The 123366-nt window shown below is 42.7% G+C and overlaps 2 protein-coding genes across 7 annotated transcripts; both read right to left on the minus strand.

Annotated features, from left to right (window-relative positions):
* Window positions 1-10538: 10538 nt before the first annotated feature.
* Window positions 10539-22120, minus strand: LOC127021180 (gap junction beta-6 protein). 2 transcript variants are annotated; one of them, XM_050904138.1, is made up of 3 exons: window positions 22055-22120; window positions 21475-21566; window positions 10539-12210 (listed from the first exon to the last, which is right to left on the minus strand). In XM_050904138.1, exon 3 carries the CDS (start codon window positions 12186-12188, stop codon window positions 11397-11399), a length of 792 nt encoding a protein of 263 aa, XP_050760095.1. In that variant the 5' UTR covers window positions 12189-12210; window positions 21475-21566; window positions 22055-22120; the 3' UTR covers window positions 10539-11396. The 2 variants fall into 2 exon arrangements, with proteins under 2 accessions (XP_050760095.1, XP_050760104.1); XM_050904147.1 differs by lacking the exons at window positions 21475-21566; window positions 22055-22120 and adding an exon at window positions 14491-14525.
* A 32350-nt stretch (window positions 22121-54470) lies between these two features.
* Window positions 54471-115797, minus strand: CRYL1 (crystallin lambda 1). Of its 5 annotated transcripts, none has more exons than XM_050903244.1 (8): window positions 115601-115797; window positions 112392-112499; window positions 99232-99358; window positions 85807-85968; window positions 81503-81697; window positions 71787-71892; window positions 58755-58861; window positions 54471-56693 (listed from the first exon to the last, which is right to left on the minus strand). In XM_050903244.1, exons 2-8 carry the CDS (start codon window positions 112472-112474, stop codon window positions 56580-56582), a joined length of 894 nt encoding a protein of 297 aa, XP_050759201.1. In that variant the 5' UTR covers window positions 112475-112499; window positions 115601-115797; the 3' UTR covers window positions 54471-56579. The 5 variants fall into 5 exon arrangements, with proteins under 5 accessions (XP_050759201.1, XP_050759218.1, XP_050759210.1 ...); XM_050903261.1 differs by lacking the exon at window positions 115601-115797 and adding an exon at window positions 115179-115217 and having other exon boundaries at window positions 81503-81627; window positions 85926-85968; XM_050903253.1 differs by lacking the exon at window positions 115601-115797 and adding an exon at window positions 115179-115217 and having other exon boundaries at window positions 81503-81648; window positions 85926-85968.
* Window positions 115798-123366: the final 7569 nt, after the last annotated feature.

Raw genomic sequence — 123366 nt, forward strand, 5'->3', positions numbered from 1 at the left:
AGTACCCACAGTGCCTGTTGCTGGGGTTTGAGTAGCCACAGTGCTTGCCATAGGGATTAGAGTAGCTGCAGTAGCTGTCGCCAGAGTTTGAGTAGCCACAGTGCCTGTCGCTGGGGTTTGAGTGGCCGCAGTGCCTGCCGCCAGAGTTTGAGTAGCCGGAGTACCTGTTGCCAGAGTTTGAGTACCTGTAGTGCCTGTCACCAGGGTTGGAGTAGCTGCAGTCGTGGGAGCTGATCTCTGGGTGGTATTTTTAAATAGTTGTTTAACCCTAGACAAGATCTGAATCACATTCAGGAACAGGCTGATTCCTAGCCATAGGACCATGCTAAGTTCAACATCCCAAGGATATTCAAAATTTACAAACTCCTTCAATGCTATTGTAATTAACCTGGCAGAGAAAGGGAAGATGTGGGAAGATGTCTCCCCAATAGGTTGGCTCCCCGAGGAGAAAAGGTAGAAAGTGCAATTATTAATATTCTCTAGGAGATAGCACCTGAAGTACGGAGATGTCTCCTCCATAGATTGGCTCCCAGAGGAGAAAAGGTAAAAGGTACAATTATTAATAGTCTCCCATAGGCTGCTCCCGAAGTACAGAGGTGACAACAATGCCGAGTACAAACACCCGATTAGTTTCACGGCCTGCACTTCTATCGTGTCATAAACCAGTGTTACAAACAACAACAACTGATAACTCTAGCCCGGTTCCCACACACGATAAACAGCACAACAGGGAGCATATACTGCAAGTAGGGCATTCCATAACGCAACTTCAAGAACCACAACACCAACTTTGAGAGCAAAAGAACCCACATTGTAACCAGTAACTATCAAGCCAATACAACGAATACTTATAACAAGTTTGTTTTAACACACTCTGATCAGATCCGTCACTATCTCAACCCTTCGAGCCCCACGTTGGGCGCCAAAAAGGCTGTCATGGTTTAACCCCAGTCAGCAACTAAGCACCACGCAGCCGCTTCCCCCTCCTCACTCCCAGTGGGGTGAGGAGGAGGAAAGGAAAAAAAAGTAAAACTTGTGGGTTGAGATAAGAACAGTTTAATAACTAAAGTAAAATATAATGCTAACAATTGTAATAATGAAATATAATAATAATAATAATAGTAAGGAAAAGGAATATAACAAAAAAAGGAAGGGGGGGGGAGGAAACCAGTGATGCACAATGCAATTGCTCACCACCCGCTGACCGATGCCAGAGCCGCGATCCGTGCCTCCCGGCCAATTCCCCCCTGTTTATATACTGGGCGTGACGTTCCATGGTATGGAATACCCCTTTGGCTAGTTCAGGTCAGCTGTCCTGGGTCTGCTCCCTCCCAGCTTCTTGCACACCTGCTTGCTGGCAGAGCATGGGAAAATGAAAAATCCTTGGCTTAAGATAAGAGCTACTTAGCAACAACTAAAACATCAGAGTGTTATCAGCATCATTCTCACACTAAATCCAAAACACAGCACTGTACCAGCTACTAAGAAGAGAGTTAACTCTGTCCCAGCCGAAACCAGGACACCATGTCAGACAAATACACCTCAGGTATGACCCAGGTGAATTTGATTCTGCTTCAGATTTGCAGATTGGGCTGTGTGACCTCTCATTTCTGATATTTACTTTTTTTGCTTCATTTGTGTGTGTGGAAAAAAAGTAACATTTCTTCCTAACAGATCCATTAGGAAAAAATGCATTTGCTGCTGTTTTCTAATCATTTTTAATAGGCGGTTATTCTTCAGTGATTAATTTTTCAGTGGTCAGTTGGATAATGCCTCCCAGCTCTTTGGTGAGGGAGACTGTGTAATACCGGAACAAAATACCGAAAAAAACCCCAAGAGTGAGAGTTAGCTTGCCGAGGAGTGAATTAAGCTGGTGAATCATATGCAAACCAGGCAACGTCACAAGACTATTTGGGCCCGGGGACATGCAGCTGTATCGTCCTTTGGGTCAGTCTCCCCAGGCAGTGGTGGGTCTGAAGAGCTCCCTTGGGTTCGTGAGTAGCTGGTACGATGTCTTTCACTGCCAAAACCTTTGATTGTTAATCCAGGTTTTCCTACACGGTGATAAAGGGGTTAGATAGGTTTTGGGACAAGTTCCAAGAGACTATGTAGGTACTTGATAGGATTTAAATAAATGTCAGACACCTACGTTCAGAGCTGCAATAAAGAAAACCCCCACGCAGCTGCCACCCAGCCCTCCAGGCACTTAAATTCACCGGGTGCCTTCCACGATGACCTGCAAGCTCCTCTTTTCGGTATCGCTGGAGGGGCCAGGGGGGTGGAGAAGGGGCCTCCCCCCACATCAACCCCACCTCCGTGTGGGGAAGAAGAGGGGAAATGCCGGAGGGAGAAAGTGTGGGCGGCCGTTTGGCAGGTCAGGCTCTCCCTCAGGAGAAAGCCCCAGCATGACTTTATGTTTTGCAATAAGCAGTGGATAAACACAAAAATAATCTTGGGATCAAGGTTATCCCCCTTGGCTGTGAGGAGGGAAACCTGAGTTATGCAGTATTCCCCTTTCATCCCTAATTCCTGTGAAATATCACACAATCAGCGCGGTTCCAGGTTATTGGTTTCATATATCTGTGACAAGTGAAAAAGTTACTCTTATCGATGTTCCTTTTTTTCCTTACAGTGACCAAGAAATAGGAAGGTGTCTCTGGCTGTCACCCCTCACCTCTGCTGGGTGTGAGCACACCTTCCAGCTCTGTGCCAGAAGGCACACCTGGCTTCGAGAGCAAACCCCTCGTGTCTCTGACACCCTGTGAATAGCTGAACCTGCCCCCCACCTGCCAGCACAATTGGGTGACATAATTATCCATTTCATTATTCATTTCCTTCTTTATACATCTAAATATTTTGGGGTTTTTCTCTGTCACCTCAGGGCAGAGCTGACTGAAGAGCCAGCCTGGCCAGCTCTCGCTGCTGAAGCAGTTCAGGCCACTGGAAACCAGGGAGTTGGATGATGAGTTCAAATTTTTCCTTGAAGTGCATTTTATTTTCCATCTACCATTGTGTGACTGCTAAAATGATCTTTCCCCAAAGTGCCTTAATTCTTCTCTGATCTCAACTAATTCTCTCTCATCATCTGATGATTTTGTCTTCTATCAATCAGCCTCTTCTGGTGAAAATATCCCTTTAAACATAAATAATTATCAGGGATGCCAAAATAAAACTGAATCTTCAACCCAGAGTTTAAAGCATTTGCTGGGAATTCTAATTTTTGCTGCATTTATTCTGTGTTAATGCAAACTATTATTCTTCCTCTTCCGTTTGGCTGAGGAACTGTGGGGTCAGAGCCAGGTTCAGCCCCATCTGGGCGGCTGCAGTGTGCGAGACATGAGCGCTCCTGCTCGCTGCTCAAGCCTTATCTGCACTGGGAAACTTTGCAGGGACTGGTGAATTAGTTAAATTTTGACTAGATAAGAAACCGGAAACTGAGTAAGCATGAGTGTGGCATTTTTTTCAGTCTATTAAAGCTCTGTCAGATGCTTTTAAACTGGTTTTTATTATCCTCAACTGAACACATACTGTGTGCCTACCTGGGAGATGTTTTGATTAAATCCAAGCCATCAGCCCTAATAACAGGATGAAATTCTCCCTCCCGTGTCACCCAGGTCCGGCTAAAAGCTGCAAGAGTTGGTTTGGGTTTCACTGTTGTGAGCTTCAGCCCCAGGGACATACAGGGAATTTTACCTGGGCCACAGGGTTCACCAGTTGCTTTTCTTTCCAGGCTTTTCATATATCGTAAGCGGCATCAAAGGGCACAGTCTGATTCTTTCTTGAGGTCATCATCATGCTTTATATGGTGTTGTCGTCATTGTTGTCATTGTTATTTAACAATTGCCTAAACTTCCCAGCTGTCCCCAAGACATCACTGAGATGGGTCCCTGGCCTGAGAAGTAAATCATGTAAAAGATAACAAGTGGGTAGTGGTGTAAGATACCAGAAGAAATTAGATTAGGCAGGATTCCACTACAGTTTTGATAATACAGAAAGCCTGCACCACACCGCTCTGGAGAGTTAAAAGCATAACCAGCTCTGCCCCTGGGTCTGAAGGAAGTAAAATAGCCTAATACCCACGGATCGGGAGTCCTGGCGGGTCAGGAGCCGGCAGGGTGTAAAACCTTCCTGCTTTACTGATCTTGCTGCCCCAAGCTCCTCTGATTTGTGGGCTTGCACACAAGTAAATGGCTACCCAAAATCCAAGCCAGCAGAGAAAAAAGGCCCTCAGATTTGTTAAGAGCCAAACCATTTTAGGGAGCTCTCCCCCTCCTTCTCCAAGTAATAAACTCTTCTGCAGCCACCAGCAAATCACTGGAAACAGCTAAAACGGTTGTGAGAGCACGACCACATGTCAGTGTGGGCGCTTTGGTCTGCACGGCACTGGGGCAGCATTACCGAACAGGGAATTACTTACCCAGTTTGCAGGTCTACTGCGAGGAGGTAAAAGCTGCTGTGTGAAATGGGACCTGATGTTGCAAAAGGGCTGTGCAGAAAGTGGCTGAATGGTATTGCAGTGTTTTTAAGGGGTTACGCCCTTCCTACGGGCCTGGCCCAAGCCTGCTGGAATCAACAGGGATTTGCTGAGTGACAGTGAGGAGCTTTGGATCCGGCCCTGATACATCTGCAAGCTTGCAGAAAGTGCCAATGTGATTTTCACAGCATCGATGGGTGGGGGGAGGCTGAAGTAGAAATTCTGGCATAGACAGGTGACCCAGCGGCACAGGCAGGTGGTAGCTGGGTGGTGACAAGATGCAGGGAGCGGCACTCCTGTCCATATGCCTCTTGGCAGGGATGAAGCAGGGTGCTGACTGGGGCCCTTGCTAGGACTTGACGGCTGAGTCAGGGCTCTGCAAGAACCTCTCCCTGTCTCCTCCTCCCACGGACCCACCTGCCCATTGCTCTGTGTGTCAGACAAAGCGTTGGGTGCTTCTGTGCAGAGAAACCCACCCGAGCTCCCCAGCTGTGGTGCACGCTGAAGAAGCAGTCGTACTCCACAACTAGCATCAAGGGTGCAAGGCCAAGTAGGTGGGAAATTGCAGAAGTGTTATTTGCACCCCATCTTCATCTGTTTTGGTGAAGTTGGCAAATTTTTGGCTTCTGTGGAAGCTGAAAAGGAGGCCATTCACCTTTACATTCCTAACCTGAGAAATACAAGCCTGACAATACAGGGCTGCACAGGGAGATGGATATATGCACTGCCTCTGGCAGGGGAAAAGCTGCTACAATGGTAGTACTCTCGCTGCAGTCAGTGGTGCAAAGTCCCTACGAGGAAGTTTGCTGAGGTGGAGATGGTCTCTGCCCACGGGCCCACCTGAGGGGAGAGCAGTGGCCAGTATGGTGTAGGATCTCAGATCCAACAGTCCCTCTGGCTTCAGAGGCCATGCTCTCTGAGAGCACAGCAGAAATTTGTCCGTGATGATCGCACACCAAACAACTCAAAATCCAGAACTTGAATGCCTGCCCCTCTCCCTTCCCGCCATGGCAAGAGCAGCTCAGCGAGCATCGGGTAATGAAGACAAGAAGCAGCATGATCACTCTTAACCCAGGTCCCCAGCTACTCCTTTTGCTGCAAATCAATAAACACAGTCTATGAGCTAGAAGTTGAGCTGTGTGTGATCATTACTCAGATATACAGAGCAGGGACTCTTCTCCCAGGCTGGCTGCTGGGCACCTCCTCATCTTACTGTGCCACGGTCACTGCAGTGACAATGGGAAGCACCAGCAAGGCAGAGCATGCTACTTTATGAAGAAGAGAAATCACACCCATTTTTAAAAAGGGTAGAAAGGAGGACCCTGGGAACTACTGACCTGTCAGCCTCACCTCTGTGTCTGGGAAGATCATGGAACAGATCCTCCTAGAAACTATGCTAAGGCACATGGAGGACAGGGAGGTGATTCGAGACAGCCAGCATGGCTTCACCAAGGGCAAGTCTTGCGTAACCAACCTAGTGGCCTTCTATGATGGATTGACTACATCAGTGGACAAGGGAAGAGCTACAGATGTCGTCTATCTGGACTTCTGTAAGGCCTTTGACACAGTCCCCCACAACATCCTTCTCTCTAAATTGGAGAGATATGGATTTGATGGGTGGACTGTTCAGTGGAGGAGGAACTGTTTGGATGGTTGCATCCAGAGGGTAGTGGTCAACAGCTCAATGTCCAGATGGAGATCAGTGACCAGTGGTGTCCCTCAGGGGTCCGTACTGGGACCAGTACTGTTTATTATCTTCATCAATGACATAGACAGTGGGATCGAGTGCACCCTCAGCAAGTTTGCAGACGACACCAAGCTGAGCAGTGTATTGACAAGCCTGAGGGACGGGATACCATCCAGAGGGACCTGGACAAGGTCAAGAAGTGGGCCCATGTGAACCTCATGAGGTTCAACAAGGCCAAGTGCAAGGTCCTGCACCTGGGTCGGGGCAACCCCTGGTATCAATACAGGCTGGGGGATGAAGGGATTGAGAGCGGCCCTGGTGAGAAGGACTTGGGGGTACTGGTGGATGAACAGCTGGACATGAGCCGGCAACATGTGCTCGCAGCCCAGAAAGCCAACTGTATCCTGGGCTGCATCAAAAGAAGTGTGGCCAGCAGGTTGAGGGAGGTGATTCTGCCCCTCTACTCCGCTCTGGTGAGACCCCACCTGGAGTACTGCATCCAGCTATGGGGCCCTCAGCACAGGAAAGAGATGGACCTGTTGGAGTGGGTCCAGAGGAGGGCCACAAAAATGATCAGAGGGATGGAACACCTCTCCTATGAAGAAAGGCTGAGAGAGTTGGGGTTGTTCAGTCTGGAGAAGAGAAGGCTCCAGGGAGACCTTATTGCAGCCTTTCAGTACTTAAAGGGGGCTTATAAGAAAGATGGGGACAAACTTTTCAGCAGGGCCTGTTGCAATAGGACAAGGGTAATGGTTTTAAGCCAAAACAGGGTAGATTTAGACTAGATATAAGGAAGAAATTTTTTACAATGAGGGTGGTGAAACACTGGAACAGGTTGCCCAGAGAGGTGGTAGATGCCCCATCCCTGGAAGGATTCAAGGTCAGGCTGGACGGGGCTCTGAGCAACCTGATCAAGTTGAAGATGTCCCTGCTCATTGCAGAGGGGGTTGGACTAGATGACCTTTAATGGTCCCAACCCAAACTATTCTATGATCCTATGAAACAGATTTATTTCAGGAGCACTGTAATAAAGCCTTGGTTCAGTAAGGGAAAGAGAGGTAACAGTGGTAATAGAAAAACATACCAAGCAATCGGGAGCAGAGGTCTGCCTCATGTTGGCTGTGGCGGTGCTTTCCAGCATGCCGTCGCAGGGCGAGGGTGGGTGAGGCGCTGGGCTGGCACAAGACGCACCAGCAGAATTTCTCTGCTCGGCAGAGGAGCTGGGGGAGCCGAACTCGCTCCAGCCTGGCAGCAAAAGGCTCGTGGCTGCAGTACATGCAGTAGGGTAGGCAGCCTAATTATGCAAAAGGAGAAGGGTGAGTTCAGACCATCCTGCGACTGGTCTCATTTGCTTTTAGCGCTTTGGCATGCAGGGTTGCTGGGAAGGGCTTAGGTCAATGGAAAAACAAAGCCAAAGTTTCAGGGGGCTGGGTTGAAGAGAAAGGGATGGAGGAGGTCATGCAGTGGGGCTGGAGTCAAGGGCCGTTGTGTGTAATGGGAGCAGAGTCCGGCAGACGCTGCTGCTGCACCTGTACGTGGTCAGGGCTCTGTTTGATAGGAAAGCAAGACATGGGGGTGGGAGGGGGTGCAGGGAATTTGCAAGAGAGCTTTTCCAGAGGCTCTGATTAATCGTTTGCCACCACAGCCAATTTAAGCAATCTCTGCCCCAGGCATAACAAAGGGGAAATCACAGGGTGGGGAGACGCAGCAGGGATGGGCAGGGACAATTAAGCCAGCTGCCATCAGAGAAACTGGCTGAAGTACCATGGCATGATGGTGGCGTGATGGCAGAGCCAGTATAGGACAAACTGCCAGTCCCCAGTGGGTCAGAGATTTGCGGGGGGGAGACCCTCTCCCCGAGGGATGGCTACGGGGCAGGAGCAAGGGCAGGCACAGAGAAGGGCTGGGAACGGGTGTGCTCTGCAGTTCAGAGCAGCCCCAGTCAGCCTCAGCCAGCTTGCGAAGATGCAGGAGGAGGTCTGAAACCAAGAAAAGCAGCTCAGCTTTTCCCTGCAGAAAGGGTTAACTACCACCCCGCCAAACACAGCTGTCTCCCCTGCTCAGGCCACAGGATGCAGCAGGCAGGCGGTGGGAACATGCCTTGGAGAAACAAGACACTGAAATCTGCCGTTTCCTCATGATGCCACCTACTTCAGTCTAACACAACGGGAGATGAGGAATTAAAGAGGGCACTGAAACCGTCAGGGACTTTTCCTTGGCACTAACAAAAGCCAGGGGATGTTTCAGATAAAGGAGAGTGTCCATGATTAGGGTTGCACACAGTGTGATGAGAAACATCCCAGCCAAACACATCTCAGCCACAACTGGTCTTCCCTGCTGAGTCAATGACGTAGAAATAGTGAAGCCTTGGATAAGCTCCAGCTCTGATTTACGGCCGCCCTTGGCGTACGTTGGACAGGGACTGGCACATTTGTTCCTGACCCATCTGGCTGCCAGGACACCCCAGCAGCAGGGCAGTGTTGCTTGACTGCACCTTACCAGGTCCTGCTACCACGCAGGAAATGTCCAACCAACCCAAACCCATTTACAGCACGGCCACGCACATAGCTGTGCTAGCGCACAAAGGACCACGTACGCCCAATTTCTTCATTTAAGCTTTGCCCACTTATCCAGGCTTAAAATAACAACAGACATGGAACTGATCTTCTAGAAAAATCCAACTGCTGGAATAAAAACCACTGTTTGAAAACTTGTAAGCAGAAAATACCATATAGACAGCTACTGTCATATCCCCGGTTGGGGTTTAGCAGGCCTGTGCTTTATCACAGACCAAGAAAAAGTACCCCTCCTCCATTTGAGGAAAACATATCTGCCTTAAGGTGTGTTCCAGGTTTATTGACATTCAGCATATGGCTATTTCAGTTTGATCACTAAAAGTAGTGAGACAAGATCAGGCATAATCATTAACTGATCTCCATCCATACTTCCTATATGGTATATGATTCACAGCATGCCCTGGATGAAAGTCCATAACTCGAGTTTCTGTGTGAAACACAGTTCTGGAACAGAAGTAGCTGTGTCTCCACACCCTGGGACCAGCACAACACGAGGCCTGAGCCCTTGCTGTTTGCCTCTGGGCAGGCTGGGGGGCAATCCACTGAGGTACAGCCTGAGCACCCACCTTCCTGACTCTAGGGGAGCAGCTCCATTAAGTAGAGGCTTAAACCATTGCCATAGCACGACGTGGAGCCTGGAGAGGGAGCCATGATGAGGCCACTGGGAACAACGCCTACAAAGGCAAACTTTTGTAGCATTTTTCACTTCTGCTCATATTTTCAGTCTACAGCGAGAGCAATACAAGCATGCTAATATACAATTTTGTGTGTATTTTTTCCTCGAGCTTGCTGGTAGTCACATTCAGAAGACTAGCAGCAATTTCTTTTCACAACAGCAATTAAAAAAGAAAACATGCTGCAAAGGTAGGAAAGATCAGGAGTTTGCCAGTGGAAGAGAATAGATAAATGACAGGGCCCAGCTCAGCCCTCATGCAGGGACAGAGCTGACTCTAGGTATTTTCTCTCCCCTGTTGCTTGTACCTGCACCATGTTAGGGTTCTACTGGTCACATATAAAACAACCAACCAACCCAAACCCACTTACAGCATAGACACACACAAAGCTGTGCTGGCACCTGTAAGAAAAAGTGTGATACAACAGCAGGAGGAAAACCGCACTGAGTGTAATCTCCTCTCCTAGGGATACCTGCTCTTTGTTATGCCCCTTGAAAGAGTAGCTCCACAATATAAACCCAATGATGCTATCCATTGCATTTGTGTAAAATGCATCCAATCCACCAATCCATTTGCATTGGTGTAAAAAAAAAAGAGCAACTCTGCTGAGGTCAGTGTGTCCATGACATTTTTATCGTGGTGAGAAGTGATCCAAAATAGGAAACACACACAAGACACTATAGCTAGGGTCTTGTACTACACCCACCTCTTTGACCTTCAGGATCCCCTGCTTTCAACAGCATACCCCTCCCACAAGCACATACTCCCATGCGCTCAAGAGTTACATGCGTACCTCCATTAGAGTACGGACAACAGGATTAGGGCATCAGTACTCTGAGCAGGAATGAGGGGTGTGTACAGGCTATGCGTACTTTCAGTGTAAAGTCCCTGCTTGAAAACAGTTTTTCCATAAGCACTTGTCCTGCTTAAGACCTCACTAGCATTCACATATAGACTCTCACTTCATTGAGAAAGGTTAAAGTGTTTGCCTTTTATTCAGAAGACTTCTTGTGTTTCCAGTGATACTTTTCCATGTGCTTCAAACCAAAGAGCCCCTAGTTTCAGAACAGCACCATCAGTCTACCACAAAAAAAAGCAAACAAATCAAAACCAAAAAAGTTCCATGATGTGATATAGCATAAAGAAACAAATACAGCTAACACATTAGAGAAATAAACATTTACATAAAGTTATGTATGTTGCTATAAAACTGGTAGTATGCAATTAAAAGATCGATGAGATTACCAGGTCTGCTAGATGTTTAAAGCAAGTCTACTTTAGGCTGCATCTATACTGTCATGCTGGTTTCAGGCATGACTTTGCACTCAGGATCTAGCTACCTCAATTATCCATGCTACATGTGGTGGGCTTTCACACAACTTCCCCTACAGCCAGCAGTGTGCATGCAAGGGTCTCAAGCTACCTGTCCAGACTCAAGCAGCACTTGCAAAGCTGTAAAGATGTAGCCTATCGCTGTGTCCTCCCTATGAATATGGTATTACAGGGTTCATCTGCATATGCCTGGTTAAGAAACAAAACAAGACAGTTGTGTACTATAACACCTTAAGTAACATGGAATCTTAGATTTCAGAAAAATATTTTAATTGTCTGTTCACAAGTAAAAACTATCACTATTACAAAACATCTTGTAATACTAGAATATCTAGCTTGGAAAGAATTTTATTCTTATTGCTGTTGCATGTAGTTTTCAGGAGCTGTGTCAGCATGAAGGTATTAGTGGGTTTCCCACTTGTCACAGTCAGCTTGTAAGGGTACACATAGGAAGATACACTTTCCCATTTAATCCTCACAAAATTTTCACGTTTAGGCTGCCCTGACTTTTTTCAGACGTGCAAAATTGACACCTGACACTATGTATCAAAGTCTCACCCAACTTAAATTGTTTCATATAACAAATTTCATTTGCAGCCTTTAAACAAAGAACATTCACTCCAAGAAGAGTGAATACCAGCATTGACACCACCTTAGCTACTTGAAAATCCTATAACTGTGTTCTGACAGCTATCAGATATTAACTCATTCATTTCATTTTGTTTGGTTTCTTCCTTATTCTCATGGTTGGGGTGATGTTTTGGATTTCCAGCTTTTTTAGACCTTCTGAGGAAAAATTTTGTTAGTAAGTAACATAATTCGGCCACATTTAAAAGAATGCAAATGCTGGACACAGCAATCATGAAAATAGTAAACACTGTCTTTTCAGTAGGTCGAGAAACAAAGCAGTCTACTGTGTTGGGGCAGGGCCAAGCCTCACATTTCATTAGGCGAGGCATTTGGAACCCATCGTACATGAAATAAAATGCATACATGAAGACTGCTTCAAAGACCAGTCTGAAGAAGATGCTGCTTGTGTATGTCCACCACAAGGAGCCCTCAATACGAAACCTCTGCTTTCTGATTTCTTCAATGTCCTTGTATTCACATTTCTGGTCCCCCTTTCTGAACTGCCTTTTCTTCTCATGCCTCCTGTAAGCTACATGCATGGCCACCAGCAGCGCAGGTGTGGAAACAAAGATCAGCTGCAGGGCCCAGAGTCTGATGTGAGAGATGGGAAAAAAGTGATCATAGCAAACATTCTTGCAACCAGGCTGCAGAGTGTTGCAGATAAAGTCATCTTGTTCATCTCCCCAGACTCTCTCTGCAGCCACAACCAGGATCATGATACGGAAGATGAACAGGACTGTGAGCCATATCTTCCCAATGCTGGTGGAGTGCTTATTTACACCTCCTAAAATGGTATGCAGAGCTCCCCAATCCATTGTCTTGTTTTAATCGTCAGACCTATGACAAGACAAACAAACAAAACTAAGATTAATCAAGATGGGAAACAAGCACCATCAAGCACGTGGTATAAAATAAAGGCAAGAACACATCCACTGGCCGTGGTAACATTTTGTTGATGCAGTGGGCTTACCTAGAAATAGGTAATAGTCATAAATAATAATCTAATCATGTATCAACAGGTAATATTTCATTACTTGATTACACTCATAGCATCACATTCATTCGACTTCTAGGTGTATTTGCCAACTGAAAACAGCTATTAGCCACATTAAGTAGGAAAAGCAGACGGGCAAAAGCAGACAGGGGAAATGGATGAAAACAGCCTTAAATTAAAAGCTACAACTTCTAGTAGTTTAGTAACAGTAACAAAAGAATAGAAGATGACATCAGCCAAAAGTAAGGTAGGTGTCATGTTAAAAAAAAAGGGTTAGACAGCTAGAATTCCTATATAAATTAAGCCAAGTTGGCCCATCCTTAGCTTTAGAGCATAAACAACATTTTCTTGAGTACATTCCAGCAATAAAGACAGACCTTGAGGAACTGCTGCTGATGCTCTGCACCTTCCATAAGCAGGTTTGGATAACCTGCATTCACAAATTTAGAAAATGTGACTGTAGGGCTCTGTATTGTTAGTTGAAGCAAATTCCACAATAGCTTGAGGCAATGAAGGTGAAGTCTTGATCATTATCCATCTCATTTTGAGTTGGATGTTTAAAATGAGTCCTTAAAGATTCATCCCAAAATTGCATTTCTCTCCACTAACTACAAAGACAGCCTATGGTAACTAGACAAAGACTCCTTCATTGTCAATGCCTGTCAGGTGATTTCCCCCCCCCCCCCCCCCAACATAGACTGCGTTACTCCTAGAATAGGGGAGACATTTCAGAGGCTGGGAGAGTGCTAAAGTCAACATTTGAAGAGTTCAGACAGGCCAGCAGCAGCTCAGAGACTTTTCAACAGAAGCATATAGTTTCCAGTACGTGAGTTTCAAAGTACTATGACTGTAATGAATTAAAGGATTTCACCTTTGTCTCCCACATACCTCCCCAGGAACACCACAGTTGTCTGGGTTTGCTCAGCTTCCACAAACAACAGCCTTTCACAGAGAGCAGAGGCATTTCAGCCCACCTTCCCCCACCCCTCCACTTCAGATGGATTTACAGAAAGTTAGTTCACAAGCTACTCTGAATTCAAGAAACCAGCATTTCTCATGCCTATCAGCCGGGACCCTCTAAAAGTGCTCACAGATCTCTTTGCTCTGAAATTCCTCATGAAGGTTTTCATCTCTCAACTTTAATTCGTTTGCATCTTGGAGACCATCTTTCTTTGGCATTTACAGCACAGGACATCAATAAGCAAAATCACATTTTCAAGGTTTCTAGAGAAGAGCAGCCACTGGCACAAAGGCCACATCATCCATCACGTGACAGAATTTTTAAGATTTTCCTAACTCTGAGCTGGGTCACATTGCATGAGGAAGAAAATGAAACTTCTTTGCAGTTGTCTTGTGTCACACTCCCATTCTGAGTAATATCAAAGACCTTTCTGCTTTACAGCAGAATTATATCACATACAATACAGAGCATCAGTCAAAGTACACAACATCTCAGGGAGAATGAGGGCATTTAATTACTATATGAATGCAAGGTTACATTCCAAGAACTCAAGGAAAAAAGTAAGTGTAATCTCCCTTCACTGGTTCCATAAAGTACATTTCCCTCAGATCATCCTGGTTGACTGTGTGGGGTTATACTTCAGGAGGTGAAAACCAAGGGGGGACCCCAAGATTTTCTTCAGATTAGAACAAACCTTTCCCGACCCTCCTTCAGGATGTAGAATCTATGTGGGCTATTACCTCTGTATCTGTCTGAAAACAGTCCTGGAAGCAGAGTTACCTTCCTATCCTGCTAGGTTATTTTTCCAAGAAGAAAGTTTGTTTTTCATTAGCATACAGATATAGAGAAAGTCTCTGTAGGTTAACAACCCTACGAGGGCACAGGAAAGAGCCTTAATACCAGGGATACTTACAAAACATACTAGCCAGGTTTTCAAATATTTGTTTCCGCCCCTTTTTTGCCGTCTGATTTTTCATCAATCAGACCAGCCTTTCTTGCAGGATTTGCTTTGGAGATCATTGTATGTTAAACAGAGGAACAGTTACAACTTTATTAGTGTTTTTATTGGTGTTCTCTGTTACTATTACACACACATTGCAATTACAGTACTTATAAAATGACACTACAACTAAGTATTATGATTAGAAATACTTATGCACACCTGAATATAAATCCTGTAGAAGACTGGCACCATGTAAACTGTGGTATTACACACATCATTCACCCATTCTTTAGTTCCACCAGACTCCTTGCATTTCTTCTCTCGGTCATTGTTCCTTCTTCTTCTCCCTGCCTGTCAGCCATCTCCTTACAGCGTGAAAGGCTGAGAAGTGGAACGTGTATCTCCTCCTCACAAGCCCTGTTTCTTACGCTTCACCTCTCGCTGTACACCAATACTGCTGCCTTTCTGTTACTGCAACTTCACAAGGATTTGTTTGCACATGCAATCGCTCCTTCCTGTCTCCCTGTGCAGAAGGGGATTCAAAACATGAGTGCCTCAGGGTGTAGTTAAAAGGTACCTTGTCTTCAGTGGCAAAGTGAGCTCAAGATGCTTCCCCACCACTGTTTGCTCCTGAGGCGACACTGCAGTTCACCTCTCCTGCAGCTTTGTGGGGGTGCTTGTTCGAAAGTTATTCCCAGTACTAGCATGTTTTGTTTTTTTTTAAACCCGATCCACTTCACCAATCTGCTTTACAGCACAGACCCACAAAGCATCTGAAAAGCACAACTTCATTTAAAACACAGGCTGCAAATTGCAAAGCATGGGTAAGAATGAGCAGTCAGTGGGGAAGATGGGTTGGCAAAGCTTTATTGCTGAGGACAATACATCGTGAAGCTATACTTTTCATCTGACTTGCTCCATCTCCTTTGAGAGTATATTATGCTTGCTAGGCCAAAACATGGTGTCTCAATTCTAGCAAAAGTACATCTGTACCTGGATTGATGCACAAAGCCACCACACTTTGGAGATGCAGCTTTTCACCCCAAGTCTCCTTGTGACATTTCCTCAACTTCCCAAAAAGCCTTTGTCTTTCGTATCTGCCCAAACCCTCCCCCTTCACCATTCCCACCTATCTTTCCAAATCCTCCAACTATCTCTTCAGCTCCTCCTGCCACCATCCCCTACTCTTCCTGCTGCTTGCCGAGCTAGTCACCAACCTTTGCCCCTTCTTGCTGTACCCTCATGGCTCTCAGGCTTGTTTTTATGCTGGTGGAAAGTCATATGACTTCTGTGACAGTCCAGAGTGATACAGGCATTGATCAGATACCAGTAAAGTCTCACTATCTTCTCCCTGAAGGGTGGCACAGTTAAGATTGTAGGGCCATATTCAGGCAGCCTGAATTCCACACAAGTGCTGTGACCCCAGTGTTTCCTACTAGCTGGCTTTAAACAGCTCTCAATGCAATTTAGAGGATCTAATGAAGGCAATTCAGAGACTGCTGAAGTGCCCACCTCTCTCCAATAAACAAATTCTGCTTGGGTCACTGTGTCTAAGTTAACCAAGTATGGCCCTTCACACTATTAAGACATCAGGGCAGATCACTGCAGCTAAACATCAAGTTTGGGTTATCTGTACTGATGTGATGGCTCATTTACTCCTAACTTGCTCAAAAGCTAGGATGTTGACTGATGACTGTAGGTCATCTTTCTTCCAGATACTCGCTTTTAAGACCTTTTAACTTAACTAGCAAGTAAAATATTAACCGTCTTGCTGACTAAAGCAGAAGAAAGCAGGAAAGCTACTTCCCTTTAAATGGGTGCTAACTCTTACTTTCATAGAGCCAGTCCAGATACTATTTCTATGTGAGCAAATCCAGCTAAATGCCTACAGAAATAACAGTATGTAGACAGTCAAGGACTTACCTGCTTTACTGGTCTCAGAAGTACAGCACAGTACAAGAATAAGTGAAAGACATGAAAGCTTAGGTGAATTTGGGGGGAAAAAAGTAAAGTAGGAATGAAGATAGGGACTGGTTATTAAGGAAGAAGCTGGGAAGACAGAAGATAGCTGAAGTCAGTGAGGTTGAGTAAGTGAGCATTTAGAACCTATTCTAACATGGAAGTGTATTATCTTTAAGTGTTAAATTTTCCTTAAAAAAAATTGCAACTGGGCATGAAAATAAGCCTTTCCAAGCCTCAGCATAGATCTCTGTTCTGCTACCAGCTGAACCTTCTGTTCCATTTCAACAGAGGACCATGATAGTATACAGCTGTTACAGTAGGAGTTAAAAACAATCATAAAAGATCACCACGCTCCACTGAAAAGTTAGTTACAAGGGAAATGGTTCTATATGATCACACAACACAGAGGCACATAAGCAGGTGTTTTGTCTTGGGTTTGGTTTTTGGCGTTTCTGTTTTGTTTGTTGTTTTGTGTTTTCACTAATAGGCTACACAGCAGCAAGAGAAGAACTACAGCTTAACTATTTCTGTAGTTCTCCAGCTTCTGGGCAGTGTTTTGAGCTCTGTGCTGCCATGGCTAGACTGCCTTTTACTTTAAAGCTAGCTCCTGTAAGCCTACATTAAACCGCAGTCACAGCACGGTGCATACACCCAGTGAAAGTCCCTGCAATTCACAACACTGAGGACAATTATCATTGAGCTCCTGTGTTTATGAGTACAGCTTGTTAACAGACACTTTTTTCACTCTGTTAAAGACTGTTATACTGGGAAATCATTAGTCCATGGTTAAATCCACAGCTTCAGCAAACCACAACTAGAATACAGTGAAGGTAAAAACATCAGAAGACACATTCCTTTCACATATACAGCATGGTGCTTGCTGCTATAGGATATTATCAAGCTTACGCTATAGGAACATCTAGGAGTCCCATTCAAGAAGAGGTCCACAGTATGCTAACTTATGCATAAATTCAGAGTAAGATTATACCTTTCTCCTCACAGCTACAAACTGGATACCAATTTACTTATTCTACTGGAATTACACAGAGATGTAGAGGGTGTTCACGATGCCTCCACTCCTATTAGAATTTTAGTGTAGGGTATACCGAGAGTTACCAGTTTGGTGTGACACTCCACCACTTTCACTAGTGCCTCCAGATACTGATACAAGATCAGCAGTCTGCCAAGACAAAAGTCACTTTATCCCATGTGGGAATGCACAAACCAAGATCATCTTTAAGCAAAAAAGCACTGGTCCCCAGTGTCCCTCCCCAGCCCCCAAGCTGGGGACAAAGACAAGGCAGATGCCTGAGAGCAGCAGTTCTAATGCAGAATTTTTGCCATAGAAAAGCTTTAGAACATCTAAACTGCATCAGACCCAAGATCATTACCAAAATTATTTTATGACTCAACTTTGCACAAGAAGTATTGCTGTATGTTGAGGTCCAGTGTGCAATCAAAGGTGCTGCTGGTACAAGTTTCCCTTCAGGTCTTGATCTCAACAGTTACGCTGGGAGCACTAGGTCATACAGTGGCTGATAACCAGCATCAAGGTGTCTTAGAGCTGTATATGCTCTTTCATACCCAGATTTGAAGAACACACACATCTGGATTTTGGCAGTTTTGTATTGGCATACCTTCACCCTGCCAGCCTGGGGTCTAGTTTATTGCTAAGCAAACCAGCAAGCACTTAACTGCTAGTGTATAGATTTTGTTATTCCTGTCGATGAGTTAGTTTTGGTGCTGTACCACAAGAACAGCAGCATTGCCAGTACTGAACCAAGGAAGCTTCTAATACAGATTAATGTCTTCCAAAGACAGCATCCTTTTATTTCACCAAGGAAGGCTGGCATACAGGCTACAGCAATTACTTACTAACTCTCTCAGACTTCCTACCTAATTTGTCAGCCTGCCCCATGCCTCAGTTTCCCAGATATTAAACTAGGGATAACAAAATCTCAACATCTCACAGGGCTGTTCTGAAATGCTCCACTACAACTATAGGCTTCACAGACTCATACTTTGTTCTCAGTGGACCACGACAGGTAAGTACCAGTTCAAAGTTGGAAGTACAGAGCTTGAACTCAATCATCCAGGATATTCTTGCTACCTGAAAAAAGAATAGAGCTCCCTACATTGCTATAGCTTTAATGCAGAGTTCAAACTGTAAGAAGATGCAGCTTTGAACTTTGGCAACCAAAATCCTTTAATTTCACTATTATAGGCAGCTTCCAGCTATTTTAATTTTACAGCAGTATATTAAAAGCTTCAAGGAGCACGCAGCTGGAAGAGTCTGAAATATCAACAACTCTACTTCTTTCCTAAAAAGTTGAATAAAGTTCAAAAGAGCAGTCTAACAATCACAAAAGCCTGTGCAATTTTCTCTAGTAGCTCTTAAGCTTTGTTCTGAACATCTATCTCCAGATCAGAGTGGAAACTGGAGAACAGAAGGGCCATGACAGAGGGATTACAGTATATCTGATTTGACACAAGAACAGGCAAAGACTAATCAGGAACAGGAAACCTGTGACAGTTGCAGGTCTGAACACTGAAGCATTGTACTTTTCTTCTACTCAAGTTCATGAAAACAGGAGGCATTCTTTGCTCTAATGAAACCCAGTGTGAAACCCAGATAAGGCCTTTAACACAACAGATTAGGACCCAATATGTATGCAGTTAAGTGTTAAAAAAAGCATGCTAGTTAAATATCAACAGCATTAAGGGTTCAGTTCTACCCATGATGATCCCCTTATGACTGTCGATATTCACGCCCCTACACGAGTTTTAAGTCATTTTCCAAGCATGTTTGGAAATACCCATAGCTATTTTACTAGCCTACAACTGTAAATGGTGGATTACCATCCTCCAGAACATCTCTGCACAAAATTCACTCCACTTGCAGGAAACAGGAAATCAGAAGTGCCAGTCACACTTGAAGGCATAACAAGACAGCACAAATCCTATTATATTTTGGCCCCGTCAGCCATTTTCTCTCCATAAACCTTTCCTTCAAAGTGTGCTTTACATTTCTTGCTTTGAAAGAAAGCAAAATTCCTGAGGACTATGCCTTCATGAATGCAAGTGTCCTATTTCCCATATTTTTAAAGAAAGTTCTATACACACTGTGCCCTGCTCCCAGTCATGAAAACAGCAACTTTTTAGCTATGACATTTTTATGGTTTGGGGGTTTTTTAACCTGTTATTTAATTCCTATTTCCTTCCCCCAGATTTAGGCAAATGTCTACATCCCCTCCACAAATCTGCCCACTCTCACTTCAATGTAACATTTCCTACAAAACTGGCAAGTCACTGTCTCTTTCACACACAGACAGAACTTGCACCCTTTTGGAAATGCTAATTAAATTTATAAACACTAAAATTTTATACTACAGTGCAACTTTTCCTTGAGCATGTATTTTGTTATCATTTCTTTCATCAAAAGTAACGACAAAAGCAACTTTTTCCTTTTTAAAAAAATCTATTGCAGGAAGAAACATTTGTATGAGATAAGGAATAGAATTAGTTTTCAACTTTCTTTTATCAACTAATAGGAGATGTGTTTCTCTTTTTCCACATTCCTTCTGTTTTGACAGCACATTATCACTCCTCACACATCATCACATCAAGTTTTTCCTCACACAAACTGGTATTTAGCCAGGCAAGAGTCACAGTTCTCCTCCTTTCAGATAACTCATCAGTCATCATTAAATAACAATTAAAAGCAGTGAGGAACAGAACAAGGAAAAACCTCAAAAGAAAAAACAAAGATTCCACCCATGCTCCTGTTTGGTGCAGTTTCTGGGACCACTGATTTCATGGGAACTGTTCACATGAATAACAGAATCAACTTGTAAAGCATCCTCTTTACTCACAGGCACCAACTGAGCTTACTCAATGACTGTTATTAAGAACTTGTACTTATATCTCAAAGTGCTGCTATTTTTCCAGCTACTGAGATAGTCTGCTATACCTTTTTCACTGTACAATTACTTTTCAATTACTTTTTGCACAAATTAAATGAGATTGCCCAAGTAATCTACCTGGGGTATGCTTCAAGGGATGCAAAACAGCAACACAGTCAGAGGCCCAAGCTTCAGAAAGCTGAGAGAACTAGCCCTGTCAGGACACAATTAATTCCTCCAGAGAAATATTTTAATTCATGGCTTTTTATTGTTCCATTTTTAAGCTCTGTGATATGTAGCCCTTCTACTAATTATGAGACTGACAGTTCTGGGGACTGAAGTCTCCCAGAAGCCCTAACACGTGTAGTAGAGATGCAACCTCATGGCTCTGCAAACATGTTGGAAATCCCACCTGGAAAATTACATTGCAATGCCTAGTTGACACATGGAGGCGCCTCCTTCTTCCAGGCTGAGGGTTGGCCCACCTTGCCTTGTCCTCCAAGCTAAACCTAACACAATCATGTGCACATCCTTCTGCCTTTCCTCTGGGGCTCCTCAAAGGTAAGTACCTGGCAAGCAGGGTTTCCAGGCTGAACAGTGGAGAGCAAGAGATACTAGAAACCACATATAACTTCTTTAACAAAATCAAGGATGAAAATATATTTTATTCTGCTCTCAACTCAGTGCACACACACACATCGTGGTAATGCCAAACAGGATCTGGGCCCAAACCCTCATATCATTTCACACAGACCACAGCCAATAAAATCTCATTAGTGATCAAAGTCACAAAAACTCAGTTTAAAAGAGCATTCTTAAGACAAAAGGCCACTTCCTTCTTTCAACCCCTTGCCTGTTCTCTTAGAGTATTTCCAGGCTACATACTGAAAACTAATGGAACACAAGACAAAGAAATTAATTCTTCTATTGGGGCGGGGGGGGGGGGAAGAGATTCTTCAACACAAGAGATTGGAAGAGTAACACCCAATCTAGGAAAGCCCAATATCAGGAAAAACAGCCATGTCCAGCACACCACAGGAATGCAGTCAGCTACCAGCTACTGCCATCAGCTAAGCAAGCACTCCTGCCCTTACTCCAACATGTCCCTTGCATTTTGTTTAAGGGCTTGAGTACTCATTCCTCGTGCAATCTTATCCAGCCCTAATACTCAGAAATACATTTATTTCTGACTCACACCTCTCATTTCCTATTCCCCCTATAATTCTGAGGAATGTTTCCAGTGTGTGATCAGATGCTCACAGGACCTGTCAGTTTTACTGATGCAAGCTGTTTACCTTCATGCAGCTCTCTTAACACCTGTAGGCGTGTCACAAATTACCTGTAATTGCAGAAGCCTTTATTTTGCTTGGTGTTTTAGCTGGTTGGGTACTTCACATAACGTGCTTACATAGAGCTGTTAGGAGAATATGACTTAAAAAAAAGAAAGAGAGATTGCTGGGAGTTAAATGGATAATTAACAGCGACAAGAGTATCCCCCATTGAAACCGGTCGCGGGGTTCAAGCATTCCCCTTCATGCTTAAGCTCGGGAAGCGAAACCAAGAGCTCCCAGGCCGAGCGGGGGTAAACCCTGTCAGGCACAGGGCGGCAGCACACACGGCACCCCTCCGCCGGCCCCGGTCCGCCTCCGAGGGCGGCCCCCGCTCCCTCCCCGCGGCGGGCAGCGCCACCAGAGCTCCCGGCTCCGCTGCGGAGGGCCCCGGCCGCCCACTGGGGCGCAACAAGTGTGGCGGCAGCAGCACCGGGGGACGGCGGGCCTGGCCAGCCTCGCCGCACCCCTCACCCCCTTCCGCCGCTACCGGGCCCTCACCTCACGGCGGGCGTGCGGAAACGGCCTCCCCCCGCCGCCAGCCCAGCCCAGTCCCGCTGCCGGCTCGCCCCCTCCCGCCGCGCCCCTCACCTGCCTCAGCAGTGCCCACAGCAGCAGGGGGAGGTCAGCCCTGCCGGGAGCTCCCGGGACCAGGCACCGCGGGCGAGCGGCAGGGCTCAGCGCAGGTCCGGTGGTGCCTGAGGAGCAGCCAGTCCCGGCTTCGCCGCCCCGGAGCTTTAACGTCCCTCCCTGTTCACCTGCCGCCGCTTTTAACCCGCCCCTCGCCCGCCTCCACCCGCTCCCGGCGCCTCAGGCCGCCCATGGAGGCGGCAGGGAGCGTGGGGTGGAGCCGGGTGCCCATCCCCGCTGCCCTCCGCCCGGGAGAAGGAGGTTGTATGGCGACAAGAGCTCTGAATATGAGGTGAAAACAGCCAAAATAAAGGGCGGGACGGCTGAACTAAGGCTGGAAGGGCGGGGGGGGGGGCTTGTGTCCCTCCCGGGGGCGGCGGGAAGCGGCCGGGGGCGGCGGGGGGCGGACGCCCCCCGCCGCCCCCCGGCCGCTTCTCGCCGCCCAGGGGCTGGTTTGAGGTTGCAGGGGGAGGGCATGAGGGGAAGGGAAATCAAGATAACAGCAGCTGTGTGTTTTTTTCAGAGGAAATGCGTATCTATTTAAGATAATAGGGTCGTATTTCCATCTTGTCAAATCCAGGTATTCAGAAGGGCCTTGGGACAGAAAAAAGCCAGGCCTTTTCTCCTGGAAATCATTAAGGAATTACTGGCCAAGCACAGAAGGAAGAGCCAGTAGTTTCTGGCTTTTTGAGGTTTATTTTCAAGTGTGATTGAAATGCTACAGCAGTGCCCTGCAAACTCGCAGGCTTTCACGGAGCTGCAGATATTTGTCAGTGCAAAGACCTATTTTGGAAAGTTCTCTGTTTCCAGGGAATACAGTTGCTGAGGAAACAATTTACTTTGGGTTCAAAAATCCCTGCTCAAAACTGCATTCTCTGTCTTGCACACATGCACATCAAACTACATAAATGGTTTCTAATCCTCTTAACTGAATTTCCAAAGAAAACGTACAGCACAACTGCAACAACAACAACAGTATGTTTGCTCAGGCTTTGTGTGAAAAATGCGAGTGTTTGCACTTGTTTAGAGTATAAGAGCTCAAATGATAAACGATTTCCAGCTAAATTCTTCTGCCCTTTATCTCTACTTCCTAGAATAAAAATAATCCCAGGGAAAATCTTCTGCAAAAGTCAATGGCTTAATTGACCTCATGCTCAGGAAGAAGAGGTAGAAATTTCTAGCACAAGCAACTCAATCTTATACTTGAAAGATAAGAAATTGCCATCAGCTGTGGTTTAAACATTAGCCTCTGTCTCTGTGGCGCTTGTCTTTCCTCCACCACCCCTTCTCACCCTTGCACTTAGATCCATGGAACTTGCATGTTAGGACCATAGGAAAATTCATGTTGGAAGGGATCTCAGGAGGCCTCTAATCCAACCTGCTGGTCAAAGCAGGGTCAGCTCTTATCTCGGACCATTCAATAGTTATACCCTATCCATGAGGGACCCAGCACTTGCCACAGCTGGAGTCAGTTCACTGCAGTAACTGTAGGAGCAGGCCCAAGGTATATGATGCTATGCTGAGCTAGACAAGCAGTAAATACCTGAGGCCTGAGTCTTCCTGAGTTCACTGACTTCTGTGGGAGCTGTGTGTTCAGATGACATTCAAGGTTCATGTATATGGCATGTATGAGGAAGGGAGGTAGCTCCGGACCTGGCCATGCATCTGCACTTTGGAAAAGGGGAAGCCCATCTCCTAATGTAAGAAAAGCTTTAGAAGAGACATCTGAAACTTGTGTGTTGTTCCCTCTCTAGTCACCTTCCAGCTTGATTCAGTGACCTTGAAAAAGTAAAACGTGTCCCATCTCTGTCATTCCAAGGTCAAAATACTTTAAACATTGGGTATATTTAGCTGCAGTGGAGGATTTGAGTTTTGTGTTATTTTTCAAGGCTGTGTTTGCTGCCAAAAAGAGGGGTTTTTTTCAGTAAGAAAAGTATTATGAAAAGGTACTGGAGACAAGACCCTATGGTTTTCACTGTGAAATTACCTAATGGAGATGAGCCATGGGCAGAGGTACAGCGTGGACCTCTCTGAGCTGCCTTGCATCAGGTCTTCACTGCATTGCCTTCAGGAGGGTGTTACAGTTGGAGGCTAACACCTGGTGTTTATCCCAAGGCAGAAACACCCAGTTCTGGCAGCAAAGAAAAAGTCTTTAGTGATGTTCTGTGTTTCAAAAATGAGAAAATATTGAACTAGCCATTCTTTAGCTGGAACCACGGTGGGGAGCAAGGGGCCAGGTTCTCGTCTGCTGGGTAATTTTTTCATCTCTTATCTGTTGAATGCTACTTCTCTGACCTGGTAACATCAGCATGCTCTTTGATTATAAGTGATGTGGCAAGGGACACTAGATAGAAAGAATGAGACATGTCAGTGCTGGAAATTTAAGGAATAGAAAAAGGGTTTCCTAGTTTTAATCACAGGGTTTTCTCTTTAATTATGGGGAAAAATGAAATATATTTAGTAATTGACTACTTAGTAATCAGAGCTAAATTGTACTTATTCCTTTACAGATGAGGAATGTTTTGTGTATTATTTAGCCAGCATATAAGAAGTACTGTTTGATAAACCTGTGAAATAAATACATGTAAGTTGATGATGACAACCCCTCCTCCTGTAATAGCTGCAGCTGTGCACTATAATGTGCATGAGTATATTTTGTTTGTTGACATAATTTTTAAGTAAGAAGGGAGAAGAAGGGGACGGATAAACATAGAAACCATCTATTATTGATGTATAAACAAAGAGGAAAATAAAAGTTACAGGGTTCAGAAATTTTGTCACACTAGATGCCTCACATGATAATGCAGTTATAAAAGAAACATCTTTGTAAATACATTTTTGGGAAAATAAATAGAGATAGTTGTCACAACATAATATTGAGGACCAAGAGTAGCTTTAGGTATAAAGCTTAACTTTAGGATAAGGCCAGTCTCTTTGGTAGTGCATATCATCATCTATAAGGTCATAATCACAGGCAAGGCTGACTACCCTGTAAGAGCATTTAAATCATGAGCACCCTTTTTAGAATACTGGCATAGGTCAAGTTTTCCTCCTGACCGCTCTAATTAAACCAGAGTCTGAGATAACTAGAACTTTAGACTGAAATTTTAACTTCATTTTCATTAGCCTGAAGATTTGTACAAAACAAATCCAAGTTCTCACTCTTCTTATTATTCAGAAGGGATAAAAAAGGAGAAAAAAAACCACCAGGAAGTTTCTTTTCCATTTTCCCATGGCAGACCGCTGCTCAAACATTGTGGTGAAGCGGGAAGTTTTTCTTCCTGAAAATTTCTGGTTCCTTTCCAAACCTTCACATCTTTAATTAGACTCTTTTTGCCTTCTGACTATTTAGCAGTTCAGAGGGAGAAAAAGAAAATTAAGTCCAGTCCCTCAGTGTGAAACTGTTGTGCAGGTGTGTCCCAAAGTGCGGTCTCCTGTGGCATATTTATTAGGGGACAACAGGCATACATGTAGTACTGATACTATATACTAAGTCTCAGATCAAGCCCCATCCTTGTATGCTGTTCAGGAAGCTGCTCTTCTTCAGCTTTTGTTTTCAGTTTAATTTACTGGCCAGCATTCCTACAAGGATTGTGGTGGCCCTGATTTACACACTCTCGGCAAATCCCAGGACCTCATCTAGCCAGAAATGACACCCAAAGAGTCACTTCCTTTTCAGTATAATTACTTTAATGACAATGTGTAGTATCATAAAGGTTGCCCATGTAATATCACTGTTTATTAACCATTAAAGCTCCTCAAGCATTTGTACTGCTATGACAAGCAGTACTTTTTCCCACCTGCAAGGGCCTTACAGGTGCTCTTGCAGAACAATTAGGATTGCACTTTCCTTCAATAATGGGGCAGATGGCTGTCTCCCTTATCTTTTTGACCTCAGGTTGTCCTCATCAATGACAGTTGATGGGCCTCACCTTCCCTTTTTTATTTTCACTTAACTGACATGCATGAAATATTCCAAGAGAAACATACCAGGTGCTTTCCTGCTAAAGTAACTCGGGGAGCTCAGTGATGTTCCCTGCTTGTGGAGATAGAAGAAGGAACAGGAGAGAACCAAAAAAACCACCCCAACCCCAAATGATATGGGGGACCAACAAAAGGGGATGAAAATGGTTCCTAGCACTGCCAGTACATGACCAGCCTGACTCATGCCAATCCGTATAATTTACACTTTTTACCTTAAAATGGACATAGGCAGCTGTTCTAGTAGCCATGCTAGTAGCATAGCCATGCTCTTCCAGGATGCCATTGGAAAGTGTACCTCTCCTACATGCTAGGTAGGGTAGACTAAGTCATCGTCAGGCACCCATCAAAGCCTCTCAGTTAATTTCTTAAGCTGACAGCTCTGGATATCCAGCAACAGCTTGATTTGAAAGGCAGAGCTTTCTCCATCCTTAGGCAGCCCAGTAATTTCTGCAATGCTATTGCTAATTTGGAAGCTGACAGTTTCCATCTTCCCACCCCTTTGGTTTATTACAAATATTTCATCAGACCAGCTGTAGTCTGCTGTGTGCTTCTTCGCTCTGGGCAAAGGGGGACAAGAAAGGCTGTCTGCAGCGATGCACAGTTGCTGTTGTGATGTTTCTCCTGGAGCGGGCAGCTGCAGCAAGAGTCCCCCACTGGTGGCACCTAGCCCAGCCTCCGGATGGACCCATGGAGGCTTCCAGCTGATTTAATTAGTTCATTGTTCCCTGGTTTGATGTAATAAGTTCATTGTTCCCCAGTTCAACTTAATTGAGTCATTGTTACCAGATTTAACTGACTGATTGCTGCCTGACTTGATTTAATTAATTGCCGCCTGACTTGCTGAATAAGCAAGCTCCTGCTGCCGACTGCCAGCATGGCTCATGGCTCCTAACCCATGCTGTCTACCTCTGCTTCTTCCGCTATACCAACCTGCTCTTCTCCTGCGACCTGATCTCCTTTAGCCACATCCTCTATTCCCTTCCTGCTTCTCCATTCTCTTCCTGTAGTTCTTCCCCAACTCAAGGAGCTTCTCTCACTCCTCTAATCCTCCTCTTCCTTCTCCTCTGCTTTTCCCTGGCTTTAGCCCTGGGCCTGCCTCCAGTTTTCCTCCCAGAGCTCTCACCACTGTATCCCACAGTAACCCATACTGCTGTGATTCCTCTGAAGTTGCTTCTGAGCTCTCCTAAAGGCTTCGCATTTCACTTGCTTCATGTGTCCCAGATTGCGCTTCCTGTAGTGGGATTTTTTTATCCTGTTCTGCCTAGCAATCCTACGCAGGCAGCAGCACTTGTCCGGTGCTCTCTTTTTGCCTTCATTTCCATTACTTGCATGTACCCAGTTTTCTCTTCCTTTAAGGTATCATCCAGAAGCCTCTCCCCTTGTTGCGTGTTACCTAGCATTATCTGGGCTCTTGGCTCTTCTTTCTTCCTTCACTGCCCCAGCTCCATTTGATTCCTTTGAGGTTTCTATGTCCACTGTAAGGATTCTTTGATTGCTCCTTAGCTTATACTCTAGCCTTTTTTTTTTTCACCTAAAATGTTCTGATGATGGTTCAGGTTTCTTGCTGGCCTTCCACTCTCTGGCTCTCACTTCATTCCCCAGTCTCCCCAGATCTCCTTGGCTTATCCCTCTGCATGTCCCTTTGTCTCCATTCAGCAGAAAAATGAGGTATAGTTATATCTTGCCCTCTTTTCTCTGCTGTTCTGCTCCACTATCCATCTGATGTCAATGCTAGGAGTAGACACGCACTTCTGCAAGCAGAGAATTACTGTTTTTCAAAGTAAGCGTGTCAAGTTGTAAGTCTGCGTTTATGTTAATGGTCAGCATGAGCCCAGGCTTCTCCTTGGCCACTTCAGTTCAGTGCATACAGGTGAAGTCAGCTCTACCTGTGCTGTCAGTCCAGTATGCACAACATCTTGTGTGAGCATATATCCCTCCTGGCTTTGCATTAACCTGGCCCTGTTGGCCATGTCATTCTTTCTGGCCCATCCTCACTCTGTATTTACTCATTTTTTCTTTTTCTTGTGTTGTCAAGTGCCTTGGAAGAAAGTCCAGGAAGGATTGCTTGTCTGTCCAAAGTAATCCCCATCCCTCAGTGGCCAACTGACAGCTGGCTTCTGTATTCCTGGGAACAAATTTCAAGGTGTGTTGCTCCTCCTTCCTCTGGTTCTCTCTTTTCACTAATGTGTCAATGTTTTCTTGAAGAGAGGATCTCATTGTCTACAAAGACACCTCTCTCTTCCCCTCCAGCCTTTAAGGGGCCTTTACTCATCCTACACTGCATGGCTGATGGTCTTCAATTTCACTTGCAGTGCGTTAACCTGTCTGTGCATTGCTTTTCATGCATGTAAAAGCCATTGTATTCCTAGGGCATTTTTGGTCAGCCCCCTCTGGTTTTCAGATGCCAGACTCCATTGATTTCAAATACCTAAGAACCTTGGAAGATGCTTTGGGAGAGCTGGGTCTTTGGCATTTTTAAAATTAGCCACACAAGTTTTCTTTTCACCAAAAACTGTGTTTCCTTCAGCTACAAATTAATTTCAGTTTGTTTCTTTTTCTTACAGGCTCCTGAACCTGAGCGCAGTTCTCTAAGGGAGACCCAGCATGGTAGTCAGGGCAGGATACACAGCTTCTGTATACCCTAGTTAATGCAACACAGTCATATTCCCGCTGCTCTAACATCCATTCTCTCCCCTATATAAGCAACCCCCTTTGAATTCATCTTTGCAGGTCCTTCTATTGTTGGCTTCAGCTCATTTGCTTGATTTACAAAGGCCATCTGACTTTACAGATGATACAGATATTGGCAATCCCTTTTGCATTACTAGTATATGAAGGTATGACACCCAGCCCTGTTCTCATGAAAGCTGGTGCCAAACCTCTCATAAAATGTTATGAGAACAGGAGTGAGCCACAGACTCTTCATTCCATTCTCTATGATGGTAATTAAAATAACATTAAAATTAGCTCTAGAATTAGCGGGTGTCAGAGTCTTCTTGACATCTTCCATCTTCTGCATTTGGTAAGGCATCTTTCTGATAGTGGTTCCATTCACTAAGCTAATAGCTGCAAAATACGAGTGCTTGAGGCTTTTCACAGTGTGGAGCACTCGTTAAGAAAGAGAGAAATGGGGACTGCCCTTCGGTGTACAATCTGCCTTTCCATTTGTATTTGCAAACCACCCTGTGGCAAGAGCAATAGCTGCATAGATGATTAACATAAAGAAAGTATTTATGGCCTTTTACCTTTATTTGGTGTGAAGTATTTTGTCCTTTTCTAAAATGTTAATGACAGTCTGAAGTTGTTCCCTTTTTCAGCCCCATCCTGCACTTCAGAGACTTCTGCCATTTGGGAAAACACTGCTATCAAGCACTCTGCACTTCCTTCAGAAATTGCAAATGAAGCTAAATCTGTGCAAGTCACTTCACTGCAGGGTTATCAGAGGTTTTCATTGGTAGCATTGCACTGATGTAATTATCGTGGTGTCAATATGCTCTAATAAAGACAAGGACAGAGATAAAAAACCCAAAAGTTTTACAAGAGTATTTATGCAAATGGTTTTGTCTCAAACTGAGAAACAAACAAAAAATCAGATGTAACCATTTTGATGCACTTGCATGCAGGGAAGAGTTGTTGCCTGCTGCATGGTGACATGGTTCCTCCCTTTCACATGGGTGGTGTGTAGCTCGGAGAGGTCACCCTGTCACCTGGAGTGGTTGTGCCACCTTCCACAGTGTGCAGGCACAACCTGGAGCATGGACTGGGGCATGGGGTGCTGCCTCCCTGCACAGTGCGTTGTGAGGTACTCATCATGATGCAGTCATGAAAGGCAGTACTGGTTATGTACTGGGAGGTAGCTGAGGTCTTTTTTCCCCACATATGGAAATCTGGAGACTTATCTCTCTTCCTCTCTCTTCATCCTGTAGTTTTCCTTCCTCTCCATTTCAAATTACAGAGCTGTGGTGAAAGACAAGATGTTTCTCTGGATTGCCCTGATGGGAGTCAGGATCACTGGGTGAGTGTGTGGCTTCACCCCATGTCTCCAGAGCTGTGGGAGCTCCCCTCATGGTAAGCAGTGGCAGCAACAACAGTTTTCACCAACAACTTCCCTTTCTACTACAGCATCCTCCTGGCTTTCCTTAGTAATGTCTATACCAGATGATTTTTATAAACACAGGACGCCTACTAACGTGCCAGCACTTAGTTAACACTAGTACAGTGATCTGAAAAGGCCAAGTCCTGCACAAATTACCTTAGATACACATATTAACAAAAAGCCCAGTTCCTCCCATGCATACTAACAATACCATCTGCGAATGTCACCACAGTATGTTCAAGAGTTGAAAATTTTCCAGTTGAATCGTGCTGATAATTATCTTTTCTGACTCTGGGCAGGGGTGATTGAATACTCCTAATTTGGAAAGTATTGTTGGACTCTTCTGAAAGAAGGCCAGCTTTCAAGGAGCAAGAGGGGCCTTGCTGGGGGGCATCTCGTAGAGGCAACATTTCAGAAGTTAGGTCAGGGGGTTCTGTGTAGGTCATAGAAAATTAAAGTAGCTTGATCTCATATTCCTTACACACACACACACACACATACACACCCCGCCCCGCGATGGCAAAAGCCAAGAAGCCACATGCAGTCTACATCTGGAAGAGCTGAGTGAATGCTGCTGGTTATAGATAACAGCAGAGTTGTTTAACCATTTGCATCTGCTCCTACTTGACAGCCAGTAAGAGACATGAATTTGGGAAAGAATGTATAAATAAAGAGCTATATAAATACACAAACTGTCCGTTTTCCTTACTGGCTCAGTCAGGCAGAGTAAATATGTATAACCCCTCTAATTCAGCCTCTTCACTGTCACAGCATCCAGGCATACCACAAAAAAACTGGTCTTCCTCTGAAGATCTGCCTTTTTTTTTCTACTCCAACATTATTTGCTATTAAATGTTTACGAAGTTTTATGCAGCTGTGCAAAGAACGATGAACCATATTCTGCAGGACAGAGGCGCTATAAATTAACCCTTAAATGTGAGCTGATAAGGGCCTGCAGAATTTAGCTTAGAGACACAATGTGTGCGGGAGCTTATGAAATGCAAAGAAAGAGCCACAATGAATTAGCCGGAAAGTTCCCAAATGATTTACCTCCTTTAGATGCTTTGCTCTCTTCTTCCATGGCTTTGTATAGAAACTGCATAATTACATAGTGTCACTGCTTTCATATATGTTTTATACTTTTCTGTATGTTTCAGCTGTGATAGGCCATGCTTTCTATTAGCAAAAAGGATGATTATGGTTAGAGTGTATTTTTGGGCCTTTGACTTTGCCCCATCAGTTGGTAACTGCAGCTGTATATTCACTTCTAGATGTATAATTAGTCCTAAGAAAACAGCTTCAAATATCATCTATGACATCGACATTTTCACTTTGTAAATGATCGTATGTAAGAAATGTCATTATTTAGCTTCCTATTGGAAGTGTCACAACTAATGTCAATCTTGAGAGCTCCAGGTGGGCATTTTCCCTAATGCCCCTGGGACTATGAGGGTCTGACATGAATGTTTTCATAGGTCCACAAAATCATTCAAAGGGACCATTTGGATAAGCAGGTATTCACCTACTAAGGTATTTGCAGAATCAAGCCCTAAATCAGTAAATGGCATCAGTCTTAAGCCCATGTGATAGAAATGCACAAAGTCACTGCTGTCCTCATATGCCAAATATTCCTTAACATCTCTGGCCACAGTAGAAAAATGGCTCCCTACTGATGCAGAACGGAAACCTCAGCAGTAATTTGCATTTTTCCTCATGACTTAAAGGAAATGTTCCCCATTAATTTGTTGCCCGTTCTCAGACTTCCAGGATGAAAAAGGAGTAGGCTTTTCTGGAGCTTCCCAGCTCTCCCCAGACAGCTGAGCCAGGCCTCCTATGTTGTCTCTATCTTAAGGAGTGCTGGACTTCCAAAACATGGCAAGGGCTTTTGCCTTACTAGCTATTAAAAAAAAATAAAAATTTCACATTACGTTCCTCCCTTACCTCCCTTGCACCTTACCAATGAAATGAGAGAACAGGTAAGAGCCTTTCAAGAAAGTGTTGGGTTTAACCGTGATGAGGTCCATGTGACTGAGGCTCCAGGGGGTCTCATGGCTCTTATCCTCCCAAGTCCTCCTTCTCTCCTCCCACACATCTTGCTGCTTCTCGCTTGGGATGTTGTCACTGCTCTTTACACCTTTTAGGCCAAGAGTTTTTGCCTGTTCTCACAAGCGTTTTGATTATCTAAGCAGCTCAACAAGCAGTGGCAAAATAATAATGGGTTTCCATGAGTTACTCCAAATGGATCGTGACTTTGAATTAATGATTTGCAACAATCGAGTGCAAGATTTTGCTGTGTCAGCTACTGGATTTGAACAGGAGCCGTTCCCAGCACGTGCTCACAGAAGCATGTCAAAAGTGAAATGCTTTAAGAAAACACTCCTTATGCAAGCTGAGTAAACTGGACTCTGCAACATAGGTATGGGCTGAGCAGAAAGCTAGCAGCATTTTCCAGCTCAAGGAAAATGTTGTCCCCAGCCCCAACACTTGCCTAACTTTAGAAAGACTTAAGGTATGCAGATGGAGTGACTAATGAAGGTCTTGACAGACCTCCCCTCTTCCTCTCAGGAGAGAATGACTAAGTTGGGCTGCCAAGCCCTGGAGGAAGAGAAAGGAGGAAGGGATCTTCCCGGCTCTCATCCCTCTGTGATGACCCTCAGTCCCCATCAATCAAAGCCACTGAGATAATCTCTCCTCCAGTGCCAGGATCCCCAGGTGGATGGGCCAGGGTAGTCGAGCCAGTCTTGTCAGAATAGTCCCAGTTAAAATCATAGCCTCTCTTTAACTTGGTCAGGTACAATTCATACTTCATGGCCTGTATGAGATCCTACCTGAAGAGGTAAGAAATATATCCCTCGCCCCGTAGGAGGTCATTACAGAAATCCCATGGGGTGTGCTCCATCCCTTGAAGCATGTGGGCTACTGTCAGAGAGAGGGTGCTGAGATCAGCCAGTGACTATTAGCGTATTTCTGACCTGTCCACTGAGTGCATTAGTATTATCTAGGAGTTTTCATTCAGCCAACAGTATTGATTTTCAGTGAGTGCCTCTCATCTAATGCCTGCTCAGTAGAACAGGCTGGTCTCTGCTTAGCCAGTGTCTGCTATCAGACACTGCAGTCAGGATTACACCTGGGGACAGCCTACCATGTCAAAAACCACCCCGGGCTACAGCTGCTCCTAACTAACCATGGGCTAACATGCCAACATGCTCCCCCTGTCCCAGTGCCCAGCCCTCCTCTCCTCTCCTCTCCTCTCCTCTCCTCTCCTCTCCTCTCCTCTCCTCTCCTCTCCTCTCCTCTCCTCTCCTCTCCTCTCGTCCCCACCAGCATGGCCAAGCACATGTCAGCTGAGTGAGCAGAGGTTGGGCAATGCAGGACAGTCACACCCTCTGCTTTTCCTGGTTTGGCATGATGATGTTATTTTCTGCAGCAGCAGGAAGGCCTGTGGAGCACCCGTGGCTCCTGAGGGACACAATCTCCAATTTTTTCTGCTGCTTTGGGTGCATGTCTGTGTGGCAATCTGCAGTTTGGGGATTACAGAGCTGACTCAGGTTGTGGGAAGCCTTGTCTCATGACACTTAAAGGTCCTCATTGAGTCTGTGCTAGACACGTTTAGGTTACGGGAGAACCTCTTTCTTTGTCATCCAGCAAACCGGTTTGCCTCCCAAGGAGGGACTCTTCCCATCTATCACAACCTTCAGCCCAGCGATGAATGGGCTCCTGCTTACTTTGTTCTGCCAGTCATCCCCTTTGTAGTATGCACTGGCTAACATCTCTGCAATTCTGGCACTCAGCAGCTTCTGTGGTTGGAGATAACAGGGCCTGGCCACGATCTCCTATGGTTGCAAACCTCCAGCTTCCCGGGTGTCCCCCCAGCATGAGGTCTTCCTGCCTTGCTGTGTAGAGCAAAGAAGTGAGGTCACCCTTTGGAAACTGCCTCCTGCTCTTCCTTCCCTCACCGTGCAGCAAAACTGTTTTCCTTCCACCACGTTCAGGATCTCCCATGGCTGCAGGGGAGGAAAGATGTGCCTCTTAGCCATGAAACTCGATTTGCTTTGGTTGTAGATTTTTCTCCACCCAGTGAAAACAGAGCCAGGAAATTTGTTTTGGACTAGTGAGTTCAGCTTCTCCATACAAGATTTTCGGCCACTCATCTCAGCTGGGACTGGAGAGATGGGTGAGAGGGGAGACCATCAACTGAATGGGGCCACCAGAGCGTCCCTGACATGAGACAAAATCCATACGAAAGCCAAGTGAAAGGCAGACACAAAGACACGTTAGACTGTGCTCTGGTCATCTATGCAGTCCTCTGCCAGGAGGACAGAAAGACTAGAAAAAAGAGAAGGGCGGATATGAAATGGGATTGGCAACCATCACCAGCTTAACCAAAATGGACACTTAATAATGTGTAGAAGAAGTGACTCAGATTTTGATGCTGTCTTTTAATTTAGGATCGATGCGTGTGTAGATTACATGGCACATTTGCAGTACTCATAGAATATAGATGTTATTAGAGCATGATAATTATTTATATTTGGTGTCTAGCCAAAAGTCACATTACAGAAAGGTCTTAAATGCAAGTTTAACAAAATAATTCAAATGCAGAAATGAGAATGGGAGGGTTGATCAGTGTGTAAAGGATGACTCACACTGAACTCAGACTGCTTCATTTTTGTGTGAGTTCCTTAAATTTAACAAAGCAAATCCCATAAGAGTAGTTGTTTTCAACTAGGGCAGGTGAAGGCTTCAGCTCTTGAGAAACCAGCGGTCTCCTGCACAGAAAGAACATGTAAATAATCCCTACCGGGAATTTTGGAGGGCAGGATCTGTCCACGCTTACCCACCTCCCTGTTCTGGTGTTTCCTTCGTCTCCCTGCAGAAGACAGAGCTGCAGAAAGCAAGCTCTTTGATGGGCTGTTTCCCTGTGCCACAGGGCTGATGCATTACCCTGAGGAGGTGCTCAGGATGTGAGAGGGCAGCCAGGGTGCCTAGGAAGCCTTTTAACTCTTCACAACCATAAACATTTTTGTTTAACTTCCAGAATCCTCCTTCCCTCAGGGGAAACTGCTGCTGGTTGCTCTTTTACCACTGGATGTGAGTGCAGGCCTGTTATTACCGGCACTCCCTTCCCATGGATGCATTTTTCTTGGTTCAAGTGACTCTAGTAAATTGTGAATTTTTAAAAGGGAAACCCGAGACTTTTTTGTTAAAGCCTCCTGTGTTTTATTGTGAGCAGGAGTTCTCTCTATTCCAGTATGTTTTGCATCACCAGGGCCTTGAGCATCAGGGACTCCTTCTTTACCTGGTACTTCATATACAACTCTGCCCTTTCTTCAACCATAAAATAACTGCACCAATAAGAAAATAAAAGTCACTGCCTACCTGTAAAACAAAATTATATAGTAAATTAACAAAAGCAGAGAACAAGGCAGAGGTAAATAACTGCTCTTTCCCTGCCTTTATGAGACATGAGTCCCATGCATAAAATCCGCATCCCAAATGCAAGCAGGAAGGAGAGCTGTGAGGCGCAGATGTCCAGAGGGTTTCAGTTTGTCCAGGTGCTTCTGTGATGTTTCCCAGCATGGCCCATACCCTCCCAGGACCAGCCTTATCCAGCTGCCCAAGACCCGGGCTGCTGCAACTGCTTGAGGGTCTCACCTCCAGGAGAGACCCTGCCTTCTGCTGGGACGCAGAGCCACGGCTTACACAGGCAATTGCTGGGTCAGTGACAGGACTGAAATTGGTGTCTCCAAAGCCTGTTGGACCTCTGGACCATGCCACAAGCTGAGCCGGGGTAGAAAGTATTTTCTCATCTTGCTGGTTTGCTACCTGGAGTCTTGCTCTGTCAAACGGTGTCCAAGACCTATCCTTCCACTTCTGCTATTCCCTCAAGGAGCCTAGTCTATTTTCCTTTTCTTCTGATTTTTATAAATATTTGTCCTGAAAACAGCCTTTCTGAAGTGGATACAATCCAAATAAAGCCCAAACTCTGAACTGTCAGAATTTCTCCCATCTCTGAGGGCTCTCAGACCCTCTCTGTGCTAAGCACTGTACCTCCAAGTCCATCTCATCAGCATATAGTAAAGCTCATGGAGGAGAGGGAATCGGACCAGCTTGTGTTTTGCATGCCTCCGTGGCTTTGTCGTGACACATATCGCCTCCCACCTGTTGACACCATTGTGAATGTGTAGGAGGTCTTCCAAACCCTTTTGGGAGATCACACATCTGCTTGGCTTCCCCGCTCAGTTTCCTAGCCTAACCCCAGAGAACAAGTGTTCCCTGGGGCTTTTCCTTGGGGGACCCTCTGGCATGAGGCAGGAGTCTTAAGAAGGAAAACTTTACATAAGCTACTTAAGTCTCACCTTGATTCAACCTCTTCCCCCTTTGCAAAGTCAGGGTAATGCTTTCACCTTGGCATTGGCTGGCTGGGGGCTGGTGGTGCAGCTGCACATGTACCTACTTGCTTTCAGGCTGCTCCGGAGCGCTCACAGTTCTCTTCGACAGCTCTTGTCCTGCAGATTGCAATCTCCCAGGGTAAAAAAACCTAGTACAGAGGACCCTGGTCCCTGTGGGCCTGGTAGAAAGTGTGCAGTAATTGAAAGAATAATACATGTCAGATGTACACAGGCTGAGGAGGTAGCAAAGGAACTTAATGAAAAAAAAATCCTAACAAGCATGGGATACTAATTTTAAGAAGTAATTCACATATTACTTATTGCTTAAGGGCAAAAGTCATGCTGCCTAACATACTTTCCCAAGTTTGCAATGCATGGCCTTTGCAACACAATAAGTAGGTACTTTTTAACACTTTCCATGTCCACAAAGATGTCTCTGTAACCCGTGCAACATCAGATATTCACAAGGCAACAGCATGATTTCAGGAATGCGTTTTAGTGTTGTAAAGGAGATTGATGAGATCCATTCATGCTCTCTCTCCCTGGAGGGTCCAGGCTGCCATTACCACTGCGCTGAGCAGGGAGGAGGAGAAGATGTCCATTAACCCCTTCATTAAGTGCTGAGATGGCAGTCACGAGTCAGGGTGCATCCAGAAGAGCCAGATGAGCAACTTTTGCAGAGAGGAGAAATCCCATTTGAATCCCGCAGGGCTGTGGACACTGCCAGCAGCAACAACACCGAGTTTTGGTGCAACTTTCCATTTCCGGAGCTCAGAGAAGCCCACGGTGATTAACCAGCCAAATCTGCCATCGGGGAAGCAGGAATTTCCATTTTAGAGGTGAGGAACGCCAGAGCATGGAGAAGACAACCTGAGTGCCCTAACGTCAAGCAGCTGTCAGCACAGGACCAGGAGACAGGCCTGTGACCCGCAAACCTGTGTCCTACGGTCATCTTCTCCACAAGATCATTCAGGCTTTGTCACTGTTTCTTTGTCTTTGTTCCCTAGCTACAAGAAAAATGTGATTATGAATTCTGTCACTGTCTGTCCTACCCTGAGCTGTGTGGTTGCAGGAGACCACGGTAGGGTTTATCCCACCCAACTGCCAGGTACAACACAACACCTCCTGAAAACCAGGCGCGGGGAAGCGATGCAGCAGGGTGCGGAGGGGACCAGCCAGGGGGAGAGGCAAGCACAAAGCATGTGCCAGCCCCCAGGAGCAGCTTTCCTCACAGCAGAATGCTCACACGCAGAGATGGCGATAGATGGTGATGGTCTACTAAGCTGTTGTTTATAGCAGCTTCTCCATTGTCTCCCCTAGCTCCCACCAGGACACCAGCTGGATAGATGATGTCGTCAGCCATCCCCAAAGAGTTTGGTAGAAGAACACAAGGTCACTGAGCTGCTCTGCCCAAAGTCATGGCCGCAGGAATAGCCAAGGTCTTGTTTTCTCATACAAGGACTAAAGGGTCCTGACTAAAGAGTCCTGAGGAAGGGGTGTTCCTCAGCCTAATCGGCTGCTTCTGCAAGTGAATGGTATTTGGGATTGGTCACCTGCACACAGGGGTATCTCAGTGTGTGGTAACACCTCCGCTCAGCAATCTGTACCCAGATCTCAGCCATCCCCTGTGGATCATAGCCAACACAACATCTCATAAGAGGAAACTCTGGGAAAGAATTAGTGAGTGTTTTACTGAAGAACAGTAAAAATGTAGAAATGTTATCCAGAACTGGACTTCCAGCATCCCCGGCTCATCACAATCCAAGTGCTCTTGAGGTCCTCACCAACAACCTCCCTCAGCATTAGCAGGAGCTAAACGTGTGGGAGAGGAAAGAAACAAGTATCTTAAAAATCAAGATGCAAACCATGCAAACCATGCAAACCAGAAGGCAAAGAATATATCACATGAGATAAATCTTCACGTATAGAACTGCCGATGTGCAAAAGAGAAACCAATTAATTTTCTAGCAAACATCAGTGCATATTTCAAATAACGTTGAGTTTCCATTTTCAGTTCTTTTCTCCTCCTTTCTTTCTTTCTTCCTCATTTTCCCCTCTAAATTTCATTTTGGTAAATATTTCTCCCTGTTGCTCAGATAACCATATCTGATTGCAGAGGCTTGAAGCGTAAACGATGATGAAAGACTACCTGAGGGATACTGGAGCGCGTACGCCACAGGGGTGTGGACATAAACCCCTGAAATATGCCGGCAGTATGACCAGAGTTGTTCTACCTGTAGGTTAAGTCAAGATAAGAACTTGCTTGCCAGCTGCACAGGGTATTAGACCAAACCGAATCCCTCATGGTTGTTAAAAAACCACCAGGACTGTTGGCTCGAGATGGGGCAGAGCCTGCGGGTTGGGGGGCCAGGAGGGGGCTGAGCCCCCCACCAACCTATTCCGACACAAAAACTGCCGGCGACCCTCTATCCCAACGGTGCAGCCCCAGCCGGGAGGGCGGGAGGAGAGGGTCAGACCTCCCAGCCAGGACGGGGGCTTTTGCTCCAGGTGGGCTTTTCGGCTCAGGGCTGGCACTGTTACAGCAGGTCCTCCTGCACCTAACTCATGGGCACCTCTGCCTTTTCTTGGCAGGCTTCAAAGTCAATCAAAGCACAAAGTCCCCGATGGGCGCTGGGGTGGCGTGTGGTGGCGGGCAGTGGGTACGGTGGCCGCCCCCCTGGCACGAGCCAGCCCTTCGGCGGGGGTTACATAAAGGCAGTCGAACATGTCTGTTCAGGGCACAGGCAATGAGGCGCGGGAAGAGCGGATGACTAATGGCCCCAGACTGGCCTAGTTAGCGCCAGGGCGGCTTCGCTGCCTGCTGCCCCGGCGGGTCCCCGCAGTGCCGGTGAACAGGAGGGAAGGACCACTTCTTGCTGGAGCAGAGGGCAGGGTGAGAAAAGCCTCCCCTCCCTCAGAGATGCTGAGCAGGGGTCTCGCCTCCCCTTCGCACGTGGAGAGGGCTTAGGTTTTGCATAGGAGAGAAACAACCGGAAAATACCACTGGAGCAAGAGAACTGGCACTTCTTCTTGCACAGTACCTTCATACAGAACCATCTCAAAATTATTTACAAATGCCAGGCAAAGCCCAAGGCAAGGCCATGCAATGCTGTTCATGGGTTTGCAGGATTTTACAAGCGTTGGCTGCTGATAGATTTCCTCTTTGAAAAGCCAGGGCTGCTTGGGTCACCTGGAGCATGGGAAAATCTCTGCAAACAACACAAGCAATCAGAAGATGCCAAATCAAAACCAGCTCCCACAGTACGTTTATAATCCTGTGGATTGTGGATAGAAGAAACAAAAAGTCATCTTAAAGTAGCCAAGTGGTCTAATAAAAAGAACTAATTAAAAAAACCCCTAATAACAGCTAATAAAAAGTGTTCTTGACAATAAAAACTCACATGATTTCTATGCCAGGCTCCTGATTGTTTGATGCCCCTGAGCTGGCAGTACCAGAGCGGTGCCAGGGTGTGTGCACCTGCTTTCCAATCGCACGGCTCCTCCAGCGCAGCCGGGCAGGGTCCGTCCTGCCCCACACACAGCTGGAGTGTGGACAGGCACCAGTGGAGAACATCTCTCAGTGGATAGCTTGCAGGTTTGAGAGGCTCAGGCATTAAAGGGAACTCCCAGTGGAATGCTATGGCCATAGACATGTTGGTTTTAACACTTAAAAGCTATCTAAAGCTTAATTCCTCAGTTCATCTCTATGTTCAGCTCTGTACCTCTGGCATTAATGCAGCTGTCAGTAAAATGACATAGCGTGTTTAAGCTTTCCTTGCTATTAATCAGGACAGGAATGGTAGCTTTCTGAGGGTTTGTAAGTGCCCACACCACAGACCTGTACTATCTCAGCTCTCCATCAGGTATTACAACGTCATGGGATGATTGCTGTTTTTCTTCAGACTTTTTGACCCATTTTTAATGCTGAAATTCTTCACCGCGAGGCCGTTGCTTGGGCCATGCAGCGGGGCGGCAGCAGGCGTCCACTGACAGCAGTGACATGGAGGAGTGCAGGGCTCATCTGCCAGAAAATGGGAAGGGAGCGTTGCTCCAAATGGGGCCATGTTTGTGCAACAGCAGTGGATAAGTGCAGCGAGGGAAGATTTTTCCCCGCAAGTGTGGGGCCGAGGCCTTGGCCGTATCTTGCAGCCGGCAGGGAGCGTGCAGTTCCCGGCTCAGGGAGGGAGCGGGAGCGGAGGGTGACTCACAGCCCAGCCCAGGCTTCCCTCCCTGCCGGCCACAAGTGCCGGGCAGCAGATTTCAGGGAGGAGAAGGAGGACAAAGCCACTTATCATCCACTCCCTGCCCTCCACCCATTGGCTCTCTGCTCATCTAGACAGGGCTGAAAATAACAGCATGCAAGAGCAAGGGCAATAGGTGCAGGCAGCCCGGGCAGGAGGTCCATGCGCGCCGGAGTTTGGCTGGGATCACCACCGAGCCTGGCGTGGGTCACCCTAGCATGGCAGCAAATTGGTCTGAGAAGGACTGGGAGAAGACAAGTGTTATCTTCACTCCTCTAACACAGAAGTGAGCATCTGTTTGGTGTGATTTAATATACGCTAAGATCTTTGAATGAATTAACTGGAGTGCTGGGTCCTGGTCTGGACACGGTGCTTGCAGACCTGGACAAAATGAGGGGCATTCAAGGACCACAAGAGTAAGGAGAAATATAGACCAAGGGATTCAAAAGGAAAAACTGGGGAACTTGGCTTATTTAGTCCAAGAAAAGAATATTAGGAACAAAGATGGAAACAATCCTCTAACACATAAAACCTTCTTGAGGAGATGATCATTTTATATTATCTGCAGAGACAAAGACATGAAGAAATCAGTTTTCCTTCTGCAACAAAGAGTGTTTTGACTGGCTACTAGGGAACATTTCCAAGATGTACAAGGCATGGAGTGTGGGGAGAGCCTGGAGAATCTCTTTCCAGAGAGATTTTTCAGGAGTCCTTAGACAAAACTCCCCATGATGTTTCCCTGCGCCGAGGGTGCCTGCAGGCGGGGGTCCGGCAGGGCTCCCTGGCAGGCGGGGGGTGCCTCAGTGCAGAGGGGGAACCCAGAAATCCCACTGGGTCCCTTCCTGGTTTACACTTCATCACCTGAAACACGGCATTAAGTATTCTTGGCAAGAGTCGTAACTTGGCTTGAAAAAGCATTTGATAAGATCCATAAAGCTAAACACGGATTACTGCTCTATAAGAAAGTGTTGAACACCAAGTATGCCCCACTTTCTATGATTTAAATTATGTTAATTCTCTAAGCACAATTCATAACACATCTGGAGCCAACTATTTCCATCTACTTATAGACAATGTTAAATGAGATATTGTTTTAATTTTGCTGAGCCAGACAGAGATAATACCCCCAGGAAACAGTTTAAGCCTGTAAAAAATAAAAAGGACAGCATAGGTTGCTAAGTGATAATGACTCACAAAACATAAATACTTACACAAAGGAAGTGATTAATTCAGGACATTCTTTACATATCACCTCTATAATCTTTTCAGCTGTAGCCCATTATGTAGCTTTATCTCACAGCATACTCTCTTTTTTTGTCTTACAACCAATTCTTTTAGTCTAAGGGGCTTTTTCAAACTTATATCTCTAATTTACCTAGCCTTCTGCCTGCTGCAGCCATCCTAACTCTGTGTAATAACACCCATGGACTCACCGCACACAGGATCGGACACATTTGCACTTCGACACCAAAGAAAGGTTCAAAGAATGGTTCCATGTACCAGTCTCTTCAACACGGGTGGCTGAGCCACATCTCCATTTGCCATCATCCATGGAGGAGTTAGTGGTGCAGAGTCCAGCTCCTGCGAACATGGCATCTACCTGTTCTTTATTAACTCCTTCTGCTGCATGGCAACTTTTTGCCCTTCGCCTTAGATGAAGACCTTGGAGATGAGAGGCTGTAAATCCAAGCTGGCAAAAACGATACCTGCAGGGCGATGGAGAGTACTGTCACTGATTTAAATATGAAGAGTACTGTCACTGATTTAAATATGACTGCTATTTATACTGTGTTACCTGCAGTGACCAAGGAGCAGCATTCAGATCTTCCACAGGAATACCTCTCCCAGCCCCAAAATGCCAAATCTTTGCTCATGAAAATGGTGACAAGCACAGGAGCTCCACAACTCCTTGGCTGCCATTAGCGCTTGACCTCAAACAGTGGCCTAAAGGTTTGCCAATTCTTGGAAAACTGCAATCACATTGTTTTTTATGACAATGTTGTCATTAGAGTGTCTGTATGATTTATTGCTTTCCCTGTAAGGTGCTGCATCCTGAAGCAGATGCCTCCTGCAAGGAATGAGCGCGACCAGCCCATGGCATCCCCAGCTCCCTCCCTGGCTTTTGGGGTTGACTGGCTCTTCCTTGCTTACTGCTGCCTTTAAACTGAAGTGAATCCCCTGACAGCTACTTTCACCAAGGCTTCTTTCAATACTGACTCCCATCGTATCCCTAAGGAAGCATTGAGGTGACCCTCCACAAAATCAGGAAAGTGCAGTAAAACCTGCCAGTCGGTATGTCTTTGCACTCTGTTTTTGGAGATCTTTTCTGATGTTTCAGTGGCCTTTTCCCGCTAGTTGTACAGCCATGTCCTGCTCTGGAGCTGTTTTCCTCTTCTGTTCCCTCATCTGTCACAGCCTCAGTGTTGACACCAATCCCTCCTGACAGGCTCCCTGGTTATTTCAACACGCCAGTGCTTATGTTGGGATGGACTGTACAGTTTGGTCCTTCTTCCGAGTACTCCTTCCACACTCCCTGCACCTTCACAGCGTTTGTGCCCTTATGACTAGTGCTATTGGCCTACATTCCTGTGTCTTGACTTTATTTCCCATTTCCTTCATGACTTCCCCTTTCTAAAAGGCATGAGTATCCACTCTTGGTGATTTCTTCATTACTTTGTGTAATAGTGATGTCTCAGCAGCCCTGGCTTATTCATACCCTCAATCCAGGAATGATTTTATTGTGTTGCTTGCATAGCTTTACCATGTTTGCTTACACTTTCTGCAAAGCCCACCACCATGTTATCTTGAATCACTTCCTTGAATATTTATCCTGGGGATTACAGTGAGCTTTTTTTTTCATACAATCACCTGAAATGCTACCAAAATATCTCTTTAGAAACCACCTTTTCAGAGCTAGCCTTTACTTATTGTCATCAAGTGTCACCCCACCTTTTTCTTGGTCTTCCTCTTGGTCTCTTTGTTAGATAAACTAATTGGTGGCTGCGTGAGCATTGGGTGTATGCTTATATTAAGCATTAGGCAATGTTGTATATTTTAATTGTTTTTCATTTGCATGCTTATAGGGATGAAGGATTTCTGATTTGTACTAACTATATCTGCATCATCTCCAAGAGATGTGTATCTAACCTTCCCTAAAAGAACTCAAAGACCTTCGCAACTGCTCTAAATAGCTTGTTCAGTTGTTGCTTAACTTACACGTAGGAAGACTTTTTTAAAAAATCTAAGCTGTGGATCAAACTCTCTTGATGCTTGTATTTTCACCTAGGATGAACTTAGTACAATCTTGTAAAAGCTTGAAAAATATTTTTTAATCTATTTCATAAGCCGTGAGTCCAAGAGTGTAGATAAGTATGTGAAGATGGTCTCCATGCCCACAAAAAGGAACAACCTCATGACCAAGCGGACAGTTAAAATAACTGTCAGCCAAAATCATGGGCATTAGAAGGAGGAGATGTGGAAGTACGAGCAGCAGGTGATAAATCTGCTTGGCTTATCGCTGTCTTAGGGTGACAGGGGTTCGGTCCCCAGGCAGGCTTTTCTAACTTGCCACGCTCAGGGCTGAGACCGTGGCTTGAGTAAACAACCTCTGCCGTGGTGTCACCCTCAGATCAGGCTCCTGTGCAGCCCTTGCAGCAGTTCCCTCTGCCGTCTCCAACCCGCTTCCCCTGGGAGGGCAGATGACCCAGACGGCTGCTGGCCTCCACCAAGAGCTGCACCGGGGGGAAAAACAGGAATGCAAAGATACAGTTGAGCAGTGAGTGGGCAGCTGAAAAATTAGGGAGACTGTAAGGGACCCCCAAAATGGGCATGGATTAAAAAAAAAAAAAAAAGATGGGGTAGTAGGGCAGGAACTGCATAAGGCCACAAATGCAAAAAAAGGGCTGCAAGGAGAAAGGACACTGTGTATGAACAAATGGCAGAAAGAAACAATGAGAGTGGGCAGGACTGTTGCCCATCTTCCTGGGCAGTGAAGGGAGATGCTGACATGGACCTGAGGATGACCCAGTGCAGCCTCCCTCCGTCCTGGGCTGCGCTCAGGGTGTTATTCAGCCCCGTGCTATCTGCTGTGCTGCCTATTAGATTATTGCCAAAGGTGAAAATGTACTGTCATAACATTCTCCTTAATAAATCTGCCTTAATTAAGTCAGCTTGCAATTTAGCTGTGGAGACTATACTTTCTCCACCCAGCTACTGTGGTTTTCCCAGGCATGTGAGCTGGGGATTTTAACCAAGGATGGAGTTTGTGCGACGGTAGCTGGTTCCATATCCAGACCAAGAAAAAGACTCACTGTTGTGGTTTAACCCCGGCTGGCAACTAAACACCACACAGCCACTCGCTCACTCCCCCCAATGGGATGCGGGAGAGAATTGGAAGAATAAAAGTGAGAAAACTTGTGGGTTGAGATAAAGACAGCTTAATAGGGAAAGCAAAAGCTGCACGCACAAGCAAAGCAAAACAAGGAATTCATTCACCACTTCCCATCAGCAGGCAGGTGTTCAGCCATCTCCAGGAAAGCAGGGCTCCATCACGCGTAACAGTTACTTGGGAAGACGAACGCTATCACTCCAAACGTCCCCCGCTTCCTTCTTCTTCCCCCAGCTTTATATGCTGAGCATGATGTCATATGGTATGGAATATCCCTTTGGTCAGTTGGGGTCAGCTGTCCCGGCTGTGTCCCCTCCCAACTTCTTGTGCACCCCCAGCCTCCTCGCTGGTGGGGTGGTGAGAGAAGCAGAAAAGGCCTTGACTCTGTGTAAGCACCGCTCAGCAGTAACAAAAACATCCCTTTATTATCAACACTATTTTCAGCACAAATCCAAAACATAGTCCCATACAAGCTAATATGGAAAAAATTAACTCTATCCCAGTCAAAACCAGCACACTCACAAAAGTAGAAGTATGTATTAAGCATTTCATAATTTCCCCACAAAAGGAATAAAAAAGAGGAACAGGTGTTGCGGATTTGCTAAAAATAGTTTTCTCCATGGGAAACTGTAGCATATACCACAAAAAACATGTGAAAATAATAGTTCAGGTAACAAAAAGAGTAAGGACTCCCTGAGAAAACCATGTTTGGAAGGACGGTATTTGCCAAACAGGCCTGGAAACCAGCTAAAATATATCTCATGGCTGGAGAATATAAAGAAAGAGTATGAAGTGAGAGCTGGAGGGAACAGGGGCTCAGAGAAGCTGCACCAGTAAGAGTGACAAAAGTGAGGGCAGCGCGCAGCAGCCTGGTACGTCCACCACGTGCTGCCTGTGGTGGGGTCTCTGCCACTCAGGGAGGACGTAAGGAGTTGAAAAGGCAACTAAAAGGAAGCGGGGGGGTGGAAGAGCTGCCCTGGGAGCCTAAAAAGGGGACATAATGTCCCCCATTACAGGGACCACGCTCACCAGCAGGGTCCTGCTTCTACCGCCCCGTGCCTTCTAGGTCCAAATATAAAAACCCTGTGGTATAAAAAGACCTCCTGCCAATAACCTTGTTTTAAGGCTCACCGAGCAGTTGATCACCAATGATCTCAGCAGGCACCGAGCCGACAGATAAATACTGAGTCAGCCATAAAATAGGGAGCAGCTTCATCTTGGAACATATCATGAGATTATATCAGAGGAGCCAAACATCACTGTCAACAGAGAGGATTAGGAAAAGGCTGCGTTTGGCTCTCCACCACCGGCAGCACACGCCGCTCTCCCAGGAGGAATGCGAGTCAGAGGAGTTGCTGCCAATGGGCAGCTGGGCTGTGCCTGGGGAACTGCAATGTGCTGCTGCTGGGGAACGACCAAAACAGGCCCTTGAGACATCAGCCATGATCAAGCAGGGTCCAGATGGCCAGAGGCTGGCATTTGGATCCCATCTATTGGGCGAAAAAAAATCAGCAGTCGCCACAAACTCAGTTTGCCTGTAGAGGCTGGAGTGGGAGATTGGTACAACATCTGGGTAGCAATTAATCCCCATGTGTAGCTTTCAAATTAAAGGTGATCCTCTGAGCACCTGAGAAACATCAATAATAAATAAAAGGGTCATCAGAAGAGACTAATATGGAAACAGAGGTGGATGGTAAATGGCAAATGGACAATTCAAAGGAAAGTTTAAAAAAAAGGAAAAAGAAGAAACATAACAGTGCAATATATAACCATATGGCCACATGAGCTTGGAAATCACGCAAAGGATTATATCTTAAAAAAGGGCTGAAAAATACAAGGTCCTGCTTCCCTCAGAGAAACTTCTTGAGGAAATGTACCCAAAAAGGAGGAGTTATGAGAAGCAACCAGAGTAACGCAGTTCCAGTGCCACCATTGAAAATAAGCTCACCGAGTGTTACCAAAAGTAAGAGACAGCTATGGACTTAATGCGAAACAAACCAGTCTTCCCATGGTAACTGAGCTTTATTCAGTTCTGGTCTTTGTGCTTTCCTACTATAAACAAGGTGATCATGTATTGTTCTAGAAGTCTCTCAACACTGCCTTAATTAGGCAGCTTCCAAATCATCTCTGTAGTTTATGCCATATTACTCATAAATCATGACCACGGTCATATTCAAGCCCTTCTTGCAGGCTCTAACATCCAGTGGTGATCACCTCTGCCTTTTAATATGGGTTTCTGAGTCTTTGATATGACCGCCTGAAGAAGGTCCTACAACTACACACATCTTGGCAAAAGAGCCACATGCTGCTGCTGAGATGAATGTTTGTCTCACAGCAAGTTCTCAAGCTTTCCTCACACTGAAATAATGCCACCAGATGGGTGGCAGCTGGAGGTAACCTGCATTAGGGAAAATCAGAAAAGCTGCAGCAGGGATCACAGAACAGAGAGCCTGAACCAGCACAGTGCTAGGACAGATGGACCTCACTTAGCTTTTGCAGATAAATTATCTTGGAAGGAAAAAATTGATTTTACAGGTGAATAGTCCAAGCTTGTTACCCTGGAAGACAGGTGAATAAGAATGAGCTGTTTGTTAACATCCGTTTCTAGCTATGCAACAGGCTGTGGCTGGGCTTCCTATGAGCTCAGCAGACTGGCCTATTTAAACATTACAGCCAAAACTCCTGTGCTACGGAAACAGGGCAGCAAGCCAGGCAGGATGCCGGCACAGACCCATCTGGCCCAAGAAATGGAACTACATGGCTACCCACATTGCCTATTTACTGACCTGCACCAGCACGGCCAGGAGCTGGGTGTCGGAGGAAGGTCCTTTTGTTGACATTCAAGAAACTCATCGGCAGGTTACAGGAGAGGTGGCAGCTGGAAATTACACTTTCTTTTGCTCTGCATACGCATGGGGACAGGATTGCTAACAGGGTAGACATGGCAGTAATTACCTCAGGCTACAGTCAGTGACCACTGTCTGGATAGTTGTCACGGCAAGTTTTATGGCAGTAAGTGCGATGAGTTGGTAGGGCAGCGCTCTCCCGAGGTAGCACTCTGCAGAGGAGTCTGGACTGTAATTTTTATATGAAGAGACTTGAAACCAAAAGCTATATGCAGACACAGTAAGCACTGTTCACACAGTGTACCGGGGCAATACTAACAAACACGTACCTCACTTTTACTAATGATTAAATACGACTGCATTAATCCCTATCTAATCGTTTTCCTTACAATAAACTATTCAGATACTAAGATCAGATTAAAACATAAGCTCAGGTTATTACTTAATGAAATATATTTTTATTTGTAGTAATATAAATAATACCTGCATCTTGTTAGAAAATCTATATTTTATATTTTTCTCTGCTGTCTTACCCTTATTTTTAATAGCTTTTGTTTTGTAAATGACAGACTAGAGAAGTATGATGTTGTCTCAGTAATTGAAGCTATATTCAGACCTTTAAAATCGATCAGACTTCTGTAATCACCCTTTACTATGCACTGATACAGATTTTGATGGGGGGGAGATGATGTTTGTAATTAACTTTTCTTCCTAAAAAAGGAAAACCAAAAGCAAATGCAAGAAATGTTTCTGGTTTACAGAATTACACAATGCAACTTCATGCTACTCCATAAGCTTCTGTACGATACAGATCAGGCACAGGCACTGCCCAGTCGGTTAAATTGCCTGGTTATGCAATTCGCTATTCCCACTACCCCATATGTTTGAAATGGCACAATTACATCTTTCCATTACTGCATGGGTTTGAAATGACACTGCTGAATAATATCAGAAAATCTGTTTTTGCGGTTGTAAGGTGCTCTGGAATGTGGAAAGCTCTGCACTTCTTGATCGGCTGCCTTTGTGTTACAGCAGTAATTCCAATAATTTGTTTTTAACTGCACAGAAATACTTTCTATATTACTACTATGAACTCAGTAGGCAGATTGCACCCCATTAAGTTTTTAAGTAGAACTTAAAAAGAAAATACAAGCTCCACAGCAACACAGCTGGGAGTAAAGCTGACCAGTAGCTTTGCTCTAGAAATGCTGCTGCGTGCAGGAGCAAGGCACATGTTATGAACTCGTCTGTGCTACATGGAAATTGCGAAGGTGTTCACTGAGGCAGCTGCTGGAGTGAAGCACAAGGCAATGGTAAACCATTTCCACTGCTAGTTCCAGTTTTAATTTATGTATAAATGATTACTGGGCAAGACAAGGAAAAAAAAACCACCAAAAAAAAGATTTCTCTTTCAGAAGAACCAGTTACATCAAGGTAGTTCTCGGGAACTCCTGGCTAAAGGACAACCTCATTTTTTCAGTAATATCACAGTGATAGCAAGGATTTTCCAGCCTCATGACTTTTCCCTGGGCTACAAAAAAATGCCTCCATTGTATTCCTTAGGAGTATTATCTGTTAAAGGCGACCAAGAACAAGTAACTGTGGCTTCATATAGAAAGTATGTACTGTTACAATATTGGAAAAATTAGTGCAAGGCCTGATGTTAAAATTTAAACACATCACGAATGCAAAGGAAGGTTTTCACAATGTTTTAAATTACAGAAGCTTTTTAATGTTTTCTGTTGGCAAACATCTCCGTGTGTTGTTCCAACACAGAGGTGTTGAACCCTTATGGAGGCCTTGGGCAGTACGTTAATACTGTAACAGTCATCATCTAGGCTTAAGCTAAACAGATCAAACATCCAATTTAGGGCAAATTTACAGCTCTATTTTATAGAATCTTTTAAAAAAAGTAAGTTCAGCTTCTGCACAAAGCTTTCCTATATCCACACGCAAGTATGGGCTCTTGACCTTTCCATGTTAGACTACATTTTACTCATAGATAAAGGAAAACAAGTTTCTGGATGATTCTGCATCTTACACATCTCTGCTTCTTGTGAATACAGGTCTGAAATCCAGGTAGCTGCAAGAAGTCTACAAAGCCATGCGTTAAAATCTCCATTCCACACTTGGGTTCAAGAAGATATCTCATGCACGCTAAGTGCCATTTTATTCCAAGTGTTCCTCCATTTCAGTGTTTGGTGAAGGGCAATCCATCCTCACTGAAGGAACAAAAATTGTCAGAGAGAGAAGGGAAAATGCTGAGGGATGTGCAACCCCATGAAGCATTTCTTTGAATATATGTTAAGAAAATAAGTCACGCTGTTTTCTAGCAAACTAGAAAACAAAGCAGTTTGATGTATTTCAAAAGTCCACTGAATTTTGTGGCTACAGTGTCCTTACCAACAGCTCTCCTTGATTTCGCTCCGCTCCCATAGGAGTGGTGCAGACTTTTCCTCACAGCCAGGAGGACATTGGAACAATTGTTGATGAGCTGTATACAAAAAACTGCTAGTCCAGCTGCGTTTGCTCATGGCTTCACTTGCAGCTGGCTTGCAGTCGGAGCCAGCTGAAACCATCCTCGGAGCATTTCACAACCACGTATCAGCATGTGCAAACTGGAGCTTCAGAGCAAATTCTGGGGGTCAAACATTCAAGGTTGCCCTGTTTTGCCTCAAAAGGGCACTCTAGCATCTTTTTTCCCCAATTCTTATGAAACTATTGATATGACAGCATTTGCTATTTAAATTGCTAGTTTCTTTTCTGACCTCCCGTTTATAAAAGAAGTGAGAGGTCTGTGTAGCCACGGCTCTGTGCCTTATGGCATCACACGCAGCAGTGGAGGATGCGGATACTCACTCTTCCCAGTGGATAGCTTTATATGGACATAGCGGCGAGGAATCAACCTTTTCTACTGGCGTGCTCCCAGCACATGCTGTAAGTAACATTGAAGCCTTCCTGAGTATTAAGATATGCAGCTAAATCTTGCCATTTGAATATTGCTTTTGTATGACTAAATGTACACATTCAAATGAATACACCAGATTTCAGCTCCTGTCTCTCTGCTATTCCTTATTATAAAAATCAGCATTTATCATTATTCATATATGAATATTAGCTTGTATTCGATGGTCAAATGACTCTTCCAAATTAAAGTTGTACAATAAAAGAAAAAACGCAGAGAGAAGAAAGTTCTACCTGAAAAATGAACTATAAGAAATACCATATATGTTTCACAGTCAATGGGTAACACTCTCTAAGCGGCGTGCTCTAAGCTGCATCGCCACTTAACTCTGAATAACATGCTGAAGGGAGGAATTCCTTTCTCTTTCTGAAATCACAGAAAAGAACGGAAAGAAATCCTTGGCTGTTGGCTTGATACAAAGCCTTACCAAATCAAATGTGAGTTTTCCCCTGGGGTCAGTTTTTGTCTTTCCACTCACTGTGACTGATTTGCAATAGCACGCACATGTGCGCGCACACGCACACACGCACACAAAATGGGAGGCACAGGCGAGCGGAGGGCTACCCTGCCAGCATGACTGGAGCTTGGGGGAACGGGAGCAGATGAGCAGGCAGCTAGAGCAGACGTATTCATTTACAATTGTTTACTCTAACTAGATCCAAATTAATTTGTGAAACATTCCCTTTGGGCCTGGTAAGCTGTTGAAAGCAAAAGACCATTTGTTTTTCCTACTGACACTTACACTAATTGCTAGGTTCACATCTGCTGGGCTCCTCTTCTCATGGAGGGCTCCCGTCCTCCGTATCTCCGTCTCTGCAAGGGTACCACAGTTACATGTTCTCAAAGACCTTTTTGTAACTCCATACTATGGCAATGCAATCCTGACATGTAACTATATAGGCACTGGCAGCATATCTCATCTTTCTTTTGAGAAACTGAGACTGACAATGACATCATTTTGTCCCAAAATGATTTTTTCTGTTTTTATAACAAGCACCACAAGCACTATCCTGCTTCCCTAATGAAGCACAGTTCATTCTTTGCCTAAAAGATGGTATAGATAGGATAACGCAATTTCTTAATACCATTCCAATTAGATAATATGGCAATCAGAAAATACTCACATTTTAACTTTCAAACTATTATCATGACTGAACAGAAGAATAACTACAGAATAGGGAAAGTAAATTCACATGGTTGCTTTGCAAGCTGCAAACTACTTCCATTACACTCAGAGATTTAGGAAACAGAGATACTGGACTTCCCTCAGTGTGTATTTCCCTGCATCTGCCCTTTCTTCCTTATCTTACACATAATAGGTGGTTTGATTTCCAATAGCTTTAAATCAAAGGCTATGGTATGAACACGTTGGACTCTGCTTCCAATAAGCAGCAATAACTAATAGTAAAGTACACATAATAGGGAAAACAATAACTATCAAATTGGTAAAACAGAGAAAAACAGTGCAACAAAGACAGGGATTTAGAAAATTCTATAGGTGTAACCTGATTTAAAAAAATACAGGATTTTAAAATATGCAATTGTGTAAAAAAGAAACCACAAGATAAATTCTTCCAAAATAACTCACAGTTTACCATAAAATAGTTGCTTGAACATTCAAGCAACTATTGCTTCTTCTGCTGACAATCAGACAAAATAAATATTTGACCATATCTGTGGTAGTTCTGCAACTTCGTAGGACTGCTGGTGTTAATTCTGAAAGAGTCCTCATAAAATATCAGATGCAATCTATCACAAGAAGTCTATTGCATTTGAGGAAAAAAAGTAACGGGATAAAAGGAGTAAGACAAATTTGAAGAAAATAATTAAACCAATTAATTCAACAGAATTGGGATTTGTATCTTACAAGCAGTTCAGCTCTGACAAGTTGCTCCCCAGAAGGGATTCTTCACTGTCCAATTAGCAAAGCTATTAGCAGTTCTGTCCAAATTGTCAGCTAAATACCCTGGAAGAAGTTAGTGATGGACTATTATGAGAAGCCGAGAACCAAGAGGGAGAAGTAAAGGAAAAAAGTGAAAAGGGAGAGAGAGAGGGGGGAACTCTCCCCTCCTGGCAAACCCTGCTCCTGCCAGCAGCCCCGAGCAGTGGAGATGCTGAGTGAGGTGAACGCAGCATTTATCCATCACCAGGAGGGGTGGCCCTTGGGGACCAACAACACGGGGCTCAGACTCTTCTGTAAGGAATTCTTTATATGTGAAAAGTTGTGACAATTTAATGATATGATGTTAATCTGCCCAGGAAAATGCATGGAAAAACCTGAATGCAGATTTATTTACATCCATTCACACCATCCTAAATTTCATTTAGGATTTAGGTTAAAAAGTCCTCTCAACATATGTGACAATTTGAACTAATCTATATACATTCTTTGGAGTTAATTGACTTAAGCCAGAGCAACATTTGATACAAAATAGGCCAAAATCAAACAAAACTTGGAAACGGGCTAATGCAGGCCAGGAGGGAGCACAGGAGGTCTCTGGTGGAACCTCCTGCTCACAGCAAGGCTCAGCTCTGAGGTCAGACCAGGCCACTCCAGGTTTCATCTAGTCAGGACTTGAAAACCTCCAAGGATGGAGACTGCACCACCTCTGCGGACAACCTGTGCCTCTGCCTGACTGTCCTCACAGGGGAAGAATTGTCTCCTTACATCCAGGCTGAAACTCTTGTGTTTCAACTTATGTCCATTGTCTCTATCTTCTCACTCAGCCCCAATTTAGAGACCCTGGCTCTGTCTCCTCGATAACCTCCCCACAGGCACTGGGGGCTGCTGGTAGGTCCCCCTGAAGCTGTCTCTGCTCCAGGCTGGACAAGCCCAGCTCCCCCAGCCTCTTCTCGCAGGACCAGTGCTCCAGCCTCACCATCTCGGGGGGCCTCCCCTACCATTTTTCCGATGTCTTTCTTGTACTGGGAGCCCAAAGCTGGGCGCAGGATTCAGAGACAGTCTAATGACTGATGAGTAAAGGGGATTAATTGTGAACAGGGTACAGGTCCCTGGGATGAGGACAGCCCATCTCATTCCTTTAGCTACCTTTTCCTAATGCTTTCCAGTTGTTGTTGCATTTATCAACTAATAATTTTGTGTGCTTCAAATCCTAAGCAAATGTCAGTTAAAATGCATTTTTTGTCAAGCATCTCCCCTCCAACTTGTAGCTGTGAACCTGGGTGGGAACTGACGCTCCAAGGCAAGCTTTGCTGTACGCCAGACCCTGCGGAGGAGCTGCTCTGGCACTCTCCAGAGTGCTTTTACCCCCACAGAAAGCCATTCCCTCACAGCAGGGCCCCGCGTCTGCAGCAACTGGTTGCCAACACATGAACTATAGGAGAGTGCACATTATTTCTTTTTACTCCCACTGACTTCCACAAATTATTCTACCAGGGCACTGGTTTCTAAAGACATATTATGTAGTGCTACCACTAGAGTATCACACCGGAGCATAGAAGTTAATACCTTCCTCATTAAAATATTTTATTCATAAGCAAATAATAAAGGTGGAGAGAAATACTTGATGACATGATCGAGTTCTAAAATGTCTCAGAATAAACAGAAGCAATGTGAGCTACTTAGTTATGAAAATGTCATATGCTCATAGCAAAACAGGTCTAATCCTGAAAGTAACTTGATCCTTCTATGGCCTTGTCTGAAATACAAAAACATACATAAAATGAGGAAATCAGCCCCATAATTAATTTCCTATTGCTTAATAAGGCATCAGGAGTGCGGACTGACCTCTTCAACTTCCGATGTCTAAATGCAGGTTGAGCCAGTCATTGTGGCAATAAAAAGCAACAGAAGAAACGGACAATTTTAGGTCTATATTGGGATAAAATAAATTGAGCTTACAAATTTTTCTTTTTCTCCACTGATTACAAAGGAGCACAGGACAACCTCTGCGTTATGCCTCCCATCCCATGTTTCACATCCAGAGATGTGTTCTTGGCCCCCCACTAGTGTCAAGCGACACAATTTATCTTAGGTCTCTTTTACTGTGACCGAAGCAGAAATAAGTAGTATTGGTATGTTCATGCAGACATTTCTGCTGTTCAGCTCAAAACGGTAACTAATTCAGTTTCAGCAACCTGTTTGAGTGCTGCACCCTCTGTGAAAAACAAGAGCATTAGCAAAATGGCAGCTTAAAACTTCTGCATCTGTGCTGAGACTGAAGTTACATGACCAGTTAGCACAAATTCAGAAATGCTTAACTCAAGCAGGGTGGGTGCAATGCACTGTTTCAAGTTATTCTTACTATCTGCGTAACAATAATGCTCCAAAGTTCCAGCTAAGATCAAAGTCCAACTATATTACAGGGTACATACATTCATAATACTACTTTGTCTGCTGTAGACCGAAACATGCCACTGCAGCAACTGAGGATATTACTACTTCCAGGTGTATACTGCGTCCTTGTATGCAGAGGACATGATGTGTCTCCTGTAGAAAGGGCAGCAGTGAAGCATAAATGCTACATCTAAATCACTGCATCTTTCCCTGTGTGGGGGAGCAAAATAGCGGCTGTCTGGTGTCCCTTCAGCTACAGCTGTTACATTTGCTACAGCTGAGTCCTAAAGAAGCAGTCCTTGCTTCAGATAATGTACAAAATAGACATCGCAACAGAGAGGTGAACTGGCTTCCCAAGATCACTCAGACGGTCATGGAGTAGCCTGGGAGAAAGTCCAGGCTGATCCACTACACCGTACTGTCTCCCAAACTAGCTATTAAATCAAAATCTCTTATTTCTCATAGACAAGTCTTAAAATGGGGCACATATTTATGCAGCAATGCCAATGGCCAGCATCAAACATCTGACTTAAGCTGGGGGAAAAGCCATGGGGTATGAAGTGCATGGTCTTAAAGACCGAGTAGGTCTCTGGTAAGTCTTACAGAACCAGGGGTAGGGGATGAGGGGGGAATTCTCCTTTATTTACTCACATTTAGATCATCATACAGGTACAGAAGTGCCAGAGGGAAAGGAGTAACTCTTTCCCCTACATTGTGGAACAGTTACTGATGTAAGTTGAAGTGACCCTTACTGCTGCTGAGGTCTCAGCTCACTGCCCAGTGAATCTACTCTTTGCTCAATATAACCTTCTCCTATCTACAGTCAGTGCTTTACAAATTAACCTCGCTGTCACAGTGATTGGCGGGTGAGGGCTTATTTTCTCCAGTGACAAGCAGCTGATGTTTGCCTATTTCAGATCCCTGCATAAGCAAATATTGTTCAAGTGCTGAATTCCTAAGCAAGCTGAAAAATGTATTATTTAAAACATGATTGTGTTCCAGCATTGCACAATATTAATATTGCTAAAGCTACTTAATGCTTACACATCTAATGGGTATATATAGTAATTTGATAAATTTTAACTGAACTTTTTAATAACTGTTTCCAGTTATTCATTAATTACATCATGACAAATTTAGACCAAATGTTTCATTGGTCTCTACATTTGTGCATATCATTGGTTGCACATTCAGTCTCCTCTTCTGCATGACCAAAAATTTCCACTTCTTATGAAGATCTGCTCTTCATTTGGTCTCTCCTGTTAGACAAGGTGCACATCAGTCAGATTTCATTTGTTTTTTCAGTTTGGCAAGACCAGTGAGATATTCATCTCTCCATTTTCTCCTGGCATCCAGGACTTTTGGAACAACTGGAATTTTTTCAGACATCGCCTGGAACAGAAAATTTAAGATGATTAAATCTCACGTTCTAAGTAGAAAGTTTCTCACCAGCATTGTTTTCCTGCTTTCTCTGCGTCAGACCACGTAACCATCCACACAAACTGTAATTTAGTCTATCACAAGCAATAGGCCACTAATTCTTTACATGGGTGACTGGAAATGAGCTAACCTGTATGAGAAGAAAAGTGCTCACACTTGGAGAAGGTTGGCCTGCATGTGGCAATGAAGGAGCCTACAGAAACAACAAAGCATCAGCCTCCTCTCTTGGTTTGCCTCACACAGCCACTGTCCAGTCTCTTTGATAATAACCTTTTATTAAGTAGGAAGGAGGCAACCTGGCCATTTATGTGGCTGAAAATGTGCTCTAAACCAAATTCCTCTGTGTGTATGCATTTAAAGCTGTGATCTCTCTTCTGGCTCCTAATAAATGTAATGAGGGATACCATGTTTATTAAAAACATTTTGTCTTAGGAGTGCCAGTTATAATCAAAATGACAGGGGAAGACACATAACAAATTCAGACCCATGATTTCTGTTGTTTATTGGAATATGGGGGAGAGAAAGTACAGTACTATTTGAGGACACAAAGGCAGAAGTCTGAACAAGTTAGCCCCCCAAAATGGTATTTAAAACAAAATGGAAAAAAAAAAGTATTTGAGTGCACAATCAAAGTTGTCTTAGAAGCGCCAGTTAAATGTATCACTGAAAGGAGAACAAGAGGTAGTAAGCTCTGGCCAGATAGTACATTGTAACAGATTTTCTTTCAAAGAAAAAAAGCTGGTTTGAGAGTGCAGGTAGAGACCACAAGGTCATCTTTGTCAAAATAGCACCTGAGGTCTTAGGTTTAAAAGGCAAGTGTTGAGAAACTAGGTAATACCTGGACCTGCTACCAATGATTGGCAAGCTGCAGTCACTCCAGAAAAAAAAATCAGGGGGAGAGACAGGGGAGTAAGATAAGAAATGTTTAATGTTTTACTCTTAAGAGAGGATTTTTGCAAGCCCATCTTTGGCACTGAAGACTGAAGATAATAAAGATACACAGAAACAGATGTTGAAGTGGAATCCAGCTTTCTATAAAGAAACCCAAACTGTTTCATATCAATTAAAATCTTCTAATCGTGAATAACTCCACAATTATTATTGATTGTTACTATAAGCAGTCTATGTTGTTTAAGCATAAAATAATCTCTTTCCTTTTTAACATAGTTGATGTTGAAATTGCATTAGCATAAATAGAAACACAAATGCTATCTTCCAGACACACTGCCTCTGTATTTGGAATTAATCTCTGACAGCTGATCAAGAACGACTCAACACATACACGTGTTCTTTAGTGAAGCATTAAAAAAAGCAACTATGAAAAGGCAGAGTTAGGAAATGACAATACTTCAGTTAATTCCTATGGTCATACAAAATAGCCTATATAATAAGTATAAACAAACTGTGGGCTTAGAAATGTTAATAGACAAACTAGGTCCCAATCCAGCATAGCACTTAAACACATCTTATCTTTAAACATGCAAGTAACCTTACCAGACTGCTCACATGCTTAACTGAAATGTGTATTTGCACGCATTACAGACTGGAGCTCTAGTTTGTAAAGTATACAAAACCATGAAAACAAACACCCAGAAGAAAAAAGCTACAGGGTTTATGCAAGAAGATGGAATAGGAGGAAGACACAGGGAGAAAAGTCCTGTAGGAAAGGAAGCTTGGGAGCTGTGCATATTATGGTAGAGGACACAGGACAGAAGTGGTAAGAAATAGTGTGGAGGATTTAATGTCAATAACCCATAGTTGTTGGCAGTTGACTCCTCTGTCCAGTAATAATGTTACTCAGCTGCTAGATCGCTTTCCCTTGATGTATGTCAAAGTGCTTTGAAAAGGCACTTACATGCATTCTGTACTGATCTTTTCATTTAAAGTACACATTCACACAAGAAATACAGACTACAGATACCTCTAACATTAAACTGAAATGGTACAAATGTTAAAGTAAAAGCTAATGTTCTTTGTTCTGAATGTCACTGCACTTACGAACTCCGTATTTACCTGACTGATTTTCTGCTCAATTTCACCTGAAAATTCTGGAACTGGTCCAAAGGTGTTCAGAACAAGTCTCATACCTTCACGGTATCTTTCGCAATAATTTGAAATACCTAAAAATAAGAGTGAAAAGTTACATTTCAACAGAAATTCCTACTTAAGGAATTAAGCCTCAGTAAGGCTGCCTGTGCTTAAGCACTGTCTTAAATCAGAGTCCAAAAAAAAGGTGTGCTCTTATGCTTAAGACACCTAATTGTCATCAAGGAAAAATCGATTCTATCCACCACATTTCCATTAAGGTTCATGGAAAAATCATTTAGGACATGCCTTCACTGCAAAACCAGGTAACATTACATACCAGCAGGCAATGCTATGTGAGGGGTGTAGTACACAACCATGGATATACTTGTGCTTTACTACTTGAGATCAGAAAGCTTCCCCAACCAGCGTCCGCGAGGAGAGTGCTCTCACCTCTCCTCTCCTCCTTTTCGGTATGTATCGTATCAGTTGAAGCATTCCTGTTATTATTTATTGACCTGGAGTGTATCAAGAACAACATGGCTCAGGGAGAAAGGGTCAAAGGCATGGAGCCCCAGGTGGCCTCCAGTGAAGGAGAAAGGCTTAAGGAGGAACAGATGGATCTTGCAGATCAACACCTTGTATTGCAACTCAGGTTAGTGACAGGGATTTGGCTTTTATGACCACAGGACCCTCTTTGATGGTTGAGCACTGCAAGGGGGAGTTGGGATCCACCTGACAAAGCGGAGAAAAAGCATCTTTGCCAAAAACCTGGCCAGTCTGGTGAGAAAAGCTGTATATTAAGAACACTGAAAAAGTGAGATTACAACCTGTAGTCAAGTGAGGAAGGGGTGTACGGGGGTGGAAAGAAAAGAGTGCAGGGTAACAAGCACAAGAGAAACCTCAAGAAAGTATAAAAAAAGGCAGAAGGAGTCCACCTCTAGTGTCTGTGCACAAATGTGTGCAGCCTGGGAAACAAGCAGGGGAAATAAGAGCTCCATGTGTGGTCACACAACTACAGCATTTTGGAGCAACTGAGGTGTGGTGGGATGGCTCACACAACTGGAGTGCTGCAGTGGACAGATACACACTTCAGGAATGACAAGCAGGAAAGACAAGGAGGGGGTGTGCTATCTCAGGATAGCGGCTCAGGAGCAGCTCAGATGTATGGAGCTATTCTATGGGGTGGGCAACTGGCTGGGTGAGAGCCTGTGGGTCAGCATCAGTGGAGAGGCCAGTAAAGGTCAGCATCCTCCAAGGGCAAGAACAGTCCATCCTGATATTCAGGAAGACAAGTAAATGTACAAAGAGATTGGCTTGGATGAGCTCCAGTGCAAAAAGGCAGCATACAGGAGGCAGAAGCAGGGACAGGCTGTAAAGGAGAAATTTAAAAACACTGCCTAGGTATTAAGGGATGGTGTCAGGAAAGCCAAAGCTCAGCTCCAGTCGAGACTGGCAAGGATGTCAAGGGCAGCAAGAAGGACTTCTACTGTTACATTAGTAATAGAAGGCTGAACAAGGAAAGCGTAGGCCTGTTGCTGAATGGGTGGGTGATTTAGTGACAGGAGAAACAGGTAAAGCGCAGTTACTCATTGCTTTCTTTGCTTCAGTCTTCACTGACAAGGTCTCCTATTCCTCTGTGCTTAGGGGCAGGGTTCAAGGAGAAGAGTTATCAGCAGTAGATGACGATCCAGTCAGTGACTATCGGCAAGAACTCAGCCCCACATGAGACCATGGGACGAAACAGACTGTATCCAAGCATATGAAATGGCCCATGCCCTTCCAAGGCTGCTTTCTATTGTATTTTAAAAATCATGCCAGTCATCAATGTCATCATTTGAGATCCCCAGATGACTGAAGGCAAATATTGCACCCATCTTGAGCAAAGGTCAAAAGAACAAGCTGGGGTACTACAGGCCAATCAATCTCACTTCTGTCCCTGAGAAAATCAAGGAACAAGTCCTCCTGAAACAAATTCCTGGGCACAGGAATAAGAAGAAAGTGATTGTGACAGTCAGCATGTAGTCACCAATGGATACACCATGGTGTAAATTGTGTCTGACTGACTTGTTGCCTTCTGTAATAAAATCACTGGATTTGTGGAAAATAGGAAAGTAGTGGATATCATTTACCTCAACTTTAGAAGGGCATTTGACGCTGTCTCCCGTGATATTCTTGTATCAAAGTTAGGACATTGAGGTCTGCATGCTTGGACAACTAGATGAATAAAAAATGGGTTGGATACTCAGGCTCAGAGGTAGTGGTTAATGGGTTGTACTCTACCTGGAGGCCAGTAAAAGTGGAGTATTGCAGGAATCTATCCTGAGATCTGTACTGCTTAACAGCACTCGCTCATAAAGTTTGTGAATGATACCAAATTGGGCAGGGGTGGGAGGTGGAGAGGGATGGACCAGCTGATGCGTTGGAGGGCAGGGCTGCCCTTAGACAGGCTGGAGGAATGAGCCAATACAAAACCTTAAAAAATTTAACATGGACAAATGCAAGATCCTGCACCTCAGAAGGAAGAGCTCCTTGCAACAACACAAGCTTGTGAACCCCAAGAACTCCTGGTCGTGGTAGGCAGCAAGCTGAATGGGAACCAACAGTGTGCCCTGGCAACAAAGAGGGCCAACAACATCTGGGGCTGTGCTAACAGCACAGCCAATAGATTGAAGGAAGTGATTAACCCCCTTTACTCGGCACTCATTAGACTGCATCCAGAATACTGCATTCAGTTTGGGATTCCCCAATACAAGAAAGACATTGACGAACTGGAGCAACTTCAGCAGAGGCCACCAAAATGGTGGGGGCTAGAGCACTTGCCCTGTGAGGAGAGGCTGGGGGAGCTGGGCTTGTTCAGCCTGGAGCAGAGATGGCTTTGGGGGGGGGGATCTAACAGCAGCTCCCCAGTGCCTCAAGGGAGGTCATTGAGCAGACAGAGCCAGGCTCTTTACAGGTGTTGCACAGCAGGAGAACAAGAGACAACAGGCACAATTTGAAACAAGAGGTTCAGGCTGGATACTCAAGCACTGGCACAGGTTCCCCACAGAGGTTATGCAGTCTCCATCTCTGGGGGTTTTCAAGACTGGATGAAACCTTGAGCGGCTTGGTCTGACCTTAGAGCTGACCCTGCTGTGAACATCTTAAAAAACATGTGGTCAGAGAACCTGAGAACCAGCTAACTGGTAATAATGGGTAAAATGGCAGTCAAGTAGAGCTTGGCTGAATTAGGGAAAGGTCCAGCTTCCATCAGCTCCAGTAGGAATCTCAAAAAAATTACTGTTGAGGCACTAGAGAGGAACTGGAATGATAAATGCACCAAAAAGAGAAATTGGTCATTTAGCCAGACATATACATCTAGCAGACTTTTTAGTGCTATTAACTACCACAAAATCAAGAAAGGATAAGGCAGCCTTTCCCACTGTACATCAATCAAGAAGTCATGAGCTGCACCACAACAGTAAATGAGCAATGCTTGTCTGGCAGTAAGCAAGCTGACTCAAGTAAGAATGTGATTATCCTGATGAATACCCTAGATCTGAGAAGGGAAGTTCTGGATATCCACTAAAAGCTTGTGACAATCTCCCTTTTCTGAGAACCATAGAGACTGAAGAATTTGCATCCTTAACTCTCTTTTTATTAGCTAATTATCAAAGCAAAGAGGAGAAAGATGCAGAAGACAAAGGCAAGCAGTTACGGTCACCAACTCTTTCATGAAGACTCAGGAGATCATACAGACCGAGAAGCATGAACCTGAACTGCTCATGGTCTTATCCAACCACAAAATGCAGGAAATATAAGTGGGGTGGCCTGACTACCACACAAAAGAATGCAACACAGGTCAAGAGTCATTAAGCAGTCTCTTTCCTGAACAGCTTGTAGACAGTTCCCTGGAATGCAATACTGTGTGATATCAATACAGTAGAAGTCACACCTGTCTAACCCTAAATGGCTGAGGTTCAAAGGTGGAATGAATGAATGGAAACCTGTGACTACTGGCAACTATGAATCATAAACTACAATATTTACACTGCTCAACATGCTTGAAATTGCTGAAGTATAGGTTTTCCAAAAGGCCTCTGAGGTCAGTAAGAGCATGGACAACACTCTTGTTTCTGGACCAAAGACAGAAGAACTTTCAAAGGACAAATGCTCAAGGGAGTATTAAATTTCCTTTAAGAAATTAGCACTCTGAAGTCATGATGACCATCAGATAAACAACTGAAAGGACAGAAAGGGACAACATGTCCATTGCATGAGAGCAACGTGGAGAGATTTGAGAGTATTCAACTCTCTTAAAAAATGGACTAGAAACATTCTCCAACATCAGAAGGAAGGAGATTCTGAGAAAAACAGCAGTCTCGTTAAGTAGCATGAACCTATATTTAGTACCAAGAGTGTGCCAATCAGCGTTTAGTCAGCCTGTTTCCTTGTGTTATCTACCTATGGAGCATATGTGTTCCTAGAACGCACTCTGGCAAGTTCTGGCCTTCTCCAACACAAAAAGGGAGGTCAGCTGGTATATTGGTGCTCTAATTATATGGAAATCTAGTATTCTGCTCAATTTTCTTGATTGACACACAGCCAGAAACCTTCAAATTGCCTAGTGGGCTCCAAAACATCGCTGGCAGGAAGTGAGATTCAGGAAGAGAAGCATTACTGTGGGATGTGGAACAGGCTGTGATATGACTCTCTCTCTTCACTGAGGGAATAAGCAGAGACCATCTGCCTCCATAAACACTCTGGAAAGGACCACTGGTTATCAGGGTTTACTGACCATACCCTGTCATTAGCATAAGTGCTTGCCTGTTACATCTTAACAGCTGGGCTCACAGACTTTGGCACCTGAAGCCAACCCAGATGAACCTACAGGGGATATGCTATCCACATAAGCAATCTTGGGAACCCAAGACAATTCCAGATAAGACTCATGCACCAACCACAAGACGATGATATTTACATTTCACCTTGTTCACATGAGCTTTTTCTTCTAACAGCGAGGAGTCTGAGCAAAAAGTTTGCCCCCACATCATGCAACATCACAGAAAGCTCCCAGATGTAGAAGTAGAAATAACTGAGGCTGAAGAGTGCAGAACTATGTGGACTTGGGTATACCTTGCTAACCCACAGCTGCTGGCAGCAGCTGTTGCCAGCTGGACAATCACAAAATCAAAAATGGCAATTCAGTCAAATACAGCAATTCAGTCAAATGTGGCAATTCAAGCAAATCCGCATGAGCAACTGGCGATAGAAGCAATGGTAAACAGAGCAGCGTCAGTTACCAGTTATTCTGGTGCTTATCCAGCTGACACAGGTCTACGACACCTAGACCAGTGCTGAGTAGTTTGGGTTTGGTACTTTTCCAAAAGTCAAGGGGAACCTCTCAACCACCTGGTAAGCTTGTGTAATAATACCATAGATCTGAGTAGTTTTGATTTTGGTACAGTCAGGAAAAGGTAGAAGAGAAGACTGTGTGCCAGAAATCTTTTTCACAAGCCTCAATCTAAAGAGATAACATTAGTATCTTGGGAAAGCTTTTGGATGTGGTGGATCCATTTACCTGGTGAATGTGAACTCCTGAGCTGGATGGAGATGGCCTTCAAAGCTCACTCAGCCAGCTAGTCCTCGAAATTGAGCTCCTACTGGCAGCTCACCTACAGCTTGAATGAATCGGAACAATTTCTGGGTGGGTGTAGCTCACCAATGCAACAGAGTCATGCCAAATGCAGGTTGGGTAATACAATACACTCACTGCATGCAATGTATGAATGAAAAGAAGCCTTATGCAAAGTCAGCAAAATAGGAAAAGGTAAAAAAACCCACTTACGGGTCTAGAGAAGAGCAGCAGCATTAGTATAGTTGATCTCAACATTGTGGCTGAAATGGCAACATGCAGGCATGTATGCGGCATGCCAAGCAGGGGGTGGACACTGCAAAATCTTTTGAGTCTCAAGTGAGGGAAATACACTAAAAGTTAGAATATACACATGGTCTCACTCAAAGATTAAAAAAATAATGTCAAAATAGCTAACTCAAGATAGCACTCCCAGTATGTCAGTGGAGACTAGTGCAATCTTTAACTTGGTTTCAGTAATCAAGATCAACCCCATGCTGCCAGCTTCAAGAAGGCACTTGAGCAATGGGGAATATTTCTGGAAAAATCACTTTGTTTTCAACTGCAAACTCAAAATTGGCAAATATTTGACTCAAAATTGGCAAATATTTGACTCCAGGCCTTTAGATTTAGGAGTGCTCTGATTCAAAGGTCAGGGTTATTGCAAAGGTGGATGGGAAGAGCACTTGACTGGAGCATAAGGACAAGAAGATGGAAAACAAATATGACAGAATCCCTTTAACTTTAACCCTTGTTGATACTGCCCAGGGAGCAGCTTAAACTGGAAGAATTAGCATCTGTAAACAGTGTGAGACAGGGCAGCACCTAGGAGCTGGAGAAACAGGAAGAACATGGCAAATGGGGCTGTTAAAAACAATCAACATCTCTCCTTGCATCCAGTTGCTGTGCCTACACTGTGCCCCACTATCTCCAGCTAGAGAAAAAGAATGATGCAAGATGCATCTGGGACAGAGAAAGAGGGAAATCAACTCGCAGCACAGGAATGATGATAGCTTCCTCTTGTCTATGTGGTTTGTTGGCTCCCTGTCTAAACCTCCATCTTTCTTGCACACTGACCTCATCAATGTCAGAGGGAAGGGGCTGTGGGAGAAGGCAGATGTTGCAGCAGGCACCCGGGAACCATGAACGCAAAACAGAAATACCTCCAGGGAAGGCAGGAGTTCCCTGAATCTTCCTTCCACCACGTATTTACAACTATGGTGGAGAGTGGAAGAAGAGGAATGAGTAACAAAATGTTCTAAGGGAGCAGTGGATTATAGAGATGATATACAGGATTATAGAGATGAAAAGGGGAATACTCTATCTTCCTTGAAAGTCCCAAACCCACTCAGCATTTCTGACTTGTACAGTATAGTCACAGAAACATGTTATCACAAGCTAGACGAGGGCATTGATTCAAGGCTCTTCAGCTGCCCATATGTATCTAGGAAATGCAAGGCTCTCTATACCACCAACAAAGGAAGAGTAAGCTGCTGCTTGTTTAGCTTCAATGGGAGTCCAGGCAGTTTCCAAAATAGCTAAGGAACTGTCCCACAAGAATCTGTTCACACAACTACACTTTGGGTTTGCAGGTCCTTACCTGAAGGACTTGCACTGGTGTGGTGCAAACATGAGTATCAGTGAAATGCCTCTAGTTGCATCATCAAGATGAACAGGGCATTGATGAAGGAAAAGGAACTCAGGACAGATATTTAGCTTAGAAGCATGCATAAAATGCTTCACTGCCCTGAGAAGACCTCTTCACAAGTGAGGTTCATAAACATAAAGGTGATGGGAATAGTAGGAAAAAAGAATGGAAAACGTGACAGTATAAAATGTAGTATGTTCATGCATTATAGTATGTAAGCATCTTCAAGTATCTTAGCTTTTTGTATGCTAAGTCTCATTGCTTCCTCTTCGTAAGAAAGACAACAGGCATGAGGGCTGAAGGATGCAAGCAAGCAAACTTGGTAAACCAGTCTGGCAAGGACACTACACATGGGGCAAAACAAGGAAGGCACCGAGGTATTTGTGAGAGAAAACAAGAGATGGGAGCAAGTGTTACTGGCAAGGACAGGGAACACGCCAAAGACAGAGGGTGCCTCATGATACTGAGTATTAACTTGATGACTTTGAACCTGATGAGCAGCATAATAAGATACTGTAATGACTGAAAAAGAGTAGGCGAGATGGTCAAGCCACTGATGTAATAGCATCAACAATTTGAAAAGATTGGGGTGGGGTTGATTTTAGCAGGTAAAATCTAAGAAGAGGCTGCACTTGGTAAGACTGAAGATGAGTATGGATGAGAACAGAAAAGAAGGGGCATATTTCAGAAACATGGAGGAATCTGTCATGGTTAGGTTATGTTCAGAGAAAAAAAAAAAAGAGTCCCAACTTCTTTGTTTTGCTGATAGAGGGATTACACTTCTAGACATTACAGCTCCAAGGAAAACTTTCTAAATGTAATCCTATCTTCATCAAGGGTGTGTCTGAACACAGATGCATGCTCTTAGTTAGGGTGTGAATTCACAGGACATTTGCTACTCTGCATTAATTCCCATACAAATTCACTTAGACTGTAGTTGCATGAATACTTTCAACTACCCTAAGACAGTGGTACCACCAAAAAAAGTTTTATTCTCACTGTCCCTGTGTTACCTTCTCAACAGCAATGCACAAATTGTGCAGGACCGCTGTGAGCTGGATCAAGGAATTAAACTGAGTTAATATGAAGCACTTCTTTTGTTATATCAGTTTCAAATCTGGGACGAATTCCTCAGTCTGAGCCACTTGGTGACCATACACATTCTTTTGTTAGCACAAGGGAGAAGAATGCACCAAGATGTGTTCTTTAGGACACATCTATAATGACTTGAGCAATAAAGCATTAAGAATTCCTGTGCAAAGTCACATGCTCCTTTCAGAAGGTGGAGGGAACCACTTTACACCTAAAGGAAATAGAAGGGAACTGGTGCACAACAGCCAGTAAGCTGAAAAATTCACACCTTTGCTTACTGCACACAAACTTTTTCATACAGAAAAGCCCTGCAGCTGCACAGAGGCAAGAGCAGTTCTAGAAAGACTATCGACTGCTTTCTTCAGCCTATTGGGAAGTGAATTGAATGTGTGTAAACATGTATGAAACAACTGGTGGGTTCATGAAAGAAGAGGGGTTTGTATGATTATGTACCATTGTGATATTTCATCTCAGTAGTACCCTCTACAAGTATTCCTGAATTGAGATATTTTATTATCCTAAAACATAACACATGGGTTGGATAGAAATGGAGGCAATCTTCCTTTTCTTAGATTTTACTACCTTAACTCAGACATTCTCACACCTTCTGCTTACTAGCTTGTGCTACAAAAGCTCCTGAACTGGGTTAAACCTCAGTTTGTTCCCTATATGGCAGCATTAAAGCAACGGCCATAGCAATGAAAATAATCTCTGCTTTTGAACCAGCCAGCATGCCTGTCTACAGTAATTGTTAAAAAACATGCCTGGCTATGTTTCAGACAAGAAAAATTTCCTTCCTTTGAACTATGGATGATGATTGTCCCCCTCTTCCCTTTTCATGTTTTGCACTTTTCATACAGCATAATCATTCTGCTCTTATCTCCAAAACCAATTCATCTGGCAGGTGCTTCTAAGAAAAGTAAGCATTCCCGCTTCCAGTAAGAGAAGCACAATTTTGACCATGAAGACTCATTCCTAGCTTACCGGATATTTGCACTTACATTATAGGGACCGTGTATCAGCCCCAATTTCCACACAACTCCTGTAGACACTTGTACGAATACCACAGTGAGTGATAGGTAGAATAGGATCCTGGAATGGTGTTTTTGCAACAAAGATCCTTCAACCTCCCCCATCCAGCTCTTCTGCTAATATTAGCAGTTTAGATCAAGATTAAATTCCAATTACAGCTCACTAAATAACCCACTAATAAAGTAACTGATCTAAGACAGCCAATTGTGAAATATATACGAAGAACTTTTGCTGCAAACATGTAAAACACAGTATATGATAGTCTAGCCTCTGGTTTTACAGATCATTTTTTGCAAGGGCTTAAAAAGGAGCTGACAGTTCAAGAAACAAGAGATTCAGGAGATGCAATCTTACTGAGGCTGGATCATCTTCAGTATATTCACAGATAGCCAGGTACATATACAGGAGGGACACTGTGTCTGCTAACGTAATCCCACGATAAGTGAACAGGTAAAATTACTCTAGTGAAGTCTATTGATGTTCCTTGTAAAAGACTTAACAGCATTTGTTGCGATACTGCCATGGGAAATCATAAGATGACAGACTCAAAAGACAGAGCTTACTGAAACTGAAAATCAACATTAATTTTATTTACTGAAACCAACAATCAACATTATAATATCATGCAATTTGGATGTGCTTTTTTCCCCCCAAAGCGGTTTCCTTCCTGTCTGTTGCAATTCAGTTCTCAAATTGCTCTTGCTGCTTCTGCTCCTTTTAGTGACTTGACGCTGCCATTTTATTCCATGTTCAAGGCTGTTGGCTCACTTCAAAATTCCTAATATTCATGCATGGGTTAACGGATTATCTAAAGTGGCCTGGATAATAGCTTTTGATAGGACCATTTATGAATATGGACGAAAGGACATAAGAATTAACACAGGGGAAATCTGACATTAGCACATAGGAAGTTCATGGGACGATCCTGATGTATGCATACCACAGGGAAAGAAATAACACTGATCTCAGAAGAAAATCATTGGAATAATATTCTTTATTCAAAACCAAACAAAAGTATCACATCACCCTTACAAAAAAAAAAAAAAAAAAAAAAGGAGAGAGACAGACTTCTCCATCTTCCAGGATCTCCCACAAATAACGCTATTTTTCTCTCACATGCTTCCTGCATCCCCAACATCCTTCCTCACTAATTAGCAGAGAGTTTAAGATTGTGGGTAATTAATATCTTACGGCTGTAAAGAAAGGCAGCTGCTGTGAAGCTGGTGAAGCTGCTAGACAGGCTAACAAACAGGATAGAGGGGTTTTCTTATCTCTACCTCCATTTCCCTCCACTGATAAAAACCAGACACTATTAGTACAATGCATCAGAGTGGGTTGTCCTGGGCAATCAAGAGGAGGTCCATACTATTCCATATTATGTGAAGCAATACTGGGCAACCAAAGAGAAGTTGGCACTGGTACAGAACTATGACCATAAGCCATCATGTGTCCTGACATCAGCAATTTTGATTTAAACTGTCTCTGATGAGAGCAACAGCCTGAGTCAGCCTGCCAGCACATAAACAGGAGCAGCTCTAGACTCAGAGACAATGCATCTGCAAGACTGGGAGTGAAGCAATACTTCTCATGATCCAAGTTACTGAACAAGCCGACAAGGTGCTTTTGTGTAAGTGGCCCAGTCTACAAGTGTACTAATTATGTTATTTTACAGTTATTTTTAATTGAGAAGATTATATAATGTTGAAATACCTCTACAGGTATATTTTGGTTTTGTATTTTGCAAGCCCACCACAAGACTACTCTTCCAGTTTATCAGTCTCTTGGATTATATTTCATAATTTTTCTTTCTCTGATCTGGAATACTAAAATTCCTAACAGAAGGTAGCATTAAATCTAGAAGCTGGATAATCTCTGCCATGAATAAGCAACCTACCAGTTGCATATGTTACCTAAAACTGGTTTGAGATGGGAAATTGCAGAAGTGTTTTTGTAACAATGACTACTTCTTGATGAGAGGAAGGAAGCTAAGCTGGATCATGATGGAACATCAAATGCCAGAGGGCACTCCAGGAAGAGCATCAAAACCAACCCAGATGACTTATATGATTCCATTCATCTCAAGTAAACATTGTTTCAGAATTAAGGAGTCTAAAACACGGATTAAAAAAAGGATTCACAAGTATGATTGGATCTCTAAATGGACTAAAAATTTTTTGGTATTAACAAGCATTTTGTTTTGTTTTTATGTTTTAGTAGAGGCAGTTCAGCAAGTTACTCTGACAGAAGACTCTGTGCGTGGACGGTTCCTGCAGAGGATGGCATGGCAGCTTAGTGGAGTGGGGGGCACAAGACTGGACAACCCTGGCCTGCAAGACTCCAGGTAGACTGCTGTGCTTAAGGCTAGTACTACATGCATCTGTTTTATGCAAAGAATGTATATGGTTTATATTGAATGAGTCCAAAAATCACTAGAGAGGACTGGGAACTGCCAGATATCAATAGATCAGAAGAGGGCAACTTTTAGAAAGGTGCCTCTATTTAGAGGATGGATGTTGTTTACCTAATAATGCACAAAAGTAAACACTTTGTGACATTTAATTTACTGATATATAACCAAACTGACAAGCTGAAAGACTCTGGTGGAGGATCCACAATTCTACATTCATGTTAAAATTGCTTAGTCAGCCTTAAGAGACATAAGTTTCTGCCAAGTACCAACCAACAAGTAGACATAAAATAACACTCCTAATTGTGCACTGGTATTTTATGATCTTGGTTTCTTATTTTTATTTTATTATTGTATTATTAGGCATTGCAGCAATGCCTAAAAGATCCAGTAATGGAGCAGGGGCCTACCATGTCAGGGACCGTACAAAACCAGAATAAAGACACAGCCCATAATAAAGAGCTAAAAATGTACTTAGTTGATCTTCACTTCTTGAAGTTTTCATGTTTTGTTAAATTCATTGCTCAAACCTTTGTAACCCTGATCTGTAATTTTTATTTCATTTTATGCAATTCACTTTTTATTTAGCTGGGATTCATGTATACTATTCCAAAAACATCTGAAAAATCTGTCTTTATTATGCAAGACAGATGTTGAACTGTTACTTGACTGCTTTGTCAAGTCAACTTTGTACGCACAGTATTTTGCGGACAGAAGTAATTTTACTTCACTCAGGATCTAAGCCAGCTTAAAGCAAGCTGGCTCCAGCGATATTTACACTGAGCCTTTGCTACAAATTCTGGGGAAGGAAGAGGGAAGAAAAAAAAAAAAAAAGGCACTCATCTACAGAAAGTGAGTTTCTTTTGACACTGGATTATCAGATGAATTTTTTCAATGCTTTTTTTTCCTGACACTCAGACAGTCCTGAATTATGGGTACAGCAATGTTTGCAAAGCACTGGGACAAATCTTGGAAAAAATGAAGTACACAGCTAGTGTTTCAATGATTTGTCATCTTTCATCTGATCACTTAAAATAGGATAATCAATATCCATTTCCTTCCATCCAACCTCAAGTTTCAGATAAATTTTCCTTTTCTTATCATTACAGTAAAGAGAGAGGCGAGTCACAGTTGCAGGAATCCTAACCTGATTTGTTATATAACATTTCCAGAGTCTTGTGCAATGTAAGCCTTCCCTTCATATTCCTATCATTTTAAACTACCTACCTTCTGCATTAAGATGCATGGTTTCCAGAGGTCCAATAAATGCATATCGCATTCCCAATCCATCAGACATCACAAGGTCTAGATCAGTAGGAGATATTAGTCCTTCCTAAGTAGGAAAAGTAGAACAGGAAGGAAGATTTGTGAATGTTTGGTTTTAATGCAAAATTGCCTGCTTTTTGTATATAACTAAAAAAAATTAAAGTAGTAATAAAAACTAAGGCTAGAAATAGCAGTTAGCTTGCAGAGACACAACTGTTTGCCAGAAGTGTCCATCTATTATGCAAGCCTTCCTATGGTTCAGTATAAACACTCATTGACATCTAAGACTGCTGTACTTTATAATTCAAATACACTTTGGTAGTACCTTATTTTTAAATTTATAGATTCATACACTTTTTCATACACTATGTACTATTTGTACACCCTAATTTGCCTGACACTTATTACTTACAATAATTCATGTACTACAACTAAATTGAGCTGTTTATGTTAACCAATACACTTTTTTCTCAGAAACCGAGAATCGGAGAACACAGAGCAAACATGACACTCTTAATAGCACATGACCGCAAGAATTTATACCAAATCCAAGTACTATACTAGCCCTTTTAAATACAGGAGTTTTGGCTAAATCTTACACCTCCCTTCATATTCTCTTAGTTCTGGATTTTTGCGCAGTCACAATTGGCAGAACAGGGGTGCAGCAGTGGGTACTACTCCTGGGGCCACTGGCAAACAAGGCTGGGACCAAACACGCAGGCAATGCAGCTGCCACTCCCTCCCACAAAACTCACCGAACATCCAACCTACCCAGCCTCAACCTGCCCAGGTTCTTGAGTTTATTGCCAGCCTCACGTCTCAGAGCTGGCAGGATACAGAGCATGCAAAATGAAGCATTTCTCCTGTTAAAAGTTGAGCACTGCCGTTCCACCCACACGGTATCATTTACAAGAAAGCCAACGCCCCCATCAGGTTAGGGCAAGCACACAAAGGCTTGTAAAAAAAAAAAAAAAAAGAGTTACAGTTCATTACCTTAACAGATTCACTTGAGAAGAATAATATTTATTATATGAGGTTGTTTTCCACCTACCAGAAAGATATGAATGAACTAAGGCCTGTTCTAACCACTTCCATCAGATAAAGCTTGGTTTCAGGAATCTGTCCTCTTTATTCCCAGAGACATAAAAACATTTTCTTCTGGTTAAGAAGGTGGAAGAGATGCTGAACTGCTTCTAATTTGTCTTCTCACCCTACCTTGAGGTGTTCTCCCTCCTCAGTGCCTCTTTCTCCACAAGCCCCTTTGAGCTGCAGAATACAAGTAGGTATACTCAACTGCTTTTTCTGTCAACTTTCCCTCTCGCAGGGCCCTGGGTGAATGCTCCTTCGCATCACACAGTGATCAGCTAGAGTTATGGGCGTGAGGGCAGCTCTCCTGACCTGTTGTAGACATTGACATCTGAGCTAGACATCTAGACTCTATAATCACTAGGGAGAAAAAAGAAATCAGCATCCTAAAACAGGCATCTAGAATAGGTAAGATGAGTTGTGTCCTAAAAGGGCCTAATTCTCCTCATGGACTGAAAGATGACTAAGGAGCTTGGATGTCAATGTCTACATTGTAGAAATCCCATCTTAAGTGTGTTGAATCCCACCCACAGTGTCTTCCCTGTGTTCATCAACTACATCATCTACTGTTACTTAAAAAGAAAATGATAAGCCAAGGACCAACGTAACTTCTACAGCTGGCCACAGACATCAAGTTTCATTATCTCAGGCTTAAACAGAGCCTTTTGTAAGACTCAACCTCAAGTCTCGATCTGTTAGTAAGCATTGCTCCTATCAAAAATAAGCCTGGCTGAATCCCTGTTGCAGGTGGCTTTTGAACTCTATCTTGAAAAGGAAACGATAACGTAATTATTAAGATCTACCCACCATACATGGAACACACAGCTCTGGTAACTAATTAGACATAAAATGGCAAGGATAAGGAAGCATTATTTTCTTCAACTTAAAAGTAAGGCATAGGCATGGTAAAGTAACTCATCTAGAGGTTGACAAGAAGGTCTGCATGAAGACAGGACTAATGCAAACCTCAGACAGCATTCAGATTACAGACCAGTGTCAGTGTAACTAACACAGGCACTATATGTTCTGTGAAAGTTTTTTCCCCTGACATGGCAACACAGCTTCTCTGAACGACATCAGCAAAGTCAACAAAAGCGCTCTTCTGTTGGGAGTGCTTCATCCAAACAATAAGTTATGCTGGTAAAGCTGTGCTTGATGAGGTTTTGTTTGGTTGTTTTTTTTTTGTTTTTTTTTTTTTGCCTGGTTGACATAGATTTGTGGACAAAAGATTAACCACAAGTTCCAGACAAGCAGTTGAACCCCAGCAGCAGTTAAAAACTGTTAACATAATGTTAAAGAGTTAACGGGCTCTTGAAACACTTCAGAATCATTGCAAATTAATTTTCAAATTAAAAACTGATTTCTTTCTTTTGATACCATAGTCCTCAGCTTCGGTACTGGTACTTGAAGACCAGGTACCCCTCAGAATCATGAGGAGTGCCTTACTCTTGGCCTTTTGACTATAGCTGTAATTTTATGGCTACAGCTGCTAAAAGGCAAAAATTGCTGCTACCACAAGGAAAACATGACAGATCCCTCCAGTTGAGGGATATATTCTATAAATGTGAGCTCAGTTCCTTCTTGTCACATAGACCCTCTTGAAGAAAAGCCTTTTACTTTTTCTCTTCAGAAATGAAAAACACATAAATGAGAAACAAGTCAGACTGTCCTCCCCTAGGGAATAACCCTACTCCCACTTACATTAAGATCATCAATTGGTGGAATGATTCAGCAGGGTGGGTGCAAGGTCAGCAAGGTGTCTTCCACAAGGATCGGTGTTTATGCTAAGAAGTAAACAAGAAGGAGTTCCAACCCAGTTTCATTAACTCTAGGTGTGCAACAATCTTCCCAAGGGGAATTTTCATCCTCTTCATCCTGGGTAACCCTTCTTGTAAGCCTTCCCCTCGAGCATTTGTCAGAGGGAAGAGGAAGTGTGTGAGAGTTCATTAGAAGCTTTCACAGCTACAGAATTAAGATCTTAATTTAAAATAAATTCCACCAAAATCCTCAGTGACCCCAATGGCCAAACTTTAGATCTTAGACTAGCTCAGGATCCTCCAACACTTCTTATGACACCATTTATATACCACAATCTCATCTTCCTGGCAATTTTAATCTCCTGTGATGCCACAGTATTGTCCTAATGCTCCACTGGTATTTTATTAGTGCTTCTCACTATGCAGGGATCCTCTTCTCCTTTCCAAAAACCTGTGGCGGTTCTGCAGTCTCCACCTTTAGGCCATGACCCAACCTGCTTGGTTTTAATCAATATACTTTACATCTATGAGTCACACCCACATTGCAACTTCTGTCACTGACTTGGTTTGTAATCATATTAAATGTGACATGGCCAAAAAAACCCCCAATCTTACTTTTTCTTATACTACCAATTCATCACGTTCTCCTGCTCACTCCAGTCTGTCTATAGAGTTATTCTGGACTCCACTCCCTCCCGGACCACATACTTTTGTCTCCAAATTTGCCACTTCATCCTCTGTATCTCCCAAATCCAGTATTTTTTTTTCTGATTGTCACTAATATATGCATTCTCTCTCAGCAGCAATTGCTACACCCTTCTCTTCACTATCACTTTAATCAAGTCACTTTGATCCACGCCCTGATGAGATCTCTTTCCAGTCCTGTCATTTTGGGCATATGACTTTTCTCCTAGATCCCTCTACCAGCTCCATCTCTTTCCATTTCATCATGTTTGAGAAACTTATTGTCCTACATACTTCACACCTCCTTACTTTGCTGGCCTTTATCTTCCTTATTCCATGGCACCCTCACTCACCTCACCGTGTAAGAAACGGTTAGTATCAACACTATTTTTCTCCCTGGCCCTTTAAACTTCCTTTTATGATATCCTCCTTTTATGGGGCACTGTAACTAGATGTTTAAGCCTCCACCTTATCTTTGATCTTTTGGAAAGGGCCTCTGGATAACACTAGAATACAATTATTAATAATAAGGAATTTGGAATTAAAAAAGTCTTGCCAGCATTTAAGGACTACCAAGCTAGTCACCTGAGAAGGGAGAGGTACATAAACTAGGGACTGAAGCCAATGCACCTGATTGCTGTGAAAATGAACTAAAATGGACACACAGCCAAACCATTACTTTATTTTCTGAAAGATTAACAAAAATGGCAGGGCTGCCCATTCCTTCTTGTCTTTTACAATGAGTATAACCTAAAAGAAAACCCACTTTTAAAGAAAAAATACATTAAGACATACATTAAGTATCAAAAGCTTAAACAGAGGAAAATACAGACTCTAAAGACATTTATCATACAATCCATCACGCAAAATAGTTTTAGCAGGTTCTTAAAAGCAGCTGAAACTCCTAAACCAGATCAAGGCTGAAAAACTGTCATGTTCTCCTCACTATCTCTGCTGCTGTATTTCATGACCTCCTTGCAAATTCCAGGTGATGCTTACAAAAATATTTCACCAAGATAAGCTTCCACTCAGTAATCCACAGTAAAAGGACAGTCCTAGACGTTCAGAGTAAGGTTTGAGACTTCTGATCTAAAGCACTGGTGAAACTGTTTGGTTGTTATTTTCTGGATGAAGTCAACCAAAACTTTACCTCCAGAACAAGACAAAGTCAAGCTATTTAACTAACACTCTTCTGCAACATAATCCCAAGCTACTGTAGAATGTATTGGTACTGGTAAAAGTACAAACGTAATAGTATCAGCAGTGCACAGGGTGCTTCCCAGGCAAATAAAGGCAGTAAGTCTCTGCTCCAAGGAGTTATGAACAAAATCAGATACACCAGTGACCACTGTCAATGGAGGCATGAGAAAGTAAATAAATGGTAACAGGGAATAACAAAGAAAGCTGTTTGAGATATTTTTCCTATTACCGGCTACACATTATTCTAATGGTTCCAAACTTATAATATCAAAATTTAGGGTTGAGAAGAGAGGAATAAGGATCTTCAACCTCAACATCTCACAGTATGTCTTTTACTCTCATCATAATCAGCTTTGCAACACTTCTACCAGATGCCTAAGAATTAAAAACATAAATAAGAAACCTACAAGAACGTCAATTTCACATATGCTATGTGGTCCTATAGAAAGTTCTCAGATACATGACCTTAGAGACAGACTGGAGTGTTTCCAGTATCTGCATTTTCATGGAATAAATGTGGAGCATGGGGAGACAGATATAACTAATGCAAAAAGTTCCTGCCACAAACATCTGCATTGCCCAAGTGCTCATGACTTGCAAGTCAAAACAATGTTCAAAAAGACATCTTGTCACACAAAAGACTAACTCGGATCCAAAACAAAACATCTCGTTGTAGCACTCTTGCCTTAAAGGGGAGCACTTGGCTTGAATTCCTTCTTTTAGGCCCATAAATGAATCTATGGTCTTCACTTCTAAGTTCTTGTAAAGTCAAACTTCTGCATACTTAAATCCATGTTCCTAATTATCCACATGGCCAAAGTTCTCAGCACCCAACTGTATGTCTCCAAATGAGTTTTCATTCTCCTACTTTCCTACAAATCGGGATCTCAACCTTCAGGCCTCCTAATTTTTCACCACCATAACTCCATACATCCCACTCCCACATCTGGCTCAGTCCTGCATTCACAGCATTCATTTTGTGTCCAGCTTCAAAATCCCAGCCTCTCTGGGTACGCTCCTGGGGACCCCAGCACCTTTGGCACAGACAAACTGTATCCCAATATCCAGGTTTCTCCTTGCTACTTTCATCACTTTTCCTTGAATTATGCTTCTCTCTCTGCTCCAGCATCCATGCCCACATGCAATTTGAGTACCATGGGGAGTCTGAGCATGAACACAATCTGCTGGCAGGGCCTTACCCCAGATTTCTGGCTGTGTTACAGCCTCTCCTACTCTTGGACCCACATGGCAGAAGTTGGTGAGCCCCGCGCATCATCCAGCAAGCAGCTATATTTACCACAATGCTTTCTATACAGCCCCACGTTCATGTTCATGCTCTGTATCAGAGCCCTTCTCCCATTGTATCATCCCTGTCCCGTGCCTCACCCATCACACATCCCAACACAGCACTGCTGAAGAAAAGAGAGGGACTGGCAGGTCATCAATTGCCAAGCTACATTTGGGGACTAAAATGTATCCTGCAAGCTGCTCAGTCCATTTGTGACAAAGTTTTCCAGATAAATGTTGTTAGTACAGCTGTACCTGCATGCCTGTCCTACCACCAATGTCTTTTAACAGTACATAAATACTTCTACCGGAGAAGCTTCCACTAGTTTCTTGAATGAACTAGTTCAACTGACCAAAAAAACCAAACCCCAAGTCCTCCAAAACCAAAACCAACAACAACAACAAAGATACAAAAAAAGACGACTGTTTTGGTCCATGCAAAGGGTGTCTGAATTTGGACTTTGATAAAAGCATACATGCACATTTGTGCATGTGTAAGATCACTCCCCTGCCATTACTATAAATATTTCTGAGGGGAGACACAGATGAGAAACTTTCAAGCTTGCATCTCAGCAAAGTCCTCAAAAAAACAGATAGTTGTTTACATAAAGGGACTGATTTAAGATCATTTCAAGTGGCTTCAAAACACCTGGAGACTGCTGCTATGTTTCTCTCCTAGTCCATACATAGCATTTATATCTGGAATATTTATGTCCTTGTTATGTGGCAAGGAACTGATACGCTGCAGTGCAAATACAACAGTCCTCCAGCAACATCACAGATTTTTCTCAAGCACTCACCATGTTAAAATTAAAGGAAACTTATAACAGAAATACAAGCACTGATCAGTTTATGAAATGTGTAGGCATCCAAAGATACTTGTTCAGACTTTACAACCACTAATAAAACAAGTAAGCTTGAAATTATGTTTTATGGTTCTGTCTCATTGTGTTTTTACAATAATCAAAAGCAGTATACAATTATTAGCATCAAAATACCACAGTCTTCATAAGTAATTTCATAAGAATGGCTGTGTTCTGCATCCAAGCTGACTTGGATTGCCTCATCCAATACATACAATTTATGTATTGAACTACAAAAGGATTAATAGTGTGGTCATTTTGGACAAGAATGCTTTATTAATATGCCCCTCCTGCTAATATTCATAGTTTATCTTCCACCCCCAGTGCTTCTTAGGGTAATGAAAACTTTTGTTATCAGAAGGAATCAATGTGAGTAAAACTTGATTTGTAGGAGTCTTTCAAAGACTGAGGGGGGGAAGCTGACATTTTCAGTATTTTAACCCTCAACAATAAGGACTGAAAAATGACTTAAAAATCAGAAGCAAGAGGTATTTTTCCCCACTTTGAAAGTGGAGAACACCAAAAGAACATGATTTGCGATAAAATTGACTAAGTTGGCAGCACAACAGTAGAAACAGAAACTGCCTCAGCCCTGCAGCTCTCGCTTATCTACAGTGATTCTCCTCCCATCAAAGGCAGTGTGTAGCCTGAAGTCACACAGCTGAAACTATACACCTTTGATAGCTGCTATTTGTCCAGGCTTTTGGAATGGAAATACAGCCATCAAAGTTGTTACAGTTTAAATGTGTATTTGCCTGAAACGCAATAAAATTATACCAAAACAGAACAACTTGGAAACTTCGATGATGCACAACAGAAACAACTTTCATTATCTGTCAGTGCTTCAAGCACTATTTTGTTACTATTCACATACCACCACCCACACAAAAGTATCCATACAGGTTCATACTAACGGTTCACCTCAAATCAGTATCTCTTTTCCAACAGTAGCCCATGAAGTGTTCTTACACTCTTTCCATAACCAAAGACCAAACAGAGTGATACTATCAATGATATGTACAGTCTCAGCTCCCACCAGTCCAGTCTTTGAGACTTCGACAGCTGGAGGTTGCTTCTCTGCACAATCTTCCTCTAACATGAACGTGTCTAAATGTTCCCTGAACACATTCAGATTTTTAGCATCCTAGGTTTCTATGGCAGCAACTTCCACAATTCAGTTTATGCCTCTCAGAGATATGAAAGAATCCTACTAGATTTTTGAGGCATGACTTCCCTGGATACCTGTGCTGACCAAGGGTATTGTATCAATATGCCCACACGTTATCAGGCCTACTGGTCCACAGCTTCCCAACGACTCTTTGAACTCTTTTAAAAGAACTAAGGTGTAAGTCCTAACTTCCATTTCTGCAGTATTATGCCAGTTGCTGTGTAGAAAGGTGCTTAAATCAGTATTTCATCAACTTCATATTTGAGTTTTCGGATTCTCAAATAAGTTCCATTTCTCCTTCATAGTCTGCTATTACTCATTTACTCTTTCCTCCTCCAAAAATCTTGTTCTTAGCATAACTTGTTCTACTTCTACATCAGATCCCTTCCTTTCAAGGAAAGGTTACAGTGTGGGAACCTCCTTAACAGTGAACACTGCAGTTCAGCTAGCTTTTTCCCCATGAACTAACCTTCCTTGTTCACATTTTTTAGTAGGCGTTTTTACATTTTTATTCTCAAAAATCTTTTTTTCCACCAGTGTTATTACAGTTTCAAGAATAATTTAGAGGTTACTATCCTCTCTATCCTGTGTCTTTCAACACGACTACAGCTTTCTCAAGGGGTTTTTCTTATCATATACTTAAGACTTTGTAGTAACCTTTTTAATAACAGAAACCTTTTTTTTTAATTTAAAGAAACATCTCCAGTAGAAGATCAGTTCCTTCCTAACAACATTGGTTTTACTTACTATTATTCACCACCTCCTTTATATTGTTGTATTGTGTTGCTAGTGGAAGCTAACTACAGGTAAACAAAATCAGTTCAGCAACTATGTTTAGATACTGCTTTGGAAAAAGAGTTGTTTTATTTACAATATGTTAATATTACCTTAGTTTTAAGATTTTTACCTACATTTGTGTGCATGGTTGTTTTAAACAGCTTGAAAAATGAAAACACTCTCTGTGACAAAAAAGCAAGCCCTACTCAAGCCCAATTGAATCTCTTCTCAACAGAATAGCAATAGACTCATAATTCAGCTCTTCCTGATGAAAGATCAGACTTTGCAGCACAGAAAAAGTAACTGGGAAAAGCTGAAGGGGCACAAACAAATGATTCTCAGCTAGAAGTCTGAATGGGCAGGAGGAGGAGAAATCTGTCTTTACCTACAAGTATCAAATAACTGCTGAACCTATGAGTGCAATTCCTGAAAGGCCAAAGAGAAAACCATTTAAAATATTATTTTCATAACCACTGTACAGTAGGCCAGCAACATTCAGAAAATAACAGGAAATGAGACAACCTAGTAAAAAGAAAAATCAGTATTTTTATTTCTGTGCTTTTAAGATTGTTCCTTTTGGTTGTCCTGAAAATGACAGTATTCCAAAAAGAAAGCAGGATAAAGGCTAGTTGTTATGATCATATCACTTGTTTTTGTCAGTCTTCGCTATTTATAACTGACGTCACTTCTTACTGTTTTAAATTTACACATTAATATATATTTCATGTTCATAAGGGACAGTTCAAAGATGACACAAATTTATAGGAAATTTAAATATACAATCTTGCTTGTCACATGTACAAAACTGGCAGTGTGTGTGTGTGTAGAAATCGGAAAAAAAAAATATATACATACACCCACAAGTCTCCAGGCTTCACTTATCACTGCATACTGGAGCCGATTCAGAACAAATCCCTCAATTTCTCTGTTTAGTTTGACAGGAGATTGACCAATCTTCTTCATCAGGGCGTATGTTCTCTCTGTAGTAGAAGGATCTGTTTCTGGATGAGGAACAATTTCAACCAATGGCACAAAGTAAGGTGGATTTACCTCAAGAAGAAACACAAAAGAAGAAGGTCAACTATCAACAGATTAACAGAACAAGTTAATATAAAGCTTCTTTATAGCTTGCTACTAGCATGGATATTTTCCAGTGAACACAGTAAGCCTGATCTTCAGACCCTGAAAGACTTCACCAATCCAATAAAAGCTGGTGTATTAATTCAAATTAAAAAAATAATTAATCTTGCATTAGATCTATCTCTGTTTAACCCCAGCAAAGTTCATGAAGCTACACTAAATATGAAAGCACTGAAACAGTACCAGAAGACTTTATACTGACTTGAGTAACATGTTTTCTCAATATTCAGCCTGCTTGTTGTTGTAAGACATATGGTCACCACCTGTCTTTCCAAATGAAGTAAGGCATCTTCTTGTAGATATTCAGGAACTTTATAACAAAATTATTGCTAAACACCACCTGTAAGATGCAACACTTGATAAGCTGCTACTGGCCCAAGCCTGTAAATATATGCTAAACACAGTAACAAGATATCACATAAAACATACCTCGAAAAGGCTGCAGAACGGGTTACCTTCAAACACTATACCTACTTTAAAAAAAATTACCTCTCCCTGACTTCCCAAATATAATTTCTCATCAAGTCAAGACCTTTGTGTAACGTATTTGTGAAGTAATAAACAAAAAAGTCTAAAGAACATCCTAGAAACAGCTAAAAGTTCTTCAGGTCATAGCATTACAGGCAGTAACACTGCCTGCACGCTCTTTCCAAAAGCAACAGTCCTTCAGCCATATTCTTAAGGTGTTAAACTCAGCTCTTGGTCTAGTTTCCAGACAATAGAAGGAGCTAACATACCATAAATTACTACCAGAAATAACACTGATGTTTCAAGGATGGTAATTAAGTACTGATTCTTTTACCATGCTCCCTTATAGTCAACTGCTCTTAACTGTGCTCATGTAAATGCAAGTACAGGATTTAGTCACAGCAACATGCAAGCAGTCCTTCCTCTCTGCATGTTCTTTCTTTTCAGTACTTACACAGTTCCCTTTACTGTAGGGTCTGACCAATGCATAATCTGGTGTAGGTTACATCTGCTCTAACTACTGATGTAACACAATTCATTCCCTTTAAAGTGCCTTGTGTTCCAACATAACCTTTCTCACATCAGTCTCTTTGGCAGCACCACCGCCAACACTGAGAACAGCATGATGGACACCATCACAGGTGTGGTGCCAAGCAATTCAGCAAGACCCAAAACACTGCAAGCACCAAGAAGTTCTCTGAAGGCTTTTCTAACCCTTAAGTATATCACAGGTTCCAATCAGGAAGAGGACAAGTTAATTGTTGAAAGAGACTGAGGCTATTATAAATTTCTTCCAAGATTAGTGTTGACAGTCATCTTACTGAAATATTCTATTTCATGAGCTTGGCACGGGGAGTATACGGGTGTGTTCATGAGCACACTGAGAAGACGTAGGAAGACAATTTTTTAGGAGTGAGATAATAGATGCTGGTAAAAATTAAAAGTGGTAAAATGTATACGAAATTGGGGGTGAGGGAAGGTTTCTAAAAATGAGAAGGGGAATGCAAAGCCTTTCTTCAGGGAGCAGAAGAGCTTACCTTAGCCTGACAAAATGAAAGCTAAGAAAGGATATGACAAGTAAACATAGAGAAAGAATTAAGCTACACAAAGCTGCCAACAAACATCAAATTAATTTTAATGGACTGTTAACAAGATTGGAACAAAAATTAGAAGACACAAACAACTTCCAACAGGAGTAGTGGAGTTAAAAAGCAAAACCTAACAGCTAGAGCTTAATACATTTTTAAGGTGATTTGATTACATGGTTTCCTGTACAGCAAGGGACTTCACTCAATGGCACACAGCCTCCTCTAGCTCCGTATTTCTAACTGTGTGACCTAGCAGGTGTATACAGTACATGAGAAATGAACTGCTCTGCAGAAGACCTCTACCAATACACTGCCTGAAACTGCTTGCAGAGAACAGCTGTACCTACAAGTATTGAGTGCATTTCTATCATACGGCTGTGCTATGGGATTTCATTTATTTCTTCTAATTACTGAACCTATTGCTATGTTAAGCAAAGGAATGAGCTCCTTCTGCCCTTTGGGCATTTAACTTCATTTCTCCTCAACATGCTCACTTGTGCCAGAGGCTTTACAACTTTAGCTTTTAATTTTTCTGGTATATCAAATTCCACGCTTCTTGTTTTCACAGTGTCTTCCAGAGCTGCTTGCTTCCTGCAGCCACCATTCCCCAAGTCCTGCTGTCATGTTCAAGATGTTAGTAAGGCCATGGTCAAAAAAACCTCACCAAAAGCCAACAACTACTACAAAGCAAGCATGTTTCCTGATACAACAGATACAGAAAGGCCCCTGGAAGAGTACGCTGGCTCACAGCTTCTCCAGTACACTCCCTTTTGAGTGAAGCTGAGATTACTAAGAAAATGGTCTCAGTTGGACTGCAAAGCCATTTCAGAATTAGACATTTTAACGCACTCCAGAGTATTTGCTTTGGAAAATACATATAACCTTACAACAGCAAACTAGAAAACATTTATGCAGGGACTAGCTACCCTTCCAGATCTCATAAAGCCTGGTTTCAGAAGTGGCTCCTATAAAGACTGAAGCTCAGACTAAACAAGTCAACTGGTACAGACCAACAGTAAGAAAGAGTAATGTAAAATCAAAGACTGACAGTCAGAGAGTAGGCAGAAGCCCAGGAATTGGTTAAAACAAACAAACAAACAAAACATAGCTATAGTTACTTAATACAAAAGTCTAGAAGAGACATTATCTCTTCTCTTGCACTACAGAAGGTTACAACCCTGGAAATATGAGATAAGGAACTACTGAATTTTAGACTGGAGAAAGGCTAAACCTAGGCAGAGATACATCAAAGTTTGACTTTTCCCCCTCCCCTCATTAAAAGCAGCTGAAAACTAATTATACAGAAAGAAACCAATCCGTTTGTTCCTTTTCCTTCCCAGCCACCACAAGGCACAATGATAGTGGTGGAGGGGTGTCAGAAAGGGACTGACCAAATGCTTTGACACTGCAGCATTAGGCTACAGGTAGCTGTAGAGACATTACAGTAAAGCAGTGCTGTATTTTTGTGTTCACACTGCCACTCTTGAGCATGCCCAGGGAACTGACATATACTTTACACCCTGAGGGACGCCCTGGAGAGACAACATGTAGTCACCAATTTGCAGACAGCAGAGCAATACCTTTCTCCAGATACTGCAAACCTTCATAACAACAGTCCTCTTAACTGATCTGTCAAACACCAGACTAACATCAGGCTAACAAATTCATTAGCTGTTGAGTAGTGGAAAACAGAAGCAGTAAGAATCCCAGTGAGCAAGACAAAATGCTCTTCCGTGCTGAGGAGAGATGTGATAAACTGCTGACTGGCAGCCTCACGTAGACCTCTACAGAGGCTCACAAGCGCCCTTCAGCATTTTGAGGTTCTGTTGTCACCTCTAGTCATGCTATTTCTGCATCCCTGCCCTGTCCCAGCTGGTCACAAAGCATGCAAATTCAGGTCCAAGTACAATTTGTTCCATTTCATCCACCTGCTTTTCCTCTTCACATATACTGCTTCTGCATCAAAAGTCTGAAGAAACCAGAGTCAAAAGCTTCCATCTTTCATCGACATTACCTGACAAGCACATGCAGCTCACTGTCTGGATCCTTACTGTTACCCAACAGCAGCTGAAAAAGGATACTAGAAAAGACTAATGATGCCACAAGAAGAAAGTAGGGAATTTTATAGGTTTGTCTTCAAAACACAGAATTCCTACATTTTGAGAGCCAGTAGTTTGAGTAACACACAACAATATGAGCACAACAGCTTACACAGAACGTATCTTGAGCCAACAGTATGAAACATGCATACATCCTCTCAATTTAGTAGATGATGCTGCTGCTCACAGAATGACCAAACTAAAGCTTTTCTGATAAGTCAGGCCCCTGCACACTAACGATAGCACACAAGCACTCCAAATATCCTTCTATATCTCTCAGTCTGCAGGGAAGAGTTTGGGATGCAGTTTAGTTAAACACCTGTACTACTACTACCACAAAACCAAAACATGTCACCATACTTACAGGATGTGACACAATACACTGCTTAACATGTTTAAGGCCAGTGAACAATTTGCTGGGTAAGAGACAAGAGGTCGAGCTGCTCAAGATAACATTGTCACCAACAATAAGATCTAACTGACCGAAAATCTTCTTTTTCAGTTCCAGGTTCTCCGGAGTACATTCCTGGAATAAAAACAAAAATCAGTATTAGAAGTCTTCTAGTTCAATAGTACTTATCCATATATTTCAGACTTCACTGATCCCACCTTGAAACCTAGGAATTCAGCACAAACCATCTATTTTAATCAGTCTAGATATACCAGCAAGCCATAACACAAAAATGCCTTCCCACATATAAAGAAATGGAAAGCCCAAGAGTTTCTCTATAGCAGAAGATGGACCACAACACATCGCAGGAGATTTAAGAGAAAACAATTCTGCTTTGTCTAAAATATAGACTTTTCCTCACGCACAGAATAAGACCTGGTCTCCATTTTTTTAAGAGAATCTCACATGACAGAAGTCAGTATTCTCTCTCAGACAAGATGGAAATTAATAGGTGTAACTCAAAAGAAGACAAACTTACAATCTCCAGAACTATGGCAGATAATTCCAAGGTACAGTTCTGGAATCTGCACTGAAACACCTCTCAGTGACCCTCACACTTACAAAGCTTAAATATTTCCATTCATTTCAACTCTGAGAAAAATTTCTGAAGTAGAATGCAAGCTATCAGAACTTCTCCCAAAGATATTGAGCATGTTCCGCTCTGCAGTATTGTGTGAAATTTCCCATGTATGAGCCAAGAGCCACAATCTACAGACACTAGAATTTCAAAGTTATCCCCAGGAGCTGCCTGAAGGAGAGCATGCAAGTCCACCAGTCTGGGAGCAATGAGGACATGGGAGAATAACTACAGTGGACCCCACAATCAACAGGAAAGACTTCAGTCTATGAGAAAGAAACAGGGGAACAAAGCCAGCTTGTTTTCTGGAAGGGTTTAAAAAAATCCAAACAGCATCCCAAACTTGCAAAACCTCAGCTTTCCCCTTAAAACACACAGCAAATACCTGCTGTTTTCCAACTCCAACCTTCTCCCACCTGTCAGTACAATCTGGCCTTCCTGTTATGCTGAACTGCACATCAGGGTAGGGAAAAAGGCTATACACTTAATATAATCCAAAATTTACATTTGATACCTGCAGCTTCAGATAGACTCCATGGCAGGAATGCCCAGGGCCAGAGTTTTTAACCCAGTAAATGGGTTAAAAGTAATCTGAACTTTTAAAAAATAAGCAAGTTGCATGGAACAGTACTTAAAGTTCCATGATGCAGAAGAGATAAATGGGGTCATTTAAGAACTCCAGATAAAGCCCAAAGTAACAGAAGGCCTTATCAAAACAAAATGATACTCTGCTTATAATTCCAGGATCCCTGCTTGTTGGTTAAGTTTAAATAGTTTCTTTTAGTAAAGCCAAAGATGAAGAGAACTCAGATACTGTTCAAGCTAATAAAAGAGTTGCTCTGAATAGGTTTATTGTGAACTTGAAACTCTAAGCCTCCTCTCACATCAGATGATAATCAAAAAGGCAAACTCAAATCTCCTGGAAACTTAAACCTACCACAGTTATGTAAGGTTTCTGAATGGGCCATTTGCTTGAAGTTTCTTGTATAGTGTCACAATTGTATTCAGATTGTTGGACCACTGCAATAAAGTTTCTGTCCTCATCAAGCATGCAATTATTTTCTCAGAGACACCAATTCCCTGAAGAACAGGGGGAAAATTAAGCTCTAAACAATCCATTAAGCAGGAACCTCACTTGCTGTCAATTATGGAGCCTGGAGAGGTCTGAAGCTATTCTGTTTACCCTGAGAAAGACAAGATCAAACAGTCAGCAGATAAGATATGGTTTTAAAGCTGCCACAGTCTCTCTCAGAGAATCAGTGCAAAAAGGTTAGCATACACCTCTACGCATTTTAAGTGACACTGTATATTTCTGTGCCCTTTTTGTAGAGGAGATCACACTTCTCGTTTGCAGTGAACAGTACACCTTTATTCCAAAGCCTGAGCACCTGAACAAGGTTGCTACTAATCCTTCCAATTTAAACTTTATTAGACATCTTTTTTTAACAGCCGGATCAGAACATGACAGTTGTTAATTTTTAAAACCCACCTCCTGGAAGAGCTGTATTGAATTAAAGTCTTAAAGGTAACAGGCATTACACTATTCAAATACATGTTCAGAGAACACATAGCAGCTACCTGACCAGCCTATGAACTCTTAAAGAACTACACAAACATAAACACGTACTAGACTCTCTCCCTAGCAGACAACACTGATACCCAGACAAGGTGATTGAGGTCTAGTTGCCCCTAATTAAAAAGTTGCACTCATATGACACAACCCCTTCAATACCAGTACAGGGAAATCTAGGGAGTTTTATCTGTTTAAATCCAGTGTCTTTGTGGTTTTGTACAGGCCTTTCCCACCATGCTATCCGCCATCTGTACTCCCACACACGTCCACGCTCATCTAAGCGCACAACTTCATTTACCTATATTTAAATGCTGGCATCTACACAGATTCTTCCTATCCATTCTCAGATATGCCAAGGCAGCAACTCACCTGTACCACCTTCTAGGAAAACACTTCCCAAAACGCTATCTTGCTATATCTTCTTACACTAGCAATGGGCATTGCTGCCAAGGCTGTGGATTTATTAGCACTGGACGGTGAAAGAAACAAAGCATGACCTGAAGTAAAGCACTGCAACACAGTGGTATTGTCCTACACAGGCATGGCAGTGTAAGATGAAAGCCAAAGACTCAAACTAGCACGGAGAAGGTCAAAGATTAGCACCCATTAAGCAAGAAGCAAGCCACTTTCTGTAAGAGCATCTGGAGATGCTGTCACAGGGAGCAGCATCGAGCCCTCTCAATAGCAAGTATGGAGTCTGATGGTAGTTACCAAGCATAAAGAATTGCTGAATAAAGAAGTTTGAAAGCAACAGCTGCACAATGATGAGTTCCCACCTCCTGACTAGATTCTGGTTGCTGCACATTCAAAATATAATCAAGAAAACATTTCTACCCTGGCAATCTTAATATGAAAATTTATGACAATGTAAATTCCTGCAAGTGAAGATAGATCAATCTTGAGCTCTCCTAGACCCCTCTTCATTCCAGGACTGCATCCTATGCCATGGGATTCTTCCAAGCAGGTTTTGGCCTGAACAGGCCAAAAGTTGTCTCCCCTGAAGTCCAGGGCTGTGATCCCACTTTTTGTCTTCCTTCTCCTCTCGGGATCCTCAGCGTCAGCATCCCATAGTCACTGTAGCCAAGGCTTCCCCCCAACCTTCACATCTCCAACCAGTTCTTCCTTGTTTGTAAGTACGAGGTCCAGCACAGCACGTCCTCTCTTTTGCTCCTCAACCACCTGTATCAGGAAGTTAGCATGAATGCATTCTAGAATCCTCCTGAATTGTTTGTGCTCTCCTGTGCTGTCCCTGCCGCAGATATTGATGTGACTGAAGCCCTGCCACGAAGACAAGGGCCTGTGAATGTGAGGCTTCTTCCAGTTGCCTGAAGAAGGCCTTTTCTTCCTGATCAGGTGGTCTGTAGCAGACATCTACCACAACATCTTCCACATTGGTGGTCCTGTTAATCCTGACCCATAAGCTCTCAACTGGCTCCTCATTTAAACGAGGCAGAGCTCTGTGCATGCTAGCTCACAGCATGTAATAAATACCCAAGGCAGCTATTCCTCTCCTACCTGTATCTTGCACCACCTAACCCCCAAAAGCTGTACTTCACTGCTATGCTGCAGGTGCTACAGCAAGAATGCCCTGCAGCCTTGCCCAAACCACAACTGAGGTAGAAAATAATTTTCAAGAGTTCCATGACTTCCCTCTTCCCAGTAAATTCAATAGGGCTTCAAGTAGCAGGTAAACTGTTTGGAAGCCATAACCATTTTGATTGCTACAAGGACGCTCTTCATCTTCTGCAGTTAAGTGAGGATCTCCAAACATGCCACAAACCCTGGCTCTGTTCCTCTATTTATACACATACAATTTACAGCATTGTAAGTGGTCTCAGCTTTTCAGTGCTGCGATTTAGCTGACAATTTTGAGGCACTTCTGTAGAACCATTCCCAGAGTCAAGTGACAGCAATCCTCTCCTCTTGTAGAATAAGGGCGCAGCAGCAGCTCTCAGAGCACCGAACTATCTCAAAAGCTGGACCCAGACTGTCAGTACTCCTGTGACAGGAACCACATTATGTCCAGCTTTTTGTGGGAATATGAAGATCTTCACAGCATTAAGAGACAAAGAGTTCTGAATCTCAGAAAAGCAGCTTTTCTGAAAGTTTTGGTGCCTAATCCATTTATACAAATACCTTCATTATCTTCTACACTTAAAATCCACTAGAAAAAGAACTTCCCAGAAAAGACTTCAGGCACAATTGTTTTATTTTCTATCTACCAAGTCACTTTAGAATTTTACTGCATCTAAATAATAATGAAAAGATTCTTGTAAAAACCTAGTTGACTTCAGAAAGAAAAAGTACATATGCTAAAATAATCTCTCTGCAATTTTACAACCAGTTCTGTTCCCCCCAACACTACTGGCAAAGTTGAGGTTACTGAAGTTATCAAAGCAAGATTGCATCTATTTGCTCCACTTGTGGATGGATACGGACTACTGTGTTACTGTCATTACCACCATTTTATAGAATCCATATCAAAGTCAAATTGTGTTTTAAGCAAAATTGTGTTTAAAATGCTCGCTACTATGATTAGTATTTCAGTGCTAATTATTATTATTTCTATCTAGGTTTCTGTATTGACATGCTAGTTTGGTCTTCTCCTGCAGGGTTAAGGTCTGTATTTCCGTTCTGGAAGACTGAAGATGCACCTTCTATTAAGAAAACTGGAACTTATTTCTTTTGTATTCCATGTCAGACACTGATGTGCATTCTACTCAGTAAACAGGAGTCACGCACTTGAACCTGGGGAACTATACCACCTGCAAGTAAAAAATGTGACATTTTGACTGCAGAGTTTGGGAGTTCAGCTAGTGAAACAAGCAGAGAAATAAAATGGTATTTTTAATATCAGAACAAATTATTACACCAGAATATCAATTTTACTTCTGATATTATTGTTAACGATTATGATTTAGCTCAACTATCTAAAATTTTGTACGCGTTAAATAGGTTTGGTAATTTCACAAAATTCAAAATTATTACATGTTTCAAATGCGTACTTGACCGCAAGCATTTTGGACTTTTCCATCATGCTACCCCCAAAACAGCGAAGTAGTTTTAGATGCTTATTCTGAGACACTTTAAAGATGGATAGTATGTGGATATACCAGTATACCAGGATATTAATTAAGACAAGGTGCCAAACAAAAATGCATCATTTCAAGCTGCAAAAGGTGGTGGGGGAAAACATATTTACTTCAGTCTCCTTTTAGAAAGTGTTATCACCCTCATCTGAGGATAAAGGCAGGGACAGCAGCTGGGCAGGAGACACACACTTGTGCCCACCGCTGTATGGGTTTGGGATGCAGCACAGAAACGTGAGACACGTACACACAGCTGTTACTGAAGGAGTCCCGAGGCTATTGCACACCTTTCAGTGTGGTGTCAGCATTTTGATCAGTTAAAATGAGGAAGATTAAAAGAAAAGAAAAAAACCAAAAAACACAAAAACAACCAACAGCATAGACTCTGATAATTGACATGATTATGTTAGAGCATGACTAGAACTAAAGCCCCCAGCAGCTAGGGTCTTGGGGAAAGCAGGGGGAGCAACCTGGCTGTGTACCCCAGCAGGGAAGTGAGGTTAAGTGGGACTTGACCCCGAAACACTTGGAGGTGATGCAAGAACCCAAACCATATGATACACTCACAAGGGAACAGAAGCTCATCAGGTTGTTTGCCCCTTTTCCCCCTGCAGATGTTCATTCCACATACCTGCGTACACAACTTCCTCCAAGATGGTTTCAAGCAAGTGTCCAAATACCAGAGCGTTAACAAAAATATGTTTGGCAACAAAAGACTCTTTAGATGTAAAACAACTCTAGCTAGCCCAAAACAAGGCACACAGCCTTGGCAACCAAGACTTTATTTTGAACCTGAACAAGAACTGGTATCCTGTAAGCCAAGGGTAAGAAAGCAGGATAAGGACAGCAGCTCCTTTAACTGAAAAGCAGACTGGCAATTTGTTAATGACAGGGCCACATTATCACCATTTGACACAATTATAAAAAAAAAAAAAAAAATAAAAATAGAAAGGCATGGGGGCTTCACATCCTGAGGCTTCAGTTACAGACTTTCTACAGGGTAGGTATGCACTGAAGTAAAATGCTTAACACAGGGGAGGAGAAGGAATCACATCACATGAGGATTTTAAGAATAGGTTAACTCATTTTTGACAGACAGTTGTCTAGGTATGACTGATCCTGCCTTGGGGCAGGGGTTGAACTAAGTAACCTCTGAAGTCCCTTCCAGCCTGATTTTGGATAATTCTGTAGTTGGTAGGGCAGCAAAGATAAAGGTGAATCTTCTGATAAAGGTGGGGTCTTCTCATACACTGTTCTGCTGAGGAGCAGAGGACCAAGGCGGGGGGGGGGGGGGGAACAACCCCCCATACGAGTTTAACTCCGATTCATAGGGTTTGAACTTGTTTAAATTCCCATTCAAAATATAGTTATAAAAGTGTCTTACAGCAAATCTACAAGCACCTGGCTTTTAGAACAGTGTTAAGTTCATATTCAGAAAAGCTTTAACAGAATTCAAAACCATCAACTAAAGGATAGTAGATGAGTAAGCTTATTACAGAGTAAGCTTATTATGGAGCAGTTGTAAAAGCATCAGTTAAAACACCAGTACTTTCAGGCTAATCTAATAAAAAAAAAAATTTAGAGCTATAACTCACTTCAAATCTAAAGTGATAACTTCTTAGTTGTCTTGAATTTATGAGCGCATACCAGTGTGAAATCTGATGCTTCCTAAATCACTGCCTCTTGAGTGACATGAAAGACTGTCTACCCCATGATACTGTACAAGTAAATAACACTTTGGTGAGGTGAAATCCAGCATTTGGATGGAAACATTTTGTACTTTCCTACAGTTCAGAAACATACCCTGTTAAGGAACTAAAGCAATAAAAATATCAAGTTACTGCCATTTTATACCGTTCAGAATAAATGACTGAATTACAAGTGTCTTTTCAACCTTTAGTACAAAATACAAAACACGATTTGCGGAAGTACTAGTTTTTAGAACTACATTTTCTAAAATCAAACTTGCAGATTTGGGATGGTTTGGGGGGATTGTGTGGGTTTTTTTGCTTGGTTTGTTTTTTGTTTAAAACACATACAACAAATGAAGGCAAGTTTTGCTTCATCTAGTGTCAGTATCATGCCATGAAGAGATTCATCTTTTTCCATGATGTTCATGTGCCCTACAAAACTTTCAAGACAGACAGACAAGCTCATCAGGCTGCTACAGAAGAGATGAAGATCCTTTTTGTTCCCTTAGGGAAGGGCAGTAAGATCTCAAACAGGTTGATTGACATCTTCCTCCCCACATCCCTTCTCAAAGGATCAGATCTTCTCTGTTTTCTTCTACTGTGATCCCATCCACCCTGAAAAATGACGGAAGTGATCTAGGAAAGGCAACGGAAATACAATACAGCCCTAGAAAGGAGAACCTGAAGAGCAAGGTTAACTGCTGAGCAGGATGACACTTATGGCAATGACTACCTCCTGTATCAGTGACCAAAACCATATTCAAGTCTGTAACGGTAGACAACACCAGTTGTTATATGCACAGGATAGATGGGGAGTGAATGTTAAAAAGTTTGGAAGGACAAAAGTCCATTCAGCAGCAGCACCACAGTAATGACACTAGCAAGCTGTTTACCCAAACATCATCTTTCAGTTCAACTCAAACACTGACTTGATAAAGTATTTTACAGCAAGTCTTTGAGATCAGACTGTTTCAAACCCTAAAAATCACAAAAAGAGTTTTCTCAAAACCTCTACAAAGATGGCAAGTCAGGTCACATGCTTAAAACCAGCTCCCTCAGAAGCCAAAACATAACTTCTGGTGCCTCAGGTCAGTGTTTAAGATAAGTAGGGTAAAACCAGGCCTAAGGTTATATTTACCCAGCTGAGAGCAAACAGATCCATGTTTGTCTGTCCAGTGCCCAGAGCTGACCAGTGACCAGTCCAGAAGAAGCCATGTTACTGCAATGCTTGCACACTCTGCCTTCCAGCAGCTTTGTATTTACAGGGGTACATCATTAATGCAGCTTCCAAACCAGGATGGTCATCTACCCTACAAGCTCAGGGCAGCTGAAGACATCTTCACTCACTGCTGTCTGCAAATACTCCCTCATCCCCAGAAGTAAAACGGTTCTTGAAAGCTATCAGGAAAGTAAAACAAAAGCTAGTGGCAGAAACTGGTACCAGACAATCAAAGACAAATTTTTACGACAGGAGACATGAGACACCTACTGTCAAGGCTCCCAAGTCAATGCTGGTTTCCCATTCTGAGGCACCACCAGGCTTTTTGAAAGCTGTTTTTAAGCTGGTAACACTGTTTTTCTAAATATGTCTAACTGGGAGAGATAAAAGAGCCAGTAAGATCTAAAATAAACAAGGCTGAAGATCCATTAGTGTTGTTATCACCAGTTCAAAAGAGTTTGCAGGTGTAATGGGGGGGGGGGGTAGGGAGTATAAAGATACTGTTCTAAAGCTTTTAGGCCGAGTTCCTTCAAAATGCAAAAGGATAAATACCTCAGACCACAAGGTATAGGTTACAAGCTTAATTTCATCCCCTTGCAAGTCTGCTTTGTCCCATGCCACAGCACGACTGATGGGCTCAGAGATCACCTCTCAGCCACGCTCCATGCCCAGCTTCAACCAGCCCGGCCAGGCCTCAACTCAGCAGTGTACACAGCAGCTCAAGTGTCAAGAGTAAGATCTTACCGATATAGTCAGTCATCTTATCCTCCTCTGAGAGCTAGTAAACTTTATTATTCTGTTAGCAAATTGTTCCAAAGCAAAGCATTTAAAAAGATATTTTTCATTTTACTAGCATTGTGCTGAGAGATCATACAAGTGCTGCACTGATTTCTATTCAGCTAGGAACTAGACACACATCCACTCAAATCTGTTTTTAATAGTGAAAGGAATACTAGTAAGTTCAGTACCCAATAGTCACATAACGACAAAAGACAAAAGCCATCACATATTTATGCAGGAAAGTTAAGAGCACAATATTAAGAAACATTTACCTCACCCATGATAGTCCCATGCCAGGGACATTATAGTACAAATGTATCCATTAATTTGTCTCTCCATGGAGTTTTCAGCTAATGGAAAAGTTGTTTCAGAATTAAAGCTCTTAGTGATGCAAGAAGCTTGCAGTGCACATTCACCTACATGCTATAGGTTATGCACTTACTGTAAGTATCATAGAAAAGCTCTGAGAAGTGAAACTGGGTGAATATTCAGTCTTAGAGCAAAAACCAGACTTATTTCCCTCTGAAGTTGATGCAAAACACACTAATCAAGATAAGTTACTTCATAAAAATACCCAGGAGAGGGAATATATAAAATAATATGCATCAATGCATATGTCGTTTTTAAAGGTCCATGACATTACTGTCATGAATTTTCTTCTTACTCAGTCCTTCTAAATATTTCTTGCACCTTTTTCACTTTTGTATCTTCACTAATGTTATTTAAGAAGTTCCACTTTTTACTGCTTCATCCCATTTGTTTCAAGTTATATCCCATGAAAATGACATAGAAGGCAATTGTCTGCAGAATTCATTCAAGGAGTGCAAACATCAAGGAAATTTTTAAGGCTTGAAGTGGACTTACTCTACAAAGGCCAAATTTGAAAAGAAGTTAAGATTTAACCAACTGAAATCTAGGGTAAAGAAATGCAGTTCTCATGGAAGTCTTCTAACAAGTTAATCAGTAGGTTATATCATTAAGCAAGAAAATAGAGTCCTCTATATTCAACTAACATTAATACAACTGATGTTTTATTTTTTAAGTAACTAAAAGTCAGAACACTTGCACTCATAAGTTACAATTAGTCCATTTTGTCCTTCCAGGTTCAAAGCTGCACTAGGTAATGTTTCTGAAGTTTAATACAGTTCAGCCAGAAAGTAGTCTGTTCATTGCTGAAATAAGGCTGTGAGCCTAGAATTAAGATTCTTTTATATCTATTCAACCCCCCTTCCAAGAGCAAATTAAAAACTAGTTCAAATAATTTTCCCACTTACATTGTGTATTTGTTAACACTTTGTATCAAATCAAAATTTGATGCTATGGTTTGAAACTGATGAGCTGATACAAATATCGCCAACAGTGTTTCACACCCACAGGCATACTGCAGCTACTTTTTTTTTTAATATGCTTAATGACTACCTGTTAAGAAACATCAAAAGGGTTAAGGGAACATAAAATAGTACCAGAAACCTTGAGTTACCCCAGGTAGATTGTTGCTACTCAGAGACTATCAACACAACACTGCTGTCTTCAACTACCTGAAGAGAATACACAGAGAAGCCAGATTCTTCTCAGAAGTCCACGGTGGTAGGATGAGGGGCAAGAGACTAAAGTTGCAAGAAGGGAAATCCCAATTAGATATTAGGAAACAAGTTTAACAATGAGGGTAATCAAATGTTGTAAAAAGTTACCCAAAGAGACCCAAGGATAAACACTTCTGAGATATTCAGAACTCGACTGCACAAATCCAGAGCAAACTGATGCAAGTTGTTCCCGCAGCAGGTTGGACCAGATGACTTCCACAGGTCCCTTCCAATTCAAAATTACTTTGATTCTGCAACATTTGCCCAATGTCCATTTCATAGATCCGCTGATGGTGGGAGGGATGGATGATGCAGCCCCTGATTTAATCTGAAGTAGCATGCAGGACTTTGTTCAAAAATCTTACTCCTGAAGAGCCTCTCTAAGAGGAAAAATAGCATACTAAGATTCAACATCTCTGTAGGAACAACAAGAGCCAAGAACTCCATCACAGCTGCACTTAGCTTCAAAAGAAGATACTAAAAGAAAAGTGAGGATACTAAGGAAAGGCAAAGTTGGCAGTAAGAAGGATCAGATCCTTATAGGTAGCGTACAGAGACAGTAAAGACACCATATGGACATACCAGGTAGTAAGAAACACTTGAAAGAGCAAAAGAAAACAGGCAGAACTAGGAGAGTCTACTAGAAGCAAGAAGGCAGCCTTCACAAAGTTGAGGCAGTATCCACACTAACATGGCCAGGTAGGATTGTTAATTTGTCAAAGAAAGACAAAAAAAGCAGACACTACAACCCCGCCCCCCTGCAATTTACAAGAGGAATAATTAAAAAAAAAAACAACCCTCCCTTCCTCCTTCAAAATGCATGGACAAGAAGAATGCATAGGACCAAGAGATGATCAGAGTACAGAAGGATGATCATCTGGAAAACACATACAGAACAGTGATTTCTTTGCAACTGTTCTGTTTCTCCTTCTAATCCTTGAAGGAGACTGAAGCCTCAGTCTTGGGGACTCCCAGAGTGTCTCAAGTCATAGAACAGAGGCGAGGAGAACCAGAACCAAGGTACTAGGACATGTTTTGATATGGTTTGAATACCCAACACAGTAACAGTGATATACAACTGCTCACTTGAAACAAAACTGAATGTACACCATTTTGGTACCAAAGAGCAGAAGAGTAACAAGCATGATGCAACTTTTAAGGGAACTTCAGGAAAGATCTCAACAATAAGCCTGTAAGCCTTATGTCTCTATAAAGCAAGTTAAGAGAAAAGGGTAGCACCAAATTAATATTACATAAATGGCGAAGAATCAAAGCAACTTTTTCACAGGGAAGTCCTGATTCACAGATCTAGTAGAATTCTCTAGAGGAAGCAGCAAGCACAGGCACAGGAGTCACGTAGCTGATGCAGTTAGTGTGAATGCCCAGAAGTCTTGCAACAAAAAATAATAAAAGCTTTCACGGAAGTTAACTGGTCACATGTGAGATAAAAGGTCCTTTCATGGACAGTAACTGGTAAAGAGATAGTAAGCAGACGGTAGGAAGAACAGTCAGTTCTTACTCAGTGGAAGATGCTGACCAGTGATGTTTCACAGATATCTGTGCCCTTTGTTATATCCATTAATAAATGACCTGAAAGTTAGCTCATAAAATTAAGTCGGTTGTCATCATTACAACCGCAAACATTTGTGGAAGGACTTTACAGGATTGAATGACTAGACAATAAATGCGCAAATTAAACTCAGTAGAGGTAGGCGATACATATGTGAAAACAATAATTGAACTGACAAGCTCTGAGCTTGTTACTGATGGAGTAAGGTATTGGGGTAACAGTATATAGTTTCATGATCTGGAGAAAAGGAAGTGAACACAAAATAGTATACCACTGTAAAAATCTATAGTGCATTCACGCCTTGACTCCTGTGTGAGGCTTTGCTCTGCCTCCCATTCTCTCCTCCTCCACCTCACCAACTTGGGAGGAAGAAAAGGTGTGGAAATCTGTCCCCTTTTAATTCAATTTATTAATAGGGATGTGTTGCAGCTAAGCAGACTGTGGGATTTACGGCCTGAAACAGTATAAATTGTAAACTCTTGGGTGCAGTACACATACATGTAGGGACAGTTAATGGTACAACACTGGAATAATACTTGGGGACCATGTAGGGCAGAAGATGTCAAGTCCAATGCAAACTCGTTCATACTTTATCCCAGAAATGGTCCCCGATTCACCTGTTCCCTGAACTATGCCCATGCCAGCGAGCATACTAATAGTTAAGCAGCCACAGATTATCAGTTTCAGTAATACAGCTGGCTCCCCATCCCAATTTTACTTAGCAGTACAGATTCCAGCCCTATATATCAACCCTGTTTTTATTACTCTACCACTCTGTCGGATAGCTGCTTTTGGCTACAGTGCTCCCCCACAGTCAGAATAGAAGTCAACCCTGGGCATAGCCATACTCCCTGTCTTCCCAAGGTGCCTGGAGAGGAAGAAACATTTTAGTCCCAGCACTAGAAAGAGATAATCTCTCCCCCAAGAATCTCCTGCCCCCATCCCCAAAATCTGTCTTTCTAACATGTACAGTCTTTGTTACACATGGAGATCAGCAATCCTCTCTTGGCTTAGCCAGCCACCAGCTCTTCCACCATAACCCAAAAGAAACTTGCAAGGACTCTCGAGTAGGGAAATCCTGCAGAGGCATCATCTCCCACGTCAAGATACGAGGCTAGAAAGAACTTTAATTTTACCAAGCACAACCATCCTTATGTGGTCAGGATGTTGAATTCTCCATTGCCCATCGACAGCACAGCACAGCTCTTGATCATCTTTCTAAACTGTTTGCTAGGAGTTGTCAAATCTTTGCTTACCTGAATGAAAGTAGCACCCTCTACTGCTGCCTTCAGGTCTGTACAGATGCTAATGAGAGCCAACTGCTGCTCTGCACTCAAAGCTCCTTTCAGGAATCCCGACTCCTCCAGCTCTTTCATTTGTTTGCTGACAGAAACAACATACACATTTAAGTACTTTATCGTTGTTAAGCCACCATTAATTTTTTAAAAAGCTTCTTAACAACCCAGTAGTATTATGCTATTTGCCATGCCACTGCATATATTTATACTCAAAAAATATAAAGGTTAGTTTCAGTCATTTCTCTTTGCTCCCTCCATCTTACAACATTTTTCTTCTCTTCAAGCATGGACAGCTCTAAGATCTACTCCTACACGCAAGCTTGTCACCACCTCAAACCTGCTTTCACTGGTGCAAGATCAGCAAGAGTTTTTATACTCATATTTAATGGGAAGAGAGGTCCCTTTAATATACTTCATCCAGTTTTACAAACAACAGCTCTTTTGTCATGAAGCCTCACTGCAGGAACACTGTTTAACTGTATAGAATAAATACATTCCATACAGCCAGGAGTCCTTCCTAAAAAACCCATACCCCTACATAGGTAATGACTACAGAGCAAGTGTCAGAAAACTCAAGTAGTTACTGAATTGAGTGGCCAGAGCTTGAAAAGAATGTTCAAGTACACACCATCGCTGGGGCTGGACATGTCACCTTCTCAAAAAAAGTCTCTACAGTTTGAAATCCTTGAAAGTCCAGAATAAGCAAGCCATTTTCAAAACTGTTAAAAGTCACTCAGAGGAGCTATTTCCACAGAAATTAAGTGGGATTAAACTATCTGATCACGATCAACCTAAAGCTATTTGATGTAGCCACTATCATGGTTAAATCTGTCAGTTACCTCAAGCCAGAACTCCTCTGAGCCTTTCATTATCATTCAGCAAAAATTGCTCATCCTGAAGACACGAGGAAATTGAGCTAATGATTAGCAGCAGGAAAAAAAAAAACCCAATCCTTTCTTCTCCCTACCAATCTAGTTCTGAAGCTTTGGCTTCTTTTTGGATGCCTTTTTACATGATAAATAAATTGCACTTGCCACCCAGTTGGAGGGTGGAAAAGCTGTAGCAAACAGAGAAGCTGTACAGCCTGGAAATAGTTAGTGTATTTTTGTACTTCACAAATCATATAACTGCATATAGAAATAACAAGTGATCCATCATGTGTTTCCAAAGTGACTGTGGCACACATGACAGTCTTCATTAGGGGCTTTACGGGACAGTACATGTTAAATGGGCAGAACTTATTTATACAGGCCCAGACAATCTCCACTCCCAGCCACACCTCAGTCCTTAATACACCGGCCCAGGCCCCTCCATGTATCCAGACAGTAACACTGGATTTATTTTTGTATCTAGAGACCTCAGAGGAGATGGGACGCCATGTTTGTCACAATCTACAGCAGCCAGAGACAGACACCATCCTTAGCCCTTACGAAGCAGGGCGGGCAGCCAGCCACTAGACTGGAATGTCCACCCCAGACCGCTTCTCCATTCCAGCTCCAGCACTTACACCCTGCAGCAGCATTTCCTCACCCCCTGCCAGTGACACTGCTGCATCCACCTTTACATCAGCAATCCTAAACAAACCAGACAGGGAGAAACTGGACCTCAGCTCTCAGTTGCTTTATGAAGTGGCAGGAGGTATCATCTATATTTTTCAAGCAGCATTTTAAATTAATTGAAAAGGGAGAAGGATGTAGATCATTGCCTCTATCTTTTTTCTCTCTCTACTCTTTCCAGGCCATCTGCTGAGCAACGTATGATAATGCACTCTCACTTTGTCAAACCATCCTTTTATTCAGAGCTCATTCCTGTCAACAAGTATTGAGTGCATAGATCAAATAAAAATATTAAGCTTCCTCCTCCAGATTTCCTAAACAAAATGAGTGGGCTTCATCTCACCTACCTTGTCAACATGCGCATCTGAGACAATCATCTTCAGCTCTCTTTTAGAGAAGGGAGAACTAAGTTTTTCAGATGCACTTGTCTGATCTTTTTTAGGCATCCAAGTATGCAACCCATCTTGTCTTATGATGGAAGTACCTATGTCTCCCCAAAGAAAATAGCTCAGAATGAGGCATTTAGACCACAGTATTCTGAAGTCACCAAAGATGAAAGTTTGCAGGGATTTATTTAAAGACAATCCAGTTCCTACTTAACTATACAGAAGCAAGTCAAACCTCAGAGATTCACTGGGCCCCCAGATCTTTAGCTTGAGCTGGCTCACTACATCTACCATTAACTTCCAAAGAATCAGAATTTTACTTCAGCATCCACGTAGTTGTGTTGTGTCCAAGAAAATACAGCAAATATAGGCTCTACCACTTTTGTCGTTGCTTTATTGAGAGGTCAAACATCTGCTGCGCTGCAAGTTACTCTGATGTCCTTCCACTCAAAGTAGTGGAAAAGAGAACATTTGTTTCCCAGCAAATAAAACAGCTTCCTAATACATCTTTCTGACACCAATCCAGAGCAGCAATACCTTATCCTGGGAGCAACCCCACTAAAAATCGAGGTAAGGAGCACTCAGTGGCCCCTTAGCAGTAGCCAAAAAATGCATAGAGCAGTTCTGCTCCCCGTTTAGCACAACAGCCAGAAGAAAAAAATACCTTCATATCACCGTGGACTTTGTACATTAAATCAAAAGATTTCCAATAACTTCGGAGTAGGTAAGATGTCAACAGAGGCTCTGTTTAAAGCTGGTAAAGTTGACAGTGCACCTTCTAAACCAGAATATGCACCCATATTTCGAATTGGGAAGAAAAAAACCCAACAACAAAAATCCACGTGCATGGGCACACACAGCGCAAGCTCCTACAAGCATTAACTTTCTCCTCTTCAATGAACTGCTTCAGCAATTAACTCCAGATAACCATTTCTGTACTGCAAGTTCTAACACCTCCTCTTAATTTTTGTCAGAGCTGATCATGGACAATGATTTTTGACTCTTAGGCAGAGCACACCTGGGTAAACAGCTAGGCACTGCATTCTGTTTACATTGGACAAGAGCTTTGAAAAGGTTCAATTCATTCTTAGCTGGAAAAAGAAGCCAAGAGCCATACACTTTTTAGACACTGCTCAGGTCTGTCCTGTTTGCTTCCCTGGAGTCCCTTAGACTTGGTGCCAAAATTAGTATTCCTACCAGTTTATGCAGTCCACAACTGACGAAAAGAGTTCCATTAATAGCTTTCCGCCTCTTTTCTCAAATACAGATTTAGCCTCAAACCCCCAGACCCTTCCTACCCAAAGCTAAACTAGTCAGAAATTCTTTTCTGGTAAGTTTTGTTTAAAAGCACTTCAAGAAAGGAAAAAAAAGAGAAAAAAAAAAGTGCTCAAACACACACCCCTCCAAGCAGCATCACAGATAAGCAGGAAATCCATCAAGTTTCTGGATGAGTTCCCCATTTGGTTTCTTAACAACACAGCAAACGGACAGCTGGGAAGCACAGACTTCTGCCTTTGAGGAATCTGCATGGTAAAGGATAGGAAACAGGAAGCTTCAGTTCCATTTCCCAAGCTGCCAGGGTACACCACAGCTTGCTAGGCAGGAGTTCCACCCAAGACTTAAGGCTTCCAGCACACTAAAGGTGCCAGTGTTTCATCTGTAAAGAAACAGGTGCACCTACACTAGAGCATCCAAACTTCCAACTCCTTCGCACCTGGTGAGGCAAGATGGTAAGGAACCAATCATAGAATCATTTAGGTTGGAAAAGACCATTAAGATCATCGAGTCCAACCATAAACCTAACACTGCCAAGTTCACCACTAAACCATGTCCCTAAGCGCCACATCTACACATCTTTTAAATACCTCCAGGAATGGCAACTCAACCACTTCCCTGGGCAGCCTGCTCCAATACTTGACAACCTTTTCAGTGAAGAAATTTTTCCTGATATCCAATCTAAACCCCCCCTGGCGCAACTTGAAACCATTTCCTCTAATTCAAAAGGTCTTAACTATCCATTCATCAGAAGTTCATTTCCCAGGTGCATGTGCCTAAATCCAGCATCCTCCTCTTGCTCATAGGCTGTATATTGCTTTTAAAAAACAAAAGCAAAATTTAAGTTTGAAAAGACCACAACAGAATTATTTCTTTCTTTGAAGAAGAGAGTGAAGTTCTTGTTCAGTTCCTGTGTAATATGACACTAGTCTCATCCTCCCTGGTCCTCTGAAACTCCACGCCATGACTGGTAACTGGGGGACTCAAAAAGGCTAGAGTGACAGTCTAAGAGATCTGATGTCTCCTGTTCCATACCTTTCCTTCCCTGCCAGTGATGACCATCCTATCATTTCTGCTTCTCTGTCACAAGCCATGACACACTACACTGTGCACCAAGAACATCATTTCTTAATTAACCTGCAAAACCACCATCTTCATACTTTGGAACTTAAGGCTGAACTGATTTTTCCTCCTAAACAAAAATCTTCCTGTTAACATCACCAATCTTCATGCTAGCCGTTTATTTAAATTACTATAGTTATTTAAAGCATGGAATAGGAAATACAATTTGTGCATTACTTGAATTTTGGCCTTCCCTCCTAGGAAAATTTTTTTTGCCCCCCCTTCACCAATATATTTATTGACATTCTGGCTGTTTTGTTCCATAAATTAATTTTAAGTCTTCCAAATGCTAAACCCCATTTATATTCCCCTGGGGTATTAGATTGCCCACGCTTCTGTGGTAAAGGAAAGGAGCTTCTCCTGGTATTTACCATACATTATGGCACAAACCAGACCATTTTGTACATACAGCAGTGCACCACTGACCTCTACTGGATGACTTTTTATTCAAAGCAACCTAGACTTCAGGGTGATCATCCCTGAGGACGACCACAGACTGAGGTCATTGCAGCCATGTCCATAGAACACACCACAGGACTTCACTTTGCAATTGTATCGTGTGCACAGTTTGAAGAGTTTCACTAATACCTGTAAAGTGATTGAAGAATGAAGAATTCACATCCATAAGAAAATACGACTTCCTTTTAGAGCTCACACTTTGTCTACCTCCAGAGTTGTACCTGACTGCCCATGTCAACACTACTCTGGGAACTGAGCCAGTATTTGCTTCAAGATAAGGCACCCAATCTATAACAACACTTCTGATCACATAAACTGCCTGAGATGCTCACGGTTACAAATCCTATTCTAAAAGTTTTTACAGAAGGACCGTGCAAGCGATGCTAATACTTAATCCATCTTGTTCACACCCCATTGCCTCACCTTTATCCACAGCTACTACTGGGCAGTCATACTATTCAGCACACATTGTTGCAACAAGCAAATACTTGCAAGATTAAAGACCACTTAATCACAAACTTAGGGCCCAAACCAGCAAGGAGAAGGAAGAGAAGAAGAGAAGACAACACCAATATTATTCTTCACAAGTTCAGCCAACCACCATTGCCCAAAGACTAGGACCATTAACCAGTCATGGCACCAGACTGCTATCTAGTGTTGTCTGATAAATGAGAGGGTAGTTGGCATGGCAAAAAAAAAAAAAACAACCCACCCAAAACCAACCACCATCACCAGCCCCATATACCTACCCTGAGACACAACAGACCAAGTAGGCAACTGAAAACCTCTGACACTGGGACCAACTCACTGTCCACACACGCAACAGCCAAATAGTAAGCAGCTAATACCAAGTTGCAATTTGCCATATAAATGCATTAGCAACCACCTTCCCTCTTCCTGCTTTCTCCAGACTAAAGGTAAGCACACAACACACCATCATGGAAAAGTTATTACACATTATGTCTTCTTGAAACAGCAGTACACGCTGAACCACAAAAGCATGTACGTTTCTGTCCAGACAGGAGAGATCCAGCGCTGTCAAATGTACTTCATCCATAGCAATGGTAGTATATTAAAGAGGGACAGTTACACATCTGCCTTTGACACAGTTTTGGAGGCACAAAGCAAAGGACAACAGAGGAGCCGGGATATAGCATAAGAGCATGGTGATGCACAAAAGCCAATCAAAGTTCTGAGATCTCCTAAAGTTATCACACACACAAACTGTTTTCCAGCCACGGCACTCTCAGAATGTCTATACTGGCATTACACAAGCTGGATGCTGCAAGGAGAGCAACGATTTTGTAACAGGAAAATGCAGTTACAGTCATTATGTTTTTCCATGGTAAATGCAGAGTCACCAATATTGCAGACTCTAAGCAGGGTCTGCAACTCATTACAAGTCACTTCTTACCCTTAGAAGATCAATTCCAATGCTGTCTCCAGATCTAGTGAGCTAAGTAAGTTCATTCGTTAGGTTTGTCAAGATTCTTTTGTCATCAGAACTGACAAGTTTATGCTGGGAAACCTTCCTGCTAGGAAGCATTTTCTATGGTTCTTAATATTTTGTTTGTTTGTTTTAAGTTTAGGTTCAAGATGGAAATTCTCACCAAAACCATAGTTGGCTTACCTAAAATAGAGACCCACAGTTCACATCCCTGCTTCTGACGATGCAGACCCAGCATGAAACCTGGGTCTCCCACACAGTCACAGATACACTGGCTGAAAGGGGCCCTGGGAAGTCTCCAGTCCAGCTTGCACCTGCAGCAGAACTATTGCTAACACGACATGAGGTTAGCCTTGGTTTGGTGTAGCCAAGCCTTGAAAGCCTTCAGGGATGGAGATTTCACCAGCTTTTTGGACAACCTGTTACTTCTGCATACCAGGCAAATGTCAAGACCATAACCATTCTCAACACACAGCCTTTGTAATTGCAAAAATCAGTCTTATTTAAATCATATATTCTAGCTTCGCAGCGGACTGGCTGCCACACAGGAATGAGGCGAGAAGACAACATTTCCCTTTGGAAGTGTTTTCAACTACAGAATAGCCAGGCAGAACCTTTGGAAAGACAGAATCTATCCCCTTCCAAAGCCTATTAACATATTCTCTAGTTAGTTCTGCAAACGAAGCAAATTTTCCCTATCTAGTTAATTGCACTTTTCGGGGTGAGAGAGGAGGGTGGTGGATAAAACTGAAAGGTAGAATCAAGCCTATGATTTAGCAGAAGCTTGATGTGCCAGTGTCAGGCACTCGAGTTCAAAACATACTTTGATAAGAATTGTCTACTTTGAAGGTGTCCTCTCAAAGGAGATATATAAAACTATCAAGGAAGACCTAGGCCAAGCTGCATTTTGCCCTTGATACAAATACAGTGTCAATACAATACAGCAACACAAACCAGAGACTGGAAGAGGAAGCCAGCTTGGGAAAAGTATCTAACCATACAGCCATGTGTCGTGGTTTAACCCCAGTCAGCAACTAAGCACCACGCAGCCGCTTCCCCCTCCCCCCTCCCAGTGGGATGGGGAGGAGGAAGAAAAAAAAAAGTAAAACTCGTGGGTTGAGATAAGAAGAGTTTAATAACTAAAGTAAAATAAAATACACTACTAACTAAGAATAATAATAATTGTAATGAAAAGGAATATAACAAAAAAACCAAACAAACCACCCAAGAAAAGACAAGTGATGCACAATGCAATTGTTCACCACCCGCTGACCAATGCCCAAGCAGCGATCCACGCCTCCCAGCCAACTCCCCCGCCCCCCATTTATATACTAGGCATGACATTCCATGGTATGGAATATCCCTTTGTCTAGTTTGGGACAGCTGTCCTGGCTGTGCTCCCTCCCAGCTTCTTGTACACCTGCTTGCTGGCAGAGCATGGGAAACTGAAAAATCCTTAAGTGCTACTGAGCAACAACTAAAACATCAGCGTGTTATCAACAGTATTCTCACAGGAAATCCAAAACACAGCACTATGCCAGCTACTAGGAAGAAAATTAACTCTATCCCAGCCAAAACCAGGACACCATGGAACTTGCCATGAGCTAGGAAAAGAGAGTGAAGCCTGTATCAGTGTATGCCTCACGCTACAAAACCAATCCAGTAAGCTGTTCCCCTTTTTATACAAACAAAGCATAAGAGGGCACCAGACAGCAAGAAGTAATGTACATTCAAATGTCTTTTCTAGAGAGTAGTCTCCTCCTGGAACAAGAAAGATGATGAGCTTGAGTTATGGGGGGGAAGAGCCTTTCAAAACTCTGGCTATAACAAAGTCATAGGCATAGATATGGTTTACTTCCTTGGCCTTGTGACCTGCCATACATCAGGCACTTCATTACAAGTTCCAGATCCCCATTCACAACAGTACAGAACTCTTGAAGTACTTCACTTGGCCAGGAGTAGGCAGGGAAATGCTACTTTTTTCTAGCCCTGCATCTTGTTTGGTTTTCATAGCACTTGTGCTCCTACAGCACGGAAAAAGTTAAGGTTGCTTAGGGCAATACTGCACTTTATATCAAGTCCAATAAAATTTATGGTTAAATTAATACTTAATGAAGAAAGGAAGTGTGGTATTCTGATCTCAAGACTGCTTGGCTCCAACTCTTTAAAGGCCTAACATCTTTGAACCATGCAGAAGAGCAACTTATAGTCAGATAAAGCTGACATACAAGTAATTCTCACTGAACAGCCTCACTTTAGAGTTTAGATTCAGTACCACACAACCTTAGCACCATACATCAGTTTTCAGAAGGCAGAGTTCAGTAGAAGTCTGTTCTGGAAGAACAGAACTCACTAATAATTACTTAAAATTTAATTAATTAAAATGAAATTTAAATTTTAGGGAGATGGTCCCTATTATGTAATAAAGAGAGGGTCAAAGCTGCTTCCTTTCCAACCAAATATTTCCATGTTTTGATACTACTATTGCATTTCACTTATATCTATGTAATAAAAGTAGCAATAGTAATTTTATGTGCCCATATCCCTAGATACAACTACTACTTCACAAAGTCAACCTCAATCTGTCCCAGAAAATTTTTCTACTTGGGCTAAGAGAAGAAAGGAAGGGTCAGAAGACAGAAAAGAGCTTCTAGTATAAATTTACTGTTTAGTGCAGTTGAATATAATAATGTAGTTTTAAAAATAATCTTGTCTTTATTTTAGCACAGACTACTTCCTGAGATCTTCTATGATTTTTTTTTTCTGAAGTTAGCTATAGCCTTTATGCATACAACTGTTAGATTTTTATATATTAAAACCAGACATCTGCTCCTGTGTCCTGCAGGAGATACAGTTTTGTATCTAAGTAAAATACCATATTTAACCAGCACCTACTTCTAGAAAGAAATCACAGAATGCATGCGCAAATATCCAAGTTTTAGTGTCCTCTTCAGAGTCAACTAAACTTTTTCCCCTCGCAATAGTCTTCCATTATAGATGCAAAAACTGTTCTATATAAAACATGAACCAGTTACATAATGGAAAAAATACAGCATTTCCATTGTAATTAATCAGTCTTTATCAGCAGCATAATTATGTTTAGAACAGTAGCACAGTAACTATTTGAAAAAAAGTTTACATATTACAAGAATCATAAAGGTTTTTGGGGGGGCACCTACTAAAGCATTTCTGCATCATATGTTTTAGGATTACTTTCAGGAATAGGGTACTACTTGTTTTTCTAATGTCATGGTTTAACCCCAGCCAGCAACTAAGCACCACACAGCTGCTCGTTCACTCCCCGCACCCAGTGGGATGGGGGAGAGAATTGAAAAAAACCCAAAAAACCCCAAAACTTGTGGGTTGAGATAAAGACAGTTTAATAGGACAGAAAGGAAGGAAAATAATAATAATAATAAAATGACAATAATAGTACTATAAGATTTAGAATATACAAAACAAGTGATGCACAATGCAATTGCTCACCACTTGCCGACCAATGCCCAGTCAGCTCCCGAACAGCAATCCGCTCCTCCTGGCCAACTCCCCCCAGTTTATATACTGGGCATGACATCACATGGTATTGAATATTCCTTAGCCAGTTTGGGTCAGCTGTCCTGGCTGCATCCCTTCCCAACTTCTTGTGCCCCTCCAGCCTTCTTGCTGGCTGGGCATGAGAAGCTGAAAAATCATTGACTTAGTATAAACACTACTTAGCAACAACTAAAAACATCAGTGTGTTATCAACATTATTCTCATACTAAATCCAAAACATAACACTATACCAGCTACTAGGAAGAAAATTAAATCTATCCCAGCCGAAACCAGGACATCTAATTATCATTACTTTATCAATCTTGCATTCAAACCAGAATTATACCAGAATTATACTCAGAAGAAAGCATACCGGATATGGAAAGCTACATTTTCCAAGGCAGGTTACTACAGCGTGTATTCAGTAGGTCACGTGTGGCATAAAGCTGTTCACTAGTTTGTTTCTTCAGCAGAACAAAAGGTTGTTCCATTAGAGCAGACGCTGGTTAATAATGCCACTGGTACACCCAGTTCAATCCAATGCGCAGTTGTTTTGTGTGTCAGGGCACTGACTGCCACATGTCCGGCAACAGGTAGATATGTAGTAAATCCATCACACTTTGTTAGGCCTTAGTAAACACACTCTCCTTTTCTTTCTGTATCTGGTCTACTGATATTGTGGCAACATGATACATATTTCCACTTGTTTCAGTAGATCCAAATTCCACACTCTAATCTTATTTTTTTACCCATAACCAAGTGTTTTGAATAAATTTACAGAGTACCTTTCAGATTTTCCCTATAGATACATGCAGGCTCCCGTGACCATTGTAGGTCCATCCCAGACTCATTCCAGTCCTCCTGCAGGATTGCACACCCCTGCTGCTCACCTACTGCTGTGTGAGAGTTGAATTCATCAGGTTAATAAACCCTGAGATGCCCTTTATATAGATTCAGAACAACAAGTTACAAGTCAACGTGCTAAAAGTCCATCACATAAAATAGTTAATAAATACTTCAGTATCATTTCTGTCAAAGGAGTGTCATTTCCTTTTAGAAGTAAAGTGAATGTTCTTTACTACTCAAATCCCACTTTTGTTTAGAAAAGGGAAACTACAAACAGTCCTCCGTATGCCCCAGTTTCTCCTTAATATGTAGAGTACCTCCATACCCTAAAAGTTCATGGACTGCAGACTAGAGTGGAACAAATACTTTTCAATAATAAAACAAAAAAAATCCACAATAAGCCTAAAAGCTTCCCGAAAAGTACTAGCTATTTGGAGAGAAAAAGGAAAGCAAGTCCAGAGAAGTAGCCACCAACTGGCTTTGTCAGTTGCTCTCTCCTGTGAGCCCTTGTTACCTACTCAAGCTCCAGTTCTCACACAAGTATCATATCAGTTACTCAAAGGGATTTACTGCAGCTTGTGTGCTATGAAATCAGTGCAAAGAAGTTCAAGTTTGACCGTATTTTGATAGATACAATCATTAAAATACTGGTTGAAGAAACTGCATAGCTTGTATTCTTGCCACAAAAACTACACTGTCCTGAAACTAGGCTTTTTAACTAGGATGTTACAACAGCCAAGACACACAAGTTAATTATAAGTTAACACCTTACGTAAAAGGCAAAACCTGCCTTGAACTCCTATGGGACAGCACATGCAGGCACAGGACTGTACAGACACACCCAAATAGCACTCTACTCTACTACACATGACATTTTATGCTTCACTTATCCAAGCCAAAAACCTTGGAAGGCTGCAGTCCTCATTTTGCCCTTAGAAAAAGAAAAAATTAGGGGCAAGTGCTGTGTTTAGCAATGTAGACTGCAAAACTGCCCCCTCCACAATAATCCAGAATCTCATCATGGCTACTGCTATGACAGCAATTCTGCAAAAAACAAAAGTGTCTGTCATCTAGGTGTAGCAACAGAGATGTTCAGTCTGACTAACACCTACCTGGAAAGAGAGGTTTGAGGAAAGGGAAAAAAAAAAAAAATTAGGAGATAGATTCTCCCCCTCTTTCATTATGAAGTCTTTTTTAGCAAATCTCACTAGATATCACGTACTGCTCAACTTCTGAATTCCAACAACTAAACTGACCTACAAGAGGCTCCTGAAGTTACTCCTCCTTGCTGTAAGCCTTGTTACAGAAAGAAATCAGGATGCAACACACCACAACCCTTTTTTAGGTGCAGCTTACTCCCCAGACAGGCTGACATATTTCACTCCAAGGCATCATGAAGGCAGGGCTGACACATTTAGGTTGATGCTGATCATAGAGCAACCTGAACTTTAGCATTAAATGCCGATACAGTAACATAAGGTTGTGCACAGAACCACTCTACAAATGCACTCTCTCTCTCACAGGCATATAAAAGCTGTATTTCCAGGACCAGCAAGAAGAGAGTGAACAGGACCTACCAGACACTGTCCCTTCTAACATAAGAAAGAGGGGCCAAACAAAGCAACTGAGGAGCCAGGTTCAAAACAAACAAAAGGGAATAGCTCTTCATGCAGCGAGCAGTAAACCTGCAGAACAAAAGTCCTTTGGCAAGGAGGCCGCAAAAGGATTTACATAGGTTCAAGGGAAGGTTACAGAAATACTTGGAAGAAATCTAGTTAGAGTTACTGAATACATAAGCAACTTCTAGGCACTGAAGGTTGGGGGAGGGGAACAGACAGGCAAGACTTGAACTTGTAGCTCTGTCGTGTACCAAAAGCACATGGCTTTAGCCGTACTGCCACAGGGCAACAGAGTAAAGGGCTGAAGGATTGTTGGTCTGAACCAGTGTGATTGTTGTTGTGTTCATGCTCTCAACTTTGCTTCTTCTAAAGACACTTCCCAGCCTCTACTATAACTGATCAGTAGTTGCAGCGCTAGTGGAACTAGCAATCTGTTCTTCTAGGACTCAAAAAATGTTAGTTTAAGAATTCAAAAAATTCTAGTTATAAAATACTAATAATTGTAGCAGGGCTCCTCAGCAATCCGTATTAACCCACTTCTTTGTTGTCTTTCTACGCAAAAACTCTTATGTTCATGTATTTTAAGCTTAGCCTATAGATAACCTAATCATGGTAAACATCGTTTCAAGAATTTGGATCTAAACTTAAGCTCTTAAATCATTACTTAAGAATTAAAGTGCTCTTCAGAAGTGTCATTGAGAGATTTGGGAGCACAGTTCTTCTGACCTTAACAGGACCTGTACTTCGAAGTTAAAGCCTTCTTCCAAGCTTAAAATTATGTTCCCTCAAATAGTAAGCTGTAGCTGTTCATTCATAATTATAGAAATTCCACAGTTTCATTACAAACCCAGTCATTTCAAGTCAGGTGACCTACCGAATGTTTTCCAGTGCACTTGTTAGCTGTTGTTGTGCAATATCATAAAGTTTCACTTTGAAGCCTCCAGCAGCAAACACCATGGCCCAGCTGCGACCAATGAGTCCACTGAAAAGAAAATAAATATCAGCCAATTAATAAAGAAGCATTTATTTTGGGGAAGAGGGTCTGACAAGCATTGCAAGAAGGAAAAGAGAGCTTGGACTCTTCAATATTTGATTAAAAGATCGGTTACATATTGGTAAGAAACAAATCTCTCTCTAACAGAGAAATATCCTTTGCTAGCTGTGTAGCAGCTTCTCTGAGAGCTGGAAGAAAGATAATGAGGAAGAAAAAGACAAAACAGAAAAAGGACAGCAGAATTCAAAACAGTAGGAACCACTACTTTGGGACCCTGGACTCAAGTATCAACGGTTGCATCAGCTGCAATCTTAACCTGGAGTTGGTACATGGAATTACATCAAAGATATTTTGGAAATTTTTTTTTTTTTTTTTTTTTTTTTTTTAAAACTCATCTGTTCAGTTCATAGTCTAAAGACAGACACCAGCCCATTGGTCCAAGAGTTCATGATCCTGCTTCAGAGATGATCAGAAAACCTAAGGCCCAGCTACCAAAGTCACGGGTCCTCTACAATTCAGGAAGTACCATAAGCATGTGAAAAGGAAAAAAACCAAACAAAACCAAAAAACAAACTACTGGTTTGATACTGCTTTTCCACCTACCAATCTCTAGCATTACCCTTATTTTTAGATGAAGCACCCTACCATGCTGGAGGCATACAGAAACAGTCTGCCTACATCTTTTGGTGAAGTCACATTACTGAGAAATACACAGAAGAAACTTGCAGTAACTGACAATTTTATCACATCTCTTAAAGCAATGCAGGTTTTAATTTAATTAGATTTATAGCAGGCATCAGCCTCTTCAAACAGAAGCACTGAGGAACAGTGTAGTAAGCTCAAATAACCTGAGATCACCAAAAAAAAAAAAAAAAATCTCCTTAACAAAGAAAAGAGCAGAACTCCATACCCATGACTGTTACAGTGGGGGTTTTGATAATTACACGCATTTCCTGTCATTTCTGAGATCACTGTACTTGTAGCATTAAACTTAAGCAACCTCTAGCAACTGGAAAATGCAAGGCCACTAGGGCACCAATAAAGGATTAAAAGGGGAGTAAAAGTCAGAGAGAAAGCAATACGGCAGATGTGAAAAGAAGGAAGAAAAACCAGGAACATGTTCAGTCTTTTGTTTAAATATAAAAAAAGGAACAAAACAGGAAGTTTCAGGAAACAGCAGGAATCAGTGGAAATAACTGGGACCAAAAAAAAAAAAAAAAAAAAAGAGTGAAACTTTGCGTTTAGTGTTGTTAACGGTAACATTAACAAACATTTGGTTTTCACTCAAAACTTACCATTTAAAAAAAAAAACCCACACACACACACAATTTCACTGTAGTAAGCCCAGACCTCAGATGTTCTCAGGCAAACTACAGAACAAGCACACTCATGGCAAAGGTAAGGTATGGGTCAATGTTTGTTAGCTACTGTAGCCTCCTGGGTAACAAGTATTTCTTAAAAAAAAAAAAAGCATTTGGATCACTTAAGCATATCTGAGCTACCAGTGTCTTTATAAATCAGGATGATCTCCTTCAAATTGCACTTTTAAATTAAGTTTCCTTAAATCAGTGTTTGACAAAACATTTTTTTTTTTTTTTCCTTTTATTTCGATACAGGTTTTCAGGATTGTGGGGTTTGTTCTTCTTTTGACCTACAGAGCGTACAAAATAAGTCCAGCTCTGCCGACACTTCGCACACCTACGGCGAATAAAAGTTCCCCGAGTGCCACTGGTAAGAGCCAGCTTTGTCACCGTCACATGACGGCACTGAGGCACGTGTCCCAAGACCTCAAGCAGTCTCGCTGATCAAGTTTGTTGCAGCCCACACTTTTAGCACAGAGTTACAGCGGTGAGTAGGGGGCCGTTACTGTCTGGCAGGTTTTTTCTCTCCCCATCAGATTATTGTTCAAATAGAGAACTTCAGTTTTAGCTCAAGAAGAGGATGAAACAATGCATTCCCACACAAGTCAGAAATACTGCTGTATCTTGTGGCAAGAAAGTATTACTGCAGGAGAGCCTGAGAGAAACTTAGGAGTTTCTTGACATAGTTGACAAACAGGATCTTAAAGCTGTGCTTGGATTTCTCCACTCCTCTTGCACTTACACACACAAAACATTGCAATGAACAAGGGCAGCAGTCTTTCAGACCTAAAGGATGATTTACTTCAAGCAGAGATACTGTGGATGTTTGTTGGGTTTTCTGGGTTTTGTTTTTGTTGTGGGTTTTTTTAAGTAGCACAGAGCTGTCAGGCACTTAGGCAAAGACACTCTCTCTAATGAGCCAAACAGGTGCATCCCCCCCCAGGTTCCCGAATTCCAGCAGCAGCACGAGCCCGCAGGTGGCCAGACCGCCCTCGCACTGCTCCCCTGCCCCAGCCCTGCTCTCCCCAGCCCGGACTCCACACGCCGAAGGCCCCCGACTGCCCCGAGTTAGCACCTTGCTCCCACACCCGACGCCTGCAACGGCAGGGACAGCTGAGGCAGCGCCTCACCCGCCGCGCTGAGGCAGCAAACCCACCGCCCCGCAGGCCGGACCTCGCCGGGACGGCGCCCGAGCCCCTTCACACGTCCCTAGGCATCCGTTCCCAGAGATCCCGGAGGCCCAGCCAGGCTGGCACCTCCTCTCCGGGGCGCTGCGCACCTACCCCCGGGAGAGGAAAGGCTTTACCTGCCGATGATCGCAACCTGCGAGGGCTCCATGCCCGCGGAGGCCGGGATCGGGAGATGCGCGACAGGGAAGCAGCACCGCGCCGCTAGGGTCACCTCTGCCTTAATGCGCGCCCGCCCCCCACCCACGGCTCCCGCCATGTCACGGCCGCCCCCATTGGCTCCTGCTACGAGCGCTCCGATTGGCTCCGCGCCGCGCCCCTCAGCGGCCGCTCCTCGAGCCGCCCGGCGGCCTTCGCTTCCCCGACGGGGAAAGAGCCCGCCCAGAGGCGGCGCGGCAGCGGCCGGGCCCGGCCGGGCCAGCGTGGCTCCCGTCGCCCGCAGGCTCCCGGTCCCCTCCCCCACACCTGCACGGACACGGAGCGGTCTCCCCGCCCCCCCTCACCTACCGGCGGCTCTCACCTGGGCCGAGTCCCAACTCACCTCCTTCCCCTCTCCGTGCTCCGCAGGCCGCGGGGGGCACGGCCATGACATCTTCTCTGACAGCATCAACGCAGTCCTCCCCACGAACTCGATGTGCTGGCAGCGCTGCTTTGGCCCCCCTGGAAAGGCGGGCCCTGCAATTTCACCCTCGGGCCGCACCAAGAGGTAGCGGGCGAGGGTGGTCACCTGTAGGACGAGGGGCCGAGAGCAGCCTCTGCCGGGATGGAGGCCTGTCTGTTACACCCACCTGGGCGTGGGACAAAGCCAAGGTTTGGGTAAAGGCCAAGGTTTTACCCCACCGCTAACAAGGGCAGACCCCTATGGCCACGTAATCAAAGGTGTTCTGGTGCCCCCAGGTGAGGTCCCAATGAAACTGAAACACCTGCGAGAGTCTGGGCCTTGGGATTCACAGCTGCCTTTGGAGACGCGGAGACACAGAGACCCCATCACGCTTTGGCCAGAGACAGCACTAGAATACATCAAACCCTGCTGCTCTCTATTTTTTGACAAGGGCACAAATGAATTCCAAAGTAAAGTTCAAATTTGAAACTAATTCCATACTTCTTTAACATTAAGCAAGGCCTTGTTATTCTTAAAAATAGTTTCTTCTTGAATTAAAAACATATTTTTGCTGTCCTTGGTTTTCGTACAAAAACTTTCTAAAATTGTGCAAAAATGTGACATTACAATGTCAGCATAATTATTTAAGCGGCTCTACAACATCTACTGTTCCTGTTAGCATGCTGCATTACTCATTTTTTCTAATTCTGTGTAGTTCCTACGCATCTGCATATTGCTCTGTAATGCTGGGTATTCCTGAAAAGAAACAAAAGTTAACATTTTAAATGCTTACTTGTTATCAAAGATTATATTACTGTACTCTTAATATAGCTGAGAAATACTTGAAAGTTTTCTTGTGTTTCTGGCTTTCCGAAAAAAATTAAGTTGAAAATTAATATAGTTCTTCCCAGAATAAATGTTTCATAGTTACTGATGAAGTTCAGTGAACCTTTGTTTGGCTATCATTTCTTCTAGTTTCCAAGAATAAAATAAAAGACCCACATAATCACTCTGTACATCCGTCCCCCTCACTAGCACTTTGCTAATTCCAACCACACTCAACAAGGAGACCGAGATCTCTAAAGTGTAAATTCCTAAGGGATTCACGAGGACCACTCAATGGATAGCAGGTGGAAAACCAAACTAGTATCTCCTTGACTTCCTGACCTTACCACCACCCATGTAACCAGACCTGCCAGCAGCTGGGAAACACAGGTGGAGCAAAGCGGCCATAACTGGGCCACAGGAAGATGCTTGTGTAGGCTGGCGTAAAAAGCATTGTTTTGTGATTTTAGCAAGTATCAATTTTGCTCCTTTGAAGATTAATTCAAAATGGCATGACTTGACATGTGTTACAAACACAAAGACCTTTGTCTAGCCAAAGCATAACTGAAGCAATCAATGTATGCTTATTTTGTGTAGTCAAGTTTTTACTTCAAAGAAAAAAAAATAAGTTCCTAGAACATAAAACCGATGTCTCCTGGGCTTTGGAAACATGGTTTTCAGAACAAGTTCACCATCACTCCGATTTGGAAGTACTTATTAGTTATTTTAATATTCTTTGACCTCCTGAGATGTGTATTTATACCTTAAGTTGTCTTAAATAATAGACTATTGGAGAAAAAAAACATTACAGATATAGTCAAATGGATTCAGCAGAATTAAAAGCACAGTTAAACTGTTCAGGAGGTGTTACTACAGGGGTTTGAGAGCTTATCACAGTTGTGATAATAGCAATTACAGGGCCTTTAAGTTCTGTTGGTGAACAAAACAAGGGGTCTGTGGCAATGAAATCTGAACTATGTTATTATCATCCATATATTAGTGACAAAGCCACATAGCTCTGCATTAGTTATTTGATCAGGGTATGATAGCAGCCATATTCCCCATTGTGGTGACACAAACTGTGATGAGTCCAAACTGAACAGATCAAAAGTGGAGAAAGAGAGAAGTTTGCAAGAAGAAAGGAAAATACAAATAATTAAATTCTCAGAAGTGTAAGTCAAGGGAAGAAAATATGATTTTAAAAAAAAGAGCAAGGTTTCATTTTTGTGTAATAGCATAAAAATTTTTAGGCCCCGTACTTGCAGCTTCTACAAGTAACGGACAGTGATTCTCCTCCCTCTTCTGCAATTCACACGGGAAGGACAGAAGGTACCCTAAGCCCAGAAACATCAAAAACCTATCACCAATAATATGGTGAAAGGTCCTGGGCTCTATTAGGGAATGAAAAGTAGGGCTTGTACTGGCAGCAGGAGAGGCCCAAGTATAGCAAATATGCACTCACCAGCGTATATATTCTTCCTTCTAAGTCCAACAGCAGTAGGAGCAGGCTTGACTTGTGTTGGGAGCTGCAAAGTTGATCCCTCCATGTTTTTAGTCTCTTTCTATTGAGCATGCTCCTCTGCTGTCCACGTGAGGAGCTGAAATCTGCTACTGGCTGCGGAGAGGAGGTGGGTTTACTGCAGGGGAGGAGCAGGATGGTGTAAGAGAATTGTGTAAAAACAAGAGGAAATAACTAGCATTAACTGTGAGCCACAGGGAGGTGGAATATGAAGATGTGAATTCCCCCTTGCAGAAAATAAAGGAATTGCATGCTTCTAAAATACAGTGTCCTAGCCCGAGCTTTTGGCATGGGATGAAAACAGAGGCATAGTTCACATTTGTTAAGTATTAGATTGGTTTAATACATTACTTGCTCACCAGAGCAATGAGAAAGTACATTTCTTTTGTAATGGACTATGGCATGTCGCTACTATGATCCTAATGGTTCAGAAACATAATGCCTTAAAATAATAGCTTTAATTTAATAACTTTATTCCTATTCTGTAGAGTTGCAATGGTTTGCATACTGTAATTATAACTGTGATTATATTAAAATTATACAACAATTAAAACTATAATTTTAATTATTGCCAGTAGTTCGTGCAGTTAATTAAGGTGGTCTTTCACAGTGCAAATGGTCTGATGCAAATACTACCAATATTGCTAAAATGCCGATTCTTAAAGAAGATATCTGCAGGAATCAGAAAGTAAATAGTAGTAAAATAGATATTACAAAAACATGATTCAGCAAAACTAGATGGAATTATATCCTTTAATAGTAAAAATACCTGTTAACAAGATAATTTTCCTGTTGCAAATGTCTTTTAAACCCAAACTACAACATATGTATTATTCATAACATATGTATTATTCATAATGAGGTACTTCCATTCATTTTGTTTTCAAATTGTATTTAAATTGATTAATTTACTTGCTTTACTAAATACAGACTATATAGTAAATTGATGCTTAGAGCAGAACTATACTGAATATTTTCTGCCTTTAGAACTGTTCTGAAATAGCTCTTTTAAAACCTTTCAATATAATTCTATAAAGTTTTTACCTCATTAATTCCTCATTAAGAACCTAACCCTGAAAACATTCTGATCATTGTACTTATCATTGCATTGACAGTAGCTCTAGAAACTTTATTTTCTAACTTGAATTCTCTTAACATAATTTATATATGTTTATGCACACCAATTCAGAAATCACAAATATAAAATTGATTTTTAAATCTCCTACAAGAGACAAAAGGCTTCTTTAACTTACTGTTTCTATGTTAGGAAATATTAACTGGAAGAACTTTATGTTAAAAAGTGCTAGAGAGGTGTGTTTTTAACAGCACAGAAATAATGAGCTAATATATAAAGATTCTAACACCCATACTGTTCATACACTTGATAACAGAGGAAAGTAACATGCAATATGTAACTTTTGATGAGATAAATGAGCCCAGAGTATCAAGGCTGTAACATAGACCAGTCAGCAAAATACTAAACAGTTGAAGTTTGAGTTTTCAAGTATAGGAAAAGCATGATCTGAGGCTTTAATTTCTTAATTTTTAATTGTCTTTAAAATAAATTTAGTTACCATTAAGTTCAATTACCATTCAACTCTTAAATTTCCAACTAAAAAAAAGAAAATATTTTGAAAGGTTAAGTATGAGAAAGGCTTTAATTTTAAACACATTCTGTATTTTCTTTCCCCTCAGTAATTTTTAGAGGTATGCTGACAAGATCCGTTAGTTCCCAGAGGAGTAGTTAAACGCAGCTTCACTGTTTGTGGCAGTCGAGCTAGCTGAAGGGTCTCCGCATGACCACAGAAAACTTCTGAACACCTGGTCAGTCCAGAACTCAATGCTAGAAAATTACTTTTTAAAGATTATAATGGGAGAAGTACTTTTTCAATTCAGACCATTTTCTAAAAACACCCATTAGTGGCTGATCAGACGAACAGTTAAACTGCCAGAGCAAGGGTCAGGTACACACTAACAGTGATTATAACAGGCAGACGGTGGCCAGTAACCCCTGAACCCAAGTTAGCAGGTCCTGGAACAGTTTGTCCAAGTCCTTATTTGCAATGTTATCACTGCAAAAAGACAGATACACCAGGTATTGAAAGGCAAAGAAATTTGTACTGTTTAAGAGTATAGCTTTATGGTCTCCTCAATCTGCCGTAAGTTTTCACTGAATTTACTGCATCAGGTACTTAATGTCGTGAAAGGTAACTGAACAAAAACCTGATCAGATCTGCAGTTTGCTTCAGCTGCAGAAGCATCTAACTTGATGCCAGTCCAAGGACTGATCCGGGGCAGGAATGAAAATCAGAAGGTGGGAAAAGAATGGGACCACTTAATTTAGTGACAGTGCTGACTTAATCCAACTTAATCGGGAATTCACAGCATACAACGTTGCTTGGGCAGTATACTAAATTTACTACTTTTTTTTTTGGCAGCTTCACATTACAGGTTGCCCTCTGGATTTAGCCAAAACTAGTAAAGACAATTACATCCTATGGGTGTCTTCCTGTAGCATGATCTTGTTAGAAAATTTCTTATACTGACAACCCGTGAGTAAGGTCCCGTGTTGCCACAAAGGATCCTGAGATTTTTGGGGTTTGTGTTAAATCTTCATGCATTAAGATCTATTTATACTTCATAGCACCAGAAAAAAAATAATTGTAGATTGACACAGCTTTTAGAAACATAAATAAAGTCTGTTGAGACTATCATGTTGTTGTGAGGATGTCAGAAGTAGTAGCTGGACTGAGAGGCCTAAGGAGCTGGACGAGGGAGTGTTCCCAAGCTCCTGGCCCCTGGTGCACGCTCCGGCAGCGTGGGCAACGTGCGGCATTGCCAGGGGCTGGACCAGGCGTTAGAGTTGACTGTCTCTGGGGTTAAAACAGCCCATTATAGTGTTAGCTAGTTATCATTCTCCCAAACAATGCCAGTATCGTCAGGGACCATACAGGCCAGGGACCACTTCCAATAGCTGGTTTGAATGCATACACCCTATTTTGGAGGGTAAGAAAGTTTGATAATATGAACATGGTCAGATTCCAGTGGTGCCCCAGCACCGTTTCATTTACAACATAGATGCACTGCCTCCTTATCACAGTGCTTTCTTTCCACTGCCCTAGATAACTGGGCTGAAACATCAGAATATGCTGGGCACCAGTATGCCCAGGTCCCCGATATGGGCAAGCTGGGTAGCAGAGCTAGAGCTCTTGCCACAGAATGTAGCTGCTGCTTGGGTACATTTGAATTTGTCTGGGGACAATCAGAAAAATCTAAAAACCATGGGCTCAATTATATATGAGGATTCACAGGCAGAAAAGTGGGGCTAGAAATGTACATATGTTTCTGGTGCTGAAGTTTGTAATTTGTGGCAAGTAACTCACCTGAAAATTTTTCCCAGCTGGTCTGTTATTCTGCAAAATACTTGTATTCCAGAAACTTCAGGTAGGAAGATTCTCATGTCCAAAGGTCTCAAGTCTGAAGTTTCTGTGTGAAAGTGGTTCATGCATGGAATGTGAACAGGTTAATGCAAGAAGTGATAATGTCTTAATACTGCTTTATGTTATCTTTGTTTCTCTTGTTGGGAGCCGGAGTAGAAAGACCTTTCACTCATATCCTCTGTGCCTTATCTCTTCAGAAAGGACTTTGAGGCTGAGGAAGGTGAGCAGCAGAAAGCCCTGACATTGCATAATGCTCACAAACCCTGACCATAAAAAGGGTGTTCTGACTGACTCTGCACCATATATTGTCTTTGCAGCTTTCTTATGCCATTAGCATAAGGCAGTAGGGTAGGTTACTACTGGCCTTGTAAAATATTTTCTCTCTCAAAAATACTGTAGGCGTGTTCAGAGATCCCTGCTCTATTCTGTTTCCCATTTAGGCATGGGAAACTTTCCCCAGCATGTAATGATTTGCTGTGGGCAAATCAGCTGACACTTGTCAGGGTTTCCAACATACCAGCTAAGAGAAAGTAGTAAAAATCGTAGTAGGAATCATCTTTTTCTAAGACATTAGGGCCTTTAATTTTTTATTTAGTTTCAGAGACTATGGCAGATGGGAAGCTTTCCCGACTTTTTTTATTGAGCCTTTCAGTTTTGAGAGCAGATTTCTCAGCTCACTGGAGGAAAAGGTGCAGCTGAGCACCCCGAGACTGAGTGGTGACTGTGATGAGGTCTCTGCCCGGAGGTGCCGGCTGCTGCCTGAGAGCCGTGCCTGCCGGTGGAGCCCTACTGCGCTCCAGAGGGCATGGGCCAGCAGTAGTCTGGAGCTCGAGAAACGTGCTCTGAGGTACTCTCAGGTATGGGACACGTGCTCTAGCACAAAGTTTGACAGCTATGCAAGAAATCATCTGCTTTACCATAGTAGATTTGCTTTTCTCTCACGACAGCAAATCTATAGCATAAAATACCGATTTTCACCATAAAATGACAGCAGGTTGGCTTTACTCTTGGGAAGAGACACAAAGAAATTTAATCTAGGTATAAGGATGGGAGAGCTGTCCTGAGGTCCCTTCCAGCCTGAATTATTCTATGATCCTGTAGTCCTAAATACCCCGTTATGGAGAAGTCTAGAATTTTTCCCCCATTCTGAATTTTAATTGTTCCCTATTTAATGTTTCAGAAACACTAATTCGTTTATCCTAATAATTTTCCCTTTAAAGTTGGTAAATACTATCCACATCGCAGGCTTTTATTTGCACGCAGCAAAGCAATGTCTAGCAGACAACAGATCTTGCTTCCATTTACGTTTTCCTTATCCCATGGACTAGAAGTAGGCAGTCTGACGAGAGTGCCACCTTTCCAGTAGTTTTGTGTTCCAGAAGATGAGGAAAGCATAGGAGGAAACAAAATTTGTTTGTACATCTGTCATATGACACACTTTTTATTCCTTAGCACACAGGCTCCCATCTTGGAAATACGCATAACGTAACTCAGGAAATTAAGTGTATGTTTAAATGTTTGCAGGATCAATTCAGAGTAAGTCCTAGAACAAGCAAAAAGTCAAATTTCGTTCGCATTTAGCTCTAGCTCAGTGATCAGCACTAATCCACTTGAAAAATCTGTCCAGAAGAGTTCAGAGCAGTAGTTTTCCATCTAAAAGATGGTCATGGAAATTTTTGGATTTGTGTGGGTTCCTCCCTGCAATTATGCATTTTGGAGGACAGAATTTTCTTGCTGTTTAATTTGCAGAAACGAGATGAGGGCTGGCTTTCTTTTTTTAACCCCAAGACTAAGCACGCCCAAGCCGATAAGCAGAGTCAAAAGCTACTCCGGCATGAAGCCGCCCGAAGGACGGCCCTGCCAGGAAGCAGAGTGGCGGCGACCGAGCCGGCAGCTCTGACAGCCGAGGGGATGAATTCTGC

This window comes from Gymnogyps californianus, chromosome 1, assembly GCF_018139145.2.
Source record: "Gymnogyps californianus isolate 813 chromosome 1, ASM1813914v2, whole genome shotgun sequence".
NCBI lineage: Eukaryota > Metazoa > Chordata > Aves > Accipitriformes > Cathartidae > Gymnogyps > Gymnogyps californianus.

Coding starts and splice junctions, on each gene's coding strand:
- LOC127021180 (XM_050904138.1), bottom strand. CDS start 12,188: ATGGATTGGGGAGCTCTGCATACCATTTTAGGAGGTGTAAATAAGCAC.
- CRYL1 (XM_050903235.1), bottom strand. CDS start 115,210: ATGGAGCCCTCGCAGGTTGCGATCATCGGCAG. Junction 81,698..85,806: donor AGTGTATTGTGTCACATCCT/GTAAGTATGGTG, acceptor TTTCTTCTTGAG/GTAAATCCACCTTACTTTGT. Junction 71,893..81,502: donor AAGCCTGGAGACTTGTGGGT/GTATGTATATAT, acceptor TTTCCTACTTAG/GAAGGACTAATATCTCCTAC.